The following is a 144,179-nucleotide window of genomic DNA, read 5'->3' on the forward strand; positions in this document are numbered from 1 at the left end:
CCTGAGGCAGAGTGGGGGAGCTGAGAGAATCAAAACCTGAGCCTTAGAAAATCCCCAGAAATACACTGTTTTAGAGGCTAATCTGCATGAATCAAATCATGAATACCATTTGTGGGCCCTATATGCACATATACACTTTTTTTTTTTTTAAGTTTTGATGGACTGAGTAGTAAGGTGCTCTGAGATGCCACAGTCATGGCACAGAAATGGTCTAAAAAAATCATATAGGATGGTGGTGACCAGTGACAGGACCCGAGAGTGGCATGAAGTTGTGTCAAGGGAGGTTTGGGATGGGTATTAGAAAAAGGTTCTTACCCAGAGGGTGTTTGGGCACCGGAACAGGCTCCCCAGGGAAGTGATCACAGCACCAAGCCTGACAGATTTCAAGGAGCTTTTGGATGATAGTCTCAGGCACATGGTGTGACTCTTGGGGATGGTCCTGTGCAGGGCTAAGAGTTGGACTCAATGAGCCTGATGGGTCCCTTCCAACTCAGCATATTCTGCTCTGTGATTACAGTTAAGGCAGAGGCAGAGGCCAATGAGAAATTTCTTAGAGATGCAAGAAAAATCATCTTCCACAAAATATTTGAATCTGCTCTGAGAAAAGGACCACAGAACCTGATGGGAAAAATCCTGGGGAGATGGATGCTCACATATTCCTGTATGTAACTGGGGTCTTTGAGCTTGGGAGCCCCAAGTGTTGCATTGGCAATTCCCCCAAGCCTGTCGCACAACTGGGGACACCATGTGCCCTTGTACTGTGACAGGATTTGCTGGGTGGTGTTGGCCCTACAGCAGGTTTCAGGGCAGGAGAGCACTGAAGTCTGAGGCTGGGGCTTGAACACTACAAAAATGAGGCAGATGAGAGTCTGCCTGTCTCTTCTGGGGCAGATGTTTTGCAGAAAGAAAGCAGGAGAAAATAGGGTGAGTTTTGGGTAAGTTTCCATTGGTGTTTTATGGTTTAGATGTTCCAAAATTTTGTCAAATGTAGTCTTGCTTTACATAGTTTAGCTTTAATGTGCCCATTAACATCTATTTTATGTTCCAGCTGACATAGTCATGTGTTTAAACACTAACTTTGCAGTTGGCTCAGCCTTGCATGCAGACAAAATGAGCAGAAGTCAATTGCCCTGTATCCAACAGATTTCTGGTCAGAGCAGATTATCCTTCAAATCTAGGTCATTAACATGTATTTGTCTGATGTAAAACACTAATGTGCTGTTCCCACTGATAAACTGGCCAACCTCTGCTTTCACTGGAGAGAAACTGGCAGAAGTTACACAGGAACAGTCAAGTCTCCAGACTTCACTGTCCTGAAAGGATTTAATATCCAGTCAAATTATACCTATAAGACATTCACAGATCATTGTGTCTGGGTATTTTTAGGCATAACTTTCATTTAAAACAAAGCGAAACGAAGATACTTTTCAGGAATCGATCTGCTGCCTTTTTAGGAGGAATGATATCTTAGCATCTATGATGCTTTGCAAGACAGCAGTTCATCTGGTTCTCCCTCCCCCAAAATGAAAACATTAATTATATTATCTATAAAACTTGAAATTGAAGAAGAAATTTTTATTAACTGTGTTTGTAAAATTGAGAAAGGAAAGACTTGCTTTACTTAAAGAAATTATTATTTTTTTTGACAACTCAGTCACCCTTACTGACTGTATGATCTTTATTATTAAAGTAATCCTTGAAAAATTTAGATTCCACTTGTAGTTTTTTTCAAGCCAGGAAAATATTTTTGCTCACAACATGTTTAAATTATGTTAGTCTTTCAGTTGGATAATGTTCAATTCCTACTTGAAGAGGGCGAAGCCACATTAACTACCATTTCATTATTGTATTAACAACAGTTCACTTGCTGTTCTTACAGACTGAGTAAGTAAATCACTCATGCTTCAGAGATTCTTCTGCTGTTTATTGGAGATAGGAGATATTACTAAACACAGTTTTCAAAAACAAACCTAAATTTGTCCATTGGAAACCCTTACCAAAGACAATGATGACCAATTTCTCTTCCATTAATTAAAATGCCTGTGCTATTTATAATACAAGGTCTGTTTTACTTAGATTTTATAAGGCATGAGGATTCAAATGAGAGCAAAAGCAAACCTCAGTGAGCAGGAAAATCACTGTTAGGAGTGGCAGAAATGCAGTGAACGCCACTGTCACATGCAGAATGGTGGGTCGTGATGAAGTGGCATGATGCAGTAGGATTGGTCAGACTGCCTATTTTTTTGATTAAACATCTTGGCGAATATTTAGGGAAAACAATATTTAGACCAATATTTAGATTCTTGGAAGTGTTTGATATCTACTTTGGGCAGGATAGAGCTGAGAAGGTGAAAACTTTACATCACCTTCTGTTCCTCTGAAGTTAAGGAGGAGTGGGAATGGCATATGGCATAGGTGAGCTGAGATCCAGAACTCTTCCGGGTGTAAGAAATCAGAAAAGTTTGTTAGTGGCCTTGTTATTGCCAAATGCCACCAGAGCTTGTTCCATCTTTCCTTTTACCCACAAATAAGAAATTAGAACACATAGGTTTACTATGTAAGATTCATCTCTTTCTGTATCAGCAGGATTTAGCCTCAAGGCAGAACTATGTGTAAGAAAAACATGACACTCAAAATTCTAAAAACTATGGAATGGCTTCTGTTCCAGATCCTTTCTCCAGCAGTGGTCAGACATGAATATTGTATTTAAAAACTCCAAGACAAACCTAGAACTTCTCTGTCTTGTGAAAATAAGCAACCAAGGGTGTACTTTCATATGAACCAGGTTGCAATTTCAATAACTGCACATGGACCTATGGATCGGTGTCATTGCGCTATTTTCATCATCTGAAATGGTCTCACACAAAGATCTGCACACATAAATGAAAGATAACTTCCTTTGAAAAAAAAAAGTCTCCTGATCTCCTTCATGGTGTTACTGTGTTTTATCCTATTTCCTGCATTAAAAAAAAAAAAAAAGAAAAGAAAAGAAACCAGCAACAAACCCCTCTAAACCCATAACCTACTAATTTTCCTTCCATTTCCTAATTTTCTCTATGACTTTATGATCCTGTGATATCATCCCCCAAACACAGCTTTTCTAAGATAAAGAAATCTCATCTATTTTCTTCCTCCTCATACAAACAGGGCTTTTATCATCCTTGCTGGTCTTGTTTGTATTTTTTCTAATTCTGCTATGTTTTCACTAGGTTTGAGTGACCAGAAATGCCTCTCGTGTTCAAAAACTGATCACACTGTGAGTGGATAAAATGGCAGAAAGACATTTTCTGTTTTGTTTGCCCTTTGCCTGACTGCTGCTTAGCAGAGGACTAATGTTGTCAGAATCATCTATGTGGTAATTCCCCAAACTGCCACCCAGGAAAAAAAAACCCAACAATTTTGAGCCCATTACTGTCTGTGTGTTATTAGGGTTATCTTCTGCGATGTGCTTTACTTTGCACTTATCAACCCTGTATTTCATTTTCTGCCATTTTGTTTCTTAGTCACTCAGCTTTTAGAATCCTTCTGGAAAGTCTGGCTTGGCTTTGTCTGCTTTAAATATCGTGTTTTACCTGTGTACCTCCCTTGGGAACCTTTCTCCCAGCTCATTTATAAATCAGTTCCTTCTTGTTGGTTCTCGCACAGATTCTTGGAGGTTCCCTCCAGCAAATCCCTCAGTTATGAAATCAATCTTTTAGTACCAAACTCCATTACTGCCTTTTAAACAGTTAATCTATGAAAGGACCTTCCCTCTCGTCTCCTGACAGTTAACTCTTGTAAAAGGCTCCTGTGAGGACCCAAAGGGGATTTGAAAGTCCAAATATGCTTCTCAGCTGAACTACCTCTGTCCGCATACTCAGTGACTCCTGAGAACTGAAACCATGTAAGCACAACAGTCTGCAAAATCACACTATGAATTGTGTAAAGTACTAAGAGGTGGGAGGTGTCTGAAAGTGATAAAGATGATTTAGGAATGAAATCTCCAAATATATTTTAGTGTCTGTTTCCTATTGATTCCATTTTACATTCAAGTCTGAATTGATTGTGAGTTTCTAACTTTATGCTTATGAATGCCAAAAGGAAAATTTCTCTGATGTTCTCTATCCTATACCTAAAATTAATCATCCTTGTCCTCAGAATTTAATTAAACCAGATAGTCTTTTAAATAGTTTTTCCACCATATGTTGGAAAAAGAGTAGCAAAATTAAAAGAATAAATCACATCTCAGAGTAAATTAAATACAGTATTTGAAGCCAGTCTCTCTCTCATTTTCCTCATTGCTAAAACTGAGTCAATGCTGACAATAAGCATTTAAAAGTGGTGAGGACAAAGTGCTTCAGAATGCATTGTACAGAAAGCTGTGCATGGAAGACATTGAGTGGACTAGATTTGCTAAAGTGTTTTCCCCATTCCTGATTGCTTTGGTGTGAAGTTGTTAGTATGAAATACATTCTAGACCTGATGGAGTAGAAATAAAAGTTTCACAAAGGTGAAAGACGAAGAAAGAAAATCATGTCAGAAGCATTATCCCCCCATTTACATATTTCCATGTAAATCTACATCACGAGAATCTAATGCCATTACTTTGTAAAACACAGAAAATTATTAAATTCATAAAGGGAAATTAAAAATTGAGGGAAATATGTAAATCTTGTTTGATAAAAATTGTTTAAAGCCAGTTGTTTAAAGCCTGTTCATTATGACACCGTAAGATGATACACATAAACCTATGTTGTTGAAAAAGCATCTGTAGAAAGAATTTGCCCAAATCTCAGGAAATATACTTAGTTTTCAAAGGCTAATTCTTCTAAAATACTCAGGGTGTGGACATCTGAAAGAAAACTATCAAAAGAACACTTTTATCTTGCTATTTTTTTCTTTTCTGTTTCTCATTCTAACTTTTGACCCCTTTCCCTATGCCTTAATCAAAGACAAATGGAGTTATGACTACATATTATGTAACACTAACTTCACATCCCTTTAGAATGATAAAGTTAATGACTTCAATGGCAGTGGATTCTGCCATTCCAGTTGATGTCCAATGGCTTCCAGCTGCTCTTTGATTTTGGTTTTAAAATCTGTAAATACATAAATAGTCTGGGATTTTTGTAAGGTAGATCCTGTCCAGTTTAAAATTAATACGTTTTAGGTGTAGTCTGATTAAAATAATGACAGAGATGTTTGAAAAGTTATTGGGACTATTTTGCCATTGACTAAGCTAGTGAACAGCATAGGCTGAAGACTGTCATTAGGTGAATCTTCATGGTAGATATGTCAGATGATATGAACTGAAAATGACCTTGAGAATGAAAAGTCACTCTGGAACCCCACCAGACGGTACCCTTGGTAGGTTGCCCAGTAGTTCACTAACCCTCTAGGTTAAAGGAAGACATATCCACTACTTAAGGAAAGGCACTTGAAGTGAGTTTTTCATCTCACAGTTTGAAACATGATTGAAAAAACGGTTCTCTTTGTCAAAGTATATACATTTGGTTTTCCTTCTCTGTGACTATTCTCCCAAATCCTTTATATGTAACAAGATGTTGGAAGATTATCTGAAATTTCAAATGGTAGTTTTGTCATAAGATTATTGTGTTTTACAGACAGCTTTTTTTGACTACATCCCTACTGCTAAAGTGAATCACATGAGGGGTTTTATTGTTTCTGAGACCAGGTGACTTGGTCCATGGCAGAGTGACCTAACCCACAAACAGAGTGAATAATGAAGTTCCAGCACTTGGGTTGACCCCCAGTTCCCCTCAGCAGTTCTGATGGGGTCAGGTCTTGACTGTGAGACCTGGCAGTGCTCAGGGTGCAAGCATGTGCCAGACTGCAAAGCCCCTTAAGCTCCTGAGGGATTTTACTGCTGAAAATCCCATGGTGGTTATGGAACTGCAGCATCTCCATGGCTGGAGGTGGGACTGTAAGGACCCTGACTTTCCTTGCTTCTGGTGGCACTTGATGATCACAACAGCTGCAGCTTAGGTGTCTCCAGTGCTGTGTTTGTGTAAGAGAGTCATATCAAACATAGAAACAAGTGACAAGGTAAAAACACAATGCCATTCTCGTAATTACTTATTTAGTCTTTGAAAAAGATTTTTCTGATAAAGGTTAAAAAACCCCTACATAAATACATATTTTTTTTGCACCCAGCAAACAGCTCCACGTTGGGAAAACAGGTAACAAACTGATCCAGAGATTTATCAGGGAGAAGGAGATTCAAATCTGCTCAAGCAGGGAAGGAAACCGAGCATGTACTCCTCATACCCCAGGTGAATGCTGTACCTCTTGTATCCAGGGTAAACTGCATCTACTGCAGTCCTAAATAAAAAACTAGCATGAGGACTGGGCATGCTTCTCTATGGGTTTTATGAGAAAGAAGTGGCACAGACAACTGTCTGGTGGGAAAAGCAGGATTTTAAATCCCATTGGAAAAGCAGTGGCTCCTTACAGTTAAAGGTTAGGTGCTGAATACCTGGAACAATGTGATTTAAATATCCCTATCCCTAATCTCAGATGTCTTCCCACTCAAGTTGCCACAGTCTAAGCTCAAAAGGAGGGCTGTGACATTGAAGATGAATTGCTCAGCCCCATATAGCAAAGCTGTGACCCAGCAGGGCACAGTGGAAGTCAGGACTCTCCAAGCCTGCATTGAGCTCAGTGTGGTTTTTTTCTTTCTTCCCACAGATCTCTCAGGAGTAACAGAAATTAAATTTTTAAAAAATGAATGAAGTACATATGGCAACACAGCTGCTGAAAATCTGTTACCCTTTTTAATCACCTGTCTTGTCCTGGGCATGCATTTTATCCTTCAAACTCAGTAAAAGAAAAAGCTCTGAGAGGAAGGCATCTCCCTGTACTATTGGGGGATTTGTAGTGTTACTAAGTCATGCAAGAGAAGCATTGCCTATAAGGCTATGCAGAACTTAGGTCTCAATAGGTTCATCTTCAAAATACTGTACGTACTTACAATTATTAGGACAAGTAGAGTTTTCACAGAGGTACTGCAAAATGCAAATAAATAAAATTAAAAGAGGAGAGGACCATTCTTTTTTTAATGATGGTGAGCTTTGGAAATAAAAAGGTTATAAACCCTGGATAAGTGCTCAAAGAGCCTTGCGCTGAAGTGGCAGGAGCTCCAAAGCACTGTTTACTGCCTGTCCTCCTTCCATAGGCATTCAATGCCATAAGCAGGCAGAGTGACTATTTCTCATTTGGTAGCCTTGGATCACAGTATTGGTTATTCACGTTTGCATGTCAGGTCCAAGGTAAGGAGAGCAAGTTGGATGATATATTTAATTCCAATGCTGCAGCTGGGGAGACAGAAAAATGCAATTATTGAAAAAGATGCTTCTGTGAAGGAGCAGTGATTTACATCCTGAATAGGTGCAAATTATCCTCCCTTCCTATCCCTGAGTTCAGCCAATATATTCCTTATTCAACACCTTGCTGCTGTGGTGCTTTTTTTGTTGCAATCTTTGATTGTCTTTTAAGTTCAGAAGGCTGTGGTTTATTAAGAGATATGAGGGACTGTTCCCTGTGAGGGAGTGGACTCCTTGTGAGCCCAAGAAGTGGTCATTTTCAGTCAACAGTGAAGTGTCTGTTGGTCAAAGAGAGGGCCTTTAACTAGGGCAAGCTGCTGAACCTACAATTCATCCCCTCTGGAATGAAAAAGAATAGAGCTGCTTTGTCTGTTGGTTTTGAATCCTTCATGGAGGGCTGCCAGCAACTGTTAACCTGTGTATTATTGTGCTATCAGACAGGAGAAACGTTAGTGAGAATTTACCAGCACAGCCACAAGCCTCATCACACAGTTATCATAGCAGTAAAGTTCAATGGTAGTTACTCACCTCTCCAAAAACAAATATCACCCACTCAGACATGAGAGAGAATGGATTTCTGCAAGATGCTGCTACATTAGCTCACGCTATTGCACCCAACTCCCAGTTGCCACTAAATCTGAGTGCCCAGTGCACTTTGAAGTATCGATTGTCAGAGCACTCCTCCTCCTTGTTTTGTAGACTGGAGATGAAGCTGCAGTGTTGTGGTTATGCTGAGCAATGGAAACACATTGCCATGAGCTTGGGTCCCTGAATCACTGGGTCATTCTATTCAAACTGTAACAGACTCCCTGATGCCAACATGACCATGTTTCCTCCCCACAGAAAGCCCAAGGAGAGCAATGAGAAACCCCTGGAGCCAGATCTCTTCCCTGTGAGGCTGGGATACAGCTTGCTGTTCAGGGCACTTGATTTAGTCATAGCTAGGAAAATTAAAACTCTGATTCACAAACACTGGAAGTCACCTAATTTCCACATATTTTTATGCAAGTTTTAACTGCTTGTCTTTGAAACCTGGACTTTTTATCATAGCTTAACCAGCTAATTTGCTGAGATGCTTTGAAGGGTACACCTCAAATACTCAAGTACGTGGCATGCTCAGTAGAAAGGTGATTGTGTGTCTTATTTGTCTTCTTTATCTCCCAGGAAGATGAAGTTGCTCGTGACAGTCGATTCAATTTCAGTGGCTATGGCATGGGTCACTGCCTCCAAGTCAAGGATGGCACAGCAGTCAAGGCTACTCCACCCAACCCACCTCCAGCACCACCAAAGGATTCAGATTCCATCAAAAAGAAGTTTGTTGACCGTGCAAAAAGGATTGATACAATATCCCGTGCTGCATTCCCACTCGCCTTCCTCATTTTCAACATCTTTTACTGGATTACATACAAAATTATACGGCACGAGGACATTCACAAGAAATAAGCAACTCTGGTTTGCCAGGACTTCTCAGCCAAAGTGATCCACATGTAAATAAACAGTGAAATGTCTTTCTGTCATTTGGACTAAGGATTTCTTTCCCACTCCCCCAGAACACTGGAGAAAAAAATAGCAAAGAGGAAAAGAAGTATAGAAGGAAAAGCGATTGCATGACAAAATATGCTGTGACACCAGTCAATGAGGTTCCCCCTATGTATTTCCAGATTCAGCATTGACCAGACATCTGTAATCGGGACCAAATTTTACCCAGCTTTATCACAAAGATATTATATTTCAGAACAAAAGAGAATCAGAAAACAAACAATTCTCCTAAAACATCTACCAAGAGACTGCGGTGGCTACAGTACAGTGAGTTATAAGAGGACCAAACTTTTTCAGGATAATGTTGCCTTTCTATTTGAAACAAGTCTACTGAGCTACATTCCATGACCATGTCTGTAGGTAGTGGTTTCACCAAGGAGTCCTTTTGTGGGTTGTAAATTATTTCTACTGAGAGGGGAGAGGAGAAAAAAAAAGAAAAAAAAAGATTTATACTTTACTATCCTTGTGGGTGTGCATTTTAATATTATCTTGCTTTACTAGAATTGTAATTTCCAGGTTGAACTTGTGTGTCGTGTGATTTATTTGATAGTTGACACTCCAAAACCAGTGAAACTACCTGGTTTATTTTTGTTGGGAGACAGTGCACTTACTTTATTTTATTTCTGCTGATTTTACATGCAACTTGAGGTGCCAAAATGTATTTTACCTATTGTGCTACCCTGTACCACACTACTTAGTAAGAACTTGTTTCCTCAAAGGTGTAGCTCAGTTTAGCATTGAGTTTCTATTACCGTTCTCATTGTAGCTGCAGTCAATAGCTCTATAGGTAAACACAACTTGTTTACAGACCTCTAATTTATATCTTTACTCAAAGTGGCTATCATTTTAAATATCATTAATTAACCTAAGAATTTTAAAACTGTACTGTGATTTTCAGAACCTGTTACCTTTTGGTGCCGGATCTGCATTATTCAAATCCTTGCTACGTGTTTTAAAGTAGAAAATTAAAAAAAAAAGGAAAAAAAAAAAGAAAAAAAAAAAGATGGTATTTTTGCTTACACGGAAGAAGACAACCTGTAACATGAGTTAAACATTAAAATTTTACACTTGCTGTAAAAGGGTTTATTAAAAAAAGGTATTTGTTCAATTTCAATAAAGCTAAATGTGGTACTAACATTTCTTTACTCTTTTCTTCATTTGCTGCAGCAGCAGCAGCAGGGCTGTTCGTGCCACATCCCAGCTATTCCACCGCTCTGTCAGCAGAAAGAGGGTGAAAAGCAGCCTTCTGCTGACCTGGCTTAGCACGCCACATTTTGCTATCTATCCTGCAGCAAAGGGGCTCTTGCAGCCCCCGGGAGTACATCAAGGACTGTGCCAGAAATGTGGCTAAGATATGATGTGAGAATCTGTAGAACATTTGCATGTGCTGAGCCAAGCCTTTGGGAGGAGGCACACTGCTCCCCACTCGAGCATCCCTGCGTGGCAAGAAGCACGCCTCAGCTTCACACATGCTGTGCCTGGCTTGGGGGTATCCTAAACTTTCTCCTGACTTTCTTACAGCTTTATCACTTTGGTGAGCTGAAGGACATGCTGAGATGGCCTATGGCAGGTGCCTCTTATAGACATGGTAATGACCAATACTTGAAAAGCAAATTAAACTGCATTCAGTTTTCTGGTCTTCCTTCGTGCGACCAAAACACACATCCTGTAGAGCTGCCCAGTACAGACATTTTTTTCCACTCCCCTAGTGAGAAGTTGTACAGAGGCATACTGTATCTGCAGCACTTCTCACTCTGCTTTCACTTCTGGAAAAGCTTCTGCTGAGAGGTTGTGGATATAGGTTCCACAGCCTGTCCGAGCCTGTATTTGTGTGTCTGTGTCCCCATCTCTCTCCACCTGGCTGCCTGTAACTACCAGACTTGGTTCCTCTCCTAAGAGAGGAGAGGGAATCTAGAGATCTTGACAACTCTGATTCTCAAACAGTTACATAAATTAATGGTTCTCCTTAGCTCTGTGGACTCTTCTGTCACTTACACCTGTGATGGAACTGGTAATAGGCTCTTCCATCTCTTTGAGACCGTGGATCCAGGTGTGACTGATGCAAATTTAAGTATCATAGTAGTTGCAATTTTTATAGTATCAGATTTGCTTTTATTTCTTTTTAAAGTGGAACAGTATTTGATTAATGGATAAAATAGTAGAGGAAAACCTCAGCACAATCCTAGTCCCATGAACTTCTGCAAGGTGAGGATAGCCAGCAGTAAACTGTGTTTTTGTGGGAAGTTGGGAGCCTTCACTGGTACATAAACATTCAGAGCTCACTTTTACTAATCCATCATTCCAGAAGCTCAGTTTTAAATGAAGGTGTAATGCCATGATTAATGTTAATCCTCGGTGTCCAGAGGTCAGAATGTCAGAGCCTATTGCTCATAGCTCCCCCATATGACCACAGACCACTGCAATAGGAATGCAAAACTATTCTCAGCTGATAGATATCCATATTTCCCTTTCTGTGGTGAAGCTCATGTGCCTCCAGCACCCCCACCACAAATTCAACTGCACACTTTGCAGTGCTTGGCTATTAGCACTGACTAAATAGTTCACTAAGATATTTTGCTGATCAGATTTGAGGTTTGCTGACAGCATCCATGGGAAGATTGCTCTGCTGTTGACCTGTATGTAAACTTTGGTCCATTCATGAGAATAATCCGTGCATGAATTCCAAATAGGTCTCTGTCTCTCTCTCTTTTGAAGAGAGAAATTATGACTTTATGCCAATTAGTCAATTAGTCATGAATCTTGAAATTATCTAACTAAATTTTAGATACAAAATATGGGTGCAAATGGACAAGGCCCACTGAGCACAACAATTAGGAATGGCCACATGATACAACAGAGTTCTCAGCATGCTGGTTAGTGGCCTGCGAACTGTCTCACACAGAGGTGGTTTGATACCGGATGGCTATCCAAGAACGTTCTCTCAAAGAACTTGGCTGGCACCAGAAACTGGCCAAAAGACTGCCTGCAGATAAAATGTCAAATAACAAGGAATAGCAGGACTTACAGAAGGAGGCCTTCCTAAACAAATTCTCAGTATGGTTAGCAGAGAAACCAGACTCAAAAAATGGTCAGCTTGCACTCAGGGAAGCAGCAGAATTAAAGCAGTTTCATTTCAAGACACCACTGCAAGAAGAAAAAGAATGGCTTAAAGTCCCGGACAAACAGCATTTGTGAAGCAGGAGACACAGCGGGATGGAAGGAGAGAGACCCAGGATTAATTCTGAAGAGCTTCCAGACATATTGGAAAACCTACATGTTACAATTGAAGCTGGTAAGATAAAATTAAGCCCTGGGGCATTTAAACTACTTGCATTTAGCTATAAAATAATTACGATGACTTCTAATTTATCAAGAAAGCTTAAAAAGCTTTAAGCATGTCTTTAAAGGAAGCAGCATCCAGTCAGGTCATTGGCATCCTGTTGTTACAGGCTGGACCTGAGAGGTTCGGTAGTCAAGGAGAAAGGTTTAGCCATCTCTCACTGGATAGATGCTGTCAGGGGCTGCAATAAAGCCTAATTGATAAAGCAGATCTTTAAGAAAAACCTTATTGCATTAGGAGGAAAGTGGAAAAAAAAGTGCAATATGAGATGAGAGATCTCTCTTTGTTACTCTTTCTTGCTTTTTTTTTCCCCATATTTCTTTTAGGTAGCAGAGCCATTGCTTGTGATTTGCTGAATCAAAGGTGATAGGTGGTGTAGCAATAGAGGCTTTTGGAGTATCTGATATGAGATATCAGCATTCATAAATGCTAGTGGAGAACTCCAGGTTACACAATGTTTCTAGGGGCAGATTTTTTCATGTGCTACAGAGGTGTGAGGAGTCATCCACAGACACTGAGACTTTCTCGCTTTGATTCCCTTCTTTCCCAGCATGTGATACTGAAAGGAAAGAGCTGATGGAAAATAATGTTTGTCTACTGAAGGCTGGACTACTACAGCTCTTCATCTTTGTGTAAAGCTGCCATTGACATTGGTGGCATAGGAGCTGCTGACCAAACATGAAGCACCAGCCAAAACTTACAGCCTTTCGTAGCTGACGTTACTAAAAACATTGTGGAGGAATCAGGAACTAAGCTTTGAAAAGGCATGGGCATTTAATGGAAAGGACTCTAACTGGGCTGAATTGGTATCTTTGACTCAGCAACAGGAGTCTGCATCTGCACCTGCAAGTCACATTTCATGAACTTTTCAAAAGATCTGACTCAGTCCAATTATGACATTTCTGTATTTGGAAATATATTTCTAAACACAGAAAAAAATATATTTCATGTGTGGATGTGTATGTATATGCACAGTTTTCTAATCCTTATTCCTTTGAAATTAGAACACAGCAAGGAACAAAGAAACAAAAGCTTTGTACAAAGAATGAGCTTTGTATTACATGAAGTGCTATGAAAATAACTTTGTTTAATATATTAATTTTCCTTATTTATAATATAGTACTTCATTATCTATAAGATAGTATCTGTGGAAAATTAGTTTCTTCCAGACTTTGAAAGTAGTTTATTCTAATTATTTTTGACATAGAAGTTTGTGTCTTACAATGTTGTGGAAAACTAGAAAACCAAAGGCTGCCTAGAGGAACTTCTGCCTGGGAAAATAATCTGAGCAAGGACATGGTTTCTCCATAAATGCCCCTTACGGATTTTACATTAAAATTTAATCTTCTCTAGTTTAACATGAAGAGAAAAAGAAGATTTTTATGCCTCTTGAAGATACCTTCGCTACTTTTGCAAGGCAAATGTGAAATGTCGTCACATTTAGGGCTAAGCTGCAGAACAAGAGAGTTTCACCATTTCCAGACAAATTCATCAATCCAATTTACTTTCAAATCCAATAGAGTGCTCACTGAAAGCATAAGGAAAAAAAAACAAACTTCAATAGCTTCTAGATCAGTTCCTAATGAAGGATCAGTTTCCAACGCTAAGAACTAGAAATAATCTGGGAGGGAAAATATTTAGAGTGGATTATCTCTCTGCAGTATCCTCTCAGAAGGAGTAGAAACTTGAGTCAAAATAAGCGTGTCAGATAATAAATAGGAAAACTGACTCTGTGAAATGCATACACTCAGTTCTTTAAGTTGCCACTAAAACAAATATGCTAAATTAATATTTTTGTTATGGAGAAATGCTGTGAGGCAATATTCATAAGAAAGCAGTGAATATTGGGGATCCTGACCACATTTTACTTCTGCTAAAAAATGGGATTTTACTGGGACAAATTATACAAAATCCTCTCTAGTCATCTGAACAGCTGTATAACTGATTCAAAACCAGTTTCTTCAGATTATCATAAGGCCTGAATCTGATTTTCAGCATAGTGGATTCCTGTTGTGGGGATGGGGTACAGTGTGTGCCATTTCAGGAAGATGGCAACTGGATTAATCCCTCCTCTTTCCACAGGAAAACCAGCAAAATCGGGGGGGAATATATGAACAGGGGGAATATATTCCTTAGCAGTGTGTAGTGAAAATACCTTTAGACAGAGAGGTTGAAGGATTCACAGATTTCCACCTTACATTTGCTTTGACATGAATCCATCTTCCCTAAGGTGATGAAGAGTGCGACCCTTGACAACACAGGGTCAGGTCCGTGGCTGGACATATTTGGAAATCACATCTTTATCCCTTGGCTCCTGGCAAAATGCCTTCTGTCAGCTGCAAGTCCTGTTTGCCTGCTGCAAAGGGTCTCTGGAACACAGCAAGCCAGACATGTCCTTGATGAGTAGCTTTGAAGGTCACTACCCAGCACCCCAAGGCTCCCAAGCGGGGACACGAGAGCAGGGTAGAGAGGATGCATCACTAATAAGTGGTGTGGGAGAAGGACCACAAGTGCAAGGATGCCAGAAGACCCTCTGGGCTCACAGATTAGGTTTACAGCACATTATGAAGCTGACCATGTTGTGGGTGCTGAACCTGATTTCAGTTCAGCTCAGAGACCCCTTTCAGCCTGTCCCACCCCCTGAGATGTTCAATGGGGTTGCAGTTGTGGCTGCAGAAATAGTTTGAGAAACACCGCAGCACTGAAAGAACTTCCCCACTTTCCCCTCAGTCTAAAAAGAGAAAAGAGCTATACCAATGTGTGAAACAGAAAGTAAATCCAATGTATTATTAGTATTATCGGTATTTGCAGTGGTGCTAAAGACCCTTGTGTGGGGATATGCCCAGTGGCCTGGGCATTGCCTGCTTTTCCCTGACCCAGGTGCCAGAAGAATGCAGTGAGGGATTTGAGGAGCAAAGTGCAAGAAGAAAGGGAGCTCAAGGGTGCTGGCAGTGGGGAGATGTGGGAATGAGACAGCCAACACAGCAACCTAACCATCTTGGGCTGCCCTGCAAGCCTGGCCTGAGGTGAGATCCTACTGTGCCCAGTACAGGGCCCCTGGGCAGGGCCAGCCAAGGGGAACGAGGAAAGGGGACTCCCAGGAATGGGAAGTGGACCAGTAATGGCTACAGTAATGGCCACAGAGCAGGGCAGTGGTGGGGACAAGAGCAGACCCCACCCCAGATCAGACTAACAGGAAGGGGGAAAACTCATCAAAGATGAGTCAAGTCTAAAATATGTATTGACAATATTTTCTGTCTCATCTGCTGGGTGCAATCTCGATAATAAAAATGAAGACCTTCCAGGAAAAGACTTGATAGGGCACATGCTCCAAATAGGAAGAAATCATAATGTTGCATGTGGAACTGGAGAGAGGGTTTTCCAGTAAAAAAATGAGAGCACTAGTCACTTATTCCACACCGGAGACACTACCTCCTCCTCCCTCTTCATTGTCAGGCAGAGATGTTATGAAAAGGCAGGAGAGTCTGGAAATGAAGAAGCCTGCCACTGTGTGGCTAAAGGTGTCCTTTTAGCCATTGCTTGGCGTTTGAAAGGGACCTGTGTATGGCCGCATTTGGGGGAGACCAATGAGAACAGCATGGACAAATGTCTATGATGAGGTAATTAACCTTTAGAAAAGGAGAGTGAGTGCATTCTTCCTGTAATAAGCTAATGAACTCTGTCCTCTGGGAGACATGAGGGACATCATCAGTGATGCTTCTAACAAGGGTTACCAAAGATGCTCTTCAGAGGGGTGAAGAGGAGGGCTGTTACTGAGTCATTAGCTTAAAAACAAGAGCAGAAAGAGCTGCCTGCTGAAGGAAAATTGGGTTCCCCTTCCATATGTATTACATTACATGTAATAGGGCTCTGAAAGCATGTTATCTGCTTGGAAGAATATAAGAATTTCCCACTAATCTATGAATGAAGCAAAGCCAAAAAAAAAAAAAAGTATCCTTTTCTTGACAATTTTTTCTTGTAGTAGCTGACGTCAAACCAAAAGAAACTTTTATGCTGACCTTGGATGTAATCCACACTGTTACAGGTTGATGGTGAAAGTTTCAGTATGGGCAAGGTCTCAGCCTACATCTTAGCTGTCTGCTGTTGTGGGACATTTGCTTCTCACTTTGGAGCCCGGTGACTTAGTTTCTTTGAATTACCACGAGAGGTTTCGTCACTGATCTTTCTGATGTTGCAAGTGCAGTAAGTGAGGTCAAAAATGAAGAATTTGCTAAAGAACATTTAGAATTTCAATTAATTTTTCTTCTCATCAGAATCTGTGTGTATAACAGTGTTTCAGAGGCCTTTTCCAAGGGACTCTGGTAGAGGCTACAGAGCATTTTAATGGTTCCTTTGATTTATTAACACTAGCTCAGTTTTTAATCTGCAGAAAAGAAGTGCTCCATTAATACATACAGTAACAGTTCACATTAAACATTCTAAATGTGACCTAATCTATTTTTAAAGGAATTAATTCCTTTGCATTAGTTGACTTATTCCAGGAATCACCAGGGTTTAAAACATGAGCCCTGTTCCTGACATGCAGTGAGTTTTTCCTTGAACAGCTGTACTGTTATTCTAGCTGTAGTTTTCTGTAATAATATCAGTGGGCAGGACTTTACACTAAGGAAACAGAGGAAGATATTTTAACATAAAGGAAATTTGCGTATTTGCTACTATAATAGCAGAGATAATTTAACTGGAAATTGATAGTTTCTGCAAATTGAAAAGCTTGTATTGCATTTGTGCACACACATACAGACACAAGCAAACGCCGTTCACTTTGATTCCCTTAATCTTATTACAGCATTTCTTTGACTGATGCCCCTGAAAATTTCATCTGCTACACAGTGCAAGCTAGCGTTGTAGCACAGATAAATATCTACCTTCTTTTTCTCTGACCTACATGTGGAAAAGGTCCAAAAGTTATCTTTAGCCTGATTAATCTAAGTCTGATCTGCTAATATGCTGCCATGGATTAAATATATATATGTCATCTGAAATAGCTGAGGCACAGCTCAGATATCCTATAAATGGCAGCACTCAGATGTACCTGCGGTGGGTTTTGCTAAGCAGGCACTCTGCCCAGTGCTCTCTGATAAGATTTCTGGGTCACATCTGAAGACTTCAGCAGAAAATGTGATTGTGGGTACTACTGATAGACATATTTTCTGCAAATTAAAATTCAAGCTGATCTTAATAAATCAGGAGGGAAACATTTACTAAAAAGCCTGGGGAGAGCTCTTCAACCTCTCCCTCTGCCTGGTGCTGGCAGAAGAGCCACGACAATGCAGAAGGACCCCAAAAGACCCATTTGCAGCTGGGGAAGATCCCCATGGCATTAGTCCCTGGGGAAGCAACCTCAACCTCCCAGATATCTGGCAGGGCATGGGCATCCTGCCTTGCAGCAACAGACAGGTCAGGGGAAATCCAGACTACACTACGAGCAGTGTTGATCCTTGGAACAGCCCAAGACAAGGCTACTTTACAAATGGTATATTCTTTCATCAGAACATGGTCCCATTGTCTTTTCAAGGTTTCTCTAAGCCCTAATGTTCACACTGGTTCACAGCAAGCTGTGGTTCGATGCCCACGTGGTTATGCACTGGTGGCCTTTGCAAGTGCCTCCTGCACATTTTATCTCTGTTCACCACCTACTGAGTTTACTAGCTGCCCTCCTGGTTTCACTCCCTTCAGGCTGGATGGAAGAAGAGAGCCAGGTCCTCTTTAAAACACGACAGATGGGGAAAAACCTACCTGCCAACACCAAACCACACAAAGCGCTACTTTCCAGCTCAGCCACAGATGCTTGGGAGTTTCCCTATGAGCTGATGAAAGGGTGAGAGGGTGAATTTATTTGCAGCATCACTTGTATGAAAAAAAAGTGTAACTGAAAAGCAAAGAGAAGCAGGTGTTGGAGACACCTCAAAAAATCAAAGACTTCAGGGAAGTGCTAACAACAAAAGAAGAACTAAAAAAAAGGAATGGAGAAAGAGCCTCCTCTTGGTCATTCCAGTGGTGTTTTGAGGAAGACAAGCAGGTCTCCTCGAAGGATATTGTCACCAATTGCTCTTTTTAATGAAAATTGCCTGGCAGATCCCCAGTATTAGCTACTCACTCAGAGGGGCTTTTCTATTATTAGGACAGTCAACTGGGAGAATGGCCAAGGTTTATATTAGCTCTGTTACCAGCCAGCTTTAATGGGTACCAGAGAGCAACTCTGATTTTTGGAAGTATAAATGCATCCTTTGGACACTACTCCAACGTTCCTCTGTTTTAAGAAGGTCAGCACTACCTCCTCAAAAGAAAAATTAAAATTCTAGGCTGAAATCATGGAAAACCAAGGTGAATGACCTCAAGAGACTCCACAATCTACTTTGGCCCCAAAGAGGCTGGGATGGAGGTGGTACACTGTGTGTGTGTCCCCACAGGACCTCCTCTTGCTAATACTCTGTCTCAGAGCAAGCTTTTTATCATGCACAATATTTTCTCACTTATACCTCCCCATGAGGAAAAATCAGTTTCTCTCCACAAAAACTTGCAACATCATTAGTAACTTTTCCTGTTTCATGGGGTTTTACAAAAGCAATTCTTAAATTTTAAAACAACAAAGTCATTCAGCAAAGAAAGAGTTTGCTACAGAAAGCACCATTAAATTTCTCAGTGTTGAATATCTAAGCTATAGAGCATGAATATCTAAGCTATGGAGCATGCTCGGTTGAAGACTTCCTGAAAGCCTGTTGTTCCTGCTAATTCCTGTAGAACTCTTATTTTATAAACTACTGGGTGCCTATTCCAGGGTAGTGGCTTACTGGGAGATTTTTTTTTTCTTTTTTAATTATACGTTTCCAATTCTAATCACTGGGCTTCAAGGACATAGGATTTTTTTATTATTATTATTTTCATGCATCATTGGAGCACCTAAACAGCTTCCAACAGATTCAGAAAATCAGGCTGCCTGTAGTGAATGAATTCTTCAAAAACAGTGATATTATTAGCTCTTCTGTGTCATTGAACAGACAAGCTAAATGCTAAAACCAGAAATTTCATTAAAGATTAAAGAAATATCATTTCACGTTTCACCTGCTCCATTAATATCAAATATGAATTCTATCTTTCATGGCACAACTGAAGTGCAGTGTAAGATTTCAGATATACCATTATTCAATCTCTTTCAAAGAAAGAAAAAAAATGTTCAAAATCCTTGAAGAGCTGTGTCTGAGCATGACAATATGTTTTGTCTGACCATTTTAAGTTACTAAAGAATATCTTGGCTTTGTGATTTTTCAATAGCTCCCTTTCTTCATGCACCACTTGAAATATGTTAATGGAGACATAACTGTTAATGGAGACAGGAAATACCAAGCACTTATTCTCTGAGCATAAGGCCTCCAAAGATTTCTCTGTTGGAATACCCAAGAAGTGACACATTCACACTCATTAAGTGCTTTTGGAAATCTCAGCTTTAAATATTAGGGTCAAACTACTCCTTTTACCCAGTTTTTCCTGATCATTTACTCAGCTTCCTCTTTTATTTTTTTTTCTTCCAATTAGTAGGTTCTAAGCAGACTCCTAACTTTTTCCCTGGAGGTCAAAACCCCCGGGAGACATGGTGGGTTGCACCTTGCATCTCTGCAGTGGGAAGAGGACTGCAGGAGTTGCCTTAACAGGAAAAAAAGAAATCCTGGAAATGATGCCTGTCAGACATTTTTACAAGAGCAGCATCCTAGCAAAAAGGCAAGTCCAGAAGGTCATTCCACCATGTTAACATTCCTTATGTATCTCAGAGCAGAAGATTAAAAACAGACACTGAAATCTTCCCAGACAACACATCCCCATTGTTTCTGAATAATTCTCAGTGGAGGCTTTCAGAAAACTATCAATATCCAAAAGAGTATCATGGAATCACAGAATTTGTTGAGTTGGGGGGCACTCATCAGGATAATCAAGTCTAACTCCTGGCTAACACCCTAAGAATCACACCACGTGCCTGAGGGCATGTTTGGTGCTGTGACCATTTCCCAGGGGAGCTGTTCCAGGGCTCAACCACCCTTTGGGTGAAAAGGTTTTTCTTGATATCCAACCTAAACCTCCTCTGGTTCAGTTTCATGCTGCTTCCTCAAGTTTTGTCATTGGTAACTCTCCCACAAGTAGGGTGTAGATCTCAGTTATGTCCTCTGGCTGGAGCTATGTGTGTTTGCCACATCAATTACAGCATCCTCTAGCAGGAGCCATTGCCTGTTCTACCATGATTCTCCACAGTCACCATTTTTTGCACTTTCCCAGGTTTTCAGACCCCTGTTTTTTCCAATGGCACATACTGGTGTCAGCACAGGACAGGCCATGGGGCTTTGCATGGGGGGAGTGTATGAGCTTCCCCCCAGGGGAAAAGAAAACCTCTTGACAGCACCAGCATGCTTGCTTGTGAAATGACTGAGGTTTCTCCAGCACCCATCAGGGCAATGCAGCCTGGATTGCTCAGGTAGCCTTTCCCTGCAGATATCGTTATCCTGGGTGTGGTAGAATTGAGCAGCTTTCTAGTCCATGTGTTTATGCAAGATGTTGAACCCCTATTTTAAGTTAAAAACAGCACTAATGAATAAAAAGGAAAAATGGGTAAAACCATGAATTTTTATGAAGGTACAGCTCCAAGGCAGCTTTACAGAGACTGACTCTATGGAGTGCCAGGACTGGTTTTTAGTCTCCACTGCACTTTGGGGAGGTGGTTGCCAACTCATGGCTATATAGGACCTCACAGGTCTGTTCCTGCGCCTCTTCACTGCCCTGGCCCATGGGCACACGACAGGTAACCCCAACATCCCCACTTTTGCTCCAGCCTTCCCTGGGCTAGGGCTGAACTTATGGGGGCTGTTCCTTATTTCAGTTTTGCCTGTCCTTCTCAAGGTGGGTGCAGAAACGGCTTAGCCACAGGCGATCTGCCCTGCTCTCCCTCCCAGAGCCTGTGCAGCCCCCAGGGGTAGGGGCAAGCTGCCCCTAAGTGCTCCCAGCTGCCTCGGCCACATGGCTCGCAGATGCCGGCACAGTTCAGGCAGCACTGCCAAACCCACAGTGACAGGTTATTGGGTTCCTACAAACGTTAATGTGATGTTTACTGCTCACGCTGAAGTGCCACATGGGCTGCAAGCTGTTTCCTTTTGGCCGAGAGCTCAGAGGGAGCCAACCCCAGCTGTCTGGTGAGCAGGGACATCTTCCCCTGCTGCTGACCAAGCAGGGCAATAGCACGTGTTTGCTTTTTGTTTGCAGAGAACTCCTGGCAGAGATGCATCAACTTAATCTCAGCTTCTCACAGGAATCTCTTTTCTGTAGGTACTATGTGAGGCAAGGGTTTAGAGGAGGAAGTGCTCTCAAATGTACAGCCTTGAAAAAACGAAGGAGGTCTCAGCTCCCTGACTTTTCAAGGAGCACAGGGACTGTCAGTCAATCCCGAACAAATACGAGCCTTCCTTTAGCAGCAAATAACCTCCATAACCTGACATTTGCCCCCAGTCTAATTCTCCTGGCCAACCTTCAAATCCTTTTACAAAGATTCCTGATCTTCTCACTGCTCTGCCAAAAAGATTGCCGGGATTGGTAAAGGTTGGGTGAACTGAGCAGACAGAGGAAAGCAAGTACAGCTGATTTCCTGGCTCATCCCAACTTACTTCTCGACCTGTTAATTGCTTAGCAGTGCAAACAAGTGGAAAGCAAACAGCTTCTGCCACAGGGAGGGCTGCAAGCATACCTAAATTATTTGGTAAAGAGAATCCCTTCAGAGACCCTGTTTTCCTGACAAAGCAAGCTGAAGATTTGTAATGAAAGGAAGGCATCCCATTGTGGTTTCTGCACTGAGGCTGCCATCATACAAAAACATGAATTTGATGTTACTAAGAAATCTGTTAAATCCTCCTACAAACCTAATATTAACATTTGAGAATGTATCAGCAAAAGATTTGTATTTTATCAGCAGTGAAATATTTTAGGACTAATAAATTTAACCTTCAATAGTACTATGGCATTCATTAAGGACAACTGAATTCATGTTTTGGTAGTCTGAAATTGTTATATTAACAATTTTGGTTTAAAACTTCTTAACCTGGTTTTAACCTAGCAAAATTATGTTGTAGGAAACCCTATGGATGCAAGCAACCTGGACAAAACACCTCTCTCAAGGCTGTAGTTGATTCCCAGTTGTCTAACGTCTCTGGAGGTTCTCTCCTTCTTGGACAACATGCAGGAGCCATTTGAATAACCACAATTTAAACTGAAATCCTCATTTAGGACCTCATTGTGCCAGGGCCTGGGACTCTGTCCTTCTGTATTTCACAGGTTTGAGATTGGCAGAGATGCTTCCAGGAGTGACTTTCCCTGAGAGCCTCCTGAGAAGACTCATCCTGTTCTGCTGCAGGAGTTAATATTGGGGTATAGAGGAAAAGTAAAACAGCCTCTGAGGGTGATAAATAAACAGTCAGGAAGGTATAATTTGTATATAAGGCATTCATACACATTCATTTCAGCTCAATACCTAATCTGACCTCTTTAATTTAAAAAGCATCACCCAGGTCAGTATTTCAGTGAGATACCATGTTGGAAAGAACCCAGAAGCTCACTGACACTTGCTGTCCTCTGGGGAATGGCTAGAAGGACAAACAGGCACTCTGAAATACTATTGGTCTTCTTTGGAGCCACTATCAAAAGACACATTTTAATCATTGATCTACGAGACTGAATTCTTTCCTTTACCGCTTGAATCCATATAACCCTCTGTAGATCTGGCCAAATTCAACTTCGGTAATTACATTTTCCGGAAGCAAAGTAGGTTTAAATCAATAATTAAACAAAAATTAGTTAGCACTTTTGATTTACATTGCATTTTTGAATGTAGACTTACTGAAAGCTGACATCATTTATAGACATCTCCTTCAAGCATGTTCAGCCTAAACTATAATTTAAATGAACTGGAAAAAAAATTACTTCTCTAAGTTAAATCAACATGTCATGAATTGACATACTTTATTAAGCAGGGCAAATAAAATTGGATAGAGCAATTATACATCCTGGAGTACAAGGTGACTGCCGTGTTCTCTGAACCTCAATATTTGCAGCTTAATAAGTGCTAAAAAGTTGAACAGGTCTGGATAACTCAGTGGTCTGCCTTTATTTTCTGAAAAGGAAAAGCATCCTTACTTTGTATCCCTGTGGTCTAAGTCTGGATTGCTCTGAGAGACTTCATTTAAAAATATAACACAATTTCTCTCCAGAAAACATCACGTTTTCATGGGTTAGGATGCTTTATGTGTTTGGGGTTTTTTTTGTTTGGTTTGGGTTGGGTTGGGGTTTTTTTGTTTGTTTTTTTAACATTCAGTGTAAGTGGTTAGCTCTGATGAGCTTGTTAAAGCAATGGCATAGATTACTCAAATTTTTCACATAGTTGTATCTTTCTGAAATACCTCACTCAGCTGTGCCTGAAGAAATTAAATCACAACTTTTCTAATTCATTAGCAGCATTCACAATTGATTTGTCATAGGCATAGTCAGGGACAAATAAATGATATATTTGTCTTAAATCATTTGTCTCTTAAATCATGCAGTTTCTTATACCTGTGATAAAATTCAAGGTGTGCACTGTACTGCACATATGAGCTAGCTTTAATTTTGTTGAAAGGTATGATAACAATGCACTGAAACCTATGCCCTGTTATCTTCAAGCTGTCCAAGTCATCTAAGCCCCTGGCTGCCTGGAAACCAGCACGGAAATGAAGTTCTTGTTGTTTTATCTACACTGCTGTTGTTACTGTGATTGAGCTTGTACTGTTATTGAATTGCTTGAACTTGCTATTATCATTGAATTAGTGAGGTTAAGCCTGCTTGGATATGCCAGCATATACAGCAATTACATCTGTGGCTGCAAAGTAGACATAAACTTTGTGGGTTCAGGGTCAGTAATCTGTGATGATTTTCCCTCTGAATGATTTGCACTTGCTGCCTTCTTGGTCTGATGGTGACGGCCCTTCTAGACTCATCACTCTGGGCCAGTCCAGGTCCCAGGCTCTGCACACCATGGGATTTCCACTCTTCATTTCTGTTCTTTTACTAGGCAGCAAACAAATTTCCCAAAAGCCCAGTTTCAGATAATGACTGTGAAGTCCACCTGCCACAGAGGGTGCTTGCATGTGTAAAGACAGGAGGCAGAAATTCTGATGAGGGTCCACTAAAACAGAAATCTGCAGGTAGGGGCCAATTTCTGTAAAAAGGCTTCTGGGCTCAGTGCACCACGGTCCTGCTGAAAAAGAGCAATGTTATTTGAGAGAACAGCAGCAGAGGGTGAGAAAAGAGGTGACTGGAGGTATCTGAAAGCTGTCAGCGGTGTGAACTGTGGGGCGTGAACAAATTCTCACTAGCGTGTACACCCTATGAGCTAGGATAGCAGTTAGAGGGAAGATTTCAACCCACATCTAACCTCCAAGTCCTGTTCTTGTATTCAGATTTCAGTTCTCAAGGGGATTTAAAAAATATATTTAAAAGAAAATTATTGGAGGCTGTTGTATAACATGCATTTTGGATTGCAGACATAACCTAAATGATGGTATTTTCTAACTTCTGAGTGACTGAATTATCACCCCTCTAAAGCTCTCTTAATATAGTTAGTGAATGTAATCAGATTGCAGGGGCTGACTGAAACATCATCACGACTCCATCACAAGTAGAGATGCTCAGCTTTATGGCCCCTAATTGCATATCTCTCTATATATCAGCCAGGCTTCTTTAATTCAGGTTCCCCCCATACTACCCACGGTTGATCCAATCAGTTTTCTGAGAGGTAGCTCTGATGTTCTTCTATTGACAGCACAAGTAGCAATGTTAATGTGTTATTATTGGCAACAATAGGAAATGTCACAAGAAAGAGATGAAGGGCACAAGATAAAATGCAGCTGGGAGGAGAGACAGAAGCCAGATTCCTCTTGCTCCCAGTTGTTGTGTGCTGTACTTGACTAAGCAGGTGGGACAGTACAAAAAATTCAAGAAAGCCTGGAGTAAAAGCATCTGGAAAACAGGAGTGGAATGAGGACCACCAGAGAGAGCTACCTTCTCTCCCCAAGACACATCTGAACTTGGCATGTATGAAGCAACTGAGGCTAAGATGGGCCACTTTCCAAGGCTGATCAGCTCCCCCACTGTATCCACAAAGACTGAGGTGAATGTTTTGGGCAAGCACAGTCTGTCACTAGCAGCTGGATGCATTACATACAGGACACAGAATAACCAGGAGGCTGAGCAGGTACCAACCCAGCTACTAGTAGATTCCTCATTCACTTCCATGCCAATAGAGTACTAGCTCCTTTATAGAGGATGCTTGAATAAGACATTACGTCTTCTCACACATCTCTGTACCTGTATATATGCAAGTAGATAAGTGATTCTGCAGAATCTGAGTCACAGTAGAAGAAACTTCCCTAGCTTATATGCTGGATATATTTTATGCAGTGCTTGGTGTCCTAAGAAAACAATGCTTAACAATCACTGCTTTTGAGCTCAATGGCTAACTGCAACCAAATGTGGTGGTAAGGTACATGTTTAAAATATTGTACAAGATATATAAAAAACAAGATCTCATGGAAAAAAATTCAATCCCTTCATTTCCCTGATGAAAAGATAGGCAGATTTCAGGTGTTACACATACTTTTAACAACTGCTTGCTGGGTAACTGGAAGGTATCTTGCCCTCAGATGGAGGTGTCGCAGGGGCCAGACAAGGTAACTAAGACTACTGTAAACAGGACGGGTTTGGGAGTATAAGGCTTTATTTCTCCTACTGCCAGTAGAATGAATAACTGATTTTTCCTCTCACAGACTACTGAAGGCTCCTACCAATGGCACCACTTGAAGAGGAAATTAAAAAAAGGAGTCCATCTCAATGCCTGTTCAGCAAAGATGCAAGCACTCTAAGTAAGCCTGTGTTGTCCTCCGTAAGACTTTGACCACCTGCAATCCCAGGGAAAGAGGCAGTCGATGCTGACAGCCTCTTGGATTCAATACTTTCACAGAAAATTAAAAGGTTCGGGGAAAGGGCTGTCAGTAATTCACTAGTGCAGACAGCAGCCCTACTGCAGGGATGGGAAGGACATGTGGTATCCCAGATCAGTGTTTCTCTACTACCTGCAAGAGAGCTGCTTTTCAATGGGCTTAAACCCCAATGCCTTAGGCGTTCACAGCTCTTCCTCTTCCCAGGTGAACTACACAGAAATGGAGAAAAGGTGAAGAAGGGAAGAAGACTAACTTAAGTAAGACTAACATTATATAGAGATACTGCATTATCTTCAAACCATACATTAATTACCCAAGGTGTTTGTAGTTAAGGTTTTATTTCAAAGAAAAGCAATCAATTTGAGGAATGAAAATACACAGCTGGTGCTTGTAAATAGCCTTAAGTCTACCCTGCAGTGACACCTTGAGGGGAAAACATTAAAAATAAATAACCAGAGCATGCATTTCAAATCAATGCTAAAGAAACAGGAACTACAGGACTACCTGGTTAGACAGCCCCCTGGTTTCCTGGAGCAGCTCATGACAATGTGGGGCTTTATGGCACCACTCCTGTCAAACAGCTTTCTGTTTACCACCTCTCAACTTCTCCTGTACACATTCCATATTTCTACAGTCTCATTTTCCTTTCCCTTTTTCCTCTTCTCCAAAGATACAAGTATTTCATGATTTTCGAAAAATGTTTTGGATCAACACTTGGTTTTGACATTATTTCTGCAACTAAAAATTACCTTTTTCAGAAGAGGGCTCCTCATATTCCTTATAAATTGCTCAGCCTCCTAGGGAGCAACGAAAGGCTTCAGGGTAACCTGGAGCTGGCATTCCCATGGTAGTCTGGTCTGGCAGATTTGGTTGTGGGGTCAGACTGGTGTTTGCAGCCATAGGAGGGCTAATCGGCTCTTGTTCCTCTCCTACTCACCAGCGTTTTCTTTCTGTTGCACGCTTAAGACTGGTCATACATACAAACTCTTACAGAGGCTTTTATCCAGACACGACCCAAGAATGGCACCAGAGATGTGCTCCTGGAAAAGATCCCCATTTCGGGCTGTGTAGCCTCATCTCTTCCGAGTGAAGAGGCAGACGTCCGGGGAAATGTCCCTGTTTCACCAAACTACAGTGGCCAGCCATCTGGGGTGTCTGGGGGATTGTTGGTTATGAATAAGAGCAGCTGCAAATGACCACTGCTCCTCACAAAGGGCATTCATACAGAAATTAATACTGGCATAAGGCTTCTATAGGTGTGAGATGCACCTTTGTGGTCAAATAGCAGGTCAGCACTAAAAATGCTTTATGACTCCTCCAGAGGGGCTTTGGTTCAGTGAAACTCTGTTAACAAAGGCAAATGCAGGGTTCTGCACCTGGGGAAGAATAACCCCAAGCAACAGCACAGACTGGTGGCCAATCTGCTGGAAAGCAGCTTTGTGGAGAAGGACCTGGGGGTTCTGGTGGGCAGCAAGCTGTCCATGAGCCAGCTGTGTGCCCTTGTGGCCAAGGTCAATGATATGCTGGGGTGATTGGGATGGGAAGAGTGTTGTCAGCAAGTCTAGGGAGGTGATCCCGCCCCTCTACTCAGCTTTGGTGAGGCCACATCTGGAGTGCTGTGTCCAGTTCTGGGCTCCCCACTTCAAGAAAGACATGGAGCTCCTGGAGGGGGTCCAGTGGAGGGCAAAAAAAGATGATTAAGGGACAGGAGCATCTCTCTTATGAGAAAAGGCTGAGGGATCTGGGCCTGTTCAGCCTGGAGAAGAGATGACTGAGAGGGGACTTTGGTGGTACTGAGCACTAGGACAAGAGGCAACAGGCAGAAACTGATGGACAGGAAGCTTCACCTGAACATAAGGAAGAACTTCTTTACTGTGCAGGTGACCGAGCACTGGAACAGATTGCCCGGAAACATTGTGGAGTCTCCCTCACTGGAGCTATTCAAGAACTGTCTGGACACAATCCTGTGCCATGTGCTCTGGGATGACCCAACTTGAGCAGGGTAGATCAGATGGCTGTGGTCCATTATAATCTGACCCATTCTGTGATTCTGTTTCAGGGACCAGGTTACACAGCAGGGTTTGTGTAGCTCACAGGCTTCATGTTTTGTGAGTAAACACAGTTGGTTTCAGCTTGGGGGAAAGGGGAGAGAGAGTGCTTTGGAAATGCTGCTATAATGTACAAAGCAAGAGATAACACTGTGTGCTTTTGCTAGAGAGATAAAGGGCACGGGCACAAAAAATTTGTACATTAGTTGTTACGTGCTCTGGCATACTAATATGAATTAATTTTAATTTCTCATCAGTATGTTTAATTTGTAAAGCTTTAGAAAATGCAATTGATGTCATTTGGGAAGGGCACATACTAAGAAAATTAGACTTTTTGAGTACAAAATTTATTTGAACCCTGCCTGTGGAGCTGCTCCTAACCTTCATAATTAAACTATCTCAAATGTCAAAAAATATCTTAAAATACAATTAAAGTGAAGGTTTGTGAGTTCAGTCAAATAACATATAGTCAGTACATTGTTTACTGCTGCACATATGAAATTCCACAAATTACATTATATTCAAGACAGATGGTGTCACCACAGCAGTCGTATGTATCCTGTATATGCTGGTACTGGGATAATGGGAAATATTTTTTCTATTCATTGCAACATTAGTCTCAATTACCTTCAAATTAATTTACTAACAATAACAACAACAACAAAGAAGTCAATCTATTCTTGGTTTGCGCTTACAAACCACAACAAATGACTCTGTAAGAAGTTAATCAATAATTATAGACCATTATGGGATTCAGCAGGTCAACACATTGCTGACAGGCCTCTCTAGGAAATCCCACATATGTGGAACATCAGGCACCATTCTTGCCTTTCATATGCCAGTATCCTTCACTGGTCAGTAAATCAGCCCACTGGAGAAAATTAAAGGAGGATATTTGATCTCATCCCAGATTACCCACCCTTTGGCACCAGTGATGCACAAGCTGCCTCCATGAGAGACAGCTCACGTTGAGTCAGGTTTATTAAGTATATTTTTTCCAAAGCTGCCTTGGGAAACAGATATGCCTCTTCAGCTTGGTGTGAAGCCTGGACCAAACATTCCAAATCCAAGCTTGGGTCAGGGCCAGCCAGGATCTGCTGGCACGTGGTCCCTACATTTGAGCAAAGCATCACAAGCACAACTTACCCATTTCCAGCTTGCCTGGGAGGCAGCTGGAGTTATTAAACCTGACCAGATGTGTATACTTGGATGGAAAATAGTTGTGCAAAACTTGGTGTAAGATATGATGGATGGGTAGGTCATATTTCTTTGCAAACATCTGCAAGAAAGTCAATGTTACCTGTTCACAACCATTCCCCTACACATTTGTTCACCCATTCTCTCATACCACATATTCACCAGCAACAAGATGTCTGTGCTCAGGCCTGACTTGGACCACTTGTGTATGACACCAAGGACAAAGAACAAAAGCTGCCAAGTCCTCCATTTGTCCCCGGAGTTCCTCTTCAGGGCCACACAAAATGACATTTTGGACAGATCTCTTATGTGTGTTAAGAACAATCAGCTCTTATGGAGCAGTCCCTCGTGTGAGCATCCTGTTAACTTCAGGTCTTTAATCCTTAGGCCAGGTTGTTGTTCATTGCTTCTTTTAACTTGTTAGGAAAATTTTCCTTGTGGGCTAATGGGAAAAAAGTATATGTGCTATGTTATATGTGATCTGTTGCCATGTTGATGCCACCCTCTTTTTGTTAGGATGCAGGGTCTGCTGGAGAGTCAGTTGGGTTGGGATCTTCTCATAGAGCAGGTCTTCTGAGCTTGGTACAACAACCTTTGCTTCCATTTTACTGCTGAAAAAAGGTGTTTTTTGAGGAGAGTATCTATGCATTTAACCCTTTGTTCTGGTAATTCTTCTAGTGCTCAATCACACTTTGTTCCTGCTAATCTTCATGTTTCTGTTACAAATGTCCCCATCCTTTGGGCTCTCCCAGATCTGGGCAGACTCTCTACTTGAGAAGAGGCACAATACACGCACAGAGGTGGATGGTGAGGCTGTGTGCCTGGCTCCTGTCTTGTCCAAATGATCCAGGAAACCCTATCTGCTGGTAATGGCAGCAAATGATACTCCCTTGCCTGTGGAAGCCCTTTCACAGCTGATGAGGAGAAGCACTTTGCATTGAAAGAAATTTGAAGGTGCTCACAGGTATTAGGAGCTATGCTGAGCCTTAGCAAAGGGGTCCCTGCAGAGCAACCTCCGAGTTCCCTTTGAATGGTGCAGCTCACGAGCCTTAGTCACCTCGACTGATAGGAGACTGCTGGGCTGTTTCCCAAGAAGCTCCCTCACTGCTGGAAGAAGCTGGCCCTGGGAACCCCAAACCCTTGTGGCCAGCTGCACTTGGCCAGGGTGGGCCCTCTTTGTTCATTTGCACGGCTTTCCTGGGGTCAGCTCTCAGTGATTCATCTTGGATTAAGTGCTGATGAAACTCTTCACTATATGAAATGGGGTTGAATGACAGCCAGAACATGTTTTGATTTAGTTTGGTTTGAAGAGAGGAAAGATATGTTTCTTTATCACCCTATATTTCTATCCAATTGGCTTTTATGCACACACATGGTACCCTCTAAGCACCAAAAAGCTTTGACATCTGCGGTGCCTACAGCACTTTAACACAGCCTTAACAAATTGACAATTGTCATTGTACAACTCAGCTCTGTATTACCAGATGAATGGAGCTCCAGCCTTCAGTAGCTATAATTTACAGTTTTATTTCAAGTAAAGACTACTGGGTAGACCTTTTAAAAAGGAGTGAAAAACAGCTTTGACTTGTACAAATTGCAACAAATAGTGGCTAGTTGTATGTATGCAAGTCTGTGCCACAGGGAAGGTGGATATTACAAATGCTCTGGGATTCCATTTCATCCTTTTATAGTTGCTTTTTCCCCACCACTGCATCCTCTCCAGTAATGGTGTTAAATAATGCATATGTAATTTTGTTGTTTTATGATGTGTTTTGCTTCTAACACCGGACTGGGACTGTCTTTCCCTCCCTACCCTGAAATTCACAGTTGTAGATATAGAAATTCTATCATTTGTTGCTGCAGCATTTGAATAATTAGAAAATATTGTTTGGAGCACATACTGCTTTTTCATCGGCCTCTCTTGACTGAATCAGATGGTCAGACACTGTCATGCCATCTGTAGTGAGCCCTGCAGGTGGATGTGCCATGCCAAGAGGTTTTGTTTGACAGCCTTTATTTATCAGATGGGTTTGTAGGCAGCTCATTACAGAATGATGAACCTGCCTGCTTCTGGGTAATTATCAGCTTCACAGTCCATTGGGTGAGATCAGCTCCCTTATAAGTGACTACTGGTTCCTGTAAAAGGGTATTTTTTCTCTTGAGCTTTTTGCTGCACCATTTAAAAGTAAACCATCATTTCAGAGACTTTAATCACTATTGTCTTTCAGTCTCCTGCATAGACATCTTCATTGGAAAAAAAAAAAAAAGGAAAAAAAGTTACCAAAATATAGATAAATAGATGTACAGTGTACTGATCAGCTTTGATAAATCCTTTGTTTCTGCTCCTAGCACGTTCACACTATCCTCTCTTCTGTTTCTTTTGTTGCTGGAGACCATCTATTGCATTCTGGGTACTAGTTTATTTTCAGAAGTTATTGGGTTTGTTTACAGTTTTTACCATTTAGAGCTCAATTTCATAAAAAAGTGGATGAATAATTCCTTTCTTAATGTCTTCCTGTGGGTCAATGCAAGAGAAATGAATGCAGAGCAATAGGAAATTGCATCAGAAATGTTGTGGTGCATTGAGAGACCAAGAAAACAAAGAGACAGGTGCCACCAGATACAGCTCCCAAAAGCACTTCTTTTGCCAAGACAGGACCAGGGATGGTATTTTACACCTGGAGAAGCACTGAATTTGCTGGTATTGTAGCAGGCACACTGTACACTCATGAAATTTGTATTCCAGGCTGGGTCAGCAATCAGGTTGTGACTAGTAAAGCATCAAAGAAAGCTGTGTAAGGGAGGAAAAATTGCATCACTGGTGTTACTCATTGCACAGACTTGATGAAATCGGGTTTCTCATGCTGTGCTCTCTCAGCAGCCGGATGCTGTCCCCCCATGTGGCAGTGCTGGGGGTGCCAGCCAGCAGCCAGCACAGGGGAGTTCTGCTGCTGTCCCTTCTCCCCGCAGCACCGCCGCACCCGATGCCTTGCCTGCTCTCCAGGGGTCACAGACCCTCTCCCCACGCTGCGGGACACATCTTGCCAGGCAAGATCTTCCAAGCCCTGGCTTGCACAGTCCCTCCTCGGGGCTGACAGCAACACGATACACCCATAGGCACCAGCCCCAAGAGGATACTTAGCTCCCTGCAGGACCATCCAGCCAGCTCCCACACTGCACAAATGCTGCTTCTCATGAATGCAGGTGAACCCACAAGGCTGATCCCTGGAGGAAATGCTTCTGGTTGGTACTGAAAATTCAGTTAAAAAAATGCATGTTTGAGAGTGCAGCAGCCTGCGAGAGAACTCCTGGTATGAAATCATAACAGGCAAAACAAAGCAATTTCTCTCTACAAAATGGGTTCTGTCTTCACATTACCTCTGCAAACAGAATGACACAATGGTGGGGAAAACACGTCTTTGCAAAACATAAATATAGCTAAGGAATCTACAAACAAAATGCCATGCTCTTCCGTAACAGAATTCTGTGTGGATATTCAGAAATGGCAAAATGTCACTTACGTAGGAGATAAAACAAATGTCCCATGCTATCCAGCTGGCTCTCCACCCTGTCCATGGCAATGCAACAAGAGGTATCTTGGGAAATGCTTATACATGTTATGTATATAAACTATGGTTAAAATGAAGCGAGAAACATTTTCGTTGGGAAAATGAATCTTATGACAATTAAATGATGTTTCACAACTGTATACTGATCTAATAAGGAGTTAACACATTAATTTACTCACAGTTAGCATCCATTTTATAACAGAGTTCTCTAATAGTAAGGATAAATTATCTGTCTAAAAATTATTCCAGCAGTAAGTTTGTTGCATGAAATACGGCAGTGTAAATGATTAAGTGCAATTCCTGCTGTAGTCACTGGGTGGCATTTGGATGTGTTGGAAGACTTCAATTTTGGATGGCAAATGAAATGGAATATTGCATTTTATACAGAGTGATGAAATGTAAGCAATAGATCAGTGCCAGAAATAAGAATGTAGATAAATGGTAAGAATAGGTTAATAAAAATTCTAGAATAAATATACAAAATGGATCATTTAAATACTTTAAGATTACTGTTAGGTGCTTGATGATAAGTAGAGCTATTAAGGCTAATATCAGGATAAGCTTGTTATTGAGAGAACAGTAACTATTAATCTTGTGGCCAATGTCCCACACTGGTCAGGTGGGATCCCTTAGGCTCACATAAACCAGAGAAAAGCAAACAACCCCTGGGCTTCCATGATGACCCCAGGCAGCCCCGGGTGCACCAGAGTGGCCACATACAGGTGCAGTGTCAGTCAGGTCAGCCTGCGATGCTGCTCCTGTGCAGATCAGTCCATCCTTCCTTCCTTCCTTCCTTCAGTCATGCACATCCACCTGGATCACTCCTCACCAGGCTCAGAGGGCTGCAAAAACATAACTGTCTCATCAAATGCAGTGAGATCACAGTGAAACAGGCCCTACCAGTTAGGAAACAACCAGGCAGCAAGTCCTTCCTTCTGTTGCACAAACCACTGCTTCCTACTGTCAGAGATGTAAGTGTTGCTGAGCCCTCACGGTTCATGGACATATGAATTCAGTTGTTAAGAGGTGCCTTGGGTGCAGCATTGCTCTCAGCTGAAGAGAACACATATTTCAAATCTCCTGCTAACACTGCTGCATTCTGGTTCCAGCCAAGTATTAAAAAGACCATCTAGAAAGAGATCAAGTTTTGTTTGCCATTTGAAGGACAAAATCAAGGAAGAAAAAAATCTTTTAGAAAGAAAAACTATGTTTTGTGTGCTCTTCAAAAAGAAGAAAAACTGACTGCAAACTGTCTCCTTCACTTTGCTGCTAGAATTACTTCTAGACAGAAGGGAAGAGGGCTGGCAAGTTTTTTTTTGTTTTAACTGCAGGTCTAGCAGTTCTTACCAGGAAAAAACAAGCACAATTCACAATATTGTGAAACTCTAGAGGAAAAAAATTGGGCAAATAAAAGGCTATGAGGGAGTTAAATATTTTTTCTACACACAAATACACCCTCCCTCATATGAAAGCCTGGGGATTTTTTGCCAAGCAACAAAGTACTAGTAAAGACTTAAAATTACAAAGCCTGTGCCAGTTATTTCCCCATACAGTCATCTGTAGATGTATGACTGTTGAGATGTCCCTTTCCCTAATATTTGCAAAAAAATGAACTACTGGATATAAGTCACTGTGTATTTATTCACCTGAACCAGTATGCTTTAAGAGAACAGCCTCTCAGTTTTCACCATAAATATTGTTGCCATAATGCATATGTTATAAAGGAGCCTGTTTTATTTCCAAAGAGGAGGTTGTTTCTCAGAAAAAGTGGTCACAAGTCTATTAGCAAGCCATTTATTTCCTCTGCCCCCTTCATCATTGCACCCCTTTTCCCAAACGTGCAGTCAGGGACACGAATACTAATTGTTGAGTTTGTGAAGTTGCAGAATTATGATGATTGATACTGCTTTACCTCCCTTATGCTGGACTCTTTCTCTGGTGAAAAGCAAGAGTTGAAACATGCGGTACATATAAAGGTGAGACAGCTGCATGAGACCAATGCATTAACCTACTCACCACAAATGATTCTTCCTGCATCCTAATCATCACACACACACGACCAATCTCCAGCCATGATGTCAAAAATAGTTCCTTCCTGACATATTTGCTCTTTGGTCTGCTGCATGGATCCACCCACTGCCAGCTGAGTACTTCAGAAATGGATCCATCAACTAGTGCTGGGAACAGAAAGTCAGATGGTTGCACTCCACGTTCAAACTGGAAATGGAGATGTTTATTTGTTAGCATTGCAAAATTACACCTAACCACCCACCTCATAAAAAATGATTTTGCTTCAGGTCTGACTCACAAAGTCTCTTAGCTGTGTCATTCCCATCTGAAGAGCATGACCGAGCTGGGGCTGTCCAGGCTTGTGCGTTCTGGTCCTCTGTGTGCCAACAGATGAATCAATACACAGCTTTTACTCTGGGCCGCCAGTAAAGTACTCCCAAACTGGGATCTGCTCCCCAGTTTGGTAAATTTTTTTGGATAGCTATGACTGTAGGCAATAAACTGAGACTGGCAGAGAAGAACAAGGATTTTTAAGAATCAGGATGTGTTGAGGGGGAAAACAAACAAAAATCACAGCAAAAACCAGATACTCTGTTACCAAGCTCAAGGCAATTCCACATATATAAATAAACTAGCAGTATAGTACCCTGCCACCATCACTTTAGCAGTATATGGAGCTATTTATACATGCAGGAACAGTATTTCTGCCACCACATCCCCAGAGTGTTACCTCTGGCTGTGACGTGACACTGCAGCCACAGCTGGAGCCACCTCCCCAAGGGCTGGGAATATGAGGGCACTGAAGACCACAGCCCATGGCAGCTGCAGGGGGGGCACAGAGCCTCCCCAGGGCCACCGAGTGCAAAATCATGGAGAAACTCTCCCAGAGAGGAGAATTCTATGATTCTATGAAAAGGTTGTCTTAAAAATTCCCTGTGCAGTTTTAAGAAAGACATCCACTGTGCACAGACACAACCAACCTCACTTATGGCATCATCTCCTATTTTATGTATCCTCAAAGGCCAGTTGCAGACAGATGTGCTTTCGGTGATTGGCATCTTAGTCTACCATTGATTATTAATCAGCAGACATGCTGTGGCTAAATGCAAGTAAAAACCAATTTAAATATAATTTTTCCCCCAAAGAGTATTTGCAGGGTCATATTTTGCCAATTTCAAATAATATATTGAAATCACTTTTTGCTTTTGGAAATAATACCTCATTTTTCAGGTATTAAATGAACTTCACTTTTCTTTCTTTGGTGATATAGTCTTGGTTTTGTAATAGCTGGATGTTAGAAATGGAGAAGCTTAGCACAGTTTACTGAGGTAAGGTTTGCTCTGATTCAGAATAGTTTGGTAAGGGATTCCAGCACAAAGGTGAGGTAAATCAATACACATCACCTGCAATAAAGATAAGACTTGTAAGCTGATAAGGGAAAAGTAAATCCTGTTTTAATGTATAAGAAACTGCTGAAGAATTTGTATTTTTTTTTTTCACTAAGTCATGTGAGGTAACTATGTTGTTTAGAACTGACAGATGCCTTTGAAGCTTTTTATCCGGATCAGCTATCTTGTAGAATCTTCTTAAGCTAAATAACAGATTCTGTACTAACATCACTATCTACACAAGACCTCAGAAGTATGTAAAGACTGCCTTAAAGCAAGGAAGCTGATTCCCAAATTGTAGTCTCACAAATCACCAAAATCACCTCGGCATACCCTACAGCCAGCTTGTTGGTAGCCTAATGCTTCTGTTCTTCATCTTTCAGACTCATAAGAGAAACAGCTTTACTATATTCATTATTACAGTATCACTTCTTCACTTAATAGTACCTGTCACAGGGATGCTGCGTGATTTCTGAGTAGGAGGGTAATGGCCAGAAAACCCCCTATGTTTTACTCAAAAGAATTTGGTAATTCCTTCTGAAACTGTCTATTTGAATATCATTAAGGACTATTAAGCTTTCAAGTTACTCTTTGAGTCTCTCAAACTTTATGTTAGAACTTGGAAACAGGAACTCTTAAGCATGTCTTTCCTCCTTTGTTATGATATTAAAAGGACTTGAACGTAAAATGAAAAAAAACCCCATATAATATTTTTACTATGACTTGAAGAAGGAATGGTGTTTCACTGCTCTGCAATTAAATCTAACTTTAATGATTTCTCATAGTTTGCAACCAAAATCTGGTTTTCACTTCTAGCACAGCTTTGGCATTTAAAGCACATGTATTTTTGTACTTGTTCATTCAATCATCAAACTGTGCAGTTTGCTATGAAGATATACAACCTGAAATATCATTAGCACTGACTACAACAAGCTGTATTGTGTTACCTTGTTGAATATGGGCACATTACTGGCCAGCTTTTCTGCAAAAAAATTCAAATAAAATTGAAGCATCATATCTGTTGCCAACGTAAATATAAATAAGTAGGAACAGAGACTCAAATAAACTGTGACTAACTGCAAAGTAAATGTAGGTCTGAATTTATTGCCATGTTTAGAATTTATTAGTTGTCTGTCTTTAACTTCAGAAATTCAGCCAAGACATACACACTTAAAAATTACACTAATTCCTGGTAAATGCCTGGGTAAAGGAGTAGAATATTTGTGAAACTGGGTCTGTGAAAGCCACTAACTCCCCTGCTAGGACAAAAACCAGGTTCTGAATCATGACAGTGATGTGCAGACCTTGGAAGGTCTCATGAAGGCTCACCACTGCCTTGGATGAGGCCAGGGTTTAACCTCAGGAGTGTAAGAGGTCTACAAAGGAGTTCAGGCAGTGGAGAACAGGTGGCATTGCATTGGATCCCAAGAGGTTTAAAAATTGACACGCAGGAGAGGAAGGACAGTTACAGCTGTACACAGATGAACCACATGAAAACAAAATGCTGACAAGTCAAAGATTTTGTGATTTTTAAAAGCAAAGATTCTAATTTTTTTAGGTGCGCAGCAAAAATTAAATTCCCCAGCTGCAATGCTAGCATGGGGCGTATGTGGGGTGGGTTGAACAACCCATGTTAAGGGTATTAGAAATAGTGCTAGGCAAGATGATGGACTGTGAATGTTACAGGCAGATGTGACAGATTAGCTGTATCACTGGGTAGATTTACACGTGTATGAGCTGGTTAATTTGCAACAAATTCTAATAACTCACAAAAAAACCAACACCACCAACACTTCAGGTGGTGTGCTTAAGGAATCATCACTGTAACCTCGGGCTGTCCACAATAACTTAAAACATTCAAACCCTGGATCATTCATACTGGTAATGTGTTACTGTTTTAGACATGCTACTAATGTATAGAAGCATGTTGAAGAATTCAATTCACTCCAAGTGTTTTCAACAGCCAGTAAGAAAGAGTACTTACTGTAGAAAGAATCTATTTCAAAATGACAGGACTCCCCTGTTCTTCTTCCTCTTTTTGACTATAATATGTCAATTTATCAAGAAAATACATTAGTTTGCACAAACTCCTACCTCTTTGGTGGGAAAATAGAGTAGGGATTTATTCTTTCCTCAAGTCTTTTAAGTAATTTATTTTTTTTTTTTGGAAGATTATAGTTTTTTATTTCAGTGGATTATCTAGTTATACTTCACAAGACAATATATTCATGTTTGGGAAAAATACAATAAGCAGGGTTCATTTATTCATCTTCTTCAATTATTTCTGCCAAGTTTATTTCATTGTTCCAGTCCCACAAAATACGAGGAAGTTTTTAAATTAGCAATTTCTTTCTGAAGTAAGACATCCCTGTACTAAAGTACCATGGATTTTATGGACTGGGTGAAATGCTGGTGTCTGTATGCATTCAGAGCACATTTTGAAAAAGTGAACTACTTTGAAAGGAACAAAACCGATATATTCTTTCCAGAAAATTACTAAAAGCTGACCTGTAGCTAAAAAAATACCACATTTACTGACAAGGTGATGTGCACTACTGAGGTACTTTGCATTGCAATAGTTCACTTACTGCAAAAGTAAATGAACAGCTAAGGTATTACCTCAGGAATTTATTTTTTTCATTTCTGCATTTACACAGGCACTCTTCCATCCAAGTGGCAGGTAAACTCTGGAGTAAACTGAGATAATAAAATTCTTGACTGTTTTAGTAAAAATATCACAGCTGAAACATCCTCTTCGAGCAACTAAATAGAAATCATGTATTTTGAAAAAGTTAGGGACATCATTAGGGAAAAATAATCCCAGTGAAACCATCAGCATTCCCCACTGGAATGTGCAATTACAGCTCTGCTCCTGCTGAGGTCATAATTACTGTTATCCATAGGGTGGTGGTTGTATTTACCTTCCTGTCATTAATTCACAGGCTGCCTTTGGATTGGACAGTGAAAGACAACCCCACTCCTACGTACAACATGACTGCTACAGTGACTCTCCAGCATGGGGAAGAATTCATAATCTAATGAATGTCATTACAAAAAAGAATTAATTCTAACACGAGAATTCTTCTAAGAAAGTTCATGGGATCTTCAAATCCAACAGCTGCTCTCTGTGACTATTTTAGCCTATGCCGACAAACAAAAGTTGATGAACAGAAGATTGCTGAACTGGCCTGAGTGTCTCTTTATCATTTCTCCTCACAGTTGTGTTGAAATAGACACAGAACTCCAGTGTTATGCAATTTTCTCTGATTTCTCTGATATAACTATCTTATGCAGCTGATATAGGGTAATTAAAGAAGGTGGTATATTATCTGCATTTGGACACATCTGAATGATTTGATAATTAGGAAATTTCATACTACTTTGAAAAAAGAAAGGAGATTCTACCAAAACTCTGAGAAATTCCCTCCTTTCTGGATTTCTACTAAGCTTGTGTATTAACAATTCATATCCAAATATAGTTTAAAAATTCTGTTAGCATACTAACACATCCAATGAGTGCTGAATTTTCCTAAGTGAGGTTGAGAAGAGGTAAAATTAAAGGAAAAGCTTAAAATGTTGTAGACAGCATTAAAATCTACTACCAACAAAAAAAAAGTAGAATTAAGAAGGAGCCTGAATTGCAGAAATGTTATGAAGTAAACAAACCAACAAACCTCCACAGCTTATCATCATAAACAGTCATGAAGTGCTGGGGCTGGGGAGTGCAAGTCAGGAGGTAGAGAGGATATTTTTTTCTGTGTTACACAATTGCTTGAGTGCTCCAGGCACATGAAAGCTTTATCCAGGTGTGCTTTGCATCAGGAACATGACTTTTATCTGTAGATTCTATGATTTAGCAGAGTTATGTCCCTTGGAAAAGAAAATATACCTGTTTCCTACAGGACAAAGCAAGGCAAGGTAATGTTTTGCATTAGATGTGATTGTGTTTGGTTTTCAGTATTTGATCACTGGGGCGAGAGGGAGTGGGAAGCATGAAAGTACACAGTCAGTAGAGTCTGGGCAGAGGAAACAGTACAGACTACAGAAACAGCAGACTCCCACCAACCATGAATTTTGGAAGGTTTTGGCAGCTTCTGCTTTTCCCCTCATGCTTGAGAACATTTCAAAGGCAGGATTACAAAGGAAGACATCACATGTTCAGTTCGAAACTGTAACTGGGGCTCCGGGGAGCGGAGAGGGGGCAGGTACAGAGGCAGCGCATGCTGTTTTTCAGGATTCACTTCAAAGCACTTACCTTTATACCTCTCTATGCAGGTAAGGATCACAGCCCGGCAGATGATCCACCGCCTCTCCATTTAGACAATAAGGAGGAGGATTAGTTAACCTGAGACTGCATTACCAACCTGTGCCTCTGACCTAAATACCACAGTTAAGCAACAGTGTTTTGTGAATGTAGGACTTCAGGCAGGAACTGGACTGATACAAACCTGGCACGTGACAGCCTTTGCTCTAATCAAGTGCTTTATAAACATGCAGCTCCCATCTTGCACCTATGAATTATGAATTTCTCAATATATCCAAGGGATAAGGTTGTCACATACCAGAAACCCGAGATCACAGAAAAGACCAAAGTAGTATCACCTCCTTAAAGCAATGTGACTAAAGACTTGCATTAAACCTCCTACTCTTTCGCTGTTCCCCTGGGAGGATTTTCTTGGCTAGAAACCCCTACTACATACTGATCAAGATGTTCTTACCCAGTGGCATGCCTAGAGTGCAGATAAGAAAATACTGGAAAAAACCCCATAACCAACCTCCAAAGTAAACCAGAGTCGGCAACAACAAAATGCTCAAACCCCTGCCTTTACAACTGTTTGAGAATTTAAATACTTGCATTGGCAACTACTTTCCACCATTTAAAACTTCATCTATGCCAGTAAAGTAGAGAAGGGAAGAGAAGAAAACTACCACTATTTGGATATTCCTTTTGCTGAGCCTATCATCTTTGTTAATAGCCTCTAATGAATAACTCACTCAAGGATAAACATGCTAGCACTATTATTTTGTCAGCAGAGTCAGTATGATTCAGAGGAGAGCAGTCATATGACTGTCACAGTTTCCAAATTGTCAAAACCTGTGGGAAAACAAAAATTAGTAGCTGAGAGAGAAGCTTAACTCTCACTACTGCAAACAACTCAGCAGCCTGTCCCTAACTCAAAATACATACACACAAACTTAAAAAGGAAATATTACTATCCAACAGAAACTACTCTAGAGCAGACAGGTTTCTCTTGCCTGAGAGGCCTTAGAATGACAGAGAAAATCACTATATTTATTACACCAACTTGGCTGAAGTAACAGTTCTTTGACACACAGTCCCTCTTCTTAGAAGTCTTAAATCATGCTGACTTTAAAAGTGCCAAGGTGGACATTAGGGTGCATCTAGGCATGACAGCTTATGCTTCCTACAGCAGACTTCCCTTTTGCATCCTAGTCTTTTGAAATGAGTGATAACAGTCATCAAAAGTTAAATGTCTGCACACATAGATCACTGCCCTGGCCAGAGGACTGGAACCATTCCTATAGAAGCCACTGACATCTGGTTTCCAGAATTCGGAACTGTTTTTTTGACCTCTTGGGGTCAAGACAAGCTGATTCTAGTAATAAATTTTACTACCTTATCAAAGGCCCCTTTGTGTAAGTTTGTGTGACAGGGTTCTACAGCTCTGGAGGGAGGAATGTTTACCAGCAAGCAGCAGGCTGAGGAGATTATTACATGCTGAGAAGCAGCATGTGAAAGTCTCCGAGGACTGGTAAGCTCTGGAGACCAGTTGTTCTGTTAAATCCACCAGAACTGATAAATTCAGAACACCAGAAGCCTGCTGGCTGTGTACACAACCACTACCCACATCAGTATCAACCATGGGGTGCATTAACTTGGATCATGTACAAGCAGGTAGTGCCTGTTACGTGCAAACAAAACCCCTACAGGATTATATATACACACCTGATGAAGCAAAGGGCTCTTCAAAGGACTTTCTAAACTACCTACCTTAGATTCAGAGGTCCCAGAGGTGGGGCCTAGCCTCCCAGTTGTTACTCCTACAGAGCAATTATGAGTGTGTAAGTGAATGTGTTGTGTGAATAGTCATCTGCTATTAGTAACAGCTCTAGGAACAAAAAGCTTTCTGTTTGCTGTGATGCGTACGTCTCCCAACTTGATCTGCTATCATGGAAAGGGGAATTTACAGAATCAAACATCCAGCTACATTTTCAGTTATTTCTTGGCAACACTAATCCCCTGTTCCTAGGACTGTTGCTGCCACTGATTTCATCTGTCACATGACTTGCTCAAAAAAGTACTTGCAGAACTCACTTTATGCAAGATCTCATTTCCAAGACTTTCCTGGAAGTCAGAAAATGGAACTCCAACTGTTCATGATAGAAACATTGTTAGCCAATCTAACGAGTTTTTGCTAATCTGCACAATTTGGACTCTTCATTTGAACACCAGCATGTGCAGAAATCAATCATCACAATAGACCAAATAAATAGAAGGTTAACACCTTTAGTTGCTTTTACTTCTGAAAGGCAAGTTTAGGAAAGGAAATACTTCTAAACAAGATTCCTGCTGATGCTACTTGAAGATAAGATTCTAGAGAGCCTGAACCTTTGTTCATGCCTGCTCCATTTTTCCATTATTCCTGGCAAAAAACCACACATACCAGCATAAACCTTTCAAGTATTTCAAGCAGACCTTTGGCACATAGAAGTATTTCCCATGCATATGCAGTACACCTACCAATTGCATCACTACCACTGAAAGTTGTGCCATTATTAGTCAGTTGGAGAACTACTCCCAGGAATCTTAGAGCTGTTAGGAAAGCTTTTAATGATCTCATCTGACGATATGCAAACTAAGCATTAATGCCTCAGGAAAGACTCTTTAGTAGGAACATGTTGTTGTATGTGCTACTATTCTACTCTAATAATTTCACTTCTACACTTCTGTGATTTTGCTGTTTGCTTCTTTAAAGTAACAACTCCATGGAATTACAAACTGGCAATTTCGGTACCTAGCAGCTTCTTTTCATTTGTCCCATTTTACTAGATCAATACAGGGATGTGAACACGTGGAAGTTTCTCTTTAAAGACAGACAGATAAACATGATGGTTATTACAACATGAGGGCAGGTTGCTACAGTAGTGCTAATAAAAATCATCTGCTGGACTGTTTACACTGCTTTGCATAAACTCCTTCAAGTGCCCTGAGCTAAACAGTAGCTTTGTTGCTCTGAAGGTTTCTGCTTAGATGGCTTAGCAAGGTCTTGCCCTTTGCTGCAAGCTACAGGATTGCACTTTTAAGATTTTTCACTTCATTTAAGTGTTTATAATCAGGAACTTCTGGAAATTCCAATGACAACTGACTGCCAAGCCCTCAAAATGAGCTCTTATGCTTTGACTATTGCCTGAACAGAACTGTGGCTTAACAAAGAAAGTTGGGGTTTTTTTAACAATTCTTTCTCATCCATTAAATACTGAGTTTCAAATATCCATGACAATTTCTTAAGACATTCTTGGCATTTTAATGGAAGATTTCCCTTCTATATAGCTAAAAAAGAGTCATTTAATACTTTGAGTATCTCAAAAGTGAAGCTACATCGCTAAAATGGGTTGAACTTATAAAGCACAGTGTTCTCTCATTTACTGTTTTTCTAGCTAGTATTTTGCATTTAATGTACATTGGTTCACTCCTGTTGCCAATATGAGAAGGCATCTTGGACTGAAAAACATCATCACTTAGATGTGTGCTTCTAGAAAACACACATTCAGAAGTTGAACTTTCTGATGATAAAAAAAGACATAAAATTATTCTGAAACATCAGTATTCCTTTGAGTCAACAAATATCTTCCATTTTTCCTGCCAAACTTTTATTGTCAGAGAGAGTGCATGTGGGAGATATTAACTATTAAAACTCTGTTTGTAAGGAAAATGAAAAGCAAAATTTTGACAACTTCAGAAAAATAGTGACAAACATTAGCAACGTTTTACTTATGTAAAGCAGAGATAAAAGGAAGCAAATTACTTTTCTGCCTCTCATGAATCTGAAAATGGTGGGAAAAACTGATTAAAAAGTTACTACCTCAGCAAGTAGTACAGGCAGTTCTCTTCCTGGATGCATAGGCAGTGTCTTGTTCAAACCAGAGAAGGGAGGAATAATAGGCAAAGCTGCCCATTATTATTTAAACTACTTGAGATAGGCCAAAACCACTGAGCAGCCAGTATCAGCAGACAATCATTTGACTCTGGGATTGAGCAAACTCATCTTCTGACATTGAAGGTCAGTTAATGCCCAAGGAAGGATTTACCAATGAGATTAGCCCGACCTCCCAAACCTGAAGCAGTTTTATTATAAAGTGAATCTTCATGAGTTCTTGAAATCTGGTAAGAGGCCTAATCTGGTTCTCCAGCTCCAATAAATACTCCATAATCTCTCAGATCTAAGATCAGATAGGGCTGAAAGGTACAATCAGAGTCTTCTTCCTCAGGTGGTATCACTAGAAATTATTTAAAAGGTTTGATATATCATGAAGATAAACTGCCTCTTCTTTGAATTAGAATGTCAAACTCCACACTCAAACTATGAATTAAAATTGGTTGCATAGCTTAGATCTTTTCTATATTTGTCTTAAGATTTCTTAAAAATGCTTAAATTTTACCTGTGTAAACAGTCATCTATCAGGTTTAATAGAACTGTTTTAAAGAGCACATGCTTATTATTTTTTTTATATAAAATAGTTCATTTATAGTTCAAGAATTATGATTTTAGAGTAGGACTTATTAAAAAATACCTTAAAATATATTTTCAAAATCTGTAACAAAATGACTCATCAATCTTTAATATTAAGTTCTTGGCAAAGCAGCTACAAATCATCAATCAAAATACCAGTATTTATCTGTAGAAATAACAGAGCTTTAGAATACAATGCAATATAAGTACCCATGAAAATATAAATATTATTTAGTAGTATAATTTTAATAAAAAATTTAAAAAATAAATTTAGTCAATCATTTCTAGGACTTGCTCAGTCTCCACACAATCATATCTGAACTGAGCTGAGCTTCTGCTATTTTCAAAGCAATTTTCTGGTAGAGGGCACCATTCATAGTTTGATTCATACTTAGCACACACTCTTCCCGCTCATTCTGAAGCTTCTTCCTGAACTGCTGAACTCCTTCCTCAGTGTCCAGTAAAGAAGCCAGAGGAGCATTATTGATTTTCTTGCCAGCCTCATTCCCCCATGTCAGACTGTTTTCAGCCTTACTTTCTTTTGAGAAGAAAGAACTCTTCGAGGTGAGCATTTCTTTTTCCAAAGCCAGTGCTAACTGTTCAGTAAGTACACTTTTTCTTCCAGATCTCAGGAGTTTTACACGGCAGCTTGGTGGGAGAACTCTAGTAAGGCTATGAAGGCACTGGAACACGATGGTCAGATTTCTGTAAAAGAAGATGATGATGATGATGATGATGATGATGATGATTATTATTAATATTATTACTACCTTATATCTTTAATATTCCACAGTGGAAAATAAAACAAAGCTACTGGAAAACAAAATAGAAACACTTATGCTGATTATGGTTTTAAGTATTGTGTGTACTTTACATACAAGAACAAGCATTTAGAGGCAGAAAAAAAAAATCACTTATTCATTGATTGTCACTATCAATAGGTATGCACATGACTGTTAGGTGGCCTACAGCTTGTCTTTCTTAAACAGAGGGTGAAAGTTGCACTTAAAAATCAGACATTCAAAATTATCACGAAAGCCAAATAAAAGTGCTGGTAATCATCAGGAAACCTACTCTCCTGGATACCACTGTAGCATATACGACACAGGGACATATCCCTTGTTCTAAGAGAAATGCAGAGTTTGTTAAAGTCTTATTCCTGGTGTTTGCCCTCATAAACAAAGAAAACCTCAACCCAAAAAACCGAAAAGCACCCTGAAATAGTGAGTTTTCTCACACAGATCAGAAAGATGTCTTTCCTTGAAGTACTTCTATTTCAATTTAGTTATCTTAACATTCCACTACTTGTAATGTATAGTTTATTTGGTTTCTGAAAGGCTGTGAAAAAAAGAATAGTCTGTAGCTTCCACCTATCACAGAAATATCCTAGCTGGATAAAAGGTCAATACAAAGACAGGAAAAAAAGATACAGAAAGTACAATCATAGTTACACCATAAACATGCAGCTCACTAACTATTAGTGCAAAACAGGATCAAAGGTGAATAGCACTAAGTAAATTAACTTTTCAAAAGGAACCAAAAGTCTTGAGACTTAAAATTTTACTGATTGATCTCTTAAACATTTCAGTCTTTCCTATTACATAAAGGAGATCAACTCCTAATTTGGGTAAAAGACTGAACCTCACTATAAAATACAGACTCCTAAAAGTTATACCTTTTTTTAATTCTATTTTTCAGCTTGAACTCTTCAGGACAGCAACATTTGTCAATATTCAAGAAGTACTTTTTATGTTATAAGCCTTATCCAGCTAAATCATAAATTATGGCAGTACTACTAACTTGCTTAGCCTGGTTCAGGAAATTTTAAAAACATTCCTCCAAGAATCTACATAAGAAATGAAATCACTGAGAATCTTCCGATTATTTTTTTTTTCATAATAATGGCAGGTAGGAAATAAATATAGCAGAAACTTGTACAAAATGAGACTAAATTTATGTTGCAGTACTAAAATAAAAAATGACCTAGCAATACATTTAAACTTAGTATAACTTGGTGTTTGTGGTTTGGTTGGGTTTTTTGTTTTAATATCCCCTTAAAGATTTTTCTTTTAATCAACACATGTTGAAGAAAAAATTATATATTATACTAAGAATAAAGTAAAAAAAAAATAATAAAATTAGGACGCAGCAAAATGAAGAGAAGAAATAGCACCAAGCAGATACTACTGGAGAGTAGATTTATTTGTAATTCCAACTAATTCTAAATGATGTTCTAACCTAGACAAAATTAAACAATACAGTTCAGGTTCTGCCGTAGTTCTGATCTGAAAATAATTCTCCTATTGCTGATTGTTATCATATCATCATATTGGAAGCCTATTGGTTATGATTTTGGTTGCTGTTTATGGTATCAGTAGGAAACAGTGTAAAGACTAAAAAAGCATTGTATGGAATGATGAATATATGCTATGCTTCGAGTGAATTTACCTGCAAAATATTGTTAGAACCCCTTCAAATGGATTTTTCAGGCTCCAGTTAAAAACTGTACCATACACATTTCCTGCTTTATGACAGAATATGTTGCCATGACATTCCTTAAAAGGTGTGCATTCCATTTCTCCCAGTAACCACGAATTTACTGGAGTCAATGTGCAGTCAGAAGACATAATCTGAAAGGAGAATCTGACAGCTGTTGCAAGGACAGCAAGTATATCTTCCATGGCACCTGCAAGAAAATACAATGAAAAGATATTTGACCCAAAAATTTTGATCATGCTGCATGCATTAAATGTATTTAGATTTTTGGCTCATACTCCTAGTTTTTCATGAAGCATTTGCACCTGCATTCAGGTGTTCTTTGGGAATTTTCTTCTCACCTAAATTCTTATACCTACTTCTGTCAAGCAAAACAGTTGATTAATGGAGCACCACCAATATAATGAAAGCTCTTAAGATAAACATCACCTTGCCAAAAGAAGGCTATTAACAGCCTCCTGGGATAGTCAGATGATGTCAGCTTTAGCAATGATACAGCATTAAAGGAAGAAAAATTAAAATTCATTACAAACAATCAAAAGGATATTTCCTTTCGTGAGCGAAAGCTCAGTTAAAAAAATCAATTCAATCAGGAATATTAAAAGAAAAGAAAATAAATGACCATAAAAGACATGTAGATGAGGAAAAGTTTCAATTACTTTGGTATTATTTAAGAGGTAATACTGTGTCAGAAAAAACCTCATGTATATATATTATATATATATATATAAAATATATATAATATAATATATAATATATATATCTCAGCATTCTGTACTCAGACACCTTCAAAATTATCCTTTCCAGATACCCTTCAGCATCAATGCTAGCACAAAACCCTACAGCAACTCCATTTTGAAAAATGTTCCATCTCATATTTCACCTAGCTTTTAATTCCCAAAAGGCCTATGCAGTTCGTGTTCAAAGAGACAGATGTGATTACACGTTGGAAACTTAGTTTGGCATCACCTAAAATAACCAGAAGAATCAAATACATAAATATTTATGCATACAAGGTATATAAATCTATTTACCTGTACAGTAACTATTATCCCTGAACATCTTTACTGAAAATCTTCCATTTGAAATATCTTCCATACTTAACAAAATTTTCCCACAGAGCACAGTAATCTGTTTGCTCTCCTGTAAACCATCATTCCCATGTTTTCGCCTCTTCGCATGTAGAAGAACTGCACAGCAGACACGATGAAACGCCAATAAAGGTGAAAGGTTGGTAACAGCAATGACTGTCTTTGCTCCATCCAGATGAACCCCTGAAGGTCTCTTAGGAAACTCTTTTTTCAGATCATCCTTGCTATGCAAGTCCAATTTAATCTTTTTCGGAGGCGGCTGAATTTGACATGAGGAAACAGCCAATGCTGAGAATGCCTTGTTCAGCTTAATGATTTTACTTTGACACTTGATAACTGGAGAAATTGAAGAGAAGTCTTGATCCATCACTAAAGATAAGCTGACATCATTCAGTGACCTGTGAAAATCCATACAATACGACTGCACTCCCAGTTCATATTTTTGCCGTCTGACACATAACCATAACTCTGCAGATATGTACAGACATTTAAGACTACCACAAATTCCAATACCATTCCAGGTTAAGTCACAGAGTGGGCAAAGAGTATAAGTCCTTCACATGACTATTTCATCTAAGCTTAGTATAAAGATTTTCAAAACGTGGACTGAATTTTCAAATAGCTTTTAGGAGTTCGATGCATCACTTCAACTGAAAGAATTTGGATGTTTAATTCAGCCAGAAAAGGTTGAAAATTCTACATAACCTATGCAGATACTCTATGACATTCATAAATTATTTTTAAAGATTTAACTTAAGTTTCAACAAAAAAATGCAGAAAGTATCAATTCTGCCCTTTTGAGGACTAAAAGCCCTTCTGATGATCTATATTTTTATATATATTAAAATAAAATTGAATGTAGAGTAAAATAAAAGGTTTAAGATACCATTACCTTAAACATGCAGCAATTTCCTGAAATGTATGAAGTACTTTATTTATTCAACACAGGGCTGTTTCAATGAAATCCTAATATTACTGTTTCAAATCCTCTCTCAATGAATACATTATTCTGACAATCTACTCAATCTCAAGATGTCACTGACATTTGAAAGTCTTATAAATCTCTAATTTTCTTTACAGAGAGGTATTACCACCTCATAATGCAATCTAAGATATCACTGCAATCTTGCATTAGTAGGAAGAACAAAAATAATCTATAAAGAATTTCAGTGTTGGGGATGGAGAGAAAGCATGCCCTTTTCTCCAAAAACACAGGTTGTTGTATTACAGTACTGATTTAGAGTCCAGAAGACCCAGGTTCTGCTGCTAGCCTGCCAGGTAACTTTTGACAAGTGACTTCTCCACAGATCTTTTCTCAACTGTAAAAATAGGGGAGAGGGCTAGATATTGCCACTGGATTTTAAAGTCTGAGGATCTCTGAAGCTATACGAGAATGAATCTTTTAATTTTCAAAACCAAAGTCATCATCATCAATTCTAAAAGAACAAACACTAGAAAGGCAAAAACAATCTCTTGCCTCAGTGGCTCTTAACAGGGGCTGTCAAGAGGACGAGGTCAACTTTTTTGTAAAGTTACAGCAATCTGGCAGTTGAGAAAGAATATACCCACAGCTCCAGCAGAATGGCCAGAGGGTGTAACAGGTCAGCTCCCTCACAACCACTTGAATGATTTTCAGTGGCATCAGTAGTCTTTGAGCCCACCCTAATACAGTCTCAGCTACACTGCATGTGGGAACATGGGTCAAAAGGCATGTTCTGACTCCACCAAAGTTTACATTACACAATGAACATTGTAAATTTATGTTTCATGTAATCCTGTTTTTTCAACCTGTGTTGCAAATGAGTTCTCTCTCTGTCAGGGGGCAATGACATAAGCAGTATTTACAACTGAACTGAGTAATTAAAATAAACAGAATAAACAAATAATTGTAAAGATGATAATAAGAACAAACAAATTATTTTGAAGGTTTGAGTATTGTATGGCTGATCATTCTATTGTTCTACATAATTTACACAATACATAAGCTTTGCAAATACTTTGACTGGATACTTGACTAGAATAGTCAAAACCTAAGTACTTATTAAGTTGATGAGAGAACTTAGTATGTTTTCTTTTGTGCTTCTTCAAGTAAATCACTCTTTAGGAATGGCAAGCAGTTAACAGTAAAACATCAGGAACTGTATACTTAAAACAGAGCCTTATTTACAACATATACTGATGTCAGCATAGCTATGTCAGCATGGACTGCAAAGAACCATAATTTTTGTCAAAAAAAAGAGAAAACTTTTGTGAAAAGTCTCTAGTAACTATATACGCACAACTGATTTCTGGCTATACAATGTATTTTTTTGCACAGTGCTAGAGAGAGACAAGCAGCAGCAACAATACTGACAAAGAGACACACAAAGAAACACTTTAAATACATATGTTCAAAATGCGAAAATTCAAAGTTTAAAAATCCACTCTCACTACTGCAGAGCTTAACTTGCATATTCGCTTTCTATAAAACAACCAATGAAATTATTAGATAAATTTATATACTTACCAGTGAAAGGATTCAGTTAGTTTTACTCCAACTACCAAGCTGTCACCCACAACACGCTGCCACAATTTCTCTGTGAAGTGCTCTGGGATTTTAGATGCCAATGATGTCTCTTCACTAAGAGAATGAGGAGGATTTTCTACATCATCCCAGAGAGAGACAAGACCTTCCTTGGAGAAAAACATTTTTTTTAGGTAAATTAAGTAGAGATACTGGTTTTTTTTATACTGCATTATTTCGTGTATTACCACAAATGACTGCTGGAAGAGCTTTTTAGATACATAGAATGAAATATATAAACTAGTTTATTCTCAACAACAGGTTCAAAAGATAGAACTGCATTTTCTTAAAACACATGATATCCTGTAAAATAAAACTCGTTCTCTCCTTGTGAACATCACATATCTAAATCTTGACCTGTCACACAATTAATTGTCCAAAGAAGATTTAAGGTGCTAGAATTTATTCTATATTAGTGCATTTATTTGCTCAACACTTTGTTGTCCAAAGCTGGCTAACTTGAAAGGGACCACAACAGTAACTGAAAGGCAGATCAACTCCATTTCAATTAAACTAGGAGGCTTTTCTGGAGCAACATATTAAGATAACATTTTCCCAACCTCCATCACCTTCTCAGCCCACAGTTCACTCTGCCCCCATTATAAAATCGATTTTTCTCACACAAATCTATGACAGCTCACTTTTTGTAAGATGTTAGATCACAGACAGATATTCAGTCTCTAGGCAACTGTGCCAATTAGGACTGTACACTCCCCTACTGTTTGTCACTAACTCTGTTAGAGGTTACTCCTCCATACAACTCAGTTGTCAGGAGGTATTGTGCACATCAATTTCAAGGAAAGACAAAAGACAACTAAATTCACTCTTACGTACATACATTGGCAAGTTAAGATAATGAACCAAACTTAAAAAGCAGATTAATGAGTTTTGATAGTGGCAACCCCTACTGGTGAAAGTAACAAGTGGTTGAGGGCAGCACCCTCTACAAATGGCTTGGCAGAATTCAGAAGTGATCTGTACCATCTTCTGCATTTTACCTCTTCTGCCTTCGGTAGAATATGGGTTCTTTCTTCAACAAGATCTATCAGTGCTCTGCAAGATTCAAGAATAACCCTCTTTTGGAGTTCTAAATGCTGCTGTAGCTCTCGAACAGAGGTGAAACCTGCCTGTAAAAGATAAAAATGATCATTAGACTTAAGCTTATGTCTACTGCAAAAGAAGAAAGGTTATTGCAGATATCAAAATATTTTTTCAGCTTTCCATTCTTATGCAAGTATCACAAGCCAAGATCCTGGCATTCCTCAAGTAATGTTTCTAAAGAATGTTCACGTCAGGCTACTCAGTTGCTAAGTATGAATCTCGGAATCTTGGTCTCTCAATATTAAATCTAGAGTTTAAGATAAATATGAAGGTAAACTTTATCAAATTGTGTAGATATTCAGGTCTTTCATTATTAATTCTGCTTCATATTTTCACTGATAGCAGTTTCATTTTCTTATCAAGATTTGCATGGATTATTGGTCAAGTAAATAAATTGAAGAGTTGGGAGATTTACAAACAGACATACATGCTGGCTATGTCTCAGTTAAAAAACCCCCAAACAACAAAAACCCAAAACAACAACAACAAAAATACCAAAAAAACAAATTAAAAAGCATGCCAGCACCAGCTTCTCGGGTTTTAAGAAAGCTCCTCAAAAGCTATTATCTGGAAAGCAATATCCTAAGAAGTCCAATGCTGCCAAGGAGTGAACAAACTTACCACTGGAATGCAAAACCAAACTTCCCTCTTCCCCATCCCCTCAGAAAATCCCCAAACCCCCCCAGGCAGGATCACACATAACACCAATACAAGCCTGAATAAAAAAAGCAATTCATGGAAGCAAAGTGATGTCCTCTGCTCAAGCTGCAATGGCAAGGGGCATTTAGAACAAGTAGCACTCAACATGAGAAGTTCTGTAAAAAATTTATCTAACCATGCATCCAAGTACCAGATTCCAAGAAATATTCCAGTGCCAGAAGACAGAAATGAAGAGTTAAGAACAAAGACGAGTCTACAATCCCTTCCTAATTGAGGTCATCAGAATACTAAACCATCATTTACTCCCATTGGAGCCAACTCCTGAATAAACAACTGAGTAACAGAAAGCAAATGGGGAAGCACAGACTGGGAAGTAGTCAAAATGGCCAAAAATTCACTGCTGTGTGCTTGCTGACCAAGCTGACTTTTGGAAGCCCTTTTTCCTCATAAAGCAACACAAGGAAGAGACCTGAAATTTACCACATGGCAAACCCAAGACTGAGGATTGCCCACCATCAACTCTCTCTGGCACAAGGGACAGGCACATCCCTTCTGCTATATGCGAAGATGTACTGCACAACAAGCATAAGAAGTTCCAAGCTTTGCGCTAAGAAACTAAGAAAATAAAACTAGATCACCTTAGAACAGAAAATAAACATGAACATAAAAACAAGGCAGTCCAGAGCCAAACACAACAGAGCTGTGAGTAAATCCAGCATTATAATCCTTACAAAACTGTTAAGTATTTGGGGAGGACAACAGACCAGTGGACATAAAGATACTTCTGACTTGTGGTATTTCTGCCAAAACAACCAACTAAAACCATGAGAAACCCTGTAACCTCAGCTGTTGAAATGTATCTGCAGTGCTCTGCCAAAGGATGTCTTCTTCAGAAGATACTAAAACACGTTAAAGAAAAATAAATATTCATAGAAGAAAAGGCTGGATTCAGGTCCAAAAGACTGTATACAAGATAAATATAGAACAGTTCAAAAATGCACAAACTGATCTATTTTTCAATTTCACTACCTCCAAAACACAACTTATATATGACTGTGTATAACGTAAATGCAACCTACTTATACAGTGGACCATACTTCAGTCCTGCCAAAATTTTCACACAGCTAGAAAACAGCTGTGCAGACATGAAACAAGGATAAAGCAACAGAGGATGAAAAAGGGCTGCATCTGCTTAATTTTGCTCTAAAAGGCAAGATTCCACAGAGACTGTCAAAACATGATTTGATTGGCAATTTCTAGAATACCTGATTTTTGATGAAAAATATCAGGAGGATCCACTCCGAGACCAAATAACCTTTGGAAATTCCCAAGCTAACCAGAACCTAGGCTTCAAACCAGAACCCTATTGCTTAAAAAAAATCATCCTTGAAATTCAATTATACATCAGATTATAAAAACCAGCAAGAGTACTTGATTGTTCAGCAAATACAATGCAGAACAATGGAGACGTCAACAGCAAAACAACAGTAAGGTTAAAAAGAAATATTTGTACCTACTTCCAATTTCATCAGCTTGACAATTTCAAAGATTTACAGCATTGAAACACAGGAAGATTTCCAACTTGCTTACAGGATTTGTGCTAGCATGTGGCTTTGAAAATCAGAGATTAAAAAGATCTAAAAATACTGAAATAAATGAGGCCTTATGAAGGATTCTGTGTTTGTAAGAACAACTTTATCAGCACATGATAAATGAAATCGCCAGCCAGTGACTTGTTTCCAGCAGAACCAGTAGAAAGTGCAAACCAGATTATTCATTTGATCCTAACACAGATGCAAAAAAGCATTTTGACCACTGTTCTCAGAACAACAGCTTTTATCTTTTGGAAGAAGCGCAACATCTCTTTAGACATCTTGTTTGTTATTAGAACTAGAAAAGTTGTTTCTTTTTCAGTCTTTTCCTAATATGCCCTCCCTTCATTTATTTATTAACTGGCAAACTATTGCCAGTTAATTTGCTTCATTTTTAAAGGCTGGAAATAAAACTGACACAATACCCCACTTAGTTTTCACTAATTCTCAAATTATGGGAGTAATTACCTTGTATCTTGTCGTTAAAGCACTTTTAGCAAACTAACAATAGCCTCATATCTCAATCTGAGATGTGACTCAATATGAGCTTTTTTTTTTTTAATAATCTTCCCCTTTTGCCAACTATTATGCATTTGGTATAGGCCAATACATACACTGCAAAAACACTTCTTGGTGCATATGCTGGGTGTTTACTAACAGAATGAAAGACAGAAAGGCAGGTAGAAAGTTAAGCAGAAAGGCAATCATATATTCCCATGGATTGCTTGGGCTCTAGCAAGTTTCCCCCAGCTTGTTTTATAAATGATGTTAATTAAAAGAAGGATACACTTTTGCTTTACCGACTGTACTTTGCAAAATTACCCTTATAAAACCACTAGGAACAGGAGAAGAAACATCAGCAGGTGGTAAAACAACAGTAACCAACTTGTGCAAAAGCACCGGGAACCCGGCACTACACAATCTGAAAGTTATGGCACGTGGAAAAAAGAAGTAAACAGTCTAATTTTATTAAACTGGTATTTAAACATCTATGAGTAAAATGACTGTTAGGAAGCTTTGATAAGATAGCTTCAGCATTAGCTCAAACTTTTAATTAAAATTAACCTAGACCTTTACAATTACCCAAATGTATTTATAATAATTGATGGAACTGAAACAAAGATGACCACTGATTTAAGAATAGATACTTAGTATGTTGTCTTTTTTCCTGAACCACTTCTTCAATAAAAACAGCATAATTAACCTCACCCTTTAGAAAATGTAATGATACAGAAAAATAATTTATAGAAAATATGAAGGCAGAACAGCTGAGTACAAACCTGCAATCTTGTTTCAAGGGCTTGGATGGTAAGCAAACCATTCTCTTGCAATCCTTCTGTGGCAGCAACATCATGTTTATAATTAATACCACTCTGAAAGAAAACAAAAACAAAAACAAAACCCTGAATGAATTAAAAAGCTGAAAGTAAGGTACAGGCTATTACACAGCATTATAAAATTCTTTGAGAAAATGCAGAAAACCAGCAGAACCATATGATGCCTTTTAAAAGAAAAATCTTATCTTCTGAAAGCAGTTAGAATTTGATAATACATAATGGAAAGACCCAATTATGGGAAGCTAATTAACAAGCACTATGGCCTTAATTATGAGCCCTTAGCCAAAAGGTAAGCATTGTAGCAAAACTGTTACATATGTGAAGCATTTTCAACTGCATTAATTTCCCAAAAGAACGTTGATACTATCAAGGAAGTAGATAATCTCTTCAGATAACTTATGATTACAGCAGGGAATATTGTATTTAAACTTTAGGGCATTTCACAGCACACATCCAATTTCACTTTGCACCAATACTTCAACGATTTGTTGAGGTTTTCTTAAATTAGTAGCTGAGGAAAGGCAAGCTCAACTTACTGCAAAGTCAACCGCTCCAAGGTCTGTTATTTTGAATGTATTTAACACGTCTGTATTGGAGTCATCCTTAAAAAGGAGTAACAGTTGCTCACTTCCAGAGCCAATAAAATCATCCACCAGAACACACTTCACTTTTTGGCATTTGGAAGCCACCTACAGTAGAAAAGGTTTTAAAATAGATTTATTTGAGATCTCATTTGCAGAAGCTTGCTTTTTATAAAGAGGCAGCTTATTCAGGTGTGTGGAACACAGTACTTTTAAGCTCTCACTCTCACCCCATCATTTAGAGCCTATGTAACTCTAGGAAAAACTAGCCATTTCTCTTTAAAGATCACTTTCCAGAATACAGGTTGCAGAGATGACCACTTTTCAGTGTACTCAAATGGCTGAATTTTTTTAGAACAGTAATACTTGCAGATCAGTTAAAGGCATTATAACTTTGGCAATGAGAAATATTTTTTGCTTCATTACACACTTAAATATGCTTGAACGATAAAGACAAATTTGTACAATAATGCTGACAACTAAGTAGGACAAATTTTTATTTCCTGAGTTACGTAAGTTTTCTTGTTAGGTTATTACAAAACCCTAGCACTTAACTTAGTCTCTCCTAACTTTAAGCAAGGCCTCTTCTTGTTATGAAACAACACTTTTTGTTACTAGGGAATGAGACGCAAAGGGCTTTTAAATTCCAATGAGTAGTTTATGCGTTGCAACAATATCGGTTTAACACAAATTATGTAGGCACACTCATAACTAACTGTCTTACAACTTCAAGTTCTCACGCTACTGCAGTTTTCAATCAGCAGAAGAAGCTTAGGCTCAGATTCATAAGTGTATTTTTAAGAGACAGAATCTCAGCTTCATTTTCAGATACACAAGCAAGCAACGAAAGCAAAACAATCTCATACTTTAGACTGGTTATTTTAACAGCAGCAACAATAACAAGCAAGAACTCTAACAAACTTAAATGAGCAGTTTTTCAGCTGCAGGAACGTCAAATAAGACGCCATAAACAAAAAAGATAGTGGTAAAATGGAGCTGTTTAAAGCCCCCAGTACCTGTAAGCTGTCTCTCCTCTGTACAACACAGCTATCCCCAGAGGCAAAAGACACAATAAATAGCAAATCATTGCTACTGGTTACAGCTGTTTTTACTGAACTTGGTTTCTCGAAAGGAAGCTCACAAACACCTTTAGGGAGACCATTTTGGAACCAAATAAGCTGGTTCTTGTGGGTTATGGCAACAAGTGATATTCGGAGCTGCTTTTTCAATCTCTCACTCTTGCAGACGTAGACAGAAGATACCACTCTGCTGTAAGCGTGGGGCATGAAGCACGTGGCAGTCAGCATTTTCTGTGTTTGAATTGCGTATCCAAAGAACTCGCTACCCCAGATGGCTCTGTCTGAAATGGAAAACTCATCTGCATCTTCACTCTCAGGCAGGCAAGCAGTTCTTACCCCTAAGACAACAGCGCCTTCACCTACAATTTCACCTGTCCACACAACTGAAGAAAGCTGAAAAGGAGCACTTTGAACCGTGCAGGTGTTGGAAGAGATGTAGAACAGCTTATTGGTGTGTCTCCACAGCACTGACGGGCCAGCAAACAACCTGATGTCTTCTTTCAGCTCATAATCCAATTTGAAATGAAAGGACTGCTCAAATTGATTTGAACTGTGAAGCAACAGTAAAATGTATTTGACATTATTCCGTTTTTTCTTTTTCATCAAAATGCAGGGAAGAATAATTCCTGTTCTGGAATCTGTTGTGCAGCTACAACAAATCATTTCAATTTTTGAGTGACTAGCATGCATGCTGAATGCTCCAGAAGACTTCTGAACAAATACCTTAGTGTCTCTGTTGAACACCATTCTTCTGACACATAAATTCATTGTTTTATCAGCTGCTCCCTCCACATGTTTTGGTTTTGTCAGCTGAAATACAAGGACTTCACCATTGTAGGACAAGAGTTGTTCTTGCTCACCCAGAAGCATCTTGATTTATCTTTATGTATATTCCTCTAGAAGAAAACCATATGTATCCCCAAGGATTATTTCTTTGTGAGAAACTTAATCTATCTGGATATTTTTCACCTACAAAAGCAAACAAGAAAAAAAGGATAAATTGTTCTGGGACTAGCTGAACTGATCTTTAAGAAAACCTATGCATTGTAAAACAATATCATGAGCGATTGAAGAATGAGGCCATATGTAGTTTAATGTCACAGATTAAAAATGAAGTTAAACAACTTTGTACTGAGAGATTTAGGTAACAGAAACGTTTCAGAAACACTTATTTGCCATAGTATGAATTCTCTGGTTATCAACAGTTGCACGGAATAATATAAATTGATAGAAACCAAACCAAACCGTACACTTGCAGTTTGTGTGATTGAATGGGAGGTGTCAACCCCATAAATATACTGAGCAGACTGGAAAGCAACGGTGCTTGAATTTCCAAATTTAAGAGCCTTGTCTCAGGTATAGTGCTTGTTAACAATTACAATTCATTTTTTTTATAGCCTCGCTAAGGAGAAGGCTCTCTGAAGAAGCGCACAGTCATTTTTCGGCTCCCTCCCTTCCTCCCTGTCCACAGAAGACCCCGAGGACCCCGAGCGAACCGCAGCCGTCTCACCAAGTTTCACTCAACTTTCGGGGTCCGCACAGACGCCCCTCATCCGGCTGAGGCAGCGTTACCGCCCGGCCCGGGCCACGTGAGCTCCTGTGTGAGAGAGCGGGCACGGACAGGGGTAGCGACCGCGGGCTCCACACCGGCGGGGCCTCACCCGGCTCCCGAGGCCTCTCCCGCGGCGCTTCCCGGCCGGGCGGGACCCTCCGAAGCTCCCGCCTCGGGGAGCACGACGGGAGCGCGGGCGGGGGCGGGGCCGCGGAGGGGGCGGGGCTTCGTTGCCGTTGGCCGACGTGAGGCCCCGCCCCCCCGGGGTCACGCGGCGCTCCGTCCCCCTTTCCCGCCGCCCCTCGCGCTCCCAGAGCCGCTTCAGAGCGGGTGGCGCGGGCGGACCCGCCGAACCATGGCTGAGGTGAGTCCCTGTACCCCTGTCCCCTCACTGTTGCCTTACTGCCCGCCTGCATGTAGCTGCTCGCGGCTGGTGGTCGGGCGGAGCGCGGCGGGTGGCCCGGCCCTGCCGCACAGGTGAGGGGCTGGGGCTGGGGCTGGGGCTGGGGTTGACTGGTCTCTTGGGGCCCTGGCCTTCCCTTCCTTCCACGGCCTCCCGTTCCTTGTTTCGTTTCAGCAGCGGCAGGACAAGGCGGCGCTGATCAGCGAGACCCGGCGGCGTTTCGAGGCGGAGTACCTGCCGGGTGAGCCGTGGGCGGGCGGCGGGCGGGGGATGCGGTCTCTGGGGCTTGTCCGCTGTCGCTTTTCCCCTCTGCGTGTCAGATGCCCCCTTTCCCAGGTGATTGGGTGTTCGTGCCTTTGCACAGAATCAGTTAGGTTGGAACAGACCTCCGACAACATCGAGGCTAACCTAAGACTGAGCACCCCCATGTCAACCAGTCCATGGCACTGAGTGCCACGTCTAGTCTTTATCCTTAAACACCTCCAGGGACGGTGACTCCACCACCTCCCTGGGCAGGCCATTCAAATATCTAATCATTTTTCTGTGAAGAATTTCTTCCAAATGTCCAACCTAATCCTCCTCTGATGCCGCTTAAGGTGTCCAAAGCTGTGGGTGGGGATGGTGCACAGTGGATTTCTGTGCTGGCTCTCAGTGCTGTCTGTCCTGCTGGGTTGTTGTCTTGGGCTTCAGGACCTGTCTGGGCAAAGCTCTGGGTCCTTTTGCCTTCCTTCTGTCTTCTGGCTGTAGAGTGGTGTCTGGGACACTGCTGTGCTTGGTGCTTTTTGGACATAAAACATGGAGGGGAAGTGGGAAGAGAAGAATTCTGTCCTCGATGAGTTTGTTAAGGGAAGAGTTGCTTTTCTGGAGTAACTTGCACTTGAAATCCATGCAGGCCATAATTAAGATCATGCTGATGTCCCTAAGATCATGCTTGTGTCATGCGGGGTGTCCTGCTCGGTTCTAAAGTGCAGGTGCATTTAAACTTGTAAATGAAGGCCGGGAGAGGGAAGAGTGGGGTAAGCCTGGTGGGTTTTCCTTTCATTTCAAGGTTGATTTGCATTGCTTATGATGGAAGAATATATAGTAGTAGAGTATGCTAACAATTGTAGTAAGCAGTACGTTTTATTATGACATTCTAGAGACTTTTCATTAAAGACACGCTTCTATCTAATTTTTAATGCAAATACAGTAAGAGTCCAGTAGTTGTGTTACCTGTATCTCCTTTAATATAAGCCTCAATCCTGCAAACACAGGCCTTGCTTGTATGTTTTTGATCAGAATTATTGAGGTTATGTCGCTTTCACTTTTACATGAGTTACATGTTTCTATGACTTCTTTGTAATTGGCCAGAACACTTTTTTGGGAAACCTTGAGGGTGGTACAACTTTGTCTCATATGGTTGCTCTACTAACTTTCATAAAGGAGTCTACTTTGGCCTTAGTTAGGGATGACTTATATTTCTGGCAAGATGACAAAATTACTAGAAAGTCTTGAAGCAGAGAGAGCTTCTATTACCATTTGAAATTCATATTTCCAAATGAATAAAGATGTCTTTGGAAAGCTCAGGCTCAGGTGAGTGGAGGATTGTCTTAAAGTCTAGATTCTTTTGGCTCTTAATCTTTTCAGTTAGTGTATATTTTCATATGATAGGTGATTCAACTTGCTTTATATTCTATTATCCCAGAGTCACACTCATAGTTACTTCAGAAAGCCTAGAACTGCTTTGGGACAGTTGCTGTGGAAAGGGAGCATTACCCTTTCAGTTGACCAATCCCTTAAAATTTTGGAATTCCGTAAGTTTCTCTAATTGTGATGAAACCTCTGTTGGGCTGGTTGATACAGCCATTAAAATAATTGAATACTGTTGCAAGGTAAGCCCTAATCCTATCTGTAGTGTTTTGAACACGTTTTTCTCAGTAAGCCCATTTTTGGGTCATGGTTTAGGGCTCTTAGCCCTTTCAAGCAAATAGGATTAGGACTTTTTCAAGTTTATGTTCTTAAGATTCTGCCTGAAATTAAGGAATTCCAGAAGCAAAGTAACATTGTTGCACTACTTCCAAGTGAGCAAAACACAGGATTTCAGTTTTATAGTGGTCCTTCAGCCTTTACTGTGTGTTCTTAAATGTATTCTTTTATGCTTCTTAGTCAAAAGGAACATGGAGGTGCATGTATGCAGACACCCCCAAACCTGTGAGTTTGTGATGTAAGGGTACAAATGATTGCTTCATATCTAGGAGTTTTAATCTGCTTTCAAAACTAAGGGCATGTTTAGGCTACACTGAGAACCTGATCATTCCTGTGGAAGTTTAGAGTGGTCATAGAATTGTGGACCTCTACAGAGCAAACTTTATTCCATTTACAGGTGAGCTGCAGGTGTTAAAGGTTTGAGTAAAGTTGTGTTTCTGGAGGTTGCAACTGTCCTTGTTTCATTTTCCCTCCGAGGAAAATAGTGTAACTGGTTATTCTAGGAACTTGGTGATTCTGATCATCAAATATGGTGAAGTAATTATTCCACATTCTGTAACTCATAGTTACTGGTTTCCCCCTGCACTCTCTCATGCAGGAAGAATTGGTAATGGTCACAAATGCTATGATGGCCTTACAGTAATATTTATTTTTGTTGTGAAATGAAAACTTAGGGGGCCATTGAAATCACTTATTGGCAGAATACTACTTTTACATTGAAGTAGGATCTACAAAACTGTGTTATTATGTAGCTGATTCAGAAAAGTCTAATATTCCGACATGTGTTGAATGTTATAGTTTGATATTTCACATAAAAGTTAAACCAAATAATATGCTTTGACCTTGATAATTTTCAAGGTAGGATGGGAAGAGTTTTGTTCAGCAGTTGAAAGCACCATAAATCTATTTTTTGAATTATACAGTTGTTTCATTTATGTGACTAAATCAGAAAACTGTTTTGATAGTTGGATATAGAGTGTCAGAGAACCTTACTGGCTCATTTCTCCAAAGCTCGCACGAGAACTTTCTTGCTGAAGTTCTTGAGCAAATTTGGCCACTCAGGGATTCTAGAAGGAGTTTTGCCACTATTGGATCTTATCTGCAAAGCAGTGTTTAATATTAACTGGGATCTTGTGGTGTTTTTTTTTCTTTTCATTTAACTTTTTAGCTGGGTTCCAAAGACAACTTCAGTTCTTGTGAGGAATTTACGTCCCATTAAATTAAAACTCTTGCATTTAAAAGGCATATTTCCAATAGTAAAAAGTTCCTTTCAGTCCAATAGACTAACAAACACTGTCTGATGTGGTTGGTAGACGGCACTTTGTCTTCACAGTTTTTGGACCTAATTTCTGTTTTGTCTGTTTGGATTCTTTGTGAGAGTTGGTGATGTAAATGATTCTGGTAGTGAAAGGAACAATGAAAACAAAAGATTATTTTCTAGTACTGACTGGTACTAACAGTGTTTTCTAGCAAACAGTCATGTCTTTTTCTATAGTGAATTTTCATTCCTTAGAGGATTTCTAAAATTAGCTTCTATATCTGGGCTATTACTTTCCATTTTAATGTTACAGTGGAAATTATTTATAATCAAATCTTGTTAGATTTTTCCAGTCAACAGGTTTTCTTTGCATTTGCTTTTGCATATTTACCATTTCTAATTGCCTGTATTTCCTGTCATCCCCATTTACATCCTTTTACTTTCTCCTATAGGCAAAGCTTAATTTCCAGAAAAAGATTTTGCAAGAGAAGTTTCCCACTCCAATTTAAAGAATTAAATTTCATCATGCCTTTCTTTAAACCAGTACCAAATGGGTTTTGTTAATCATATTGCCTGATTGCAAATAAAATTTTAGACATATGGTGCATCCTTAAAAAAACCCCCGTGATAGGACTATTGTAAAAGACTCTTGAAGTAATGTTTTGCATACCTGCTTATGTGTTTTAATGCTCTGAAAAACATGTTTTCCCTGGTTCTTGGCTTTAAGGCTGAGGACGGTGGAAGAATGAGATAGGAAACATACTTTTCTAAAAAGCTCTGTGATATTAATGACTGAGCCTTCTATTAAAAATAGTCTCTATTGTCACTGAAAGTGTTCAGTTTTGCTAAAAGTTTATCTCATCTTGTGGAGGCAGATATTTGTTTATTGAAGTTTGTTATTGAAATCATTCTTTATTGAACTGAAATAATTGTTTTCTTTATCCCTGTCCCTTTATGGCTACTGACCTTCTTAAATTATTTTCAGTCTTGCTGATTTCCTCATCTAGCAATTGAAGGCACATACCTGAATTGTTATAGTACTTAGCTTAATGTTTGGCATCAACAAGCCAATTAAAATGGGTTTCCTTTTTCTAGCCAAGGTCAGAGTAATAATTATGACCATTTCAGACTGACAATTCTTGGCTGAGATGGCTTTAAGGCAGTAGTTAAATTGAGAGTCTTTGTGTGATGGAACACTTGACATACTTTTCAAAGTTGCTTTTTTCCCATGCTTTGTACAATGAAGTGTTGGGAGTTTTTCTCTATTCAAAGGCATGAAGCTGCTATCCCTGCTTAGTTTTATGTGTCTTGTTCTTTTCTTTTCTAGATAAGAGCTTGTTCTGAAGGGAGGAGTCATTCAGGTTGTGAATTCTGAACTTCTCTGGATTAATTTAGTGCAGGATTTAGCTGTGCTGCCTGGTTTTGAGTCTTGTCTTGTAGTCTTTCTTCTATATTCCTGGTGAATATTCTCAAATTTGTATAATTTTTCCTAAAGCATGAACATGGGAAGAAAACACAGCAGCACAGCATTGCTCTCCTCGTAATCACGGAATAGGTCAGGTTGGAAAAGACCACAGTGGGTCACCTGGTTCAGCCTTCCTGCTCAGGCAGAGTCATCTTAGAGCACACGGCACAGGATTGCCTCCAGACTATTCTTGAATATCTCCAGTGAGAGAAAACTCCACAACCTCTGCAGGCAGTCTGTTCTAGTGCTCGGTCACCTGCACGGTAAAGAAGTTCTTCCTCGTGTTCAGGTGGAACTTCCTGTGCATCAGTTTCTGCCGATTGTCTCTTGTCCTATTGCTCAGCACCACCAAGAAGATTCTGTCCTGGCTCCATCCCCTTGACACCCTTCCTGCAGATACTAAGACACTGATAAGGTCTCCTCTCCAGACTGAACAGGCTGAGATCCCTTAGGCTGTTCTTGTAAGAGAGATGCTCCAGTCCTTTCATAGCCCCCTGCTGGACCTGCTCCAGGAGCTCCTGGTATTTCAGTGTAGATGGCATTGATAAAAGAACGATGTGAAGAGAAGGGATGTGACAATTTGTGCATCAAAGACTTAACATTCTTCTAGTGAAAGTATTGCAGTGAAATTCGTGTTCATTCAGTTTTGCGCAATTCTGAGGTTGTTTTCGGAGCTGTTGTCTGGTGTTACAGAAAATCCTTTATGTTGAAACGTGGTAATTAAATGATACAGTTTCACTGTAAGTTTCTCTGCTTGAAGAAGACAACTATTAAAAGGGCGGAATGTGCTTATGGAAAGAACAGAACTCCTCGCTTAAATGGAAAAAAAAAAAGGGAAGGCAAGTAATACAAATAATATAAGAAGCTGCTGTTCAAACGGAACTTTGTCGTCTTCTAGTCTTTTCCCTTGACCTCAAATATTCAATGAGGAAATGAAAGTAACTTAACTATTTTCAAAATAAGGGTAAATACCTGGTCAGTCTTGCTCACTCACATTTTCCTGAAGACCTTTTAGCTAAAGGAATAAAGAGGGCTAATTGTGGCCTCTTCTACTTGCTATTGTCACTGTTACTCTCTCATGTGTAACTTAGAATTTGGGTTTGATGCTCTGGTAAATACCAAATTTGCTAAGCAGATTACACTTTTTCTTGCTCTTTTGTATCTGTCTTGTTTGGTTTTTACACAGCTTGCCAGTTCAATGGAAAAGTCTTGCAGCATTCCAGTTTTGCTTCTTCCACAGGCTGTGGAACTATTCTGTGATACAGAAAGATTTGAATCCCTTGGACTAAGGGAGTAATCTGGTTTCTAAGCTTCTGGACTATGAAATGTTTCACAAAAGTCTGGCACTGCTGTTACGTACATGGTTTTCAATATCTTTTTCTGGAAAAGTAGCTGTTAATGCTGTTCCTTGTGTTACCTTTAGAGCAAGTGGTGTGTGTTCCAAATACTTCATGAAATTCTGTTCTTTATGGACTTAAATAGATGTCATCTTCCTGAGTTGAGGGTGACTAACCTTAGTGTCTCAGTGTCTTAGTGGCAGTTCTGCAAGTGTGAAGAATCAAGCACCTAATTTTCTGTTGAGAAAATTATCAGTGTATGTTTACAGGTATCATGAGTGACTAGGCTTGGAGGTTGTCTGAGGTAAGTTACTTCAGTTTATAGTTTCACTTGAATTTCCATTTGGGTGTCCCTCAACTTCTGTTTTCGTTTTTGGCTTCTTAATTGTGGTGCAGGATGTATTTAAATTATGTGTTGAGAACTCCAGATGTCTTATTTTCTTTCAACTGATTCTGATTTAACTCCAGAAGTTTCTAATAACACAGAAACTGCCGTCAAGTGTTCCAGGAATGATTTAAATTTAGAAACATTCATATTATTTCACAACGTAGTTTGAAAACAAGTTTCCATATGTCTGTAAAATTGTGACGTGTACACATTTGAAGAGGAATTCCTCCTCTGAACTGATGCATTTTTAATCAGTGGGTTCTTGGAAGGACTCCAGCAATTTCTTATCCTTCTGCTTTATATGTGAGATAAAACACCTTTTTCTTGAGTTCACTTTCTCATTCTAAATTTTACTTGTTTTGTAGCAAGAATGGGATAAATCAGGTAAAAGTCACACAGTAATCAGTACTCCTGTTATTCTGTCAGTCTTGTTAAGCTTGCCTGATTCAAATACTGGCGTTCTGCAAGTGCTTGTGGATGCACAATTTTACTAATTATTCCCCTTGGTTTAGTGTGTGTTGTATTATATATATAAATTAAGATTACATACTCCTTGTTGAGGATTTTCAACTATCCCTATCTCTGAATCCAGCTTGCTTCCCACTGATTGTGGAAGTTTGGAACATTTTCTCTGTTCCTCTTTTGTTTTCTTAAATATTCACAAAATTAAATTTCTATATTTATTTAAATATTATATAAGTTCAGAGTTTGGGAGAATTTTTTAGTGGCTGAGAAATGTGTTCTGAGGCTTGTTTCACATAATGATATCTCAATTTTTAAGTTACAGTTTGATATGAGATGCATAGTTATGTCATTTTGACAGTTGTGCTCTCAAACAGATACTGAAAGCAGAGAAGAGAGCCTCAGGAAAGTAGTGTGAAATGTTATCTTGTCAGGTTTTTACAGAATCACAAAGTATTCTGAGTTGGAAGGGACCACAAGGATCGTCATTTCCAGCCCTTAGGTGAATGGCCTCCACAGAGATCAGACCCACAACCTTAGCATTACTTGCATTACCAGGCTCTAACCAACTGAGATAGTCTCAGGGTCCTGGTTGTGGATTTTCTCTTCAATTACACAGTACCCAAATCTCTTATAAATAGGATATACATGGGACTGTTCTCAGCAAAATACTTGGCTGATGGATCAACTGTGGTCACTGGAAACTAGTGCATGTTAGAGGTTACTAAACCAAGGTGAAGTAAGGTAGCTCAGACATTGGAGACATGTAATACTGATGTTAAAGTAAATATTTGATCTCACAAAGCCCTGGTTTGCTGTGGCTCTGAGTGGGTAGGTATGGCTTGAATAGCCCATGTGCTATAGTGAATAATGCACAGCACAGAACAGCCACTGTGCTATGGCTAAGAGACACCAATGCTTCTCTGTGACAGCTTAGTTACTGTACATGACAGTATCTCTGAAGGGATTATGAGTTGGAATGCATGCTACATGAAAAGAGGCTGTGGAATCATTCTACCCTTTAGAGTTTTCAAAACATCACTAAAAAAAAAGTACTTAACCTGTTTGAACTTGAAAGTTAACCTTATTGTGAGCAGGGAGGAATTAGGACTCGGATGTCCTGCAGAAATCTTCTTCAGTGTTAATTTTTCATGCTTTTCACTTGAAACTAAGTACTGTTAGCTTTTCTGTGTCCACACCCTAAATCATTGGGGGAATAATAAAATTTCAAATGAACAGTTGAGACTATACATTTCATACCCAGAAATTTTGCAATCCATCTGTTGTTGACCTAGAGCCACAGGGAAGTTAAGCACTTCAGTCTTATGCTAAGTGATCCCTTTACTGGGCTTAGTCAGACTTTAGGGAATCAGCTGTCTTGTGCAAGTATAGAAATGATGAGAGAAGGAACTTAAGTAGTTACAGAGGTTTTAGTGGATTGCAGGCTTTTGGGCAGAGAGGAGCAAGCAGGAGACTTAGGTTAAGGAAAGCATGATTTAACTCTAGGCTAGTCTAAGGAACAAGGTAAGGTAGTGGGATGGGATCAAGGGAAGGAGAAATTTGAAACCTAATAAAGAAGGAACCCAGTAGATAATGTATGTGAGAAGCAGTCAGGTGTGAAGAGATGTGCTGAGGGAGTGCAACTATAATAACTCTTAGTGGATGGACACATTTAAAAGTAGTTAGCAAAGAGATGTGTATCAGTGTCTGTTGCATTCAGAAGCCTGTTTCTATCATGGGCTTGTGATTTACATTCTGTTTATACCAATTTCTCAGACAGAGGAGCATTGTTTTAAAAACTGAGCGTTTGTTTAAGCATATCTACAATAGGAATAGGTCCACTTGGGCATTTGTATTTTACAAGCTTCCCTGTTAAAAAATTAAGAAAAAGAGCAGCAACAACTCCTATTTCATCTGAAGTATTTCCTAAAGCTGTTATCCTGTTGCTAGTGTGGTGCAAGAAGAGTTTAAGTCTTAGGGGCTTTTATACTGCTCTAGAGTTCCATGTAGTTTGTGTTTGGTAGGATAACAATTTATAAAAAGTGGAAACAGTGCAATTTTTTTAAAGAAAACAATTTTGTTTATTGCAGTTATGTATACCGCATGGTCAAAAATAGTAATTTTAACATTTATTGTCTGACAAGCTGATGCCTGTAAGTGTGAGCTAGTGATGCCTAATATACACATTCATCAGTACAGAGATTCTTAGACTATATAATAATTCATGTTAATTACAAAAAACTGGTTTTAGGAAAATTACACCAGGCACCTTCTTGTTTTCTAATGTTTTTTTCTTTGAATAGGAATCACTGAAAATGTTTTTCTAGTGAGAGTAATCTTGTAGTGTCCCTAAATAGCATCACAGCAGGTTTTAATCAATTTATTATGCTCTACCTTGTTTGCTTAAATTTGAAACTGCAAAAGAAATCCTATGTACCTAGTAGATACTTCATATATATACACTTGGCAAATCTCTTCATGTTTTTCTAGCAAATGCTATGTTCTTACACTAATTTATTTATTTATTTGCTAGATAAATCGGATAAATATGATCCTAGAGATGTGGAAAGACTTCAGCAAGATGATAAATGGGTTGAAAACTATCTGATTTGGCGTCATGATGTTGTGGATGATACTTTAAAGATGATTGATGAAAGCTTTCAGTGGAGGAAAGAATATACAGTTAATGGTAAGCTATGTTCATATAATGATTTTGAAGCTGTGTGTTGCTTTCCTATGGAAATACAACTGACTTCTGTATGTAGTTTCATTAAGCATCTCTTAAAGGTCTTGCAAGCTTTTTTTTTTTTTTTTTTTTTTTTTTGGTTTGGTTTTAGTTCTTACTCATCTATCTTGTTTTGTCTCCTCACATTTACTTGAGTGGAGTCCTAAAAAAACCCAAACAACAAACCCCCCACAGCAAACAGGGCTCTCTTGTTCATTGTAATAGCACTACTCTGGCACACAAAGTAGAAAAGATCTCATTTTTGTGCTGTGAGAATGTTTTGAAGGTGAACTCTATCTACAGGACTTCACAATCTGAATTAAAAGTTAGAGCGAGGGGAGGAGGGCTGCAAATATGAGCAAAATAAATATTTGCAGCATTTTTTTCTTACATAGATTATTTTATTCTTATTTCTCAGTAAATAGATCCTACTCTATAGTGTGAGTAGAAGAAGATAGGTGAGATTTCAAATGATCTCAATATTTGCTTTACTAAAGGCCTCAGAAAGTAATTTATAAAGATATTTTTATATTTTGTAGCTAGATCTTTGCATTTTTAGAGACTTAACATGTTAAGTTACAATGTGATTAATACAGTTACTGAAATAATATTTCATTTGGCTTTGCAGACTTGTCAGAATCTGTCCTTCCAAAATGGTTATTTGAAATTGGTGCTCTCTTCCTGCACGGATACGATAAAGAGGGCTATAAATTATGTAAGTTATACAGACTATAATTTGAGTCATTCATCATGATTTTGTTTGTGGCATTTTAACATCTTTTTGAAAAATAAATCTCTTAAGAACAGAAGTAGGTACATATTGGCAGTTGTTTTTACTAAAAATGGTAAGTTAGTAGCCTGGAGTATTTCTTTGGATCACAGAAAGGGAATGGGTAAACTTTGTCAGCAGTTTCAAAAAATCATAAACCTTCATCCTATTTATAATGCAGTTTTTAACTTTCCTGTGTAAGCTCATCGTTTTTGTATCCACTGTGGTGAGTATACGGCCAGTATAAATGTTCCTTATTGTAGTGCATTGTCAGTGCTCTTCTAGCAGCTCACATTCTTTTATACTTGTAGTGGTTCACAGGAAGGTCTGCAATGGTTTTCTTGTTTTGTTGTTGATTTTTTTTTTCCTTTATGTCAATGGAATGTTCAGAAACAGCATGTACAGCTGAGAATTGTTGGAGAATGAACTTTGAAGTTGTGTGATTAACTTGTAGTAATGAAACAGTAAAATTTGTAGGCATGCAGTAAATATTGCCTGAAATACTCCTGATTTTTTTAAATTGTGTATAATAGGTGGTCAGTATTATTTTGTATAAATAAATCTGTTGTAACATCTCACGTATTTACTTTTAATTAAGCTTAAATCCTGTGAGGCAAAAAAGGCATTTTAAACAAATCACTTTCCAAGCCTCATGAACCTTGAACTCATCTTGAACCTTGGGGGTGGGGAACCAAAAATTTAAATCTGAAATTTTGTTTTTCCCTTTTTTACAAGGGCTGGTTTATAATTCCAGAAATACAGTCATTGCTGTAAAAGATTGGATTGTTAGCATGTTTTAAAGACTAATATAATAATTCAGTGTATGTTCTGTTTAAATAGGGGTTTCTCTTAAAATTTTTGATTATAGTCTAGTTAGTATACTGTTTAAATGTTAAAATGTTGTCTTCTTTACATGACTTTTTTTTGTTTCATTTTTGCAATTGGAAGTAAAAGACATGGAGACGAAATCTGTTTTTTTCACTGATACTTTCTAAGTTTCAAGGAGAATAATATTAAGAGTGTACCTAAATTACTTTCCGGCTTGTCTAATTTTGATATAATAAAGCTGCTCTTCACATTACTGCCCCAAATATTTCTTTTATCACTTCACTGTATAATCAATAATTTGGTCTCAGACATTTTTATAAAGCCTGTAACTTTGAATTATGCTTGTGGGCTTTTTTGTGAAAAACAAGTCTCTGTATGACTCATCTAGTTTTATTCCAGGTGAATATGTATTGGGCTTTCATTTAGACAATATTGCTCAGCTTTTGGAATTTTCCAGTTTATTTTAGAAAGATCAGTTGCTTTTTATATAATTCATAATGCATATATAAGTAGTTTTTCAAAACACATCAAGTACGATGCTGTAGAAAACCTGTATATGTATGGCCAGTCTTCGCGAACGAAGATTTGGGAAAGGTCTTTTACCTTTCCAGCCTGCGCAATGGATTTTTTAGGTGAGACACAGCATGCGCTGAACTGAGCCCACCCTTTAATCCTAAGGTTCATCTGCTGGGGCCAAGCGAGCTTGGACAATGGCAGTGAGGTCCTCAGGACGTAGGTTTGTTTAGAGTGACCTTCTCTTAGATGGATGGCCTCACAGGGCTAACAGGCTCCATCTGCCCGGGGGAATTCCCTGACCGGGGATCACCAGCTAAAGTATTAATATTAAAACTGAAGCACGGGCAAATTATAAAATAGCTCAGAGGAATGAGTAAATTCATGACTAACTAACCAAGTTCTGCTCTATACTGCATATACCCATGACTGTTTTATTTATAGGACATTTTCCTAAACAAGGTACCCCATGCCATAACTTTCACCTCCTAATGTAATAAAAGATACTGTACCAATACAGTAAGGAAAAAAACTCCTCAGCTATTACATGAAGATTGCTCTCCTGAAAGTAATAAATTCTAATCAGAAGTAGTCTTGAACCAAGAGACCTGTGATCTAAGCAACCCTAAAGTCCAGGTTGGGATTCTGACCCTCCTCTGGCATCTGTAATGAAGATGAATTCCATGATTCCCAATATGAATTCACCCAGAGCTCTGTTAACAGAGCTGGATGCAGACTTGGAGCTTGTGACACAAGGGACCTCTTTTCTCCACAGAGAAGGGATGGATGGTGGGAAATTTCTGATGTTAACTTTTTTTTTTTAATACTAACTTCCAGGAGTTGATTAATTACTGTGGATGCTGTCTTTAAGTCTAAATGTAAGAGTGATACAGTGTCAAAAAATACATAATGTAAAACTGTAATAACAAGAACAATAATAGTCAGCAACTGCCTGCAAGGACAATTCAGAAAGGGAACCACTGCAGTCTAACAGAATTGTAAGGCTATTTATGTAAAAAACCTAAACAGAAGAAGAAACATAAATTTTACAACAGCACATAAAATACATGCTGAACATAATGTTATGTCTTAGGACCACGTGATTTAATTTGAAATTATGAAATTATAATCTAGATAAGTAGTCTTTAAATGCATGAAAGGTATTTTTATACTTAAGTTTCTTCTGGGATGTAATTCTTTGTATTTTCAGTTTTTGAAAAGTTGGATTTATAAAAATGTGAGGAAGGCAAGGGGGGTATGTGGAGAGGTAGGCAGTTGTTTTTCTGGCTGTTCAGTAGCCACAAAATGAGTAGAAATGTAGAAGGCAAACTCAGAGGTGTTAATAAATTTCACTGGGTCCTGTATAGTTATTTGCATAATGTTTTCTCTTGGTTTGGATCTGTTGTTTCAATTTTTGTGTGTTCTTCTCCAAGTTTGGTTCAAAGTGAAACATCATACAAGAGATCCTAAACAGCAACTTGACAAAAAGAAACTGGTAGCATTTTGGTTAGAACATTATGCCAAAAGAGATCATGGAAAGCCCTTAACAGTGGTATTTGACATGGCTGAAACTGGAATCAGTCACATAGTAAGTATTTTTATTGCCTTTTCCTGATTGCTTTTTTAATTATTTAACCTATGTTCCCAGAAAAGGGGAAGTCCCTGTACAGTCCTTGACATCTAAATAATGTTACGATTGTTATCATTAGTGTTATGTTGGGCTTTTTTCCATGGCATGAGCAGTTTCCAAAATATTTTGTTACATATTAAACTTTGTCTTCTGCAACGCATGAAAAACTTTGCTTTTAGTTTGGTGATTGAGCTGAATCTAAGCTGTTTTAACTTGAAAGATGGAGATTGTGCCTTTCATTACAGATTTACAGATTTATTCTAATAACTAAAAATCTCATGGCTTGTCTATAGGTCAAAAAAATGGTATTTCTGTAGAATATTGACATTTTTCTTACCAAATACCATGCTGTCCTGTTATTACAGAAATGGCTAAAACTTGTATCTTGTTCTTTCTTTTTTTTTTTTTTTGGTTGGTTGGTTGGTTGGTATGGCAAGAATGCATTTGGATATAAGAAAACAAAACAAACAACAAAAAAGCCAAAAACTTTTCTACCTTTTGCAGGCAGGATACTTAGTGTTGCATTAAGACCTTGCAGCTGTGCAACACAGGGTCAAAAGCTTATGAGAAGATATTTTGATAAATCACAGAATCACAGAATATGCTGAGTTGGAAGGGACCCACAAGGATCATAGAGTCCAACCCTGAGCCCTGCACAGGACCATCCCCAAGAGTCACACCACGTGCCTGAGAGTATCATCCAAACGCTTTGTTAACTCTGTCAGGTGCTGTGACCAGTTCTCTGGGGAGCCTGTTCCAGTGCCCAACGTTCTGGATGAAGAACCTTTTTTCTAGTATCCAACCTAAACCTCCCCTGCCATAACTTCAGGCCGTTCCCTTGGGTTCTGTCACTGGTCACCACAGAGAAGAGATGAGTGCCTGCTCCTCTACTTTCCCTCATGAGGAAGTTGTAGACTGCAATAAGGTCTCTCCTCAGTCTCCTCTTCTTGAGGCTGAACAGACCAAGTGACCTCAGCCAGGACTTGTATGGCTTTCCCTCAAGGCCCTAAATAAATACTTTGAAAGGGAGGATCATTGTTCTTACTCAGTGCTGCGAGAGCTGTCTATCCATGCTCCTAAGGGTAATACTGGAGCTGTGGTTTTGTATAACAAGAATAAAGGACTGTAATAATTTCTTTGATGTGAAAGATCAATTTGATTTAGCTTTTATGGACTATATTTTGAAGCAACTTCTTTCCAGTGTCTTTGAGAATCCCAGAGGCACAATCTCAGCAAGTGCTGTCCCTAAGCACAGCACTGTCCTTAAGTGTCTCACTGTACAGTCTTGTTTTACAGTTGGTACATTTATCACAGAACAGGAATATTTTTAATGGCTGTTTGTAGGCATGTAGAGCAGTTAAGTTTTATGTTAAAAGAACTGGGATTTCCGAGTTCTTTTCCAGAGTGTGCCTCTTTTGTTCCATTCCTATGGACACCTACTATGTTGGTTTTTATCACTGGTATGCAGCTGATAATTCTAATAGCTCACGCCGTGTTGCACCATGTCAGGTAACTAGAATAAGTGCAGTTATTGAATGGTCTGTGAAATCTGTACTTCTAATTCCAGGCTTTCATCGAAATACTGTATCTATCCTTCTGCTAAACTGATAGAAAGCAGCATCCTTGTTAATGAAGATTCTAGTCATTACTTTGGAATCCATCACTGTGTTTATGCTGTTAAATGAAAGATACTGCATTTAGTATAAGCAACAGACAGTTGAGATAAATGCCTCTGCTAGAGGCTACCTTTTGCCTCTAAAGATGCCAAACTATCAGTTAGTTTCTAGTTACTGAAGCTACTGATAAAGCTTTTGAGTTGTGACTTGTCTTCTTACATAGTATTTTGGGGTTTTTTTCACCCTGTCCACAAATGTTTTAACAGTATGTTTACATCATTCTAGGAGCCCATTCTCCATAGCATTTTTGCTGTTACAACAGTCTTTGGATTCCCAGTCAGAAATGTTTTGTACTATTTCTGAAAGTGTCTGCCCACAATTTCTCTGCATACCACAAATACTGAAACAAAAAATCCTCTTTAAATGAAAACTGGGGGGTTTTTTCCCCTTTGGAAATATTCCCCTGAGTGCAGTAGTATATTGAATAATGTGAGACAACTATTGGAGGGAAGTTTTGGTATATTTAGTGCTTTTCCATATAATACTTCAGAGAAGCTTGACAGATTATCTTAGTGCTCAAGGTTTACCTTTCCTGCACATCTTAACTCATATTGATACTCTGCAGTAGTTTAGATACTTAAGTTATTGCTCCGATCATAAGTCTGACTTCTTTCCTAGGTCCTAAAGCTAAGTTTGGCCACAATCCTGCAGCAGTTTAATTAAGTGAAAAGCACTGCATTGCATTTTGATGTTTGTAGTATGTGTAAAATTAGCATATGTTTGATTACAATATAAGTATCTTGTGGTATTCTTAACTAAGCCTGTATTTTTAATGTTTTGAATAACATTGCATTTATGCTGTGATTTTACTTTAGGATTTGGATTTTGTTCGGTTTATTGTCAACTGTTTTACAGATTATTACCCAAACTTCCTCAGTAAGTATTCTATATTAAATATTAACATTGTAGACTTCTGTCATATTATGAAATGCTCTTATAACAGAAGATAGGGGAGACTAAGGTTTTTGCATGTTCTTTCTGGGGTAACTACATGGAACATGTGGATGTTACAGAGTCAGAATATTTTTGTGTCCATAAGTCAGCACAACTTTGTAAATAAATTTTGCATTCATCAAAAATCAACTTTTTATGAAGTAATAATCTAATATATTTTTATATATTAAAAATTAGTATAAAGATATGTTAGAAATGAATTGGCCTGTTAATTCCTTTGCTTGTTGGTACTTGGGTAGAAGCTTTACAAACCTGCATGACAGTTTGTATCCTTTAGAATTCTTCAGGGGATGAAGAATGAATAGCTATAAAAAATTTGAGGGAGCAATGGCTTATTCTGAAAATAAGTAAGGCATGTTTGTGTGCACACTTGGATAACCCAGCTTACTTGCCTGCTAATTTTTTTATGGATAGGCAAACATGGAGTAGCTTTTGCTAACTCATCTTAAATATGTTACAAATTTTAGGTGAAAATGTTTGAATATTGAAATTCTGTACAGAAACTGCTTAAACTTTGAATATTAGATTTCAGCTTGCTGATCAAAGTTGAAAACCTTGATCAAATATCAAGGCAAGTGCAACATTGTTTTTCTTTTTTTGACATTCAAGAGAAAAATTTTGGAACACTTCCAAGTATTTTCAAACTTATATGCTAAAACAAGGAATATTTGGAGAAAATGGATTTACAAGGATTCACAGTATTTGTTTCTTTGTGAAGAAGTGGTGCTGAATATACCAGTTAAACTTTTTCCTGTTCAGTAGTTGCTTTTCTAGGTCAGGTTGAGATCTTGCCTTTCTTTGCCTTACTTGAGAGATTAGTTATTAGTAACATTATGTCAGAAAAGTAATATCCCAGGAAGTATATAAACAGTATGGAACTTAGAATTTTATTATCTGTTTTCCAAGCGAACAGCCATTGTTTTTATATAGTAATAGCAATAGGCTTATACAACTTAAAAACAATTATACGAATTGCTTTTACAGAGAAGGGAACGTGGAGGTGTCTGAAGTGAATATTGGCTTTTTACATTAATATTATTGCTGTGCTTACTCTTAAACAGAGAAATGCCTAACACTTGGCATTCAGATTTTATTTTTTTTTTTCAGCCAAGATAGTAATATTTGAAATGCCATGGATAATGAACGGTAAGTTGTTGTTTGTTTCTTTCTTTTCAGATTGTGATAACTCTTAAAATGTAGAGACATAAATAGGAAGCATTTTTCCTGCTTTGTGTAGATACAGATGAAAGGTGGCATTTGTTAAGCATGGATCTTTCAATCTGTCAATTTGAAGATTGCTTACTTTTTATTTTTCCTTCTAGCATTGCATTTTGGATCATACTTTAAATGGAATCCATATTCATTGTGTTGTTTTTAAAGGCTGGGAGACTTTGAAAACTAGTCTATTCCTTAAATGTTTTCAACTCAAATCCTTTAAGGAATCCTATATATTTTATTGTATATTCATGTTTTACCATCATTGAAATAACAATGGTGTTTGAAAATACTTTGTAGATCTAAACAAGTGTCCTTTAAATCAACAAAACATTTCAGATAGGAAGAGTGTATACTTATTTTTCCTAACCTGTCTCAGTCAGATTTGGAAATACAATTGGTTTTATCCTGTCGGTACTTCCTGGGCTAAATTCCAAGACAACAAATCTGTCAGTTATTAAATCAAAGGTACTTTTTCCATCTTCTCTGTAAATACTCTTTTCCTTACACTGTTTATCCCCATTATAAAAGTACAGAACCTGCTCTGAAAACTATCTTAAGGATGTAGCTCACTTGTGTTGTGTAAGATCTACCAATACAGAGAAAAAAAATCCTACAAAAAATAATAAAGAAACCCAAAAAAACGCCTTTGCTGATAACTTATGTATACCCTTTGGTTATTTTGTTTTGTTTTGTCTTTAAGCTGCTTTTAAAATCGTGAAGGGTTGGCTTGGCCCAGATGCAATAAGCATGTTAAAGTTCACAAACAAGAGTGATGTACAGGAATACATCAGTGGAGAGTATCTGCCACCTCACATGGGTGGAACTGTGAGTATATTAACATTTCATGCCCCTTTTGTGATCAATTGAGACACCTATATAAATTCCATATGTGGGGTTGAGAGTTGGCACTTCACAGATGTGAAATGTCTTGAAATTGTTTTGCCAATGATAATTTGAAAATATAAAATAGGTTAACTTCATAAGAATTTGGCATCTGGCAGTCTTAAACAGAAATAATTTTTCTGAATCATTTATCTGCTTACAAGTCACTGGAAACCACATAGTTTTTCAGACCTTTTAAAAAAATATATTTTAAATGCTTTCTTCCTTCTATTTTTTTCCTACCTGATGAATTAGAGGTAATGCTGGTTTATTAAACAAGTTCTATGAACAGAAAGTAGGTTTCATGGCCCTCTGAGAGTTGTTGTCCTGCTCTAAAGCTATGATTCACTAAAGACAGTTATATTACAGTTGTTCTTTGTTGTCTCCATTTTAAGACATGGTTAAAGAAGATTCTTTTTAAAGAGTGTAGTAGAGCTCCAAAGTGTATGGTACAGGCAGTATCACTTTAGCAGAACCAGAATCCCATTCCAGTGCAATCTAAAGAGCATAACAGCACAAGCATGTTGCACAACAGGTTTCACTTTTGACAAAGCTAGTAGATTAGTTTGCATAATCTAGTAGATTAGTTTGCATAATCTTTATAATAGAATTTGCAGAAAAAGGATGTTTTTCCTTTAAAGTTTTTAGAGGGCAATTATGGTAGCAGAATAAGCCCACTGCAGGGGAGTTACTTTTAATTGTTCTTTTTCGACAGTTTCTTTTCTGAAGTATTTTTGATGTTATGGCAGTAACAATATGGAGAAAAGGATGGTTGTTTCAGCAATAGTAGGAAAGGCTATCTTCCTTTGTATATAAATTCAGGGGAAAGTTCAGGTGGTCAGAACATATGAAACTTTTTTTGGGAATATAAAAGAATATCACCTTGGGAATTACCTTGCCTTTTTATTTGACTGAGATTAATAGCCTCTGAAAAATGCTTTTGCATGAGATTTTTGAAGAAAAGATAACCTTTTTCTCTGTGAAAAATTGCTGTCCAAACTCCCCAGTCTTATATAAGAACTTTCTCATGTGGAAGAAAGCTGAAATTGCTGTACTTCAGCAATACTTCAGGAGTGGGTATTGAGGAAAGAGCTGATGATGTCTGAAGTGGCTTCAGTAAGGAATTGGATGGTGTTTATTAGTGATTCTGGGCTTGACTGCTATAGTATTGTCCTATTGTTGCAATAGAGGGGCAGGTTTTTTTCATCCTTGGAGCTCAATATCTCCAGTCTGCTTTTTAGACCATCTTACCTTAGAGTAATGTCTTTAAAGAAAGAATTTATGGCTTTGCTAAATATTCTTGTGAAGCATCTGACTGAGCACACAATCTTAGTTATCCCTAATCCTACCTTGGTCCTGAAAGGTCTCACTGCCAGTTAGTGATTGTTGATCAAGTTGGCTCTGCATTGCCCATCTTCTGAGAGCATTAACAACTTTCCTAGTCATGGAGGCATCTTATCCAAACCATTTGTCTGGGATAATAAGTTCCAGTGGCAGAAATAAAGAATAGAAGTAAAGTTGCTTGACTCCAGGGGTTTTGGCAATTTCAGAAAAACAGCTGTATCTCTGCATAATAAAAGCTCTGTATTTTGAACCAGCACATACTTTGTCTAACTACTGAGTGGCTGTTATTTAGCTACTCAATGGGTGTTTTGAACTGTTAACCTGTCATAATTTGGAAGAATTGTTAGCTAATACTGAGACTCCAGAAATTGTACTCCTGATCTTTCTTTGGAAGATGTTTTCAGTGTATACACTAAAGCAGGATTTTTGCAGCTCTCAACGGCAAGGAATTTTTCAGTGACCAGACAACAGGAAACTTAATGACCTTTTCTCAGAATTTAACTTTTCTTGATGTGATTAACCTTGGCTCCTCTTAAGGCAACTAGATAGAGTACATTCTTCATTATTAGTGTTGTCAGGCCTGGCTTTTTTTAAACACAATATCTGACCTGCACAAATTGATTCCCTTGCCACAAATTCTCCACTAAAGTGTTTGGTTTTGTTTGTGAGGGTTTGGGCTTTTTGCCTCCTTCCAATTCTCTTTCTGTCATCTTTGATTTCCACGTGTTTAGTAACAGATCTTCATATTTGCAACTACCATAATGCGGCTGAAGAGCCCAACATATCTGTGCATCCTTTGCATTCAATGCAGTAGCCATAAGACTCTCATCCTCTTTCTGCTCTGTCCCCTAGTAGGATCCATCTTTAAAGAGCCAGGTCTTACCAGATGTAAGCAACTAGTGGAGCAGGTCTTTTGGCTGGTTACTTTGGGGAGATACCAAGAACATAAGTGCAGTGGAGTCTAGGTATCCCGGAAGAATGTTAGAGACTAGTTTTGGAAGTAACAAAGAAAAATCCATTTTGGAAATAGAATGAATAATGTTGAACTTGGACTCAGTGATTACTTTATGTTAATTAAAGGAGCTCTTCTTTGTCTCTATTGGAAGCCTCCAAGCTTCAGTGTCTCAGCGAAGTTATCTTTAAGTATGTTTTGTTTTAACTCAGCATCACTCAAAAGATGAATCAGAGACTTTCCTTAGTTTTAAAATTCTTCAATTGGCTGTCAACCAGCTGAGAAAGGAGGAATATTGCACGCTTGATTTTAGACAACTGGTGGACAAAGGTATCTGTCTGGTATCAAAAGAATTAACGCTAATTAGGAAAAACAAACTTGGATTTTGAAGGACTTAGGAATATAAATCTAAGTTTCATTCAAGTCCTCACCAGGACTGTGGCTATTACCATACTGCTAATCCATACATGCAACACACAATGTACCTGGCTTTGAGTTGTTATTGTCCATAGTGCATAGAGGTGCTCAAAACAGATCTAGCAGCAAGCTAATGTTAACCAGTCTGGAAAGTTAAGGTTAGGTGCTCAAGAGCCGTCTGCTAATGGTTTTCATTACTGATAAATGTATACTCAGTGTTTTCCTAGTTTCCTAATCTATTGTATCCCACATTCTACCATTTCCAGTTGATATGGATGATGGAACAGTCCAGTTCTTAAGGCATACACACTTCTGAATGACCGGGAAGATTCATTGCCTCTTCAATAACATTTTATGCAAGACTAATGTACATACAGTGTATACCCTCATACAGGACATGTACACACAGTAGGGTTTTAGTTTGTGGTTTTGCCCTTTGTCAGAAGATGGATTTAACAAGGATGGATTGATCAAGATACTACTGGTGCCAGTATTGAACAATGTGTGCAACTAGAATGCTGTGCTCTTCACCTGGGTATCTGAATTAATAGCCCATAGCTTGTGTTCTTTTATGTATCATGGCTAACATATAGACGTGACTAACATTTTGCATGGGATAAATCTATCTTGTTTACTTGTCTGAGATTTTTACCCTGTTAACAGATAAACCCATGTCACTGAAACTTACGGGCTGTGACTTTGAGTTACCCCAGTGATGAGAGTTGAGCTGCTGAAGCAATCCAGTATCAGGGATTAATGAGGCCAAGTGGAGTGTGCAGCAAAATTAACTTCCCTTTATTAAGGTCACTTGGTCATATGCCTTTCATCACATGCTAGAAGGGAGTAAAAAGGCTTTTTATCAGTTTGGCCTGGGTGCAGCTGGATATTTGTCTTGTATTTGCAAATGGGGGGTGCCAGTATTCTGGAAGACTGCTGCAGTATTTCTAACAATCTGGAGTCTTTTCTTCTAATAGTGGATTAGTCTGTAACTGATGCTTAAAGCTTGTCCTTCAAGTCCTTAATAGGATATTGTTTGAGCCAGTGGATACCTGTTTCATTGACCTAAAGGTCTTTGTTGCTACAGCCTGAAGAATAGGAGATCTACACCTTGATTATAGATGATAAGGAAGTATGCTGTTTTGTTTGTAGTTTCTTTGAGTGGTCCCATGTACGATTTTTCCCTTTTTTTCCCTCAACCTCACATTATTCCTTGTTTTGAGAAAATGTACTTGCTTGTGGAGAGCTCTCTTGGAACACCTTTGTAACTCCCTGCTGGATACATAGTTTTGGAACTGTGGGCATTGCTCAAGTCTGCCTCACAGGATCAAAGCTATGTTAGGGTTTTTTCCCACTGGAAAAGCTGCCAGACTAATTCAGTTTACTTGAAGTTTAAAACTGTTTGAAAATGCAGTAGGAACAGAGATGCCTGTTTAAACACTGCTTCTAACATTAGATAAAACTGTTTTGAGAATGTTAAGAGAATTTCTAGTTAGCAAAAACTGTTTTTTACTGGTCTTTTAATAGAAAAGATACCTTTACTGTAGTCATTGAGAACTTTAATATACTGCTTCAACATTACTCAGATGTCTTAAATATGGTCTTTAAGTTGATTTGGCGTTCCAAAGACTGAGGTCTGACTTGCAGAGGATATGCTAAAGGTCCACACACTAGGTTAAGGTTCAGGGATTATTTGGGGTTGTTTTGTGGTTTTGGGTTTTATTTCCTTTTTAAAACGACCATTATGAAACTAGCATGCAAAGAACAACTGATGTTGTTCATCACTTTTGGAATGTTTTTAGAAATAGCTGTCATAAGTTTTAAACCGCATCTTCTAGAACTAGGAAGAGAACTTCAGCATTAAGACTCCAAATGCTGATTTTTGATACACCAGCTTCAGCAGTTCTGCTCTAACTATAAATAACAGTTCCAGTTTACTGGCTTCATTGGGTGACAGTATTTATTTGTCTATTGATGGCAAAATAAAAACTACTGGTAAGTGTCAGCTTTCTGCACAGTGGTACAATTTAAAATGGATAATTGAAACATACAAGTAATGTGAAATAAAAAAAATTGATACTATTTCTGTTTGAAAAATCCTAAAGAAGGCACTTCTCGCACTCTTAAATAACCAACTGTTCCTTTAAAAATCTTTATCTTTTAGGATTCTTTTAAGTACAGTTATCCTCCATTGGTTGATGATGATTTTCAAACTCCTTTATGTGAAAATGGACCCATTACTAATGAAGATGAGCATGAAAGTAAAGAAGAGGTAGATGCAGACACCAAGGAGACGGGAGAGCTGAATGAAGCACAAAATCTTAATCAGAAAAAGGTATCTATGAAGACTTAGGCAAGACTAGCTAAATGGTTGCGAAGTGGGACAAGAGGCATATCATTTTGGTTATTTGTCTTTGTTTCAACTTTTTAACATTTTGTTCTGTCTTCCAATTTGACAAAAGAAACTAGTAAAACTGAAAAATTATACTCGCATTTCAGCCTTGGCTCTTAGTCTGTTAGGACAAGTTTGATACTTCAGAGTGTGTAAAATGTGTACCAAATACTTAGTCTATCTCTTGGAACATAGTGAATTGTAAAATTAAAAAGGGATTTGTTCTTCTGCTTTCAAAGGTTATGTTTTTCTAGTTGGTTTATTTTTAATCTTGGGATATTTAGTGGTGTACATCTTGAAATACATCTAGGTTTCTGAGTTGCTTAAATCAGTATTTACATGAGAAAATATTAAGTTAAATATTTATATTGTATTGGATGTTAATTTTTTTCTTAAATTATTGATAAAATCTCAAAGTATAAAGGTTTTCATTTATTCTCAGGAGAAATTGTGTTCCTACTCCATCAGTCCTGTTTTACAACGTAATCTTCCTGCAGTGTTGTTTATCCAGAAATAAAGGCATTGTTTTACTTTTTTTTTCAAGTTCACATGAAGTGATGTTTAGGAATATGCAGTGATAATCACAGAGGATCTTGCTCGTGAAAATAGTAGGAAAAATCTGAAATTCACCACTTTAGTGCCATAATTAATTTTGGAATATGAATTGCAAAACTTCTGTTTAATGGAGTAGAATACTTACACTTTCAGTTACATTTACTGTTCCAAGTTTGTCAGAATAATTTGAAACATGCAGCTCACTAAGTAGTCCAGTTGTTCTTTGCAGCTTGGCCAGCTTTTCAAAAGAAAAATGATAATTTCACTGACCTTAAGGTCAAAAGGAAGCATTGCATAACAGTGGTGACTTTCTGACCACTAGACTCAGTAGCTTCTTTTGCTTGTAGCGTATTTTCCAAGCTATGATTCTCTGATGCAGAAATACGAGCAGTGTGCGAGTTGCCTTTGGTGCTTATTAAGCCTCAGTGTTTGGGTTTTTTAATTTTTCTGGCTGACCTAGCTTTCTACTTTTTTTTTTTTTTTTACTCTTTTTACTCTTGAAATACCATGAAACAAATAATTATTTTCTGGTTTATACAGTGTAATCAAGTTGCTACTCAATTTTTTCAGTGAACTGTGATTGACTTTTATGCTCATCACGTGTCAATTAGCCTTAAGGCACTTGTAAGGCCTTACCTATAACACAGTTCTAAAATTTCAGATCAAATCCAGTTTTTGGTACTGTTTCTGTAAAAAATAGGTGGTTTTCCTTAAACTCAATTCTTCTGTTTGCATATTTAAAAATACTTGCTGTTTCTTCTACAGCAAGTGCATCATTGTTTGCCACTTGAGTGTTACATTCTTTTCTAAAATGTGTTTTTTAAAAATGCTCCCTTATTGTCTCAGAATGGTTGGCTTTTTTTATTTCCAAGTTAACTACTTTTACTTGACTAATATCTATTTATATATCTAAATATAAATATTCAAATTTTTAGTAAGACCACCTTCAAAACTAGTGTGTTTCAAGTGATCTGTGAGATATCATTATCTTCATTTTTCTATACTACAGGCCTTTGCTTGCAGACTCTTGTCCCCTAAGAATTCATCTGATTTATTTAATATATGTAAGCCTCCTCTTATCCCATAGAAGAACCTATGTCTTTCCAGAGTACAGGGAACCATGAGTGATAAACTTGGTTAGTAAGTGCCTGTGCAGTAGATACCTCCACCTTTGTGTTCTATAGTTATATTTCCTCTGGTAATTTTTGTAGAACAAAGCTCAGCATATAACTAGTGCACTATAGACACTAACCTTTTACTATAACTTTTATATAACTATAAAAAAGGTTGCTGTGTGGTTTCTTTTTGTAAAGAAGATAAAATTTTAGTTCTTCTTATTTCCCTACTTAAAACTTGCATGAACTGAATTCTCTTCATGTCTTTTCCCTGTATTTTAAGTGGAATAAAAAGGAGGCTAAGCAAACTCTTCAGCCAGCTGAACTTGAATCATGATACCTCTAATTCTTTCAGTCTTCTGCATTCCCTCCTGCACCTGAGTTCCAGAGTTCTTTTTTTTTTCTGTGGTACTAAGATGTCCAGGCCTGCTGACATGTATTTTCTTAATGTTATAGAGGAAAACCCTCAGAACCTAAGATACCTGCAGTTTTGGATGCACCAATTCAATCAGCATTATTTCTTTTATGTTCTGCAATACTTCAGAGTTTCATCTAAAAGTAATGAAGATATGTTTAGCAACTCTGCAATGTGATCAAGTGTGGAATTGCTACTGCGTTTTCTGTTCAGTGTTGCAGTGATTGTATTGGGGCGTCTGTTTCAATTGAATAGTTTTGCAGTGGATGAATAATACCAGTGCTTTATAGTCTTAAACATTTGAAGTACTATAACTTAGTGTGTCTGCAGTTTTCAAAAACCAACTTAGGCATGAGGAAAATACATGGGGAAAAAACAAAGCAGAAGTTTTGTTTCATGCATGTTTACTATGTTATGTAACTTCTGTAGCAAATCACTTTCTTCAGTGGACTTCAAGCAGCTTCGGTGAATGAATACATATTAAGCTTGGTCTGTAATATGTAAATTGTTGAAATAAGCCTCCTCATATTCTTTGAAATACCTGCATGATTCTGTAGTGTGTAATCCAGATTGCTAGTTAATCATTGTAACTATCATTTTTACTCAGATGAATTCTGTAGAACACATTTCCAAATCAGAGGAAACTGACAAAACAGAGGTCAAACCAAAAAATGCAAAGAAAGCATTAACTACTTTTAAAGGACCTTTATTACATATCAGGTAATAATAATTTTCCTCGAGTTTGTTTGTTTTTTATTTTTTTTACAATGTGCCTTGGACACTTGAGTACTGAATAGTTGGTTTTCAAAATAAACTGTTTTTTCAGACTATTAGAGGAAAACAAGTTATAAGCATCTTTTTAAGACTGATTTTTACAAACCTTAAAGGATTTTTCTGGTTTTATGTGATTTTAGCGAATCTTTTTGTCACCATAGGCACGCTTTTTGTACTAATAAGTGTGCATTTCATAGAATTGTAGAAATGTTTCATTTATATTGAGAAACCGTTTGACTTAGTTAAACCTATGCTTATCTGTAAATGAGAGCAGTGGTTTTTGTTTGATTGCATTGGCTTAAGAAAAAACAATGGTTTACCAAGACAACATTCACTGTTAAATCTTGCTTGAATTCTTTTACCTTAAGATGGTATAAATGTTTACACTAGTAGTTTGCACCATTTAAACTTAATGAATGGGTCCAATTTATTTTGTGTGGAAAGTGCTCTATATAAATGGCACATCTGCCCAGAAGTTTTTGTCAAAGATGCTTACATCTTGCATTTAATTTGCTTTTTATCATTAAACTAGGAAAAAGAAATCAATTAGCCAATATCACTTTTTCTTTTCACTGCCCTTCAGGTCAAGATGCTTGTTTAGAATTTAATTTAGATGTTAACTTTTATTTTCACTTACAGTTTGCTATTAGATGAATGAAGAAAATATCTAATTTTTAGGTAATTTCTTAGCTAATTTTGTAAATGCTATAATGAATTAGTTTTGGAATGAATTTGAATAATGACATGCTCATTAGCTTAAAAATGATTTTGTATGTGTAAATTTTTCCTAATTTTGAAATGAAAAGCCTCCTCTGTATAGCTGTAGTGTCTTGTATGGCAGGACAAAGGCATAGACAGCAAAACTGTGATTTTAAAAGGATGTAAAAAATTTCCTGGGACAATGACAAAAGGAGCTGTCTTCTTCCATCCACTTTTTATTAAAAAAAGAAAAGGGGACAAATATCATAAGCAGACAACAAAAAAAATTGCAAACAAACAAAACTAACACCCAACCCCCTCCAACGTACCTTTTTTTTTTCTCTTAAAATATTTCAAGCTGCCCTTGAATATAAGGGTTGCAGTTCATGTAAACTACATGGAAGAGCAAACTTAGTCAATATAAAGGTGTTAATACTTGTAGCCTTGCAGTCATGGAAAATAAAATATTGGTATCTCCATTGTCTTTGTTTGGTTTGTTTTTAAAGTAGACTCGTGAGTGCAGTTGTTGCTCTTTGTCAATGCTATATCTCTGTAGAAACCGGAACTAGTTTTCATTTCCCTGCAGTGATTCTTAGGACACTGAAGTTGATTGAACTGATACCAAATAGTGCCATTTATAACCAGTTGTGGGCACTTATTGCAGTGACTGTAAGCTCTGCCACTGTGATTATCTTGCATCCTTGCTGATCCCAGCACTGCCTCTGGAGCCTGACCAGGAAGCTGAGGCACTGCAGCTCTAGCACCATGAAATTGTGGACCAAAGCTGGGTCCTTGTGTTCATTTGTGTTTGTAGTCACACTCACAGAAGTGACTCCCTCATTTAGACCACTGTTGTATTTGCCTTGCATACCTCACAAGGAAGGGCTGGCCTCTGCCTTTCCTCCCCAGTAAATGACTTTGTTTGGTACAACACAAAGCAGCCATTTACTTTCACTGTCTGGCAAAGACTAGCTCATGTGGTGTCTTTTGGAACGAGAATTTCTAGTACAAGTGAAGTGGTTACATTACACACATCAGAATAGTGTTTCTGTGAAAATTAAAAAGCCTGGGTGTTTGTTTGAACAACCCATCCTCCTAACAGCTAGCTACACCTCACTCACCCCCAACACTGTGGAACTGCTTGATTTCACAGACAAAAGTCACAGAGTAGTGGCCCTCAAGCCTTTTTTTATTTCCTTTGTTTTCTTTGACCAATAGCCACAGTGGTAGAACAAGAAAGATCAGGTTCTGGCAGAATGATCTGTTTTTGTGGTTTGTTTTGATGCTAGTTAATATTTTCCTGTCTCATTTATGGTTTATCTTGCAATTGCTGTAACACACAGTGCAGTAGTACAATATTAAGACAGCCAAAATACTTTGTAGATACAATCCTTCCTGTCCCTACTGATCATTGGTTACTTAAATTGAGAATTTGGAAATGAGAAAAATAGTGAGAGGATGAGGAGATAGAATTACCCTATGAAGCTGTTTTAAACCCCTCAGTTTCTTGGTTTCTGCCTTATTTGGCACACTTCCTTCTTCCCCACCAAAAAAAAAATATATGTATTCTTGTCATGTGGACTGTCTACTGCATTGTAGAATATCAGCACCCCCTACGTGCACAGTCACCATTGGAATCCACTTCCAGCATGGGCATTCAGGCTTGCCCTACAGCACCAAGGGTTTTTCTTCTTAGCCAATACACTACTTTGTTTTAAGTGAGAGAAGAAAAGATTCATACTATAAAAGGAGGTCTTTTGAGGAGGAGGTCAAACTAACATGAAATTGGCATTCTAAAAAGAGGACAAGGGAAAACGTATTTTTTGAAAAAGCTTTTCTATTAAAAGAATCTGCAGTTCTGTAGTACTATGTAGTGCAGCAGTTCTCTGCATGCTCCTAATGTGACATAATGAAAGAAAGCGTTTTGACTTGTTACTCAAGTTTCCTTTCAACTTAAATGAGCATGCCCTACCTTTTGCCTAGTAGTGTTCATTTGAATGCTTATCCAAAATGAGTTGTGTTTGATGTGGTTTAAAATATTTCATGCATGACTCTCCTAATTGCACAAGAATATTAAAAACCAGCAGTAACTTTATTTATGCATGTGACACCACAAATATGCAAAGACTGACTCATAAGTACAAGTGAATTTAGCTGTAGTGGTTGAAATGATTGCCACTTGCAGGTATCTGCCTCTTATGAGTGCACGATATCCAGTACTGGGATAGATGTACAAGATGATAATTACTCCCTGTCTGTGACATCCTATATTCTTTAAAATTAGCATAAATTAAAACCAACAATGCTTTCCCTTAACACAGTGCTCTTAAGATGCAGTGGCTGACTCTATGTTGGTTCTTCCTGTTGTTGCAGCTGGTCATGCTTTTCCAGATGGGCGAAGTCAAGGGTAGTAATCAGCTGAGGCAGCTAGTTCCACTTGTCATGAGTCAACCCTGAGCTTCACTACAAAATTTCTGCATTGTGTTTTCACAGCTTTGTTTTATGAAAATCTGTTTATACTGACTGTAGCTGCAGGGTTGAAAGTATTTTATGTTCCTGTAGGTGTGGTCAGGTTTTTTCTGTGATATGTTGTAAAGATAATTTAAGAAACTAATTCTTATCAAATTTCCTGTTAGCCCAGCAGAAGAGCTATATTTTGGATCCAAAGAAACTGGAGAGAAAAAGTGTTTGATAGTTCTCACAAATGTCACTAAAAACGTAGTGGCTTTTAAAGTAAGTGTTTTATGTGTGGCTTGGTTTGCTTTACTAAATGTGTAATTTTTACTTGTTAAGGAAGAGGAAATGCTATTAAACCCACTAGACAGACAAGATTTTTTATTCTGTTGTGATGTTTGAAGCAGATTAAAGAAATCTTCTGGCTGAATTTATGCCTACAATGTGCCACCTCTAGGGGTATAATCAGGATTACAAATCTTTGGAGCACTGACTGGGAAAGAGCTATAGTGATGGTTAGTTTTTTAGTGAGAGTTTAGTACTTCCTGAAGAAGAAAGGCTTGAGCTTGGCAAAGTCATCTTTTTAGAATTCTTTTTAAATATTGGCTGGAAAAAATTCAGTAATGCTCCAGAATGATGGAGATCCATTTGCAAATGTCAACATCAAAAGAATGAATGCAGTTATGTTTGCTTCAGAAATACTGAGTTGACTTGCATCTTTATATGTTTTTTTCCCATCTTTTGTGTTCTCTGCGCACTGAAATGACTAAAGTTTCCATCTTTCGTATTAAAATTATAACGGGTAGTCCACTTGATATTCTTGGCTGTTTTTAAATATGTATGCAAAGGAAAAATAGCAAATGCAAGAAAAGAAAGATAAAATGGTTGAGAGGGAGGAGAAAGTTAAATACCAGAATCCTGTTCCTCCTACAAAATTATGTTAGAGACCTGTCCTAATATTCAAGCTTTTGGGGATTTAGTTATTAAAGAATGAGGGAGCTTATGAAGCAGTTGTAGTTTGTGCATACACTTACTCTATGTTTGTTTGGTATTCCTTGTTTATAGGTGAGAACAACTGCTCCTGAAAAATACAGGGTTAAACCCAGTAACAGCAGCTGTGAACCTGGCACATCACTGGATATAATAGTCTCTCTTCATGGTGGTAAGTAAAAATTTACAATACCATTTTTAAGAAATCTGGACAACTTTTATTACTAGTCTGATGCTCTAGATACTGATGTTTGTATGTGCTCGCCAGTGTTTAAGACTGACTGACACCTATGTTTGCTTCACTTGTTTGAGAATGTTACTTACTGTATGTTAAAAAAGCATGGATGTCAGGAAGCATTTCAGTAACTGCACATACTGATTTACTACTCCACTTAGGCATGAGCAGCTGTTATCTTCAGCCCATTCTGTTTCTTGTCTTAAAAAACAAAAAGCCTGATTGGCAGCTGTCTCTCCTGTTCACTAGTACAGTGGGAGTTTATCTGCAGTGATTCAGTTTCCTAAATTGCTGCAAGGACAAGTGAATTTGCTGGTGAATGCATTCTTTATAAAATTCTGGTTGCCCTTGAATTGTTCAGATGAAACTAGTTCTGTTAAAACTATATAATTTTGGGAAAACTGTAATCAAAATTATTGAGCTTTAGAGAATGATTTCGTTATTTTTATTTCTGGTAGGTCACTATCTGGTGTCCTGCAATCAACCAGCTCTCATTTTATAGCACTTTCAAAATGCTTCTATACTCTTTGTAATATTGTCATTTTATCTAGGCACACATTTGTTGATTTGGGTTTTTTTTCTTTTTTGAGGGCAGGTTTTTCAGCTTCTCTGCAGGATCGTTTCCTTATAATGGCAGCAGAAATGGATCAGTCTTCTGGAGCAGGTGCACCAGAACTGACTCAGTTCTGGAAAGATGTCCCTAGGACCAAAGTGATGGAACATAGGTGAAGTTATGTTTTAACTGAGCACACAGATATTTGTACTCTTGCTTTCTAGATCAAAAGCTTTCAAAATGTCATTGGTGAACTGAGGAAGCCTTTTCAGGCTATCATTGCAATAGTCATTTTAAAAATTAGTCAACCAGAACAGATAATAAAGAGCATATAATAACTGTTAGATAGACTGTTTGCTATTAATTATACAATGTTGCAATAAATTTGTGATTTTTAGTGTGCATTTTTGTTCCTTTTTCACAGGCTCAGGTGCCATGTCATAGAAAGCAGTAAGCCTTCTTCTCTGACATTAAAAGACAATGCGTTTAATGTTCCAGCAAAAACAAATGAAGATTTACATATACAGGTACTACTGTATTCCTTTGTGCTGCATATTGAACAAAATTATAAGATAAAAAGAATTTTTGCTGAACTTTTTTGGTACGTTGTAAATTATACTATTTGAAAAGGTCAGCAATTGAAAGTAACTAAATCAGTGATAGTGATTTAATTACTTTGTTGAATGATAATGGTTTAATAAAATGCTGCTTTCAATGCAGTTTGCTCATTCCTCTTTCGTACGTACAGATCTGGGGTACCAGTGAGCCTCAGTGGTATCTTTTGCTTCCTAGTGTAAAGATGTCACCTGCTTGACACAGGCTGTATGGGTTACCCATAACTTAAGATTTGAAGCTCCTTTATGGAACAGATTCCTGAAGTATGTAGTGATAGAAAAGGTATTGCTGAGGGATCACTGTGAGAAGTCTTTTTTTTTTTTTTCTGTGCTTATAGTTAATGCCTAAATAGCTCAAAATTTCTGAGTGCTTTCATGCACAGTAATTCTAATTTAATGAAGCTGTTCTATTTTCAGCTAACTCGTTTACTGCAAATTAATAAAAGACTTGAAGAGCAGATGAATCAGTGCCTCTGGTTCCAGCAGTTGTCAGTTGTTTTATCTTTGCTATCAGTTACTGTTGCTGCCTTCTGCTTCTACCTGGCATCTGCCCAGAGAAGCTAAAGAGAGTTGCTGTGCCCTGGATGTGGTGCTGCCTATCATGGTGTGTTGGAGTAGAAGAGGTTGCAGTGCTGCAGTCAGATTCTGGAACTGCCAAAATGAGGTTTGTGAGCCTACAGCAATGAACAAGGATACAGTTTGCTGGGGAAAAAAAAAATATAAGAAATGAATGACCAGCAAATGAAAATACTGAAATCACTGTCTAAGCTGACAATTAGAATAGGGCATGAGGAAGATGGTAGAGATAGGGCCTATTTTCACTGTACAACTCAATAAAAACTACTGAACTGGAAGGAGGAAACCACATACAATATTTAAGCTGTTTAGATATTTTTTCCTTTATTCAACTACTTTAAATACAATATTTCATTTCTTTTCATCATATTCATTCTTACATTCTGAATTACTCTCATAGAAGATATAAGCAGTTGACTTGGTGTATTCTAAGGTTAATCTGTTCATTCAGGAAAACTTACAGACATTATGTAGTACAGGCAGGTTTTTTATATAATCTGTGTACATGCACATATAAAGGAAGATATTTGTTAGTAATTATTTTGGTAATTCAGACTCACTGCTTTCATTGGTTAAATTCCTTATTATTTTGCTTCTTCTGAATGCAAAGTTACTGTAAATATTTCTTACCAAGTAACGTACAGACAAGACACTATTCCTATTCTTTTTTTTTCTATTTTTTTTTTTTGTTAAAGGAACTTGTATTCAAATTGCAGAAGGAGTGCCTTTTGGACTGTGATGGCCTATTATTGGTTCATAAAAAGGCTATTAAGTAGTCAGTGTAAGAACTTACTCTGAGTTGTGCAATATGGTTAAATTACAGATGAATTTATGAATAAAGCCAGTCAAATCAGGAATTAAATAGTGTAGAAGGCAACATAAAAGTATTATATCTGCCATTTCACAGAAACTGTTGTGGAAATGGCAAATGAAGCTAGTGAGAACTTTGCTGACAAGAATTCTTTGTACTCATTGCTGTAAAATATGTATATTAAAATGATAAAAACTTAAAAAGAGACTGATGGTATCTTTCATACATTTAAGATTTTCACTTTTAAAGAGATTTAAAAACTTAAAAGAATTTCATTACTAGAATTAATTTTTCCTACAAATTGGCTTTGTAACAGATCATTTAGTTTTGTCTGCTGACCTCAATAGATGAGAAACAATTATTGAGGAAAAATAAAGGTCATACTCTGCTTCTGTCTTTTTGCTTACAGTGTGTTGCTGATCTAGGATCATTTCTGGGAAACAGAAAAGGGCAGTTTAAAATAATGCATTAATAAACAGATTAACTAAAAAAACCAGCAATTACTAAAAAAAATACCATTTACAAAGCAAGATTACAGAAACGTTTGGCGCACAGTCTTCTGTCCTTTCTTAATTTATACAATGTTTTACCACATCTGCATTTTCTTAATTTTTCCTTAATCTCATTTCTGTTCAGTTTGTTTCTCAGTATTTTGTTTTCCTAATGAGTTGACAATTTATATTATTCACTGCTTATTATGAAACTGTTACTCGGGTTATTTTCATGTGCATGCAACTCAAATGCTTTGCTTCCAACAAAGTGGGTTGTTGTCTTATTGAGAAAGGTAACGAAGTAATTGTAACCTTAAGATAATAATAACCATGCTGTTAAAATACCAATTCCTAATTTGGAGTGGATTGAATAGCACTTTATTGTAAAATTGCAAGAAATATATTCTTAAGAGTCTTTGCCAATATGAATATTTTAATGTTTTGGTGCTTTCATATATTTCAGTATTTTATTACTTATTTTGTTATTGGTATTTTCTTTGTATGATGAATCAGATGAACATCTTTTCTATTTTAATATGTTTTAGAAAAATACAGTTAAAAAATAAATATGAGGAAATACATAGTCTTGAATGTTTAGTCTTTTAAACATAGCTGTATCTCCTGAGGTTTTCTTGTTAGTCTGCAGACACTTAATATGGGACCAGTGAATATGGTAATGACTGTTGTAGTAGTCTGTTGTTGAACAGAAGCTGTGATGATACTTGTCAGACAAATGTAAAATGGTTGATATTGGCTTCTTGAACAGAATGCCCAACGTGATCACACAGCACGTGATATTGGCGTGTAAATGGTACCATGGCACGAGTAGTGCAAATCCACGCAAAGCAGATACATGTGTATCTTGATAAAATTAACTATTGTCTAAACATCGCACAGTAAATGGAAAATATATATAAGAAAAAAAAGAGGCAAAGTAACAGTACCTTTTCTTACCTTAAAATCGACAATGGTCAACTTCCATGTTTTTCTTCTGTGAGAACTTCATTGTTTCCATCATCACAAAGCATTTTCCCAGTATTTTCCCAGTTTTCAGTTGTAGTTTCAGATTTTGTTTGCCAGCCCTCAGAAACACGGATTTCAGCCAGTCCATTTTGGAAGGTTTTGTGTTTAACACACTCTGATATTACACAGTTCACAGCAGTAACATGATTTGATATCCAAAATTGAGAGAATAGACAAAAGATTGTTTTTAAATTTTTTACAGTACATGAAACTCTGTTTATAAAGCTGGGACATTTTAGAACTCTAGGCAATTCACAAAATAAGATTTGATTACATGAACTATCAAGATCTAAGATTTAGTTTTCCTTTCCCTCATTGCAGAGTAGTGGTTAACCTTGGCTTTTACAGACAGTTAAGAGACAGCAATTATTGTAATCCTAAAAATTGGCAATTTGTACCCCAAAAGAGCACGTGCTTCTTTCCTAGTAAGTAATTTTTGTGCCCTGTTCTGAGCTTCATTTTTTTACTATGTAAAAGATTAGACATTTTGTAAAGAAAAAAAACAAACAACCACAGGTGTGAGGGGCAGCAGTGCCAGGAGCAGGGTTTTTAAATTGCCTTTTCATCAGTGAGTCCCTGCTGTAACTAATTTGTCTCTAATGTCTGCCTTCAAGTTCTCAAACATTTTGCCCTTGCTTCCAGAGGTTTTTAGTTTATATGGGGTTTGTTGACTGGGATTTTGCGGAGAGCATTTTAAGTCACTGTGCTACCTTGAGGGTAGCATATATTTTCTATGTAGTTGCACTAAAGTGTAAGGGTATAAATGCTGTTCTGTTAATAAACACGGTGTTAGTTCATTTTTTATGCCTTTGTTGTGAAAGTGGACATTCAGTCAGAATAATAGAACAAACAGAACTGTTCTGCAAAGCCCATCACAGATGTCTGTAAGAATTCACTGGTTTAGGTCTCATAGTCGTTCTATAGGGTGTTGTGTTCAACACACAAGGGTGTCTGTATGTACAGTATATGTGTTCATCTAGGAAGAGCTAATCAGTTCTAATTAGCCAAGAAGAGCAGGTTGAGTCCTCTTTTCTGAGGTTGAAGAAGACATCTTCAGTCAGTTTCTGCAGTGCATGTCTTATTTTCCCTGGATGATGGCTCACTGAGGAATTACCGACCTGGTGTTACGGCAGTTGCTACATTTCCATTATGTTTGTGTTAACACAGGTAAGTGATGATAAGTTCACGATTCCAATTAGGCATGCTTTTCAATATGCCTGTTTCTTGGGCACACTTCAGCTTCAGTAGCTTCTGGCTCTGCATCTCCTGCAGTTGCTGAGAAATGTGACCTCCTACTTTCAGATTTCTGAATAGTTTCAGTCCCACTTTTCGATTCAAACCTCACTGGTCTTGCTTTTGAGACTTTTATAGTGCTTGCATACAGTAATACACATAGACACAACTCAAAAAATAAAGTGTAGGAAAACCACCTCTCCAGGAATGTGCCAGTTGTGAGAGGTTTTCCTTCTTTGCAGAGGAGGTGAGTGAAATTCCACATGCCAGCCTCTGCTGGGACCGATATAGGCAGATCTGTGCAATTACTGCTTTGCTGCTTCTGAGTAGAAGTACTGAAATTCCCAAGTTGTATAAGCGAAGAGTCAGCAGCTTGCCAGATTTTTACCTGTTGGTATCTCAGCTCCTGGCTTAATTTATTCACAAGACTGATGCATCAGCCTACCTGTTTGTCATGCTCTAAGTCACTTCTGTTTTGCTAAACCCTGAAGGAAGCACTGTGTGATCAATTATTGCTGTATGATTGCAGCTAATAGCACTTGTTTTTTAGATTGCAGTAGGCAATTTGTCCTGAAGTTAATAATGAAGTCCATATAAGAAACCCTTTCAACAAAAAAACAAACAAACAAACAAAAAAACCAACTAACTATTTATCAGTTGCCAGTCATTGTAATCTTCACCATAGTCTAAAGTGTAGCAGTAGCCCACCCAAAGGACTGATACAGTCTTTCTTATGCCAGTTCAGGATTTCTTGATGTGTTAGTATCTGTTAGTAATACTTTATTCTATTTCAAATCTCTTAATACTAGTTTTGCTGATACTGGAGCTGGTTGAAATGCTGGAAAACCTGAATATGAAAAAAGCTCTGTAGCTTCTGTTTATTTATCTTTCATTTTCTCTAGTCACCAGTAGAATATATTCATTATTTTACTGTCACTTGATGTTTTTGCACAAAATATTTTTGAAGGTTTTCCTTTCTCTTAAAAATATCATATTTAGAAGGATGATAAATTATGTGTTTCCTTCATCTTGATTAATTCTTAGGATAGGCCAACACTTGATGGTGACTTAGCCAGCAAGAAGCGGTGATTTCCTCAAAAGTATTCAAGGATTTATTAATTTTTCATTTTTGCAAAAGCATTAACTGTGCCTCTCTAGTCTTGATCAGAACTTGCTCCTGCATCTACACAAACTTACTTGACTGAGCAGCAAAAGACTTGACCTGTGGGAACTTGCCAGAACAGATAGTTGAATATGTACGTTTTGTTACAGACCCAACTACAAATAAAAGTTACATCTACTCATGTTGTTCCAATACATGTATGTAAGATACTGTGAAGTATCAATAAACTTGCATTGCTGCTCAGTGAGAAAGTCATCATGGCTAGGCTTCACGAACGAAGATTTGGGAAGGGCTCTACCCACGTTTGTTGCAAACAATGAGAAAGTAAGCGATAAAGATTCAGCCTCGTGTTAGTTTTTATCCAGACAGTCAGGAGGGCAAAGTGGAAAAATGCTACATAACGGTATGGTCTTCCCACAGCAGGTTATCTAAGTGGTCTCTCTAGAGTAAGTGTTCCCCTAATTTTGAGCTCAGGAGAGGGATCAAAAACAACCTTGATAGGGTCTGATCCATTGTGTTTTCCTTAGGTTTGCAAAGAAATGCTTCGGACAAGAGAACTCAAATCCAAGCCTCCACTATCAGTCCCACCATGACCATAATCTCATTTTGTGTTTATGATGAAATCTGAATTAAGATATCCTCTGGGCAATGATGATGTAGTCTAACAAATCCTGTGTGGCACTTCATTTTTCAAAATTACAACTTTCTTTTATTTCCTCAGCTCTGTGTCTGTTAAAATAATTGCCAGTTTTATTTTTGACAGCTTGGAGCTATATATGAACACCTGTTCTTCAAGCCTCAGGGAAAATGTCAGAAATGAGAAACACCATTTAAATAAATATAGATTACAATAGTAGTGTGAAAAAACAAGCATAAACAGAATTTGTTAAGCTTTTTTTCGAGAATGCTACAATTGATAAATTGCTGAAAGGAAAAGAGGATCTGGGCAAACACCACAAATGCTTCATTAATCTGGTACAACTGACACTTACAGATTGATGATTGACCTACTGGCATCTGAATTACTATAATTCTCATGCCCTGAAGTCCATTTTTCCTGTACCCAAGTAGCATTTATCTTTTTTCTTTTTTTTTTTTACAATTTTGTTTGGAATTGAAACTTGCAGCTGATGGTGATGACTCAAAAAGATTTTGTAGTGTGTTCTAAAGAAAGTCACCTTTTCTTCTTGAATTCACAGTTTAATGGACTTTGTTCTGCAAAGAGGATGTATAAACATGACTTCTCAGTCCATTCTGTAATTAGGTGGGAAACCTCAGGGCAGGAATGCTCCTTCATGCTAATGTGTTGCAAATTTTAAATACAATCCTGAACAAATATGTGTCAATGTATATATAATCTCAGATATTGCTGTTCTATCAGGCATTGTGATTGACATGATGCATCTTCCCCGCATTGGATGTGTGTAGGAGTTTAGGTGTTAAATCATTTATTCCCAGCCCATACTGAAGGTACACTCCAGTATTCCTATGCTGACTGTCCTGTATTGCTATATGGATGAGGAATGTAGGGAACCGGTTCAGATGCTGTTCTGAGAATCTTCAGAGAGAGCATTCACTTACTCCAGCAAGTTCCCAAATTGAGGAGAAATTGCAAAAGCATCACAGAAAGAGTAACTAGCTTCTTTCACTACTTTGCCTAAGTGCATATGCTGGAAAACTTGAGAAGTATTACAAAATAAACAAAAGGCGAGGTAGCCTAGGAAGGAGCTGTGTCTTGGTTTTGTCTACTCTAAGCTGCACATTGAAAAGACAAGGTAGACAGAATGATTTTATGCTCTGTCCATTTAGAATGAGAATACCTTCCATTAACCATTTCACTTTGGAAAAATATCTGAACTTCCTTGGTCACATAGATGCCATCTCATAGCAGTCTGGCCCAACGAATGGCAAAGCTTTCAGATGCAGAACATTAAAACACAGGAATACAGTTCCTTTTTAAAATTCTCCTTGGAATTATTTATTGTAATTGAAAATACAGTGTTGTTCCTGTTAATCCCTGGAAAACCCAAGAATGTTTGGAAAAGCCATCCCGTGTTTACAGGAGATTCACAGACAAGGGTTATAGAATCATAGAGTAACTTGAGTCAGAAGGAACCCATAAGGATCAGAGTCCAACTCCCTGCTCCTCAAAAACTACCTAAAGCTAAATCATATGCCTAAAAGCATCACCCATTCTCCTTGACCTTTAGCTTGGTGCTCTGACCACTTCCCTGAGCAACCTGTTCCAGTGACTGAAGTGAACTTACTCATTCTGTAATGTCTTTTCAGCTTTGTCCCTGTTTGCCATCAGTATTATCCTTGTAGCATTTGAGCACTTTGCTGCCTTTTCATATATTTATCATAACAGAAATCCTGTAGGACAGGCTGGTTTTATTGCCATTCATCATTATCATCCTGGCTAGGCTTCACGAATGAAGATCTGGGGAGGGCTCTACCCACGTTTGTTGCAAGCGCACTGGTGGCTAAACAGGCCAATACGAGATAGGCATGTCCAGTTGCAAAAGGCACAGCAGAAAGACTCCTTAGATGGTATATTCTGCAAGACACGATTCTTTCTGCGTTGTCTTTTCTCCTCAAGAGTGATTCTGCGTGTGTTCTCAAAAGCATCAGCAGCGTTATAGATGGTGTGTCTCCAGACCTCCCGATTGGAGGCCAGAGTAGACCGGTTATGGTGGTCAATATGGCCAAGGCTGAGATGTTGTTTCAGGGAGTCCTTGTATCTTCTCTTCGGGGCTCCTCTCATGTGGCAGCCAGTGGCAAGTTCACCATAAAGCAAGATCTTAAGGAGGCGGTGATCCTTCATCCTGGAGACGTGTCCTGCCCAATGCAGCTGTGTTCTCAGCATTATTGCTATTACACACATGGAAAGCTACATCCAAAATGATCACATTTGCCATTCCAGCTATAATGATTGTGATGTCATTAATCAAAAAATATTACATGAAATGATGTGCCAAAACAGGTTGCCTTACATAAAATGATGTGCCAAAAAGTTTACCAACTTTTGGACCGTGATTTTAATATACTTGTGGATCAAAATAGAGCTGGGACAAATTGGTAGAGAGGATAGAAGCTTTCAATTTTGTGATTAAAGAAAAACATTTTTAATTCAGAAGTAATTTCTCTTCCTGAACGTCATTTGGGGTGAGTCAGGATAATGAGCTGGTGCTGTGCAACATGTGGTGTCTTCTCATGTGCGTCTGCACTGTATCAAAGTGAGTCACATGGATAGAGCTGACTAATGGGCTGTGTTTCAGGTAGTATCCCTGTGTTTTGGCATGTGTTGCAGTGTTTGACTTTTTCTTATGAAAGAAAGCAAAAACTTCCAATGATCACTTCCCGCGGTGCTGAATCAAGGATATTTGCTGTATGTATTACTCAGATGACAAGCATCTTCAGTGCGAAGTTGCACGCAATTAAAAAGCACTTCAATGTTTTGTGACATGCTCTACTTGTACTTTAAAGAACTTTCCAAATGTGTTACTTTGCAGTTTGATTGTAATGTAACACATGTTAACATTTTTGTTTCTATCTTACATAGTATTTCCAGTGTATTTTAAAAACAGAGTTCAGGTCTTCAGGAACACTGTAAAGTTGCATTGAAGTTGCAAAGGAACATTAGGGCCAGAGAAGTTCTTTAGAGCAAATACATAATTCCTGCTAACACTACAGTACAAATGAGTGGAGTGCTAATATGAATGCTGTAGAGGGCTAATAAAAACAGTTAACTAAGGCATTAGGATTTTGATCATTCTTAGAGTAACAGAAGATGGGGAGGTTTTAAGATGTTGATATGCTTATTACCAACTTTGCTGCAAAAATGCTCTTTCCAGCATCTCTTTCAAAAAGTAAGTAGGATGAAGAAAAAGCAGTAAGGGGATTAATTTAGACAAAGCAGCTCTAAGGACCCTATAGGAGCCAAAATCTTTAGGACCCCTTAAGCTCTTCCTTAAAAGGACAAGGAAGAGATAATTTTTCCAGTGTCTGATGTTGGTTTTTTTAACTAGACTGCTTCAATGTAGCACAATTTAGATCATCTTCACACACTCTCATTGTTTTGACATAGCAGCGAGCTAGTGGCTCTGATAGCATGCAAGGGTTCTTGCCTTGCTCATGCTACTGGGGAAGGGAGGACCTTGCAACATCTACTTTCCAGGCTGTATATAATTTATCAGTAGAAATGTCATGTAATCAAAAGTCATGTAATCAAAACTCTTCCAAGCAAGCAGGAACAAAGAAGGACAGCAATGAGTCAGCTGGGGGTATGAGTAAGATTTTTCTTCCCTCCAATTTGGGCTTCATCATCCCCACTGTATTTCCCAAGTATGATTTCTAAATCTCAACACCCAGATTGTACCCAGTCATATACTGACCCATCAGTGCAAAAGAAATATGCAAGATTTGTAGCAGGACTGTCTTGCTAGCAGTGTAATGTGCAATCTTCTGGTTTGTCAGCAAATCCAGATGTTTCAAAAAACCATCTGGCTAAAGTGAAGCCTTCTAGTTTGGCTGTTGCTGGTTGCTCAGATGCTGTTCCTCAGCAAATCCATTTTTAGTTCTCAGCTCCCCATCACTCTACACCATTCTGAATTTTGCAAGCAGAATTAAGAATATTAGGCCAAATAGGTTTATATCTGTTGGTGACTTAATATTCCTAACTTCACCTCTGCTCTTTGAATAGTGGCCAGATTTCCTTTCCATCAATGATAGTACTCAATGCTGTGGTTTAGTCCTCTTAATTTCTCTTTTTAAGTACATCTGAGCTTGCAAAGAATAAAGGAAAGATGGGGTTGTCTCCCAGTTGAATTAGATCTTATCTTGTGGGTAAAAATCTCATGGTTAGGTTACAGTGTATTCAACCTGAAGGAAATAGATTTTCAAAGTTCCTTTTTGAGGTGTTCCCACTGCTGAAATTCAGGGAGCTGTGTATCTGCTTAGCAAATCGTCTGTTTCTTTGGTAGAGTTTTCTAGATCTGAGTCGTGATTTAGCAAAACAGGATTGCATGCTAGTGAAGCATTCCTGTCTTTCACATTAGGTTACTGCTTATGAATCATCATGGAATCAGAGAATCATAGAATGGTTTGTATTGGAAGGGACCTTACAGATAACCTCTGTCCAACCACCTTGCCATGTGCAGGGACACCTTTCAATAGATCACATTGCTCAAAGCCCCAATCTGTTCTTCAACACTTCCAGGGATGGGAACAACTTCTCTGGGTAACCTGTTCCAGTGCCTCACCACCCTCACCGTAAAGAATTTCTTTCTGATGCCTAATCCAAACCTGTACTCTTTCAATTTAATGCCATTTGCCCTTGCTCTGTCACTACATGCCTTTGTGAAAAGTCCCTCTCCAGCTTTCATCATCAGGAATGGGAGAGGTGCACAGATAAGCCTCTGAAGAAAACAAAGTACTGACTTAATTCTGTGATACCAAACTTTTTAGGATAGGTGTTTGAAATACGCCTATGGTGCATCCTCCTTCCTGAGGACAGGCTTCAGGAAGCTGTCTGGAAAAATGAAGCCTTTCCCTCCTTGCTTCTCTCAGTGTGCTTTGAAAAGGTGCAGGATTGGGCTATTGGGGCACTCTGATTTTGATATCTTCCCTATGACAGTTCTGTATGTTCTTTCTCCTATAAAGAAGCACTGATATTAAGTGAAATTATGCAGTTATCTCAGATCTCAAATGAAACGTGATTCCATTTCCTATTTGTTATCACTTCCAGCAGCACAGCAACCATTCTAAATGCTTGCAATTATATGTTCTTTGATGACTTTCTTCCAGCTTCATCTGCTCTGATCAGTGTTTTGGTTTTTGTTGCTGCAGCTATTTCCCAGCTTGAGGTAATGGCTGCTTTACCCACATGCACTATTTTTCCCCAGAACAAACCAGGGAGACAGCTGATATCCAGGCACTTACAAAGCCAAACACGGCAAAGCTGAGTGTTTTCTGTGCTGATACCAGAGGCAGACTAGCACCATAAGAAGTGTTTCTGCAAACCAATGTTATGTTGGCTGTCTTGTATTTTGTGTAATTTATTGTAAGTGCATCAGTCCTGCTTCCAATCACAGAAGCACAACTACAACTGACTGTTCCTCTTGTGTGTGTTGGGCTTTGCAAGTGGATCTATGGCCTGGAACTAAGCTATGCAATGTAAATTTAAACAACTGTGAAATTAAAAAAAAAGAACAACTACAGTGTGGGAGTATAAAAAGTAGAAAAGACATTGGCTCTGTGTAAGCTCTGCTCAACAATAACAAAAACATCTCTGTATAATCAACCCTGTGTTCAGCTCAAATCCAAAACACACTCCCATACCAGCCACTGTGAAGAAAGGTAACTCCACCCCAGCCAAAACCAGCACATTATGTTATAACAAACAAATAGAGACTGAAAATCCTGAAAACAGTGTTTCTTGGAATAGTGACCATACGGAGAAGACGTGCATAGTTATATGACAGAGCTCTGCGCGATTTGGAATTCAGTAATGACATGCAAGATGAGTTAAGCACAGAGCAGGAGAGACTTCTACTTTCCTACCAGCCTACAGGTATTTTTCCAAGTACTACTTTACCTGTGTGAGATTTCCATTGGAAAGGTACCCATTAGCAGATGTGCTAATCTTGCCCCTGCTTATGGAGGTCCATGTGCTCCGTGAGCGTTGGCCTCATGCAGAACTGAGGCAGAGGCTTCCAAACTGGCACAAGTGGGGCGCAGGAGTGACAGACATTGTCTCATGTGCGCTGTGGGTAAGCATAAAGTAGCTTTGCTATCGTTGTGGAGCAAATGAAACACCCCCCAGGAAGCAGTAGTCACAAAAAAAAGTGGAAATTGCTTTGGTGGCCAAACTGAAAATTGCTTTGAACAATAATGTGAACATGTTGTCTTGACTAGCAAAGTCATCTCTGAGTAATGATGGGCAGGTGTGCATTTGAATGCCCTTGCAGGTAAATTTGTTGTCTCTCAAAGCAATATACATGTTAGGGGTTTTCAACCACATTCATCAATGTAAGGATCTTTTTTGCCAACCTGTCTGGGCCAGAGGGCAGGACACCTGGCTTACACTGCTCCGAAAACACAGCCTGGTCTAACCAAGGGGATAGCTGCTCTCGTGTTTTCTCCCAAATTTCAGCCTGGAAGCACAATGATGCTTCAAATATAGCTTTGTCACAGCAGCAAAAATGGCCTTTGTACATGTATAACACTGGACAATTTTTAGGCTGAATAGCGAATTGATTCTCAAGAGAAGTAAAAGGAAAAATAGGGGACTATTTAGTGATCAAATTGCTGGTTTCATCAGTATTTCCCTGTTATCAGTGCAGGCAGTGACTAGATACAAAACCTGTTTGTAGAGAACTACAATTTTGATTGCAAGAAAAAGTAAATAACATAAAAACTATAAGTACTGCAAATTGAATTGACACTTCTACCTATCTCAGCTAAAAAGAAAATAGTAGTATTTATTAGTAACTAGCAGAGCTGGTTGTGCTTATACTGATGCTATTCACATCCAGCTACTGATATGAATGGGACTTTAAAACAGGTGAAAATAGACTACAAAAAAGCCTCACTTGCTGAAAAGAGATATATGCCTGAAACTGATGCTCTTCTTAAGTAAAGAGCTTGATACCAAAAAGTAATCTAAACCATCTTATATGAACTGATGACCAAAAATGTAAACAAATTATATTTCAAGTTTTTACTTCTGTATTAAAATATTATATCAAATATTTTTAGTTTCAAATTTGTTGAGTAAAATTTCTAATTGGTTATATTTCTTCTCCAGGAAATGTACAGAGTTCTGCAACATGAAAATGAGTTGCGAACTCCCTATCTAGAGACATACCTCCTTGGGGTAGGGATCTATACCTTCTTTGGGGCTAGGGATATATTGTGCTGTTATTTACAATAGGATTTCCTTCCAGAACTCATCTGATAACTTATAGCATGCTCTGCCAGAAGCTGTGTGAGAAACTGATAGGCAATTCCCAGTATAGTTTGTTACATAGTGCTGGAGGATAATGGAGTCAAAATTTTTTCTAGGTAGAGCAAATATTTAATTGCTATAAGGCAGTATGTTGCAAGGATTTAGACCTGAAGAGCCCTGGGTAAAGGTGGTACGTACTCCAGAAATTCTGGAGGATTGGGAAGCAAATTTACATTATGGAATGTAAAGGACTTAAATTGTTTAGCAGCTGAAATGAAAATAACAAGCACCTCTATTACGTCTTCAGCCAAGGGGCACCTGGTGATGCTGAAGCAATGGGCTGGCATACACACTGCGGGCTATCAAGGAGAATGGGGGGCTAATGGCACTGGGTGCATCTTTGCTGGCCACATTTAACTCAGGAGTGTGGAACAAGGAGCTCAGCAGGCAGGGGTTTGCCTGTGTTCTTTTTTTCTAATAGCTCTGCATCATACTTATTTAAAATGTACTGTAATTACTAGCTATGATAATCTTCAAACACTGAGGGTGATCAAATGCATCAGCTTAAGAATACAATGCTGACATTAGAAGGAAGTGACTTACCCTGCATAGATAAGCTGGTGCCTGTTGGAAGAAGGGAGCAGTTCCAGATAATTATGTCACAGTAGCGCTGTAGTAAAAATAGGCAATTTTCAAAATCCATGCTGAAACAGATCTGAACTGTCCTATCAGATTTGCTTTGCAACCTGATTGTATAGGAAAAAGAAAAACCAAAAAGTTTGAAGTCTTAATAAATAAAGAAAAAAGACAGGATTGAACTCTATTGATACCCTATCTGGAAACATTATATGTAGATATTTCATGTAATAGTTCTTTTACTGCCACAAAAGAGAAAATACTTCTGCAGATGATGAAGTTTTCAAGAAGGGAAGTAGAACTTCCCAGTCTTAGTGCTCCTTATCTCCCCTTCCCACAAGATTGATAAATGACTGGGACTACTCTTGCATGCACACAAATAATATAATGATGTTGAGTAGTCTGTCAGCACAAATCAGTGATTTCTTGGCTGTGGATAAGCACTATTCATAATTTATAAGGATCACAATGCTACTGAATGCAGACCTGCTTATTCTTCAATTAGAAACTGAAAACTCTGGTATGATGAAGAACTGTTGGGTCTCCCATTGCTCAGAACTCTGACCGCAGGCTCTGACGTCTGAAGAACAGAGAAAATCTCTCAAAGGCATGGCAGCCAGTAATGTTATTTGAGAGAATTGATCTAAATTAGACAGATGGGATTTGCACAGATGGAATACCCGGCATTATTGGCAAAAATTACTCAGTTGCTTTATTGGAAATGTTTTAGACCTAAAACTGAGACTACTAGTCTTGCCATATCTGCCAGGAGACACTGTGCCAAGCAAGTTAGTTTCATGGGCGTTTTAAACACTGCTCTCTGTTGTATCAACAAAGTCTGTGTGAAGGCATTTCATTTCAGAGAGATTTGCAAAACCGACAAGCTGGGGAAGAGAATATTCCTTTGCAATCCTTGTAGAGTGCCGAAGAAAAAAGCTCTTGGAAAGTCTAGGAACTAAGAAAACCAGTGTTAAAGTTTCAATGGAAAGTGAATGTGCTGAAGGCTGCAGGCTACTTGAAAATGAAGAGCAGATAAGCAAGCTGGCTTTCCTCAGAGATATTTGTTTTTTTTCCTTTGTGAGCTCAGTATAAATCTCCAGGGGAAAGATTGTCTTTTGCTGTGCTATGTAAGGTACTTTCTTCTCTCATGAAAAATATGTAGACTTCCACACAGCAATATAAACCACTTTCTTTTTTTACCACAGGAGGCACAAACTATAGGAAATGAAACTTCTTCCTCTTAAATTCATTTAGATCCAAGCCTGAGGATTTTGAGGCAGAAAAGAACAGTTTCTGTTCACTACCTCAGACATGGATGCTCACAAATGCAGGGTGCTGGGATGGAGGGACCACTTGTCTGACTTACACATGGCCAGGAGAGGTTGAGCTACATCATCAGGAGTGAGTACCTGCATGTTTTACTGCATGGAAAACTGGCCCACCAACAAAGGCACTGGTCTTTGATCTGTGGAGACTGAAGTTCATGCTCCATTCCAGAGAGACTGCAGTTCCACCAGACTGTCCATGCATTTACTTGGAGGGGAAACTCTGTGTATATATACAAAAAGTGAAGGAGTTGTTTGACACTGCTGCAGGATTTGCTACCATGCCATGGACAGCTCACTGCCCACTGCATGGCCTGCTCCTTCCAGAGCTAGCAGGAACTGAAGCCCTGCAGAACAGAGGGCCTGTGAAGCAGGAACCAAGAATGAGTGAGAGTGAAAAAGAGCCTGGTAAATTCTCACCCTAAACTCACAGGAGATCCACACCTTTTCCAATGTCAGATGTCCCCTGTGCTCCCCATGGAGACAGGAGGCAAGAGGGAGCTCCCATTTCCCTTGCAAGCAGCATCATCTGTGCCCAGCACTGCTGGTGCCTGTGCCAGGACAGAGCAGTACACAGAAGTCTCCAGGCCCAGGATGGAGTCTGATGTATCTCAGCATGTTTATCAGTACTGAATCTGGGGGTGCTCAACACCACCAAGTAATCCTGCTTACCCTATTGGGCACCCAAGGAGTCTCTTCTTCCCCTGATCCTGAAAGAAACTTGCTCTTCCCATATCAACTCATTGTTTTTCAGAAATTGAGAGTAACACTGGGGCTGTTATACACATTCTGTTTGTGATTATACATATACATATGCATACATCTGTATGTCTATTTGTCTATGTACTTCTAGTTGCATAAGTACTTTATTTTTACCCATTTCACCAGACACTGCAGCATAAATGTCACTGATTCCTGGCATTGTCTTTCAGCACAAAAAGAAAAATTATGAAATGGCAGTCTCTTTGTGTATGCTTTTGCGATGGCACCACTCTAGTTCTGCTGTTATTATATGAGAAAAGCATTCAAATCCCTTTTCCAGAGACTCATAATTGAGACTCACAGTGGCTTGCTGCTGTTTAAGAGGTGCAGAAATATGCAAAGTGCACCAGACACAAAAGATGACCTTTTGTCAGCCTTGTCGGATGTAAACCAGCCTCTCCCCAAGCAGCTGGAGAGCTTCGTAGACCAGCTTAGAAATTTGTGTCACCAGCTTCATCAGGTTTCTGCTGTGTCTGTGCTTAGTGTTTCCCCTGGGAGCCCATGGTGAGGCTGGTGGGAACAGGTCCTTTTACAGTAAAACCCTGTTTTAACTCTAATAGGGTTGCAGCAATGCCAGGGGACTGAGCGATGCCAGGGCCTCTGGAGGCAGTCATAATTCTCACTCATAACGTGATTGTGCCTGCAGTTGAAGCCCTTTATTTCATGACCTACTGTTTCAAGAGGCATCAATGACCATCTGAATACTAGGCAAACAATTCCTTTAGCAGGACAGCTTTAGCAATGAGACAGGTTCAAAGGCATCAGGGTGTGGTGGTTGTGGGTGTTAAATGGAGGCAAAAATACTTTCTCTTCAAAGGATGAAATGGAGGGCAGAATAGGGAGAGGGAATCTCCTCAGGAGCGGTAGTCAAGGAGTTCAGCCCAGGGAGCAGTTAATGGTGAGCTCCTTTTGGATACAGAAATTCAGGCTGCAACCAATGACTTCTCAAATGGTAAGAGGATGAGGAGATACCTGGAAATTAGAAAGTTAGTTTAGATCAATGAATCAGTCTGGTACACAGGGGCGAATGCAGGTGTGGGGTTTTCTTTCTGCAGGAGGACATGAAAACAGCTACATGGAATCCAAGGAGACAGAATGCAGCAGGTTCAAATACCATGTGAAGAAAGGGCTGAGTCACGCAGAGTTCCTTCACATTAGTATGTTTTGCAAACACTACTGAACATCTCTTGATAATTTTGTCTCACTGGAGAGGGGGTTCAAATTCCCTTATTTCAATACTTCAAAGATGACACTTATATGAGATTATTTCCCTCCAGCTGCATGAATTCATTTATAATTTAAGTTTTCACCAAATTGAAATATCATTCAAGTTCATATGAATTTAATAATAGTGTGGAGACAAAATAAAAACCAAAATATTGAGAAAGGGCAGTATTAGAGTTCTAGGGGTTATGATCTCTTCTCTGACAACTTGACATCATTTGCAAAGCCATGTATATCCTATTAGCTGAATGTATTTGGATCCTGTGGTAGCTTGAGAGTCCTAATCAGACACAGGTGGTTCCAAGCAGTAACTGCAAACAGACAATCAGCCCAGCAAAGAAAACCAATCTGTGTTTCCCATAATCTGTAGCTCAGAGTCTATCTTGCTTCTGTAACCTAAGCAGGGTCATGACTGTTCTCTCTCTGATAGTCCTGCAATGTTTTGCCCATGGTTGGCAAGTATGGTACTTTGAGAAAAGCATATCAATCTAAAGCCAAATTGAATACAGGTTATGACTTCCTCTACCTCCTAGTGCATTTTCCCCTGAAAGGTTGTGTTCAAAGCTGTTTCTTAAACAGAAGCATTTTTAACAGCATAATGACTCTGTGTAAGCCTGGCAAAGGATAGGAATATTACAGCAGAGTCCTTTGCACTGATACTTGTAATTTATTTCACATTACTGTGCTAGTGGATTCTTTATCCTTGGAAGTTCAGGAACACAAAGTTCATTGTCTTTAGGAATGGCTTCTGCCATCCTTGTCAGCTACTTGCTGCTCCCTGGCAATCTTTAATCCTTCCTAGACAGACTTTCTTCTGAGCTTAGCTTCAGAAGCTGCTTACTGGTGATTCAAAACTCTTCAATGAGGTCTTTCCTCCATCTTGCTGTAATAATAAAAGCTGTGGCTCATAGCATTGTTTCTGTGCAAATAGTGGCCATTCGATATATTTTTTGCCTTGCTTTTGTTTTCTGTTTACAATCCACTAGTGTTCTCTGAATATGGCAGTTGCAGGATTATCACCATAGTCATTAATTTCACCCCCTAAAGTGAGGATTTGCTGGGAAACACTGAGCATCAAATATTTGAACTGAACACAGAAAATCTGTCAGTTGAAGAGCTGTTTTCCATAGGGTGCTGGACCCCAGCCATCTGTCCTCAGGTTGGACTCCAGGAACCGAGCACGGTGCAGAGCCTGACTGCTTGGAGGAGGATGTTTCACTGCAAACTGTGGGATGCTGTGGGAAGAGGTCTGAGACAAGGAGGGAGTTACATCAATCTACTAGGTGTCCTGGGTTGAAACAAGTTTAACTGGAAAACATGTTTACTATTAATGTGGACAAAGCACAGTAGAGCAGCTAGGGCAGGAGAAGTCACAGGAAGGCAATGGAAAAGGCCAGAGCCACCTCCTGTATCCCCCAGCTGATTAGAGTGGGAGTTGGAGCACTAAACTGATACCTCACAGAGCCACCATCAATGAAATAGTCCCCTGTGGGTCTGGGTATGGCTTTCACCATTGCTTCCTCACATTTACCACTCTTTTACTTTTTTATAGTGAAAATGAAATAGGGGGTGTTAAATGTCTTCCAATTTAGCTCTTATAATAGAAGTGTCAGACTTCAAAGGACCCATTAAAAGCACTGCTAAAAGCAGCCGCTGGGCTCAGAGTTGATGGGAAAAGAAGAAAAGAAATATAAAAGGTGTGTGTGTGTGTGGAGAGGAGACACTGCAAAATGACAACTATGTCAAATGAAATGGGGACAAGGACAGTCATTCCCTTGCTGACACTCATAATGTGGCACAATTTGATGATAACAAGTGAAAGCAAAGTGTATTTAATTTCATGTTCAGAAATATTTGTCACTGACACAAAAATTAAATTCATAAAAAAGACATGATAAGTATCTGTTATATAAGAGTGTTTTAGACTTGAATTTTAACATAAAGGCACAGTTGTGGTGCTTACTTCACTTTGTTTGAAATGATACTTTTAATGATCATTTTAATAATCTTTCAGTATTTGGATTGGCTGGCTGACTGTGACTTGTATTTACACAACTAAGTCTGATAGTGTATTGATTTTCTTTGATGTCCACACTTTGCTTGGACAGAAATCACAGAGAACAGAAGGTATGACAAAGCTAATGGCTAAAAGGAAATATTCTTTAAAATATGGCTAAAGTAGGAGTAAAGTGATGTAAATCAGGCAACATACAGTTTCTTTTTTTTTTTCTTCTTTTGTAATAAATTTCTTTTATAAAAATTCCATATCCTGACGCATATAACTCAAACTTCAGACATCTCATAACCTTTTAAAAGTACTGGTTTTGATGCACGTTATCAGATAACAAATACAAAATCGGAGAGGAATAATATGAGAAATAGGAATACCAACAAGAATAAAATTCTTGTTGCCACATGGATGTGTGATCATGAAAAGTGGGGGAAAAGAGTAGTCTGGGTACCCTATAAACTACATGTGTGGAAATATTGAAAATAACTGAAGATTTTATACATGCATAAATATGTGCAGAATTAGAGAAAGATTGGGAAATAAATTATTTACAAGGCTCTCATTTGCCACCAATGTAAGGTCTGGAATGCCAAAAAACTGTGCAACTGACACTACTAGCACAGGCAGTATTATAGGTTGGGGCAATGCTACTCAGACAAACAGTTAAGATAGTTTTATAGCATTTTTAAAATAACAGGAAAACTGAGGAAAAACTCATTGGCACAAGTTAACATCACTCTTGTAAAAAAAGAAAAGACACTGGATATCAGTAAGACCTTGTCTTGTGTTCATGTCTTAATTGATTTTTGTAGGATACGATAGTTTTCAATTTTAGAAGAGAAGGAGCTCAGAGGACGCTTTCAAAATGACATTGGGTCAAGAAAGATGAAGGCAATGTTATCAAGAGATCAGACCAGAGGGCTGCACACCAGAAACCTTTGCTTCTATTACTCTGACTTCTTGTGAGACCTCACTGAGGTTACTTCGTCTCCGTGTTCTGACTTGCACTTTTCCCGGATATCACCTTTGTCAGTAGACTGTTTTGAAAGATTTTGAAAAGTACAAAACTTTAATTGATTGAAACTTGATAAGAATTCCTCTCTTTTAGGACATATATTGTAAGAGAGGGTAGAGTCAGGTCTTCCCACAGTGAGAAATTACAAGCATTTAGTCTAGTCAGTAATATGGTCAGAAGAAGCTTTATTTCAAGTTGCCAAAATCTACAAAGGAGGGTCCCTAAATTCATGGGGCACCAAACAAAGTTCTCTTCTCATACCAAGAGTAACTATCTCCAACTCTGTTTTACAAAAAAAGAGGAGAAATATCTTCAAGGTTTTTGCCAGCAGCTTGAGGGTAAAAACACTATCACGAGCCCTCCACTAAGTTCTCCACGGCTGTGCTCTCTGCTCTGCAAACTGCTTAGGTATATTAGAGTCATTGGTACTTTTTAGATTCACAAGCTTGAAGTAAGAGACCAATTTAAAACTTAACTCTATTTTAAGTGTCTAAGGGGAGGTGAATCTCCCAACTTTTCTGATGATGCCAGTCTTGTCCACTGTCCTGTTGGCATGAAGAAGGTGTGGATGACTCCAGTAGGTGATAAAGTAGCATGAAGTCTATCTAACTTTGATATAAGTAAGAATCATAGTTGTGCAAAGTATTTTTATGATATACTAAAATCATCAAGATGAAAATAAATCCAGCATTTAAATATGTAGGAACTCTGCAAAATTATGCACTGTGGCAATAATGCAGTTTTCAAACACTGAGTAAAACATAGGGAGAGTAAAATCTGACTTGATTGCACTACAATAAAAACATATTAAACATTGCTAACATCAGCACTGTTCTCCTTTATTAAGTAGGAGGAAAACCTTGCTGTGAAAGACACTGCAAACTGCTTGGTTACAAACCTAACTCAGATAATTAAGATACCAGAATAGAATAGAAAAGAAAAGTGAAGAATAGCTCAGTTGGAAAGGACCTAGAAGGATCATCTAGTCCAACTACCTGACTGCTCTGGGGTAGACCAAAAGTTACAAGCATGTTTTTAAGGGCATTGTCCAAATGCCTCTTAAACATTGACAGGCTTGGGGCATCAACCACCTCTCTACAAAGTCTTTTCCACCGTTTGACCACCCTTTCAGCAAAGAAATGCTTCCTAATGTCCAGTTTGAACCTCCCCTGCTGCAGCTTTGAACCATTCCCATGCATCCTGTTACTGGATCCCAGGAAGAAAAGATCAGCGGCTCCTTCCCTGCTTCCCCTCCACAGGAAGCTGTCAGGAACAACAGGGTCATCCCTCAGCCTCCTTCTCTCCAAACTAGACAAGCCCAAAGTCTTCAGTCACTCCTCATAGGAAATTCCTTCCAACCTCTTTGACATCTCTGCTGCATTCCTCTGGACCCATTTGAGTTTCTTCACGTCCTTCTTAAATGGTGGGGCCTAGAACTGCACACAGCTCACAGGTAATGCTGCACCAGCGCTGAATACAGTGGGATAATCGCCCCTTTTAACTGACTGATTGTGCTGTGTTTGATGTGCCCCAGGATGTGGTTTGCCCTTTTGACAATAAAGGAGAAAAAGACTGAGATGAGCCAGAAATGTGACACGCCTTGTCCCAGGTCAAAGGAAGAGGCAGAACAGTCTTGAGGATGAATACTTGCAGATTATCACATTCAATGAAGCTGTAGTTATCTGCTGTCTTTAACCACCTGCTCCATGGATACCTCATTCCTAGACTAGAGTTCTGTTCACCACATTGTTTTGAACACCAGGCAGCCTTTGCCTTTCATGGTTTACACAGATGAGTGTGAGACAGTTTGCTCACTGTTTTCTACAATGACAGCCCAAAAGGCAGACTCACAGTCTGAAAATGCAGGCATATACAAGCATCAGCCATTTGATTTCAGATAACGTCTTAGAAATGCATGTTCCAAAGCTCAAAATTTACACTTTGTTTATTAGCTATATTGTGAAAAATGCCATAATTTCTTCTTTGTATTTTTTTACCTTTTGTGATGTGCTGCTTGGAGATATCTGCTATCCTACGTCTGGATGAATCTCTACTGAGGGTCACAATAAATCATTGACAGTATTGCAAATCCAGGAACTGTTTATTATTATCCAAAGATATTAATTTTCATAGGATTGAGAGATAACAAAGGAACAGGCTATTCTGTGCTGCTACAAAGATATCTAGCTCAAAAACCATAAACAGTATCACAACTGGAAGTCAAAACTGCCCTGCACCAGAAGCAGTGCATGAGGTGTTGAACAAGGTTGCAACCTGTGCTCATTAAAGCCACACTCCCTTTGGAAAAAAAGAGAATGTGTTTCTTAATGGAAATTGTTTCATAATGTAAACTTTTAGAGAGACAGATTTCCTAATACGGGTGGTGAGGTGCTTTCACAAATCTTGAGCAATTGTCTTTTTTAATCACAAAGGCCGGGAGGCATGCTGGATAGCTCAGAGAGTATTGTTCCTTCTCCTTGACAACTGAACATAAATAAAGCAATATCACTTCATTATTTCATTATATAACTAGTATTAAGAACACCAAATAACCCAGGGTAATATAAACAAAAACTTTGCTACTTCCCACATTTTAGCTGTCATGCAGTTTTAACTCTATCTGTAAAAATCTGTTTATTCCCCAAAGAAAAAAAAAAACAAACAGGATTTGACAGTAGCAATAAAAGCTACATTTCTCAATATTTTCTACTCCACTGCCTGACCTTAGACTTGTCAATAACCATCCTTAGGAATAGTATCAACATTAGTTAAATTTCCCATCTCAACTTTTTTTTTTTCCTAAGAAGCCTTTCTTTCCTTTATGTGCTAGTTTGTGGCTGACAGTCATCCTTGACATTGATTGTCAGGTTGATTTATATTAAAAGGATAAAAGGGAGAGTTTTCCTAGGCTGTTCCCTGTGGGATATGTCACTGATTTCTGTAACAACACTGTTATCATTTTTAGGAGCTGCTTTCACCAGGCCTACAGCAAGGATGGTAAATAACAATGACTGCACACTGTAATGTCAGTGTTTCTTGACTGCAGGTCTTTGTCATCACAAGCCTATGCCTGTGAAAAGCCTTAATGGCTTCAGTGAAAACACCTTCAAGTAACTTTTTTGAGTGTTGAGGATAAAGAAAAGGAGAGAGAGAGCAAGGAACAAACTTTGTGACACTTTGGGCTAGATTAATTAACTTGTCAATTACTCACTCATATGTAATAATAAAAAACTTCTAATGTCAAATATTGGAAGTCACGTGAACCATTCATCCCTGTGTATATAAGTTGTAAGCATAAATAATTGTTTATATACTGATCACTTTAAAAAATCCAGACAGTTATTACATGAACTTAATTGGAAAATGGAGAGGCAAATGTCTCATCCACTCCTGGTTCCTTAATATTCCTGAGAGGTAGATTAGATTTTGCACAAACTTAAAAAGTATACCAAGTTCCTTGACCCTGATGGAACAGACAGACTACAGACCACTGGTGGCATGCAATGGTAGACACATATTCCATGTCTAGTAGAAATAATATCTGATATGGACAAACAGGGTCATAAAAATTTTGTTAATATTGAATATTTTCCTCAGCAATGTGCAGGAATGAAGTCATGGTAAGGACAAGAGAAAATGCATACAAGAATGAGCTACTGGACTTGAGAAGAATGACAGGTAACTTTTACAACAGGAATTTCACCCAACAGCAAAATTAGAACCCGGGGTAAAGACATATTTAAGACTTTGAAAAATAAAGTAATAGGATTTTTTAAAATATCCATGTAACTGCATTGCCATTGCTTTTAATGGAATTGGTCTAAAAATATTTATCTTTACCCTTAGACCATCACAACTCCAACCACACTGTTGGTAATTGGGTTTGGGTTTTTTTGTTAACATAATATTATGATGAAGCTTTGGTTTTGATTGTGCTGCGTGATGCAACACAGACATGTGCAGGAAATCCATGTGAAGTGCTCTTGTGTAATCGGTGCACACATGACAAGATGCCCAAATTATGGGGCAGCGTTGCAAGTTGTCCTGTTCTACCCAGCCCTGTCCCAGTGCCTTCGGTGGGAAAGTACAGCTGGTCTGGGGAAGCTGGGACTATGGCACAGCTGCCTGGCATTCAATCAGCATTTTGAAGGCAGTGTAAGGCAAAGCTGTGGAGCCAGGCAAGCACAGGCCGTCCGAGGAGGCTGGGACTTCTGCCACTCCACGAGTGGCAAAGCTACCCAGCAAGTCTGGGCTGTGATCCCAGCAGCATCTGCTGCTCATGGCTGGAGTATCACCAGTCCAGAGACACCAAACTGTTGATAAGAGTCCACTGCATGTGTGTTGCATGGAGATGATTGGTGCTCTTGGAGATAAGCCAAGGTATGCGGGATTTTATGGCATTAAATGGGGACACATGACATAAGGCATGTGGGATACCCATGTCCTCATGGAGAAAGCATTAAAGGCCAGACAGAAATCCCTTGAGGCCCATGTTTTGGCAAATAAATTGTGCCCTGTGTGTCAGGATATAAATTTCAAGCATTACTAATCAGAGTAGTGAATTTGGACAAGTAGCTGAAGATAGACATGAGAAATTATGCCCTGTTACAGGCCAGCTGACTCCCTGGGTCTCCACCTGCATAGGATTTTGTGAGGAGGGAGGAGAAATGGTCTTATAAAAATACAAAGCAAGCATACACAATAAGGGTATTTTACAATGGTAATGGCATGCTCATGCTTGTAATAACTAGAGTCCTTCCTGGCAGCCATCTATTGACATGCTGTAATAACTAGCTACAATAAGATACCATGCTGATTAAGTGGAAACTTTAGAACTAAATCCCACTGCTCTTGTCTGTAAGGCTTTGTTGATTTAGAGGTTTCTGCCTTCTCCAATATTCCCTGTATCAGAAGTTGTTTGAATATTGTTAGACCCTTCAGTGAGAGGAGCAGCAAAGCCAGACGAGCAACAAATAAATGTTATCAACCAACAGAAGCTTTTCCAGTAGCTGAAGCAGACTGAGATGCCCCCAAAGGAGCATAGAGGGCCACACAGGAATGCTTTGGAGCTCTCACCTTCAGCTGTGCATGGTGGTATGTGCTGGGCTCCTTGTTTTCATTCTTCTTTATTTTCCCTTTTAACTGTTTTGCAGAGTTGGTAAGTTGACCTCACATTTACTCGTCACTTATTACAGAGATGTATCATTTCTCAGCAGTTACTATCATCTTCAGCCATGCCAAAATTAGTATACATACCAACAAACTTAATTTCAAAGTTAGCTAAAGTAGTGCATCTGAGTGAAAAGTTCTGGAGCTGTGATTAAATATCCATGTAACAGTAAATCCAGAATAGCTGGGATGTGAGTAATACCTGCTCAGGAAATGTTCTGATTTCTGAGTGTGTCCTTATTATAAAATAGCTAATAACTCTGGTTAGTTATGCTAGTCATAGAATAGAATGTCATTAAATTAATTTGTCATCTTGAGAAAACTATGTTGGGCTGAGTCCTCAACGATAATGTCATCTAAGGACTTTTGAAGAATTTCATCTAAATAATTTTAAAACAGTGTTTGTCATCTGCATAGTGGGATTGGTACATTACAGTGGAAAGTGTCTAAATGAGGCTGCAGACATTTTGTGACTTGATGACTAAATGACAGCAGTTAGTATGGTAATAAGTTGCCTTCTGATAATTCTTTACAATAAGTTGCAAAACATTTCTGATTTCTCCTCTGAAGTGTAACAGTTACATTAGTCACAATTAATTACACAGTTTCTCCCATGAGTGTCAGACTTACATTAATTGTATAACGAATTATTTGGCTTCCCATCATGCAGGATCTGAGGTGGTGTACAACATTTTAAAACCACCAGTGGAAAAAGGCACTATGGGTTCTCTATAAAGTGCTTTTGTCTTAAGTAGCAGGGAGGGGCTGGTGTGTGCGGGGTGGCCCTGGGAAGACATACATTTCCATGAACCAGGTACACGTGAACTGTGTGCATGTACAGCTTGTCACTGTAGCAACAGCCAGTACAGCAGCACCCTCATCACCCATGTGCATTAGCACACAGTCTGCTACAGCAAGAACATGCATCCTATACCACAACGGGAAAGGAGGACATCTTGTCCTCCAATAGAGATTTCCTCTGACTCTCCACAAACAGTATTGTTTCCCATTTGAGATGCGCAGAACAAAACACAGCCTTTGTTTCAAAATCATAAAGTTAGCAAAGCATCTCTAGGAAATAAGACATCCACCTGGAATCCTTCTGAATATGAACTGGATTAAGAAGATATTTGCACTCTGCAGGGATAGCTTCCATTTGAAAGGCACAGTACACGAAAAGCAGTCCCTTTTGGTACCATACATATTCTTTCAATACCCTAAGGCTGCCATGCACTCCAGCCAGCCATGCAGCTGGTCTCCAATCCACAGATACTCCCTCTAGGTTTTTGAAAATTGCATATCAATGAGAGTGCTTAAGTAGCTTCTTCTTAAATATTCTCCACATTAGCCATGCAGCAGTCATTTGTCCCAAAAACTAGGTAATAAAGATGAAAATTGAAATATTTTACTAAACTGTACAGGCCCTAGGCCTGTGAACTATGATTCAACTTTTTGTTCACCTGGGAAATAAGCATCCAGGCTAGATAACAGCAGCAGCATGTCCTTCATTTACATGCTTTAACTGGTTCCCCTTCAGTTGAAAGTCAAAGAGCTTTCTTAAGCATTAACTAGTGGAGTGCCTACAGCAGGAGGATCCCCAAATCCATTCCTTCTTTGGTGCTAAGGGATTAGGTGTAGACAGATTTTTACAATGCAAATTATACATTGGGGAAGGAGCGTGGAAACTGAAGTTTTGGTGTTGGTTATATGTGCAGAATAAGGAAGTAAGGACTTCTAGGAAGGTGTAACAAAAAGAAACCAATAGATATGTGGGTTCAAGACTCAACTACTACCAAAACAGGATGAATACAAAGTTTTAATATATACTTTTTGGAAAGGCTGACTGTTTTAGGGAACCTAACCTAGGTTTTGCACCAACCCTCATCCAAAATCCTCTCATCTTTAATATAATTTAGTGGGGCTTTTTTTTCTTCACATCTGTTGCACTTCCAAAAATATAAATTAACTCATATACAACAAGGACAATGCTGTCAATTGCAGCCATATAACACCTCCTGGAGTAATACATCTGAGCAAAATGAGCAGCAAGGTTTATGCAGGTTGTCTTTTAAAGCTTCTCTCCTCTTTCCATCATAGGAAAAAGAATAATGTTTTCAATATTATGTGACTAGCCTTGTTCAAGCCATTGCACTGGAAAAATAAAGGCCCACTGGCTTCACCTCACATTTTTGGATATGAGCACAACACTGAACTGAGCTCAAACATTCAAGTGTCATGGAATCAACAGGACTCAGAAGGTTTCTGTTTCTCCTCCTCCTTTACCTTTCTTCTCCCCATCCTGTCCTTCACTATGTTACTTGGAGTTAATGTGGGATGCTGGGACTTTTACACTGTATGTCCCATTTGCATCCAAGTGGTTACTGAGTTGTTCCTCACAGTCTGGACTCTGTGTCTGCCCAACACACAAACTTTTTTTTTTTTTTATAAGGCAAAAAGAAAGTATGATTTCCAAGAGAACTAGGCACTGGAGAATTACTGGAGTCTAAACAGGGACCAGGACTTTCCCTCACCATTTATTTATAAGAAAGGAAAAAAAGGCTCTGTGATTATTTCTGATTTTTTTTTTTTGGTTACAGATCCGGACATACTGAACCCCTTTATCTATATTCAGGGTTTGGCCACAATCTGGTTTTGACTGTCTATCTCATAGTACTGCAGATGGGGATGGAGAATAAAGGGGAATAATGAGTGCTTGTCAAAATCAAGCTTTGATACAAAATCCTAATGTGCCCAGTTCTATTGGATCTATTGTATATGTGACAATGGCAAGGTTTAAGTTTAGCTTTGGGGTTGGGTTTAATATTGGTAGTAACAATACCATACAACTATTTGGTTTAGGAATTCCTGTAAAGTCAGAGTGAAGTTTGGTGCTGGAAAGGAAGAGTGCCTGACAGGTGGCTCTACAGCAGATGTGGATCTGTAGGGATCTCGTGACTGAGTCATCTTCATGTTAGGACTAAGTTTAGGAAAATTGAAGTATTGCCATAAGGACAAGAGAAAATTGAAGAGTAAATTGTATTTCTGTATCATCCTGGCCCTGCAGTTCCACTGGATGCAAGTTAGGGTTAGGGATAGTGTTCAAGAGCTTGTCCTTCAAGATCACCAGGGCAGTACGTGACGTGATGCCATCAAGGATTAGTGGTATATCTCAGTTTAAGTTCTAAATCCAAACCTAACTGCAAAACCACAGATTACAGTTAATACCAAGTTACCAAACGTTGTTCATCTTTGACAAAAAAAATTATTGATGTGTCCTGTTTAAACAAAACCAATTCTAAATATGAATCTGAAATCTGTCTCATCCTAAAATAATGTTTCTCTTATGAGCCATAGGAAACTAACCCCCTGCCCTTATGGGCTGAACAATGTTGAAAAATCAGAATTGCTTTTCTGTATATACTTTTTCAAAGAATGCCCTTAACCATAGTCTCCCAAGACCCTAATCTGGCTAAGCACCATGTTACTCAACCCTGTTTCTCCCTTTTCTAATCTTGCAACATTACTGTTTGGTTTTACCTAGCAAACTCAAGCCCAACACTATTCCAATTGTTATGTTGCCAAAATTTGAGGAGTCACTAAGGAAATTGTTCTTCAAGTCCTTTTATCCTGAATACTGACCTGAATCTCACAAAAGTCAAGACATATTTCCCGTGCCTGGTAACAGCAGTACTAGTTTCAAATGTTCTCATAAAAAAGCAGTGCTGTAATCTCCATGGACTGAAATGAGAAAATAGCCATAAATCATTGAAATCCCCAGGCTCAGTTCTTTGAAACACTATTGAAAAAAAAGAAAAGCTGACATCACTGGTCAACCAACCTTCCAGAGTTCAGCCAGAAGAAAAATCAAACCACACTTTCAGACTTGTTTATCTGAGATCTTTTCAAAGCCCTCAAACCATAAGGCTTACAGTAGGACTCTGGACACCCTGTGTAAAAATCTAACGAGTCTTTAGAATCCAGTCAGGGTTAGGATAGGGATCCAAGAGATTGAGTACGTTAGTTAACAGGGACTCACGGTCAGATTTAAGGTAGATTTTATTCAGGATTATAGCCTTTGTGTGGTGTGAGGGACTCAGCAGACACTACACCACCTTGCTTTTTAACCTCAGTTGAAATAAGCCTATGTCTAATGTATCCCAGTGAATGATTTAGGGATCCCCAACAACAAAAAAACTGAATCTTAACCTTTTTTCAAATATTAAAACTTTAAAAGCACAGTCTAGTGAATCCAAAAGCTGTAGAAGTAGTTCTACACCAGTAGATCCCACTGCAATTGGTGTTCATTTTATCCCAGTTGCCTCTAGCAGACTCTGGATGTTTGTTTCACTGTCATTTAACACCCAACTTTGCATTTCATGATTCCCCTGCTGACAGCAACCCTTCTAGCAAGTCTTCACCCTAAACCAATCCTATCCTTTACATTATCTTCAGTGCTAAGCTGATGCCATTTTTATCTGCCAATATCTTCCAGGTACCCTTGCTCCCCCAGAGCAACATCCTGCAATGAAGTCATTCACTCTGAAAGAATGTCACTACATTTGATCACTTCTCTTGGGAGGAAGCTATAAACTGTGTTCTTCAATTTCTGCTGTCCTAAACCTTTGCTTTTAAAGCTAAATCTAATTTTTCCTGTAACATCAGAGTCTAGCAATCCTTGCAAAAAATGAAAGTAACATTATATAATAACATTTTATTACAACCAGACATTCTAATGGACAATGTAGAGTCCAGAAATAACCCTGAATTTTCTGTCTTTGCCATTAAAAAATCTCCTTCTGCTCCTTCAACTTCAGATGTAAAGACATGAGCCTGACCTTTCACTAAACTAACCTAACCCAAACCTCTTTTAATCTGTCACTGGAAAAGCCAGTGACAAATCTGGTGGCTCAGCCCTTTTATCACTACATGTGCTCTTAAATGCCTTCTCTGACCTGTCTTTAACACTCCGGTGACTCCTGTTAACTCTATCTTAGCTTTACTGACCTTTCATTTTCCATGCTAATTGAGCTGAAAACCTAGATTATAAATTTCTGCAGCCCAGAACCCAATCTAGTCTCAAATCAAAATCTACCTTTAATATTAGAGACGAGTGACAGCCATCTCCAAAAACCTAAGTCATTCAATAACATTGGCATGATCTGCCAACCAGCCTCTTTCTTCAGATTTTTACTGCCCGGAAGCTCAGTGAGGAGGCTGATGTAACCCCTGCTCCAGTGTTGGTCATAGTGCATCTTGGAATCAATCTAAGATCACTCATATTTTTCATTGCCTGATATCACCTTAGCTCTGCAGGCTTTACAAAATCTATCCAAAAGTTTCTAGCTTTGTTGCCCTTAATGCTAAACTAGTCTAAACTCTAATTCAAATATTGTCTGACTTGAGCATTGGGTATGACTTCTCCACTAGATATCTAACTGTAAGTAATTTGTTGTTCCTGAAAATAATCCCTTCCAAACATACTGAGCTTTTTATGATTGGTCAACAAATTTATGTCATCACTTCATAGTAGCTTCAGCTCTAACTTTGACACCTGTCACTACCTTACCTCCTATCCCTTTTTAAGGCTGAACACATCATTTACATTGCTGGTAGCAGCTCTTACAGTAGGCCTGCAGACCATACAGGGTTCAGTATAAATGTTACTTTTCTACCTTTTTTCTGGCCATCATCCTCATCTTATCCTCTAATCTTTACTTTGGACCTAACAATGGTGCAGAGCCCCTGGCCTGATCACAGGCCAGAAGCTGTTCAACTATTTCAACATTATATCTTCCAACTCTAATAATGAGCCAGACTCCTCCACCTGTGATGTCCAAGCCCCAACCAGTGCTAGTACTGATAGCACAGGCCTTTGGTTCTTACTAGTTCTTTGGGACTGTAAGGAAAACATTGGCTATTCTAAATGCAAATTTAGATCTCATCAGTTCCTGACTTGGTAGTACAGCACCAGGTAGTACAATACCTAGAATTTAAGATGTAGCCTTACTGTAGAAGATCCAGACACCTACTATAAGTTTGGAGAGCCAATATCTCTCTAGTGACACTGAAGCACTTCATATCTAATGTAACTATGAACGTATGCCCAGGTCACCATCTCTGACTGCCCGGGTCACCATCTGGTTCTCAGGATCCAGAGCAGGTGAGAGGGTAATAATTTGCTACCTGAGGAAAAAAATCTGTTTTAGCAATGATCTCTCACATAATCCCCTGGTGAATGCAGGATTTGTCCAGGCATGTGATACTATGACTAAGGCCATCCTTAACCAAGTAGGCTCAGATCCCACACCCAGAACATCAGTCTACAGGCTTTGGGCTGTTGGGGCAGGGGACACTCCTCACATGAACTTGGGCCATCAGGCACCCAGAACTATAAGGAAGATGGATGGGTGACACTGTGTGTATGTGAGTGTGAGCGTACAGCCATGACTCACAATGGCTAAAGGAGTGTATTTGGGGTGGTTCAAAAAGCTGCATGGTGCCTAAATGTCTGCATTCTTCCTAAGCCTCTATGCAGGGGGAAATTTTGTTAAGCAAGACCTTACCCACTGTGCCTATGTGTCTCATCCACACTAGAAGAACAAGGTCACTCACTGTTTGTCAGTGCCACAGTATCTTGTCCCAATATTTCTGATTTACCTCCACCGTAGTCGACATACAGGTTTTCACCTTTCCTTCCTTGGAACTGCAGAGGCCTCGTTGCCATATGCCAGGTGTCAATGTACATCACCCCTGTCCTGAGGAGGATATGTATTTGAACTGGCAGTGTAAAGAATTGGCATCGGCCACAAGTAATCTGTGTCATGGCTTTGCCATGTCGTCTGTCAGATATGTTCCTTAATGAAGTCCATTCATACTTGCCAGATGGGCCACTGTTGCGGACATCAGACTCTTGTGTAGAGGTAGCCTGATGTTCAAGACCAATGATCATCTGGGAGAAGGGGGATTTTTATTATCTGAGAATGAAGAAAACAGCTAAGCCGTGTTCTTGCTGAAGTCTGTGGCTGTCAGCAATGACCCTGAAGTCTGGACTGAAACCTTTCAGAAAAATAAATAAAAAATAGATAAAATGTATCATTCAATCAGTTTTAGAAAACCCTGAAACTCAAGAAATCAAAATAGTGCTGTGGAAATAAGGGATTTTGGCTTCATGACAGCAGGTAGCTTCTGTTGAATGATGGAGATATTTGCCAGGGTGAAGTGGGTTATTTTTATCATAACTCTCTTCCCATTAGTACATTCCCTGCTGGCTTGGAGGATTATATCTATTTTGGCTTGGAGGATTACACCAATTTGTTTTGCTACAAATTCAATAAAAATAAAAGCTAAAATGACAATTAAATCCAAGAAAGCCCAGCTGGAGACCATGCAAAATTCCTCTTTTCTAATTAAAGTCTGTGCAAACCGCAGCTTTACAGAGGCGTTAGGGAGGGAGGGAATAAAGGGAGCATGTTCCCACTAACACATTTACTGAAGCTACCTTTCAGGCCAAACAAATTACCACAGAATGTTAACTCAGAGCTTTAACAAGCAGCAAGGTCCACAGGGTCTCCCTCATTTTGGGAAGAGGAGAAAAGTGAGTCTGAGTATGTAGGGATTATATGTACACCATCTCTTGCTGTTGGGTGTGAAAACCTTGCCATGTTCCCTGAGGACAAGTGAAGGTATAGGAGCTGAATTCAATGGGCTATGGATGATGTCTGTAATGTGATTAGGAAGGTACAGGATATGCCAGTGAATGTCTCCCTCTTTAGTCTGGGCAGCAGCAACTGGCAGATAGAACTGCTGTTTTGGAGCCAACATGCATGAAAGTGGGTGACTGAATAGTAAATAAACCCAGTGGCTTTCAGCAAACACACCATGCCAGTCTGCTGCCTTCATCTTCTCATGTTGCTTCCCCTGCAGCCACTGAGAAAAGCCACTAGGACTCTTAAGAAGCCAAACAAATAAATAAAAACTCCAACAACCACAGCAAAACCAAAGAAATCACACAATGTAAGAGAGTAAAATACACTGTGAAACGAGAAGAGAAAAGAAAATGAGATGCATGGGAAAAGTCCAATGAACTACATAGATAAAACTTTGCACTGCTACAGATTAAATGTGACAGGAGAAAGATCAGAGAAAGATGCAGAATCTATATTCCTGTAGAATTTGTTGCATTACTGAATCTACGGACAAAACAGGCCACAGGCTTTTCTTCCGTATCAGTACTTTATGGTAGGTACAGATACACTAGTGAACAACGCTGGACTTCTCATTCTTAAACCCAAAATTATCTCTTGTGGCATTATAGCACAGCGTCTTCACAGTCAACTGTTACCAGTCTCATATGGTAAGAAGACACTGTTATTATGGGTAGGCTCTATTGCTAAAGCTACTGTCTACCCTTAGTGGACAGACAGAATGAGATGCAGTCTCCATATGGCTAATGCATTTTATATATCCAGTGCTAGACCGGAGCTGCAAGTCATGAAACGATTGCAGAACGCTTATCTGTGATGCTGCTGCCCTTTGAACAGTCAGCACTTTTTATCAGTGAAATGAAGGGTTCCACCCCACATTATCCCTATGGATTGCAGAAGCTGTCACATCAGTCAGAGAGGTATTTTGCACCAGTAATTTTACAAAAAGAATGTTCCAGATAGATTGCAAACAGTACTTTTCCACTGGAAGTGTTACATCTTCATAGCTCCTGAAAACCAGGATTTGGGCCTCTAAAAGAAGAACTAAGCACACGTTTATTATGACATGGGCTATTAAACTCCACGCACTGACACCACAATACCTGACCACTCTCTCATGGAGATGAGGGAGCCAAAACGAAGCCTACTGTAGAAGGACACAGCTATGAATGGCACAGGCTCATCTCTCAGGCATGTCCTCTCCACTGGACATGCAGTTTTGCTGGGTAAAGCAACCCTGGCAGCCACAGGAGAAGACCCCTAAATTGGTAGAGGTAAAACTGTCTCTCAGAACAAGGTTATTTAAGCTGACAGAAGTACTCTTCTGCCAGCATAATTAGATATACACTGTGGGTTTTTCTGGCATAGCTGTCATGATGGGGAGAAGGAAGTTTATTTTTCCCCACTCTTTTCATTGGTATTGAACTGTTGGCAAATTTCTCAGTGAAGGCCACATTTAGGATAGCATTACATTCTGCCTGAGAGAGCCTCAAAAAAGAATGCCTTGGGCATAATATTGTGAATGATGCTGATTAGCTAGTCAATACAAAAATTGTAATGTACCCTGTGAGCTCCAATAGAATGCACTTGTTGCTCATCCTTCTCTAATGACGTTCTGGCACAAACCACATCTCCTCAATCCAATGTGCTGTTCTATGCATAACTCCAGTAGTTAACCTTGACAGTCTGAAGAACACGGCTTTAAATTTGATATTGTGTTCATTTCTATCCTTTGCTGTCGAAAAATATTAAATCTTCCCTCAGCCACTTGCTTTGCATGGTGAAAGACAGATGGTTGTGCTGGATCATTCCACAGCAGAGCAGATGTTGTAATCGAGGACACAAGAATTCTGCCAAATTAATTAGACTCTTCCACTGATCTGGTAAAAAGAACAGCTCACTGACATTTTGAAGAGGTCTTGGCTCTAATTTATGCCACCCTGCCAGGTTATCTCCTGTGAAATATAGGTATGATGGTGTGTTCTGAGGCATTGTATCAGATTACTTAGAAATAGGATAGAAAGGTGGTAGGGAGATGTTAACTCTTTAATACATTATCCTAAAATTTATATAGAAAAATAATATTGAACTAGTCCAGTAGAAAGATCTGACAAATATGCTCCCATATTCATTATGTTTTTATATCTTGGGGAACAAAACTGCCTTATGTCTAGTATTTTAGCTTCCTTCTATGTCAGCTAAATTTTCCACACACAAATCCATGAAATATAAAATATATGCATTTTTCACAGAATTTCACAATATTTTTCATAAGGCCAATAAGTAGTGTTCAGGGTTTGCATACCTTTTTTGGTTTATTGGAACACTGTGTCAGAATGTCTTGATTCCTGATATAGAGGAAACACATGTGTGAGGAACATAGCAAGTTTTTAAAAAGAAGGTTTTGTATAAAGTCAGCAAGACTGTATACAAGTGGACAAGTATGGTGTTGCTAAGCTTCACACTATAAAATAGTGTTCTTTGTGGACTGTATTTCTTTTTGGTGCAACACCAAAGCAAATTCTCTCAGCAAAGCATCAGTGTCCTCAGGAAGATGTCAACTAATTTTGAAGAAAATTTCATTCCAGAAATATAACTCTTCAATGAGAAACTCACTGAGAAAGAAAGTGTCCCTTTGGTTTCCCTGATTAGCTCCTTGCAGTGTTAAAAGGGATCTCTGCACTCAGATAAGTTTAAAAATGTTTCTATTATGGCCAACACAGTTCTAGCATCCTCTGTGTTAGTTCTTTTTAAAAGACACTTCCTATTTCCCGAGCCTTAGGGAAGGTGTGCCTTCAGAGTCACTTCCATCTTGAAGGAATAGTGTCAAACTTGAACCTTACAGAGTTGTATTTGCATCTTTTTGAGAAAATTGGTCTGAGTTTAGTTCCTGAGCTACTCCTCAGGTTATTGCTCAGTAGCATGAGATCAGCATGTAGTCCAGTATAGGTTATTTCCCAGCTACTCATCATGTGTCTTAGCCATTAAAACAACTCTCTGAGCAGCTAATCAGTCTTCTCAATAGTTTTTCCTGTGCTAACTCTTTGGCGGGAAGACTGCTATGAAAATATTTAGCTCAACAAGTTAGTTGCAATGTCCCACAGATCTTTTTACTGTATAACAGTTGATGGATTGCAGTCTTTAATGCAAATTATCCCAGCAGAAAGCTGAGCTGCTGAATTCTGTCTAGCGATGAACGACTCTGAAAATAAAAGTCTCCATTACAGCAAGCAAATAACACAGATGGGAAGTTTGCTGGCCTAGACAAGAAGCTGGTGGCAGGATAAGGTGATGCTGCTGAAGCTGTCTCATCCCAGTATTTCAGACAAGTTAAAGGCATCCACCTCACCTGTGAAAGGCAGCCGTTCAGTGTGGGCAGCCACAAAGACAGTGTTTTCTGTTAAACACTCAGTACTGATCATGAAATTATCATATGTAAATCAATCAAATTTTTTTCATATACAGTGGTTCTTTTTTTCAAAGTCTTTACTCTTCTGTAACACATATATGAACCGTGCCAGCTAAGAGCAATAACATGTTTTCTTCCCTGACTTGGATTTACTATTTGATTATCATATCTTCAGGGAAACTGGCAGCTTACAGAGGCTTCCTAAAATAGGAACTTACTTTAAATATATATCAGAAAATATTAGTGTGACATAAAGAGCTTTCTTCTTTGCATATTTTCAGTTGTAACTAGTATATCCTTCCTGGTACTATATGTTGGAGCAATATATGACACCTTCATTTTCATAAAGCAAAATCTGCACCTAAGCGCCAGTGACTTACAATACTAATCCATTGTCAGAATGCCATTGTCAGATAACGCTCTGATGTCATGGCATAATCCATCACGGGAGCATGTGCACTGTCAAAGTGTTTCTAGAAGGTCCCAGAATAAGCAGAGAGGATTTCTGCCTTCCAAAACCAAACAGAGTTTACCTTTTTCAAGAAAATATATTTTCTTTCCCTGAAATTATAAAAACCTTTCAGGGAGATGCAGAATTTATATTACAACACTATTTATTTTATTGGGTAATTGAAGGCTTATTTGAAAATTACCTATTCCAAAATCCAGATCTGGCATTAAAGGTAAACATAAATATTTGAAAATCAGATAATTAAAAATGTAGTGCAAAATGTCAGAGTTTCATATAGTGAAAGATGTGAGAAGCTGTGTTCTCTCCCCATTTTTCTTACTTTATATATTATTTTTCTCAGCTGAATGACTGAGAACAGACATACTTTCAACTCAACGATGGTCTTGTGCAGTGGGGATTGTTAGTTCTATTTTGTTCTTTTTCACTTTCTAGGTCAGAAGAAACTCTGGCAGATGCTTTAGAAAACATGCCCTAAAGACTGGGATGTGCTTTTTCTTATCATTCATTCTGGATAAAACTGAAAAAAATAGCCAATTCCTGAATCCTAGCTTTGAGAGAAGCCTACTTCACTTCCCCTCACAATGTCATGTTGTGGTACATCCATGGCAGTGGCTCTTGCAGGGATCCCCCACCCTGCTCCCAGCAAGGTCACTGAATACCAGAAGCTGCCCAGCTGGTGTAGCACAGGGATCCCTCTGGCCAGCTTGCTCTGCTCCATGATAAACTGCTCCCACCACCCAAACCAGTTTGGGGATCTGTCCATTGACTTCACCCCTTACTAGCTTTTACACCTGCCATGTCCATCTGCTCCCTCAGTTAGTGAGTCATCCTGTTCTGCATTCTGCACTTGGTTTTGCTTATGCTGGCTTTACTCAGTTGCAATTCAATTGACTTCAGTGGCATTACTCCTGAGGCTAGCGAGGGATGGGATAAAGGCATCTTTATCCAAGATGAATATAGATATGGATTCACAGCCTCCTAATAAGGCAGTTGTGGAAATGTTATAAACTAGGCTGACTACCTCAAAACATAAAAAATGCTGAGGTATCTGTAAACAATGTTTGGTTCCTTGACTTCATAAGGATAAAGATGCACCCACAGTGGTGTCCTGTTTCCCTGCATAACTTCAATTAAATAGAGCCTCCAACTGCTCTGCATTCCTATCTGTGACATATGATTTTGAAAACTGCTTAACTGAGTCTAGTACTGAGCTCCTGGCGTGCCTGGGGTAAAGAATGCCTTTTGGTACAAAGGTTTCTGTTCGATGATCTGGACAAAGGGATTGAGTCTACCAGTAGTAAATTTGCAGACAACATCAAGTTGAGTTGGAGTGTTGATCTACTGGAGGGTAGGAAGCCCTTGTAGAGGGATCTGGACAGGCTGGATAGATGGGTCAAAACTGATGGCATGAGGTTCAACACAACCGAGTGCCAGGTCCCTGCACTTTGGTCACAATAACCCCATGGAGCACTACAGGCTGGAAAGTGGCTCAGTGGAAAAGGACTGGGGGTTTTGCTTGACAGTTGGCTGAACATGAGCCAGTAGTGTGCCCAGGCTGACAAACAACATCCTGGCTTTTATCAGGAATAGTGCATCTAGAAGGACTAGGGAATAAGTTCTTCCCCTGTACTCAGCACTGGTGGGGCCACACCTCGGATCCTGTGTTCAGTTCTGGGCCCCTCACTACAAGAAAGACATTGAAGTGCTGGAGTGGGTCCAAAGAAGGGCAAAGGGTCTGGAGCACATCCTTTGTTAATAATAAATAATAATGTTAATAAAGGACCATTTATTATTCTGTTCTGGTGTCAGAACAAAGTACTCACTCATTCCTACTATGCAAGAAGAACTGAGGAAATTAGGAGAACATTTTCAATTTCAAAGATGTGTCTAAAAGAATTCCTGCTCTTTTTTTCATAGATCCAATAAGTGCTTGTGTTAAGTCAAAAGTGCATTTTATCACTTGAGATATGATCTCTCAAAAGAGAATAGAAATCGTACATGCTCCTTGGCCGCCTTTTTATTAACTATTGTGTAGGTGTACACTTGAGGGCACAGAGACTGGCTGGTGTATTGACTGCACAAGGGAAAGATGTGTTCCATTGATGAGTTCCCAGAAAACTACTAGTTGGCACTGGGGCATTAATTGTCTTCTCTATAGTTTTTCTTTTTCTCCACAAAGCCCCACCTACACAATGATATTAATGATTATTTAACAATAACTGTTTTTAAACCCTGTAGTTCATAATTTAATTTCCAGAGCAAAACCCCGCCTTTGGTGAAGAACAAATCCAATAAGGACTAATAGACTCACTGAGCTCCAAATGATGGAGTTAACCAACCTGTTAACATTATGGAGTTAACATCATGATGTGTTAGCATCAAAAGTGGAGCATTTAGGGTGAATAACACACGTCAAGAAATATCAGCAATTCTTGGGCAATGGCTTAAGAAAAATGTGATACTCTCGGGTGATTTGTGACCTAACTGAGTTCAGGTGAGAGACCTGGGAGCACGTTCCCAAAGCCTGTGGGTTTTATCTTGTGGAATTCCGCACTAGTAGACAAACTCTTCCCCTTTCAGACCAAACACCTTATTTCTATAGATTGTGTACATGATCTTCTGTAGACTCAGAAAAATAGGCTCTGTACCATTCAGCTCTTGTTCACAAACTCTAATGTGTTTTAAAATTTTTTCTCCTATAAATACTTTTTCGGCTGGCGTCTGCATAAATTGAATTTAATTTTATCTAAGTGAAATTTTTCCTTTGGATCCATCCATCTTGCACACTGCAGTACAGTGTACAGAGAGCCAGACTAATGCCCAGTACAGCAGTTTAGCCACTGGAACAAACGATGTTGCACAAATTTACTCTGCTGAAAGTCTGAGTATGAATACATCACACTGAAATTTATTTCAGACCCACTTTCTCCTGTCATCTGTGCATTTTGGTTTTGCTTTGTCAGATCTCATTAGCTGTTATTACATAAATCACTTTAATTTATGCTGAAATTTATTCTTTTGTAGAGGCAGAACTTTCCAGCACTAAGCATATAATACCACCATCAATACTAAGAAAATGGCCTGCAAGCATAACACCAAAAAACAACATTATTCTATTTGTAAAACTAGGCCCAGAGAGATCAGATAGATAGATTCAGAGTTTTTAGAAAGTCTGTTAACACTGGTTGAAGCCTCTTGTGTGGCAACCCAGTATATAAAGTCAATTTATTTTTCACTGGAAAGGCTCTCCTGAACCTACATTGCTTAGAAAATGTTAGTAATGCATGTTCTTAATTTGAAGTTGAAATACCTTTGATCTTACAACAAAATGAGATCCTTGAAGATGAAAGAGCTCTCTGCTGCTAGATAACTGTCAGAGCCTGTGAAAATAATGGTCACTTGGATTGACCTACTGGAAAGGGACTTCAAGCTTGGAGTGGGTAAATAACGATATCATCCATAAAGTTCACACAAATGCGACTAATGACCTCTGTGAGTTCGCATGTGAAGTACCTTTTGAAAAGAAAGGGATAGGTTGGCATAACGGGTGGGTAGAAAGGACCCCCCCCTCTCCCGAACTGTCCACTGTCTGACTTGGTGGGCACTTCAGGTGAGGAGGGGAGCAGAAAACCAAAGTGGCTGTCCAGAGGGAAATTGGGTCAATGTGCTTACAGGTTCCACTTCCTCACTTATTGATAATCTAGAACCATTTGCTTTGCAGCAATGCTAAGGCAGGCGGATCTTCAACTTGTGGATCTGCTAGCAGGACAGTCATATGGAAAATGTCTCTGCTGTTCTGCTTGGAAAATCTTCCCTCCTCGCATGTTATCACTCTCTTCCCAGCTACTGCCCCTTGGTGAGGGGATCCTGACAGTGAGGTAGGAATGCTGGCTAGGAAATGGATATTTACTAGATTAGACCTATCCAGTGGAACTTCCCTATTCATGGTCTTCTGCTAATTCCAGCCACAAGCCAGGTTTGCCCCACAGATGTCCCCACTGCCTCAGAAGAAGCAAGGCTACTCTGGTCCGTTGAATCCAAGGGACCATTTTCAGCCTCCTCTGCCTCCATCATGGCACATGGACTCCCTCAGAAGCTGCCCCTGCTGCTCTAAGCAGTGCAGTGAACTGGAAATTATTTATAATGAAATCATCTTCCTGCTTTTAACAAAACTATCATGCTTTTCCTCTTCTTTCTGTTATTTGAGTATAAAGTCCTCTTCAGACCTGCACTGCCAGCTTTCATCACACCCTGATAGGAAACATTTTGCTCAAGAATTCATCCATTCCTCCCCCATCATTGCAATACTCAACCTACGATGTTTTTATTTTCCTCTGAGATACCCAGCACAGAATTTGCAGTTCATGAATACAGATAAAAAGAGAGCACTTGTAGCCAGATTTGAGACCTACCCTATGAGCACTGTATCTTTCTTTTGGTGTTATTTTGGCAATTCCCAGGGTTCTGTGAGCTGCTGTACCTTTTCTCTAACATGCTGAAGGCTCCAACCCCAGGTTTGGGTAGGGTTTGCAGGAACACTCCGTGATGTCTTTTGTAGTTGCTGCACTGAAAGAGTATTCTCTGTGATAAATCAGAGGACTTTAAAATACTTTTACTGTCTCCAGTCCATCTAATAACAAATGAAATATACTATGAACCTAGCGCTAGCAATCCAGAAAAGTAATGAAAAAGTGCAGAAGACTTATAAAGGCAAGGGCCTTCTTGTTCTGAAAACACCCTTATTGATCTGTAACAAACAAAAAAGACAAACTGAAAGCTGCAAAGGAACAAAAAGGATAGGTGATTTCTGGATTTCTATCCTGTCTCCCAGTGTATCCCTGAAAGGACAAAAGCACTCACCACCCTTTTCTGTTTATCAGAGAGGATTGATTTCTAGTATTACTCTTACACTCCCTTCAGTAACCTCTCTGTGCCATGGAAATACATGGATATACACACACTGACAGAATATATCAATATAGCCCAATGTAGCATGTATATTCACATACACCACATGGTATACGATATGGTGTATACAATGCTCAGAATGCCCCAAATCAGACATGCCTAGGGCTTACTTTGAAGGAGCTGGACCCTGATGCTGATAAGCTGTCCCAGAAAGGTTCAGGCTGTAGGTTTTTTTTACGTACCATATGATTAAATGCCTACTAGCAGTATTTCATATCCTATCAATACAAGATAGTTTTGGCACTGACTTCCCTCTCAGCCCGCATTTGGGAGGGTATAAACTAAATATTATTCTATTATACTAAATGAAGTATAAACAATACTTTATTTAGTAGTAGCAGTCCCCACCCCCATTAATATCAACAATCAGGGCAAATGAGTCACCAATCTCTGCATATGTAATTGTATCATTCTTGGTTTTGAATAGTTGAAAATTGATGGGCATGTTTTATATTCCACAGACATGAAGCAGGTAGATGATGACTGAATGCAGCTGGGAATTCATCTCACCTAGTTCAAGAGAGATGTATTATTCATGTGTAGTCAATGACAAGGATGAGTAGTCAAGCTTGAGAGTCCATTAAAAAAACAAATGCAGATCTGTGCAAGCTAAATTGGTTGGAGCTACTTTGTGTTTTTCCAGACTGTGGCTACAATGAGTGGCTCTGACTGAACTCAAAACTCGTGATCCTTCTGAGGAGCCTTTGGGATTGGAAGGCTGGTAACACTGGGAGACAGAGAGTCCTTGCACATAAAAAAAAACTTTAAAGACAGTAAGGCATGACTGCCTATGGTTGCCTGAAGGCATTAAATTTAAATGAACTGTAAATAAAGTTAAACCTAAAGGATTAAAGAAGGTCAAGAACTGTCAATTCAATATTGGCAATGAAGCAGACGCGTTCAGGCAGCATCAGGTTTTGAAGCTATCTATTGAGGATCAGGAGTCACAGAAAATCCACACCAGCGGCAATGACTGTTTTTCTTCTCTTTGGCTTTCAACAAGTCTGAGCTTTTCTGGCATCTCTGACAAATGTCCCCTGGCACAGAGAAATAGACAGTGACTTCTGGGTACCGCATCCAATGAATCCAACTGTTAACCTAGCACTGTCAAGTCTACCTTGTTCCTAAGTGCCACTTCTACATGTCTTTTGAACACCTGCAGAGACGGTGACTCAATAACCTCCCTGGATAGTCCATTCCAATGTTTAATAACCCTTTTAGTGAATAAATTTTTCCTAATATGCACTCTAAACCTCCCCTAGCCCAACTTGAGGCCATTTTCTCTTATCCTGTCGCTTGTTACTTGGGACAAGAGACCAACCCCACCTTGCTACACCCTCCTTTCAGGTAGTTGTAAAGTTTCCTCTGAGCCTCCTTTCCTCCAGGATAAACATCCCCAGCTCTCTCAGCCACTCCTCGTAAGACTTGTGCTCCAGATCCTTCACCAGCTCCAGCACCTCAGTGTCCTTCTAGTAGTGAGGGGCCTGTAAGGTCATGAGTTTGATCCCTGTACAGGCCATTCACTGAAGAGTTGGACTTGATGAACCCTTTTGGGTCCCTTCCAACTCAGAATATTCTGTGACTTGGTAACTGAACACAGGATTTGAGCTGCAGCCCCACCAGTGCCAAGTACAGTGGGTACACTGCCTTGGTCCTGTTGGCCACACTATTACTGATACAAACCAGGATGACACTGGCCTTCTTGGCCACCTGGACACACTTTTGGCTCATGTTCAGCCATATGTTGGCCATGCCATCACCCCAAGGTCCTTTTCCACCTGGCAGCTTTCCTGCCACTCTGCCCCAAGCCTGGTACCAACCCAGAGGGGTTTTTACAACCAAAGTGTGGGACTCGGCACTTTGCCTTGTTGAACCTTATACAATTGACCTCAGCCCATTGATAGAGCCTGTCTAGATCCCCCCTGCACAGCTTTCCCACGCTTCAGCAGATCAGCTCTCTGCTTGACACCCACGCAGAACAGCAGCATGTGACACCTGTGTAAATGCTGTGGTCTGTGGGGTGTGTGCCACACAGAATGAGGTTCAGCTGCCTACACTAAGGTGTCTTGAGATGCTGTATGAGACTACACAACATCTGAGGCCACATGTCCTGAGTGGTCTCTGCTTGCTGCTCCAAGCTATCAAAGAACCATGCAGGTCCCGTGCCATATCTTCTGGCCTAGAAGAGGTGTCTCAGGTTCCTGAACTAGATGCCTGGGTTTGGGTAGCAGGTCAATTCCCCTCGATCTGTGCTAGTTACTCTGGGATCCTTCCTGTACTCTGCAACTTTCAGGATATGCTTTATCCAATCTGCAGGATAGGATGGGTGGCATCTGTGAACCGGGTGCCATGTACAGAGACTGGATTGACTCATAAAGAATCACCTTCTCCATCTGAATAGCAATTGTCCAGCTCATTTTCAGAATACAGAAGGAGGGCATATATGCCAGGAATTGCAGAGAAGTACAGCAAGCCTTGAAAAACAGCCAAAGAAGACATGTCAGGAAATTTTTAAGCTTTTCTATATCCATGATATAACAAAGGTCAGAGCTAGATCTCACCGCAGGTTAATTCCTGTGTTAACTGTGCGAAGGGAGCTTATTTTAAGAATAGGTCTGGCAGATGGATGAATATTGTCATCAGTCTGTTTTAATGCTTAAATTCAGATTGGCAGAGGAAAAAATATCCCTCTCTGATTTGTACAAAGACCTGAAATACGTTCATAATAGTACAGGTCTCTGTATGTTCTTCTATCAGCAGTTAATATTTTACCCTTTCTTTCCCTCCTCAGAGAACTACGAATCCTAAATAAATGCCGGACCAGAAGTCACCCTGTGTCATGGCAACTGGCCCATTTAGGAAACATAATTGGATTCACTTTATACTCCCTTGAGGAGGTAAGAAATTCAGAATATTATTAAACTGAATTAATCTGTTTGGTATTAACATCACCAGATTTAGCTTTATCTGAAACAGGGTGTAGTGTCTCATCAGACAGACTTTGGGCTGTCTCAAATCAGCCACCTGTTGTGCTGAGTAAACGACAGACTCTGTGAAATTCGCAGCAGGCTGGATGTGTGCTTAGCACACGCTCTGATTAGGACATCCTTTGGAGGGATGTGCTTTTCACAGAGTTGTCCCGACGGCTGCAGTGTGAACACCACATGCCAGGTCATCACTACACACCTCAGCACAGTGCCTCACCTACTGCCCATAGGTAGCTGGGCAAAGAGAAAAGTGTAACCATACTGTTGGTCACAAACAACAAGCAGGGCTTTGTTCTCCAGCAGCAGAAACTCAAGGTGCCCTCACCACAGTGCCTTTCTATGCAATATCTCTACATTGTCATATTAAACAGTGTCCCATAGCAGATTGTTTGGGAAATGGAGCACATGATGTGTGTGAGAAGAGGCTGAAGAAAATGGGTTTGTGTAGCTTAGAAAAGGCTGAGGGTGGGGAATGGTTGCAATCTTCTACCTCTTGAAGGGGAAAGATGGTGGCGCATGGTCAAGAGGCAACAGTCACAGGTTGCAGCAAGAGAAAACTCCATCTGGGCATAAGGAGAAAAGTGTTTACAACAGCTTAACACTGAAACAGCTTAAGCAGAGGAGTTGTGTCATCTCCATCTCTGAAGATTTGCATACCTCACTTGGAGAAGGCTCTAAGCTGCCTGACATAACTTTGAAGTTGGCCCTGCTTTAAGTAGGCAGATGGACTTGTTCACCCCAGGAGATTCCTTCCAAAATTAATCTTTCTGTGGCTTTATGATTTATTTATGCACACCCACACACACCCTGAGTGAAATGGTTACATTTATTCTAAATTATTTCACTTGGTGTTTGATGATTTAATGCATAGGGATGTCTTAAACACCCACTTACCTGTAAAAATGCCCATATCCTTGTCATGTGTTTGCCATTCCCAGACGTATACCAGTTTGCAAATGATCTCTGATCTTTCTGATAACTTGCAAAAATGTATATCTGGCCATCTGCAGAGCAGACTTGATTCATCTGAATTACAGTCTTCTTGTTTGTCTTAGCCTGTTGGCATCAGCAGTATCCAGCACTGCTCCATAATAATCAGCCCATTTGAGCAGTGGCAGCAGACAGCCTCCCTGTTACTCATCACATGTTTACTTTGTGATCAGCATGCACAAAAGTAAAGCAAGAACATGCTGCTGAAATGGGCTCGATCAGCTGTACTGTGGGTGATTGGATGGAAACAGGATTCACAAGACCTGGCACTCACCTTCAGCAATGCCTTTTAGTAACCCCAATGCTTAAATGGTGAAATGTTTAGGGAAGACTTACCCTTTGACCTTGCTTATTAGCTAAGATGATAGATTTTGGCATCTTCCTGTCCTATTTACTTGTAAAATATCTGTTTACTTTGTGCTTTGAGAGGTGGAGGGAGCTGGGTAGGATGACAATTTCATACATCCTTTGTATGATAATAATGAAATTTCAATAATTTCATCTTATCTGAATGTCTCCTGTCCACAGTTAATATCTCACCCTTTCTTACCCTTCTCAGGGAACTGCAAATCCTAAATAAATGCCTGGACCAGAAATGATCCTTTGTCATGACAACTGGCCCATGTAGCAAACATAATTGGATTAACTTTGCGCTTCCTTGAGGAGGTAAGAAATTCAGACTATAATTAAATATCTGCAAACATCTGTCTGCTGGAAGATGTTAACAATTAAAAATCTGGAGTAAGGTATTATAAAAAAATACGAAAATAAATTTTAAAAAAAATGCCTGTGGCTACTTCTGAAGCAACTACATGAATCCAGGTAAAATGCTTGCTCAATAGGAACAAACCACAGTTCACCCACTTGAGAATGTGAAGCAAAATATTTTCGAGAGTCATACAGTCGTTTTACAGAAAGGTTTTTTTCTCAAAAAATTTCTTAAATATAAAATGCCCAGGTGAAACATATTAAAATTCCTAAAGAGAAAGTAGTAGCCACAGTGAGAAAAATCTCTGTCTGGAACCACCTCCCAAGGGTTGTGGTAGAGATCCCATCACTGGAAGTTTTCAAGATGTGATTGGACAGGACAATAGATAGTATTATCTAGGCTTCCTTCTTATGAAAGGCTGGATCAGATGATCTTCAAGGTCCCTTCTAGCCTGACCTGTTCTATGATTTTACAATTCTATTAACTCAGAGGAAAGTACTTCAGCAGCAGTGTGTACCTACTGAGGCTAAGATACTTAAATGCACTTTTCTTTGAAACAGAGTCTATTAAACAAGGAATAATCTGACTTTCTTCTAGTGAGCAAAATTCTATTGATCAAACACAACATGCTTGATCCTCTGCTCAATGAATTTAGGAAAACAAAAAGATGAGGATCAGATGAGCAACTGTTGAGATAGAAGTTGGTAATAGTAGGACATGAGTATAGAACTTCATTTTGATGTAGGTAATGCATTTTCATTGAAATAAAAACTGCTTAAGTACATGTATTTCTATTCTCAGAAGAAAGCACAGTCAATACAGAAAATTAATTCCAGCAAGATAATTTACTTTCAGGGAATAAAGGAATTATTGAATTCCTAGTGAAAAGATTTAATTATTTTTTCAAAAACTTCTGGATGTAAATCATGTTCTGTAGCTTACCGATAGTCTGATCACTAATCCTCAACTATAGAATGAAAAACATCTCCAGTGTTTGATCTTTGGAAGTTCAATTACTAGCTCTTGCTCAATGTGGCTAAACCCAACCTCTGTTCTCTTCCTCCTAAGTCATCCTCCACAATTCCCTTTCCCTTTCTCACTTATTATACTGACAGCAGATACTCCTGTTACCTTCTAACTTCTTCAAACCAAATCTCACCTGAGGCTCTTACAACTTTATTTCAGCTTCATTGACTCTTGTTGCCAAGGAAATCTGAACCTGGCTGCTTCCTCCCACCCACATGGCTAATGCTGCTCTCCTTTCCCAACATCTGCACTGTGATCTGCTTGCTCTGGAACCCTCAGACTTGCTCTGTATATCCACACAGAAATGCTGCTGCAAAAATAATTCTACTCCATTTTTTGACCTTGTTGCCCTACCGCTGGTATCAGCCAGGGGGCTGAGGACTGAGGTGAGGCTGAGGCATTGGATGGGGAGTCAGGAATGAGGTTAGGCATGAGGTAAATGCTGCCAGGCTTAGGCAGGACCTGGTCAAAAGCCAGAACCAAATCACAGCTTCTGTATAGGGGGCCATGCCCCATTTACTGTAGCTTTTTCTCAGACACAGAAAGTAGCCATGTTGCCCACAAGTTAAAGGTCCTTTCTGGCCTACCTCACTTCTCTAACATCTCTCACTGAGAATTCCAAGATGGTTTCAATGTCTGAGCTTCTACAATTCAGTTGCTGTTGTTGTTATTATTATCAGAATTACATTTTTAAACAATATTTTTTTCTTTCACTTGCACAACTTTCCAGCCATGGGGTGCTCTCTCTGTACCAAACCACATGGCATTCTTCTAGAAATCCCTCCTTAATTCTTTGTTGGGTCTTGAACTATACAGAAATGCTTGTTGAATTTTAGACTACCAGTGTACTAGGATTACAATCTGATATGCTGACCAATATTGACTTATTTTATCTTAGTATTTTCCAGACCGTCTACATTTCTGTATTATCACTTGTCCCACATTACAACGATCTAGTCCTAGGGCTAGATCTAAGCTCTTCCCTATCTTTGTGTAGCATTTATCACAGTAGAGTCCTCCTCCATGAGCAGTGTTTTTAAACACTTGGGCTATATAAATAATATTGCTTTATTTCAATTGCTAGCAAAGCATCTCTTTGAATGAAAGACAGGTGCGACATACAGTCAGGTCATTCTCAGAGATCCAGCTCCAAGTGTGAACTTTTCAATTTCAAACAGGCAATGCTCAGGTGTGGGTTGTATGTTTGTGATTCTTCAAAGTATGGGACTGTGGAGATTTATACACCTCTTAGTCCTTTTTCTCTTCCAATCTGATGATCATGGAACGGTAGCCAAAAACATCGATAGCACCTGGAAAGCCCAGATGAGATTGAGTCAAGTGTCAAATAGATACACTGACTGAAATCTTGATGCCTACAAGTCAAAAAAGTTATCTTTGAGTACAGCAAAGCCAAGATTTCACATAGAGAAATTCAAGCCATCAATGTCCTGAAAAATTGCAGAAGAGAATAGATGAATTAGCTAAATTTGTGACTGAAAAGAGGATCATATCAGCTGCTCTTTTGGAACTTTTTTAGAAAAAAATACACTACCAAATACCTTGTGCCAAAGAGTGCCCAGGTGCCATTTGAAGGCTAAAGACTGGAGCTGGGATACTGGAGGAAAATATATTTAAATTAATGTGTTGTAAAGTATTTAAAGTGTTTAAAAGCTCAAGATCTCACTTTCCAAATGCTAAAGACTTTGGATACCTAACTTACATGGACACCTTGGAGAGTTTGGAGCATAGGTACTATTGAAAATCTTGTTGGGTGCCTAATTAAAAACTGTCTTTGCCAGACAGTTCTCACTGAAAATCACTATTACAGCACTTTGGAAAAGTTCTTACTAGATTGCTTTATAGTCTGAAAGAAAGGGGTGAAAAAAACAATGCAGAGTATGACCGTCAGGATCATTTTGCCCAGCCATTTAGAGAGTGTCACTGGTCACAAAAAGGGTGAGTCCAGCACCTTCACAGACCAGGACTGCATGTTTCTTCAGCATGGAATGTTAGTTTGGAAAACAGATACTGGTGTTCTTGCACTTGGATGGCACATGGGTCCATTTCTAGCCATGTTAACACACTGTATTAATTAGATGATAATACAATCAGTTCACTTTATTGTTTCTTGTGGCATAAAATCTAGATGCACATTGCAGCACAGAAGTGTAGTAATGAGAAATCTTTGCTGTCAAAGTTAGTTGCATACTCTGCCATGTAAGGGAATTACTTACTGTCTTGGGGTTTTCTGCTCATTTTATACTCCTTAAATCTAGTGTTTTTAGAGTATCTAGCTTAAAATAAGACACTAAAAGGTTACATGTTTGATTAAAGAGGTGATGCAGATTAGTAGTGGAAAATCAGATTTGAAGATTTGGAGGATGCATTAACCTTTAATGTCTTCAGATATTCTATTGCTGACTATAAGAAATTCACTCATGAAAATGACATCAAAACATATCGTCTCACTCTATTATTAGTTACTTGATAGGAATTCAGTCCTGAATAAAAGCTAGCTAGAAATTGAAAAGAAAAAAAGAAGCCCAAAATCAATGCCTCACGCTTCAGATTCAGGCACTGTAGACAAATCTTCAGGAGAAAACAAATAGTGAAACCATTGCTGAAATTTCAAGTGGAAGTGTCCTTGGCTCCCAGACAGCTGGTCTCCTTGGTGGTGGTCTCTTGGGTCTCTCAAGCCTGCTGAGCCCCTGGGAGAGCAGCAGAGCCCCCAGGCTCCTGGCCACGGGGCAGAGACAACCAGCTCTGCTGGGGCTGAGAGGGACAGAAGAGAGCAATGGGCTGCTGCCGGACATGGACCATGCAATGGTGTCCAGGGAGGGTGAAGGATTTTCATGATTCTCCTTCTGGACATCGCTCAAGAACTTTCAGCACTGAGTTAACTTGTTTGATTATTAGTATTAAGAAGTTCCTACTGCTATCACTGTTTCTCGATACTGAATATCAAATACATGTTGCAGGCTCCTACTTCTGGACATGTCAGAAGGCAAACCCCTGCTTTGCCAGCCACGGAGAATAGGAGTGATACCCTGATGGACATAGCTTTCTCTACATTAAAGGCAGCAACTATTAGTGATGCAAAATAAAAGGGAGATGACTACATTTCCCCTGCCTGGGCTTTCTGAGGTGAGCAGGGACTGGCTTAACTGGCATCTGTGTTAACTCTCCTTTTCCAACAGCCTCAGACTCTAGGCAGAGCTGAGGCACAGAACAGCCATCATCTGTGTCCACAGGTACAAATATAAACTCAGCCTGGGTACCAAGAAGTCATTACTGGATTTTCAGTTGCCTCTACTCCTTGCCCTTGCTATGTCTGCAAGGGAAAATAGGGTAGAAAGCCTGACAAGCATGTGTATGGCTTTGAATAGGAAAGCTAAAGGTATCCCTGGGGTTGCCAGTGTTGTAATTTATCACTTTTCCCTTCACAGCAGCAAATACACTGATAAACCATTCACAGCTGGGCTGTGGATGCACCTGGAATGGGAGGCTTGCTCCTACTCTGGCAAATCCAAGCTATGTTTCAATTACATTCCAATTACATCTCTGCTTCACTACAAGACATATACATCTAAGCTGTAAACACTTGGGCAGACTTGAGCCTGAAGCACTGACCTGATAGAGACCTCAGCTGGAGCTGGACTATGCCCAATGACAGCTGGATATTTCTTTTTTGTTTATACCAGCTTTTTGTCTTGTTTGTTGCTTGTTTTCAGCTCAGCTGACTTATTTCCACTTCTCATCCTCTGGAGAAACATCCATTGACTGCAGTAACATCTTGCTTAAAGGAAGGCAGTGCTGAACAGAAATTACAGCTGCTGTGGGGACACTGTGTGTGTGTCCAGCTGCCGACTGCAGACAAAGTATTTAAGTGCAGTTTTCTGTCTTTAAGACAGCAGAAATCTGTGATTATCAGAGCACCTGAGAGATCTGGGTTCATTGTGTCTTACTAAGAGAAGGGGAAGGAATGTGGGAAGAGGCAATGAGCACAAGCTGCAGCAAGGGAAATTCTGATTTGGTAGGAAGAAGCATTTTGCACCATGAGGGTTGCCAGACACTGCAACATGTTGCCCAGACACTTTGAGTGGATCTTCACCCACAACACTGTCAAAACTTGACTGGATAAGCCTCTCAGAAACTTAATCCAAGTTTTACCATTATGAACAGAGGGTTGGACTACACAGCCTTCAGAGTCCTTCTCCTTAAAATTCAAGATACAAAAGACAAGAAGGTAAGATCACCTTCCAATAAATCTGTGCAGGCACAGATATACCTTGGGTGAGTGTCCAAGAAAGCACTGAGGGAATTTTTATACAGGTAAATGCTTTTTTGCCTGGCAGGTACAGTTTCTAAAGATGCCCTCTCAGTGACATATTTGTCACAATCACCTCTGACTTGCAAAAGCCTTTTGCAATCAACTGCTGCAGGGAGCCATGAGACATCCATCTGGGGATATATCACTGCTCAGAAAATATCTGCCTATTTTCTATCTTCCAGGTCTGAAGTTACTGCACATGCCTTGAACCACTGCATGCCTCCCTGTGTACATCTCAGGGAAAACAAAACGTAATTGGAGGTTAAACCTTCCTGGAAGATAAACTAGACCAAGTAACCATGCATTGGATTTGGGCATGGAAATTGTACAAGGATAACTGCAGCTCAAATCTGTGTGTGACAAGCACGTGGTTTGAGTCTGGGGACGACATTCATACCTTCTTACATATTTCTGAGATGTTTGGTGTCTGTGCCAAGATTCAGGGGAAAGTTTATTTTAAAACAAATTCCTTCTACATTTTATCTTTATATTTTACAACTTGGTAAGAGTTTTAGAGTGACAGAATTTTTAGGTAGACTTTTTAGGTGGTTTAATTTTTTAAAATAATTTCTATACCACTGTCAAGCTGCTACAGGTTGGGAGGTTATAAATGTGGCAGGCTAAATTGCTTGAAAAGTCATTTTTACTCTCATAGAGTTGAACAGTTGACTGTGGCCAACATATGATATAAAGAATAATCAGCTTCATCCTGCTTTTGAAAACAGATATAAATCTTTTATTGGAAGAGGACTAAAAAAAGTGAAATAAAGCAGAGCTCTGGACGTTTTCATACTGAATTCTAATGTTCATCTCAAAAGTTTCCATTTGTTTCTCCTGTTTGTCTGTTTGTTTTTTTGACAAAATGTCCAAAGGTCAAAGAGCAGGTAACTTGCTCTGATGTGACATCCCAAAGAAATCTCGAGTCAATGCACTGCTAAGACAGCTTAACTAGAAATTATGATTTTTAATCTCTTCAGGCTTAAGAAAAAAACAAGCTGAAACCATTTGAGTAATTTATTT

At 39.0% G+C, this 144,179-nt stretch overlaps 3 protein-coding genes and 1 long non-coding RNA gene across 15 annotated transcripts in view; 2 read left to right on the forward strand and 2 right to left on the reverse strand.

Annotated features, from left to right (window-relative positions):
- The window catches only part of GLRA2 (glycine receptor alpha 2), a 129,106-nt gene extending 119,110 nt beyond the window's left edge, over positions 1–9,996 (forward strand). For all 9 annotated transcript variants that reach the window (XM_027688975.1, XM_027688972.1, XM_027688979.1 and 6 more), the window contains one exon: positions 8,487–9,996. In XM_027688975.1, the coding sequence (XP_027544776.1) occupies positions 8,487–8,765 (279 nt within the window). In that variant the 3' untranslated portion in view covers positions 8,766–9,996. The remainder of the gene's footprint in view (positions 1–8,486) is intronic.
- Positions 1–40,818, reverse strand: part of LOC113970259 — a 56,357-nt gene extending 15,539 nt beyond the window's left edge. For both annotated transcript variants that reach the window (XR_003535099.1, XR_003535098.1), the window contains exons 1-2: positions 40,690–40,818; positions 14,400–14,570 (exon numbers count right to left, since the gene is read on the reverse strand). This is a non-coding gene — a long non-coding RNA (uncharacterized LOC113970259). The remainder of the gene's footprint in view (positions 1–14,399; positions 14,571–40,689) is intronic.
- Positions 40,819–44,786: 3,968 nt separating this feature from the next.
- On the reverse strand, positions 44,787–59,348 carry FANCB (FA complementation group B). 2 transcript variants are annotated; one of them, XM_027689192.1, is made up of 9 exons: positions 59,198–59,348; positions 57,625–58,656; positions 56,564–56,716; positions 55,971–56,063; positions 52,336–52,464; positions 51,281–51,447; positions 48,718–49,172; positions 47,636–47,873; positions 44,787–45,892 (listed from the first exon to the last, which is right to left on the reverse strand). In XM_027689192.1, exons 2-9 carry the CDS (start codon positions 58,555–58,557, stop codon positions 45,472–45,474), a joined length of 2,589 nt encoding a protein of 862 aa, XP_027544993.1. In that variant the 5' UTR covers positions 58,558–58,656; positions 59,198–59,348; the 3' UTR covers positions 44,787–45,471. The 2 variants fall into 2 exon arrangements, with proteins under 2 accessions (XP_027544993.1, XP_027544994.1); XM_027689193.1 differs by having other exon boundaries at positions 59,173–59,348.
- Positions 59,349–59,571: 223 nt separating this feature from the next.
- On the forward strand, positions 59,572–92,586 carry MOSPD2 (motile sperm domain containing 2). Of its 2 annotated transcripts, none has more exons than XM_027689067.1 (15): positions 59,572–59,603; positions 59,817–59,883; positions 69,051–69,206; positions 69,871–69,957; positions 72,786–72,940; positions 75,474–75,534; positions 76,720–76,758; positions 77,531–77,655; positions 82,587–82,757; positions 85,507–85,619; positions 89,009–89,105; positions 89,892–89,988; positions 90,647–90,776; positions 91,029–91,131; positions 91,636–92,586. In XM_027689067.1, the coding sequence occupies exons 1-15, from the start codon at positions 59,595–59,597 to the stop codon at positions 91,780–91,782; spliced, it is 1,557 nt and encodes a 518-aa protein (XP_027544868.1). In that variant the 5' UTR covers positions 59,572–59,594; the 3' UTR covers positions 91,783–92,586. The 2 variants fall into 2 exon arrangements, with proteins under 2 accessions (XP_027544868.1, XP_027544869.1); XM_027689068.1 differs by having other exon boundaries at positions 59,593–59,603; positions 59,820–59,883.
- Positions 92,587–144,179: the final 51,593 nt, after the last annotated feature.

The sequence above is a fragment of the Neopelma chrysocephalum genome, unplaced genomic scaffold (genome assembly GCF_003984885.1).
Source record: "Neopelma chrysocephalum unplaced genomic scaffold, ASM398488v2 Primary Assembly neopelma1_76, whole genome shotgun sequence".
In the NCBI taxonomy this organism is placed as follows: domain Eukaryota; kingdom Metazoa; phylum Chordata; class Aves; order Passeriformes; family Pipridae; genus Neopelma; species Neopelma chrysocephalum.

Coding starts and splice junctions, on each gene's coding strand:
- FANCB (XM_027689192.1), bottom strand. CDS start 58,557: ATGCTTCTGGGTGAGCAAGAACAACTCTTGTCCTACAATGGTGAAGTC. Junction 56,717..57,624: donor AGAGGAGAGACAGCTTACAG/GTACTGGGGGCT, acceptor TTTCTACTGTAG/GTGGCTTCCAAATGCCAAAA. Junction 52,465..55,970: donor CCCTTGAAACAAGATTGCAG/GTTTGTACTCAG, acceptor TATCTTTTACAG/GCAGGTTTCACCTCTGTTCG.
- MOSPD2 (XM_027689067.1), top strand. Junction 72,941..75,473: donor AAACTGGAATCAGTCACATA/GTAAGTATTTTT, acceptor ATTTTACTTTAG/GATTTGGATTTTGTTCGGTT. Junction 85,620..89,008: donor GGACCTTTATTACATATCAG/GTAATAATAATT, acceptor ATTTCCTGTTAG/CCCAGCAGAAGAGCTATATT.